A 121,042-nucleotide genomic window follows, 5' to 3' on the forward strand; every position below is an offset into this window, starting at 1 on the left:
ACACCAAAACAGAGGAAGATGTTTGTGCTTTTTATGATAAGGGGCATGGTAGACAACCAAGGTCTCATTGGAAGGCTGGGAAACATATCCCAGAATGACTGGCCTGGGCGAGTGTGTGAAGCAAAACAGGTGGTTTTAGTGGAAAGCAGAAATGAAGAACCTGTGATCGTCTTAACACCTGAGGCTACAGAGCTTGTGGTAAAGGGAAATGCATTAATTTCTTCCATCCTTGTGAAGGATCAGGTGGGAACTGATACTTTTATGAAGGAGAGAAGACAGATTTGCTTGAAAGATATCTGTAAAGCACAGAAAGGATTTGGAAGAATATTTGGGGCTTTTTCTTCTGCAAAGCTGAAAATGTTGGAATTGGCTTTAATGGGAAGTGATGAACTGACTGCAAAGAGAAGTCAGTTATTAAAGAAGAGAAGTTACATGCAATAGCTCAGGTAGATGAAAAAGAAAAATCAATTACAGTTGTCTGGCTCAACAGCTGTAGAGTAATGTGTGTCTGAAAGATCCACTCAAGTTTTCCTAGTCACTAGCATGGCCCAAAAAAAAGAACCCAAAATCAAATGTTGGGCCTCCACATGCGAGGTTTGTTTATATGAAAGTGAATCTGCATTTGTAAAAGACTTTTCACTAAGGTTTGACTAAATCTCCTGGGGACAGTCCCACATAAATGGAGTGTTCTTCAGCTTCTGTGTCATAATTTCCTACAGAAGTGAATGACATCCACTTCGGTGTGGAATGAGCATGCCTACGCGAATACGATTGAACTGGATCCACTTTCAAATTAGTTCAGCTCATGAGTTACTAGTTAAACAAGTTTTTAGGTCAAGCATGTGATTCTGATCTACATGTTACAAGACTAACGATTATAACTGCTGGCAAAGGCTTTGTTTGGGATATGGTTAGTCACTGTCAGTAAACCCCACGGGGCTCAGTTTTGCCAGGAGAAAGGTGTTTGTTTTCAGCACTGTTCATCTCAGGCTCAACCAGGGATGGCGAGTCACTGTCTTCAATGACAGAGAAGTTTCCTTGAGCCCTTCCCACAGTCCTAACCTTGTTCAGTTGAAGGATTTGCAATATTTTGGGAGTGATCAAGTTCATGCAGCACACTGGAATTTTGGACCCAGTCTCAAACAAGACAGGTGGGCACTGAAGAAAACAAACAAACAAACGGTGTGGTACAGTGTATTGACTATTGGCCTTCTATTCCAAGATGCTGTATCAAGCAACTTATTTAACTCACATAAGAGAAAAAATACCAGAAAGAAAAATACTTTGACCATTATTTACAGGAAAAAGGTCCAGAAATGAGAAAACAGCATAGAAAAAAAAATAATTTTTTTCTAAAAAGTAGGGGCTGAAGAGGTAGGCATTAGGTGCTTTTAAAAATTCCACAAGCAGCTAATTAGCCTCCTAAGTACTCAAATATTTTTGCATGTTTGGCCAAAAGCTTCATGTGAACTGCTCATGAATGGGTCAGTCTTTTGTTCATTTTTCTGCTTATTGTATCATAGGAATCATTCTGGGCCCTGACACCCCAGGGACTGCAGGCAAGACTATTTACAGGTTGCTTATGACACCACTCAGAAAGGTGCTTAAATAAAACTATATTCCTCCCTCAAGGACCCTCTATTTGGTGTGGGAAAGCTGCACCACCTGCCAGCAAGGCTGCTGCAAGGAGAAGCAGGGGCACCAACCCGGATACTTCGCCCCCCACAAAACTCCCAACAGCTTTTGTGGTTTTGGAGCGACTCCACCCCACTGAAGAGGCATGAACCATTTAACCGCACACCAGTGCACGGTAGACTTAGAGAAGGGCATAAAGCACATACGTCTCACTGGCTCACTGGCATTTGCAGCATCGCTGTGATGCCTTGGTTGCCAGCAGCCCTCTGCTGACCCCAGCATCTGGTTTTTCTGCCCCATGGTGGCAACACTACCGTTTGCAGCCTGCCCTGCAATTTAGGGGTGAGGGAGCAGCGCGTCGTGCTGGATATTAAATTGCTGTTGGATTTCCATGGCACCAGAGCGCTCCCTGGGGCTTGCCTGCCAAAGCATCCTTCCAGCTCCACTGCTGTGCTCTGGTGCGCCACGCACTTCCAGCGCACTGTGCTCTACGGGCAAAGTGCTCTTCTGAGGAAGCTTTAAACATACATCTCAGGACCTCTCTGGCACTGTTAATTATGGCTCCTCAATTTCTTCAGATTAGGGCTCTATATCTAATAAAATAAATGAGCTTAAAGATTACTCTATTGATTCCCAATTGAGGCGGCTTTTCAGTTTATGGCCAAGGGCAATCTATAAAACAGGGGCTTTAATTAACCCTGGTGAATGCAGCTGACGTGAAACACCAATACCCTCAAAATATTCAGCACAGACAGCTGAAGGATCTTCTCAGCTCCCCCGTGTCCACCCTGCACGCTCCCCTGGGTGAAAAGCCACGGCACAAGCACTTCCCCACCAGGCTGGGCTGTGACCAGGGCCAGAAACCTCTCTGCTACCACCAGCATCTTCGCTGCTGGACGTGCCAGCTACGCCTGTTTACATGCCAGTCTGTTTGCCTTCATCTGGATGGTTGGACTAGATGGTCTTTAAAGATCCCTTCCAACCCAAACCATTCTATGATTCTGTGATCTTATCCACCCATGGCTTTGCAAGCAGCCAGGAGAAAGGCCCATGAGCTGCCTGCTGGTGGCCTGCAAGGGAGACCAAGCAGATCCTGCTGGGGCGTGGGGACCCCGCACCATGGTGGGCATCTTTGGGGCTGTTCTTCAGGCAGCTACCCTTTGTCCTGTGGCTGTCATGTGGTGGCTGCCGCGTTGTGCTGTACCTGTTCCCTGGAAGGATCTCCTGTAACTTAAGGTTGTTAAGGCAGCTACAGGTGCTGCACAGAGTTTAGTCAGTTATTTGAAATCAAAGCTATGGTAGTGCCTCAGCAGGGCAGCCCCAACATGGGCTCTGATGCTCATCAGGACACTGACAGGTGGCAAAATTCATTTCTTTCATCAACAGTACCTGATCCAGCCTTTTCATCTACCCCTTTTGGCCCCCACATGCAGACCTTCCACAGGAGAAAAAAAAGGTGCACATTCTGCTCAACTTGTGCAAGTACGGGGAGGTGTGCCGCACTCATTTACTCCCTCGGTTTCTGCCTTTGCCCCACCACTGCCGTTGTTCCCTGTGTTGTGGGACAGCCTGCAAATGGCCTTTACCTTCAAAACCTGCCCATGGGATTTTAACCTGCAGCATCTTCTGGGGAAGCAAACGGAGCAGCGCTCAGGACCTCTGGCTGGCCAAGGGTAAAATGCAAGGCTGCCTGTGGGAAAGCATGCCTCGCTGCCTCACACAGCGGGATTCTGTAGCAGACATGCCACCTTTTGGTGCCACATCATAGCACTCAAGGGAACAGCACTAAACAGTGCAACTGTAGAATTCACCCCCACAACGAAAAACCGCTAAATAAAACTGGGAGGGAAGACAGGGCTATGCAGGCAAGGAGCATTTTGCTGTTTTTCATCTGTGCCTTCCACGATGCATTAATTTTTTCCAGATGTGGTGCTTTCTGATAGAAAAGCAACTGTGTTATTGTGCTTTTTATTATTATTAACAACTTTCACCTTTCTTATTACATCAGTAGGACACTTCCCTGGTCAGGGTTGCTGTTCTTCTAAAGAACGTGGCTTATTTGCCTCCCTCTCTCCTTCTCCACTCTGTTTTTTGTCTGCTTGCTCTTTGGGTAGTAATTTGATGTGTTGAACTCTCACCACCTCCGCTGCCCCCAGGGCTGAAGTTCTGACGATGCTAAACAATTAAAATGCGACACAATTACAGGCAGTACAGAAGAGCAGAGAATAAGCCGGCAAAAATTCAGCTGTGCATAACGCCGTGGAGACTGTGTGGCTGTCAGTCTCCAACTCCAGGAGATAATTTGGTTTTTCTAAGAAGCAATAAATGAACCTTTTGCATGTGCCACGGTTGTGAACTAGTCAAAGCCCTGTTTGCTGTGCTCGGAGGAGCACCAGATGGATTGGAAAGTCCCCACAGCTCTTTGGGGGCTGCCAGCTTTACACTTCAAGCCTTTTCTAGCTCCTGTACTTGTAAGTTATTCTTTTGACAGCTTTTATGCATACAAACGCCTTGTCTGAATTTAGTTGGCGAAGTGAGGGAGGAAGGGTGGGGAAGAGCATGCCAAATGAAAGCTGGGGTTTCAGAGCCAGAGCTGAACTCTGCTGCTTGCATCCAACCCAAGAAAAACCCACGGGAGATACAAAACCATCTCTGACCTTCAGCCCTCAGATTATGATAAATGCTGTTTGCTGCAGGTCAGGATGCGGCCACAGATGGCCTATGCCAGCCAGTTTGACCACACTCAGATACTTTCCAAAGAAGACTTAGTAGCAGGGAGGTCAGTAAAGAGTTGTTACTATCAAAAAAGTAATTGGAGGGAGACCTTTCATCTGGGATTTAACAGGTTACCTCAGTGAAGCGTATACCCGATGCAAAGGGCGGAGAGGACATGATAGCAGGTACCTGCAGCTGCTCTGCTCAGAGAGTGCTGAACATCAGGGCTGCTTGGACTTGCAGGTCAAATCCCAAAGGTGAGCTACAGAAAACTCTAAATGCTCCACCCCTGCTTAGGCAGAGCCACTGCTCACAGCAGGGGGGCAGAGAGGCAGGATCAGGAGGGAAAGCACCTCCCAGGTACAAACCGCTGTGGCTGCCCAGGGCAGCTTGTCTGCCCTGGACTTGCCAGGCTTGCTTCCTGCACCCTTCCCAGGTTCCTTCTTTTCATCCCAAAATCCGTGGGCATTCATTGAAGACATGGACAGTGGTGACAATCCAATTGCACTACAGTGCTTTAATCTCTGATCAGGAGTCTGCATAAGGGGCCTGGCCTGGACCTCAGGGAGATGGAGATAAAATGGGACCTGGATGTGAAGCAGGCCATGCTTTCGTGCTGATTAAGCCATGTGCTTTACAAGCCATAGCAAGCTTTTGTGCTCTTGTGACATACTGTACTTGGTGAAGGGGCTAGGAGAGACACCACAACACTCACCCCACAGAGGAGCTTGCCCTGAGGCACATGTATCCCCCCATCGTCCCAATCATTTCCTTCAGGTGCTGCCACTGTGTGATCACCAGGGAAATTCAGCCCTGTGCATCACCCTCCTCCCCAGTATATTTCTTATTGCTGGGGCTACTTTGCACTCTTCTCTATGGCAATAAGTGCTGCTGTTTGCAAAGGATGGAGGCTTTGGGGCACCTTCCATCCTCCAAAGATATAGATGCACTTGGGCCCCCCTCAATTGCACAGTGCTTTGCTACTAGCTTAGGAGCAGGAAGGCTGAGCCCTGGGAGGAGGGATTTTCTGGGGGTCCAGGCAGTATTTGAGTACATCTCAGTCCCTCATCCCTGGCACATGGCGATGGTATGTCTCACTGATTAACTACAGCAGGTTAGGGGAAAAAATGTTATCCTGTACCTGTGTCCCTTCTCTTTTGGAGAGGTGCTGCTCCCTCGGGTGGTCTGCTTTTACCCTCTTCTGAAAAATCATGGTGTTACACGGTGGAAGACACCTGCAGCTCTCCAGGTTCCACCTGCTGCCCTCGCACAGTCATGAAAGCATAGCCATGAGGAGAGCTATTTGTGAAGGGCACCACCCAGCCCTCTTTACACAGCCACCATTGAGCTCTACCTAAAAAAATACAGCCAAAAGCTCCATTTAAAACTCAATGTTAAATTTTGGAGCCCAAATCTCTGCTTGCTGTGTCCAGCCTCAAAACCTGTAAAAAATGCAATCTGGAATGATGCTTGCCCCTTCAAATGGTTTCTCAAAGCTCATTGCTGTTTTTTTAAACTTCTTGTTAAAAGCACTTTAGCAGTTCTTTGCAACTTTGCTGGCCTGAAGCAGTAGCATGTGCAGGAGCACAACACGGTGAAGGTAATGGATTTCTTTCACCTGGGTGGAGCAATGTGGAAGGAGTAGCAGAAGTGGGAGCCGGGCAGGCGGGGAGGGGTTCAATCTGCTGCTACAAGCAGTGTCTTGGAACCAAAGGTAAGGGATGGCTTTTGATAAATCAATAGTGCAAATATGCTATCTCCCTAGTCTGGGCTTTCAAAGTTTCAAAGTAACGATTTTACTGTGCCTCCAGATCACCAACAGCATGAGGTGTTCAGGGATTGTGCCCTTGGTGGGATGTGCACTGTATACTGTTTGAAGGATGCAGAAACTTGCAGTGAAGCCATTCCCATGTCATTTGTAGGCTGGAAAACACACCCCTGCCTTCCTCTGGGCCACTTTTCTCACCACTGGTCATCTTGACACAGCAGGACTGGGTCAGCTGTGGTGACACTCTGGCCACACACTCAGTTGTCTGTCCCCTCACAGGTCATAAATTAAACCCAAAGTATAAGGAGGAGAAAACCTGACACCAAAAAAGTCAGTGGGGGGTTGCTGTGTCCTTGGGGCAAGCAGGTGTGTACTTATGTACCCGTGCATCCTCTGGCAGAATAAAATTAAAGTGCATGGCCCTGTATATTTTCTTGAACTACACCAGGTGATCTGATAATACCAGAGCCCTCTCTGAGGGACAGAAGGACAGACACTATTGCAAGGCAGAAGTGTGACCTGGAAAGAGGAAAGAAGGATCTTCGTTTTCTCGCACTTGCAAAAATCTTGTCTGAAAAACTGCAGCTTTCAGAGGCTTGCCATGGATTGCAGAATGAAAGTGACTTCTAGATCCAGAAATATTTGATTAAAAATATTCCAGGCTATTTCTTTTCTCATTAAATGAGGGCACCTAACCAGCTGGTTTACTGTGCCAGTTTTAGGAACACGATCATTAGGATTCAGCTGCAATCCAAAGGCAATGCACTAACTTTAGCTGAGCCTCGGTCATTAGGCGTATATGTTATTTATTTTCCATAGCTGGGTCTGACATATAAAATTAGTTATTTTGCCCATGTGTGTTGGAAGCAGCAGGAATTAGGGTAGAGTATAAACAGCATACCTGATGGAGCAAAGTAAGGACAAGTTAATGGACATAATTACTGGAGTGAGTACTCCAGGTATTCAAGGTGGTGTTCAGGGAAGAAGAAACCCTAACTATTATGGATAAAACAATTTCTAGGCTTTCAGAGATACCCTTAAAATGAAGCATATTAATACTTAGAGCCTATGTTTTTTAATTGAAAATGAGTAACATTATCCCCTTGTTACCAAGAGGAAAAATTGAGAGCAAAAGCACGTCACGTTGCCGAGGCATGGCGTGCATCTGCAGTGGGGGTGGAGACAGCAGCTCACCAAGGCTCACACAGGCCCTGCTCCTGCTTTGCTCTGCAGGTTTAATGCCCAGGACACATTTCAGGCCTGAAGTCCTGCAAGTGAAACAGAAATCAAGGGATGTTAAAATTACTCATCATCTTTTTAGAGGATAATATTGGGATAATGTTAACTGCTCCCCTTGTCTTTTTCTTTCCCCTCCAAATTGTTCACCCCTGTGTGGTGTTTGCAGCTCACTGACAGGCGCTGCCTTACCAGAAATATTTGGCAAACAAACTTATTGCATCACCCTCCCAAACTGCTTCTCATCACCTCTGAGCATCACTGCCCCATTTGCTGGGGCAACAACCAGTATGAGATGAGACGAACACCATGAATCTCCTGTGCCATTTGCATTCATCTCCCATATTAATTAAAATCAGTCTATTTTTAGATAAGCTGACTTGCAATTTCCAGCACAAAGTGCCAGTGAACCCTTCTGGTGCAAATCCTCCCTCTCCTTCAAGAGAGCTGATGTGATTTGGTCTCCAACACCCTCTGTGTACTTGCATGGAGAAAGCATGCCCCCATTGGTATCTGATAATGATGGCCCAAAATCCCTGAGAGGTGAGCCTACAGCACATCAGGTCTGGGCTCTCAGTCAGGTTAATTTTCTTAATTATGTATGTTGCGTTAAGCAATACTCTGAAGCGACACAAAATACCAGATACATAACTAAGGAAATTAACCTCAGTCACTTCATACAAATAAAAAGGTTACTGGGGCACAAGATGATCCTGGGCTGATTTAGCTGGAAAATCTGGAATTGCCTTCCCTGCTAAAACCAGCCTGGAGCCAAAGAGGCACCATGAGCAGAATATAGGTCCCACAGGGCAGGTGTCTGCCACGCTGGGACCCTGGTATTTATTTGCTATATGCATGTGGGTTGAGCTGCTGGTATTTTTGGTGCAGCGCAGATTCTGATGCAGTTCCTGGTGGGGCATTGCCTTTGCTTCTGCAAATGGGCGGGAGTTATTAGAAACAGGAGAATCTTAAGCAAAGCTACTAAAGACTGGGGTATATTCCTGTGGTTTATTCTAACCTACTGTCCTTTAATGTTGAGCCATGTCAGACAAACTAGGATGGGTGGTGATGATCTGCGTTAATGGATACTGTGCCTACCTGCCCCTTTCTGCCTCCTTTTCTCCTCAAAAGGAAGTTATTTTAACGCTGTCTCGGTCCTGCTCTGTTAGCAGTTCCTCTGCCCAGCCTCTGAATCACACCACACAGGATCTGAGTTTAGCAACCTCTGCTTTTATATGAGCAAGTCACAAAACTATCCACCCTCCATTTTCTAGCAGACAGCAGGGAGGGAAGACACAACATGGAACTGGTTTTGTTGCAGACCAAACTGGCTGCCAGCAGCATTTCCCACAGCGTGCTGGCGGCAAGGCACAAGCCCAGGTGCTGGCCTTGAGCCAGCGCAGCAGGGGAGCTCAGATCATTAGGAAACCAGGGGCAGCTTAGCTTTGCGCTATAGAAAATGGACATGAACTTCTCTTGCAGAGGGAGTGGTGCACCAAAGCAGCTTGGCGTCCCGGACATATTCAGACCCAGGTGGGGAGGGCTGGGCTCACATGGGAGCCCAGCAGCATGTTAGGAAGCAAAATCTGGTTTGGCAAGTCGATGACTTTTAATAGTGCACTTTAATACCTGGATAGGAACGTAATGTTCCTTGTAAGACCATCACCTCTGGTTATGTTGGTCTCCTTTCTGCACCAAACTCCCCAAACAGATTTCTAGACACTCAACAAACCACCAATTTCCAGCCTTTGTGTCACCACACTGCAGGGAATGGCAGCAGGTGCTCCAACTTTAACCAGCATTGCTTCCTGCTACGTGCTGCGTGGCCTCCCCGAAATGCCTTCAAGGCACGGATGGCAGCTGAACTGCTTCAACAATCTCATGTCCTTCTTGCTTTATTACTTTGCAAGATCTTTAAAAAAAGAATAATAATATTTGCCTTTTGGTACATGCAGTCCATGCTGCTAGGTGGTATTTAATCTTTGCAGACAGAGGCCACCGGGAGGTTGACAGCCAACACTGTATCAATATGCTATTGGGTTGTGCGGGGCCGTAAAAATAACGCTGTTCAGCTTGGCCATAGGAGGCAGATGTTGCAGCAGGTGGCTTTGGGCTTTCCCATGAGCTGCTCTGGCAGGGCACTAGAAAAGACTCTGTCATATGAATGACGGGGATGCCCAGGACACGCTCTCTTATTGTGAGAAACATCGACAAGGAGTTTCATCAGCCTTTGCAAAAGCAGTAAAGCAGCACAACCCTCCCTGGTTTGCCACCCCATCACTGGTGTGATGCCAGGGTGCAAAGATCACGCATGGTTTCCAACAGGCAGCACAAAGCAGTGAGGACCAGTGAGCAGCCCAGCCCAGAGCACTGATGAACACTCAGCCAACAGTGGATGATCTCCCAGGCCTGGTTTCTGTGCTGGGCAGGCTGGCATCACGCTGCCATACCTGAGCTGGCTCTGAAACAGGGAAGGCTTTTGCCGTGCCAAGGTGCTGTGCCAGTGGTGTGCTGCAAGGCCAGGTGATGAGCCTAGGAGCTGCTATGCCAGCACAGCTACCCCACCACCAGGCATGCTCCTGGGGAGGAAGCTGCTGGCTATATTTTTGTATGTAAAGTGAATTTTCTGTGTGCTTTTTCCTTATTCACATTCACTTGCATCAAAGCCTCAAGTTTAGGCAGACACTAGCACAGCTGTGAAGGAATTAAAAGTTTCTTCTAACGTGATGTTCAACAAAACTCAGGTGTTAGTGTGTTGCTCTGTGGGCTATTTATTTGCAAGCAGGTCTATTGCTTTGGATCTGCAATCAAAAATAACAACAATAGCCTGAATGTGCTGCCTTAAGAGTTCTCTCTAGGCCTGCTTATAAAGAAAGGAAAAAAAGAAGCATCATTCTCATCAGAAGAGATACCCATACCCTGTGTTTACCCAGGACTTCATCTGATTCCTGAGCTGTGTATCAGTGCTTGGAGCACAAGAGCCTCCAGCTCTGCAAGTAGAGCCCTCACTCTGCACCTCCACCTTCCTCAAAAAAAATCTCATAACTGCCTGAGAAATACTACTGAAGCAGGATGGAGAAGGTACCTTTTCAGGTCATTATTCAGCAGATGTGGTGGAGGGGAGGGAACGCTTTGAATTTGCTTTGAGTTAATTCTGGATGCGATCACGATGGTGAAAAGACTCATCAAGAGGTCTTGGTTTTTCCAGAGGGATTTGACATCTTGACATGAGAGAAGGGAAATAGCCCAAAGCATTAATGAAGTTCAGCCCTGGGGCATAGACAGAGAGAGGAGATGCATGATTATAAGAGCTGAACTCCCTTAACTGAGAATTGCAACCAGGCATGCTGAGCGTTTTTGTACGCAAAGAAACCATTTCTGTTCCCTAACAGCCATTTATAAACCTACTGCTGTGCAGATAATCTTCCCAAAGACAACTGGGCTTGACTAAAACATTACATCCATCCATTTTACCATAGTTACCTCATAACACAGATGCAAAACAAGCTAGGTAACAGCCATTTGTATTCATAATAACATGCCAACCTAAACCATAACACTTTCAGCTTTTGCTCTCCTCCCCTAAGGCAGTTTGGTATCTTGTTTCCACCCCACAGTTTGTTGGTGGGGTTTTGGGGATCTTTTTCCTTATGTCATTTCACCTGGGAGATGCCCTGGGGAGTAGCTCTCAGCCTGCATTTGACAGCACAGCTGTCTCATGGGTGTGATTTTTATTGTTCGGGGGGTTATTGGGTTTTTTTTAGCTGGAGTGTTTGCTGGACACTTGCTTGAAAAGGAAAATTTTTTTTTTGCTGTCTTCTGAAAACAGGATGGTCACCAAGAAGGGAATATTCACAATTTCTTTTTCTTTTTTTCCTTCCCCCAGCTGTGTTGCCTGCGTGAGCAACTGGGATGAATGGTTCCTCACCTTCCTGGATAATATTTAAATGCTGCTGGAGCAGCAAGGTACAGGGGTTACTGCCCTGGCTTGTCCTGCAGTTGGGTCAAGAGGCACACAAAACTCTAGGCACTTTTGGGAGCATTTTGCCAGGGCCACAAAAGGAGTTTGCTGGGTAAAACAGCTCTGAAGAGCTTTACCCCAGCTTCCCCCTCCCCTGGGACATGTGGGCTGTCCTGAGGTGATGCCTCCAAGTGGGGGCATCAGGGTGGGACTGGGGATGCGTCCCCACTGTGGCTGCCTGCCCCTGCCTGTGCAGGAGACTTCTGTTCACATCGGCTTCATGTTTGGTTTAACAGGTTTGGCAAAGGCCCATTTGCATGATGGGCTACTGATGGAGCAGGTGTAAAACAAGCAAACAAAATCAAAGCAGCAGTTTGGACTGAACTTCTGTGAGACCTGTTGGAAAAATTATATGTATAATTTACCAAATATGCAACCTATGAAATCCATAAACTGCAACAGAGGACTAAATAATTCCTTCCCTAAAAATACCTAGTAAAAAGTTGCTTTACCAAAAAAAGCAGTGCTTTTTGTATAGGAAAACTTGCAGGAAACTTTTATCTTTTATTAAAAATGGACCAGAAATGTCAGTGTAACAATGCAACCATCTTTCTTTTTTGTTTCTCCCCAAGCAGAGAGAAATTTGGCATTCTGATTGCAAATGGCCTTTAGATCAACCCTGGGCATGCTGCATCCAGTGGTGGTGAGTAGGTAACGGCGTCTAAAGTCCACGCGAGTTTATTTTTCCCTGGGGTTTCCAGTCCCAGAAACTGAAAACTCCACCAATGAAGAATTTTTCAAGGAGAAATGCAAGATGTGAAGCCCCTGTGCAGGGCTCCCTCATGGGAAAGGATATTTCAGTGGTGACAGCACCTGAGCTGTAAAGCACCACGGCCAGCTGGCAGATAGAGATGTTCACAAGCAGTGAAATCAGAGCTTGGGAAATGTGTAGGCCTCGCTTAGCCCTGCAGGCAATTAGAGAAAAGACCTGTGCTTTCAGCATGATGCTTTCTTCAAAAAATATGGACGGGTAGATGCCGTTGGCACTCGCTGGCGAAGTGCCACGTACCTCCCTGTGACTGGCAGGGACGCTTGCTGCCCGCCCACATCCGCACCCTGGGTCTAGGAGCTGCTGGCTCCTCATTCCCTCTGGAGGCAATTTGCTTCTTCAGTGGGAAAGGTAGATGGTGATGGTGACAAAGATAGTGATGGTAATGAGCATGGTGACGGTGTGCTCCCTGATGCGTTGCTTAAGGTCTTCGCTCCACTAATTAAAGCTTCCTCTGCTTTCCAGCCTAAATGTCGAGCACACCAGTTTATACTGATATATCCTTGAGATTGCCCTTAAGCTTACAGGCTTTTTAGAAAGGGAAAAGCTTCATGGGAGCTCGCAGTGCTGGTCTCAAGGTAAGGGTTTGGCTTGTGGAAGGGCTTGTGCTTTCTAAACATGCAGATTTTATTTTGGTAGCTAAAAAAAAACCACCACCACAACCCAAAACATCTGAAAATTAAACCCTTTCTTATCCGTCCTTCTGAGTATTTATTAGTCTGCTGCTGAAAACCCTTATGAGACTGTTTTAACTTTAACCCTAGTAAATAGCAATTAAAATGAAATCAAAGGATTTTATTTTTTCCCGTAACTGGTGAAAAACTAACAATTTAGATCCTTATTTCAAGTCCCTGAAGTCTTGAAGTTTTCAGCTGTTTAGCTATTCCAATATTTTCAGGGTATTTTCAGCGCATTCTCCTCATGTGTAAGGCGGATCGTTTCTTACAAATTTCTCTGTTATTACTACCGTTGCTTTCAGGTAATTGGCAAAGTATTGAGTGTTTAAGGATGAGTAGAGATGACTCTCCCATTTTCCTCAGTCCCATGTCTGGGGATTGAAGCAAAGACTTGTTTCAGTTGTTGTATTAGCGTCCTTCATTTCTCATGCTCAGTGCCTGCAGACTGGTATGAGGTACTTAATTATTTATATATTAAATATATATTTGGAATTGCTCTCACACCTTAGCATTTTTATACCAAGCATTAAATCTCCTTTAGGATTTTTCTTATCTAAACCTCTGCCCATTGGACCCAACATTTTTGGAAAGCAAAAGAGTTTAAGCTGAGATGAGGCACAAGTGGATTTACTGGAGTTTGAAACATCCCACGTGTTAAAGGAGGGACCCTGTCCATGCATACTCTAGGGACAGCTGAGGTTGGCTGAGCAGACTTAGCTCCACTTGTATTTTGGGGCAGGACTGGACAGCTTTTAGCAGGAGTGTGCTATCAGGGGCAAGGGAGGAGGGAGCACTGAGGAAAAGGAGGGGCAGCTTTTCGTAAGTCGGGCATTTCAAGGAGATCAGGCTTGATCTTCCTCATCACTGCTAGACAATTGCAGTGGGGGACTGGGAGATGTTTATTGTAAGGCCCAACACTTTTTAATTAAAGCTGCTATTGAAAATATTCATCACTCAGTGGTGGGAGGGAGAGAAACCCCCTGCCCCTTCTCTGCACATCACAGGGAAGCTGAAAAGGCCACATACCTGTTTTGTCTCCTCCCTTGTGGGCCAGCTTTGAAGCAAGATATAACACCTCTGAAACACCGCCCGCCCCACCGCCCCCCACCCCCCACCCCCCCTACCCCTGCCTTGCCATTCAGGAAAGAAGAATTTTATAGCTATTAACTTCCAAAAATAAGAGGTTAATTAAAGCCAACAGCCTAAACTAATCCCAGATTAAGATGGTTTGTATATTAATCACCTGGAGCTACAGCATCAGAATTTTCACAGGATAGCTAGGGTTCTGCCGGATTTTTCAGCAGGAGAAGACACCTCAGAAAGTGAGAAACCCATGGTTGACTGGCCAGGGGATGTCTCCTCTGTAGGCTCCAAAATCAGTGGTACCCTGGGGGTCAGAGCAAGTGTCATAAAGTAATTTAAGCATGGTAAACGTGATATAGGATGTTGTATACCAAAATAGCCTGCTGCAAGGCTATAATTGATGACAAGAAACTCTACAATGATGTGAGAAAACCCACTTGCCACCCCAGCTGGGTCAGTGCTGCCTCTCTCTCTTTGACTCACTATCTTTAATAACCAAAATTATTGCAAGCTGCCTGTAGACAACCGACTAGAATCCATGAGGCAGCAGAGTTCCAGCAACCAGCCCAGTCCTTCAGCCCCACGTCCACGGCTGTGGTTGTCCACAGGGAGCATGTCCACAGGTAAGTTAGTTTTGCTACCAGGGGGACCCAAGCAAAAGATGGCTGCATTGCCCTCGCTGCTGCCAGAGACACATGGCGGGTTATCAGTGGGAGGGACCGTGACACACAGCTCTCCACATGGCTTGGGAGAGGGAGCATCCCCAGTGCAACCCTGCAGACCAGTCCCTCTAAATCCACAAGAGGGATGTGGGGAGATAGGCAAGGATTACCAAAAGAAGCCCCAGAAAGATGATATTGCTGACTAATAATAATTTGTACTAGTCTCACTGAGGATTGCATTTAATGTCATGCATTAAAACATGCCTTTGCTTGACCATAGCAATGGCTGTGACTTCAGAATAAGTTTCCCAAAATCTTCTCAGGGAAGTACTGGTAGATGGTCTGTTACAGAAATACATATTAAGACTGTTCAAAGTAAGTAAAAACATTTTTTTTTTTACGCCCCCACACCACCCAGTAGTAGGTTATAGTAGGTGGTTCGCTCTGCAGGACAAACTGGTCTCTGATTTTCTTCTCTCCCTTTTTCCTGCAGAGTCTACATGGGCTTGAAAGCTAAGCAAGATCTGTAGCTTGCACCAAATCTGAGACAATGTCTGTGAGTGTACTTGCAGGGAAATGTGCGTGTAAGTCTCTGCAGGTGGTAACCAAAAGGGTATTATTTTTCCATATAGCCTACGTTCCTTTTTCATACCCAAGACCTAACACTTGGAAAACTCATCTTCATAAATTGGTTCCTGTGAAGGAAGTTATCATATAATGTTTTATACAGCATCAGGCAAAAATTATCTTTAAGGATTGGGTCACTACGGTAACCACTTCTTATCTCAGAATCAAAAAGCGGTTATGATTGTAATTTAGAAAAGGTATGCTTTCTACCAAGAATTATTCTGAATTATAACTCATTTTCTGTCACATACTGGAGTTATTTTTATTGCCCCCAAAGGCATCAGCATTTGTTATAATTCAGCAATACAACACTTCATAGAGAGCAACTATGACCTGCTTTGAATGTACTGTCAGAAACTGTAGTCGATGACTTCAACCTCTTAAATACTTCAACAGACTCCGGCGAAACACCAGGAATGCTTTTTGTTCTTACAGAGGGGAAAGCGTAAGATAAATAAGGCCTCCTGAAAGCGTGTGTTTCATCACAACTAGCTGCATATCCTGAGCCCAGTGATGTGCAGAGAGGGGTCCAGAGGTTTGCTGCTGTGAGCAGGTGGGTTGGCCACCAATGCAGATTTTCTTTTGGCTTAAGTAGAAGTTTTATTTTAAAAAAAAAAAAAAAAAAAAGAAAGAAAGAAAACCTCTTGGCTTTTCTTCCTTGGGCACTTGTGCCTATGACTTCTGTTTCCAGGATCATGGTCATGCATGGAAACCTTGGCAGATTGCTGGCATATGCTGGGCATTCACAGGTAAACCACTGTGGCTGCCTTTAAAAACTTTAACATAAGTAACAGGAGCATAACGTTCCATGTGGCTCTGATCCAGCTAGTGGCAAAGCTGGTTTTCAATTCAAAGGGAGCAAACGCAGGCTTGCAATTAGGAGAGCTGCTCCAGCTGGCTCTGATGGGAGTTGTCCACAGGTGGCTTCAGGGAGGAGGGAAGCCCTCACTGCTAATATGGACCATTTCCAAGGTGGGGAGCAGCAGGGTGGCTTCATCTTCTACTCCTCAGCCTGGGTCTGTGCTGGGCCAGGAGACTTTTAGCAGGATTTTTGGCACTCACCCCTGGTATTTCATTTTTGGGGGGGCTGCAGCCTATGCATTCTTCAGCTAATGCACTAGGGAGCAAATATCTGCTTATGTTTTATGTAAAGAGTAATAGAATTGTTTGCCTAAATGTTTCTTTTTCTTCTACTTTTCCCAAGAGGGAGGCAGAACAAATGTTTATTTTCTTGAAAACCTGTAACTTTCAACATTTCTCCATAATACAGTTGTGAATCCCTGTGGACACTTGAGCATTTTCTCCTGGAAGTGGATTTACTGCTCAGTGGCCAAAGTTATTCCAGCAGGACACTGTGAAAAGCCTTTTTGGTGCCTAAAACAGGGAGCTTGTTCTTCCTGGCCTGGATGAGCAGGCTCCTGTGCTCCAGATGGGTGGCAATGTTAGGTTAATGAGGCACAAACTAATAATTTTCATTCTTTTGGAGCCATTCCAGCCACCTATCAACCCCAACAGCTCTCAGTGGAAGAGGAATTGTAGTTCACTGAGCTGGCCGAAAGATTTTGGGAAAGGACCCTGTAAAAACCCCAGTTCGCAGTCACCCAGAAGAGCCCAAATATGCCTGAGCACTGCACACGGGATGGTGGCAGTAGTGTCCACAGAGGCACAGGCCCTGCCTGTGTTTTGAGGCTGGCACAGGGATGCTCTCAGCAACAGGCTACAGCCTTCCCTTCACACGGGCTGACGCCGTGGGCTTTCTGGTTGAACTTCTTGCCACCTAGAGAAGGTAAATACTTAATAACAGTGATAATAAAGTTGAGTGGTGAATTACTTCATTAAGCCTGGAGTAATAATTAGTTTAATCAGCTGAAGCGCAGCTCAATGAAGCGTACTTCAGAGCTGAGTAAGCTCCAGCATGCCGTGCTGGGGGCAAGGGAGGATGCTGGCAGCGGGAGAGCTCTGCAGACCTGTGCTGTGGTGCTTCCCAGGCGTGGAGAGACCTGGTATTGGTGGGGGCAGTGTCAAAAGGATGCCCTCGGGGCGAGTTTCCTGACCCTGCAGCTTGCCCAGGTGCAGCTCCGGGACAGGACTAAGTGCAAGGCAGCTCTTGAAGTAGGGGAACTAAACCTACTAGCCTTGAGGCATGCCTGTGGCTTCACCCTGGGCATCCATACGTCAGCTCCACCAGAGTGCAGCGGTAACTTGGCCTTTCCCCTGTGGGCTTTTCCCAGAGCCTCCCCAGGCATTTCTCTGTTCTTCTTTAGCTGTTCAAGCTAATGGTTTGGTCTCCAAAACCGTAGCTGATGACTGCTTTTTTTTTTTCCTCTCTTCAGTTTTTGAAATATCTGGCAATTCCCTCTTTTTTCTGAGCTGCTGGGAAAGTCACAGCAGACCTGCAGTTCAACCTACTGGAAAATGTTCTATTCCCCCACCGTGTGCAAGTGGTTTTTGTACACGATTGTTTTAATGTCACGCAGTGTCTTCAAGCATGATAACACTTGCAGAGGTTGGATCTTCTGCACTGCCAAGTGTTGTTAGCTTCCTCTGCCACCCTCATCTTTCTAGTTTCATGATGTCAGTTGATTGCTGGCATAGCCCGGCCCTTAGATACAAGAAATGAGCTTGCCTGTGTTGAGACTAAAGACTGCATTTTTTTGTTTTCAACATAGGACTTCCGCAGTGTGAAATCCTGCTTACCGCCAAGGACTTGTATCATAGTCCCAGCCAGTGGGGACCACAACTCCTCCCTTAACGAGCCGCTCTGTGAATAGTGGAATTGAGACGTGCTGCAACATGCAGGACCAACCAATGCCTCAGTGCCACAGGCTCAAAACAGAGGAAAGGATGCTGAAGCTCTTTACCTTGCCTGGGTATTGGGAACCGACCTCTTCCTCCCTGCTCTCCCAGCAGTGCCTTGGCATCAGAAATGCAAAAGCCCACCAGAGAGGGTTTGGGGAAGAGGAGGACGGCTGTGTAGGAGGACTCCTGTGTAGCACCACAGCTTCAGTGGTCCTCATGCTGAGCCCTGAAGAGCCCTTGGCAATGATAATTACTCAAGATTGTGGAGGCTACAGCAATCAGAGTGATGCTAAGCTTGGAGGAGCCTACTTCAGTTTGAAGTACATTAGCATGCCCAGTACTGGAGCACAGAAACCAGCGTGATAAACCCTCATGTTGTGAAGTGAGAAAAAAATCCTGCTGTTTGAGATGGCTACCGGGATGAGGTGGCCTTCCATCTACTTCCTCAGCCTGAATTCATTTCCTTTTCCTCTGGAGAGAGTAGGATGTGATGGTCCTTGCCCATGGGGCTCAGAAAGAAGGAAACAACACGGATTTGCCTGCAAGACAGAATGCATATTGCCAAGGCAGGACCAACCCATCATCTCTCTTCTGGCAAACAAAACATCAAGCAGAGAAAAACCCTCCTGGAGCTCCAACATCCACTGTGTCCACCCTCTACCCATTGCTCCAAAGCTGAGTTCATGTTTTTAAATTGTTTCCCTGTGCAGGAATGCCTGCCCTGCAACCTGCTGGTGGAGAAGCCCAAGGGGCCAGAGCTTCACACTGCCTTTGCTTCTCGAAGCAACATCCTGCCATGACATGACTTTTTTGAGACTTCGTCTAGATGTGCCAGTGGGCTGGTTAATGGAGTCGGGGGAGAGAGAAACTGGGCCAAAAGAAGTGGCCAGGAGATCCAAGTAATGAAGTGCAATGACAGCAAGGTCCCTGCCTCCTAGCAGAGGTCCTTCAACCAGACATACTCGTGGGTGAGAAAGGAGGTGTGGATGTGACAGTTGCTGAAACCTTCAACAGATGTTGCATATGAACAGATTACTTGTGCTGAAAGGTGAGCACCTGAACAATCAGATCAGCCATTTACAGTTCCCTCAGCAAGTTTAGTCTTCCATCCCTGTAAAGCCACGCCATGAACCAAATGAGGCAGAGATCCCAGGAGGAAAAAAAGGTGTCAGGTACCATACACACTAGAGGAGGCTGCGCTGCATTGCAGCACCAACTGCGATGCTGTGTCCTCCCTTCCAGCTTCAACACAAACAGTATTCTTCTCATGTATAGAAAAAAAAATAATCCCAGCAGCTTTTCAAAAAGAAAAGCCAAATTTATTAAATTGCACGTTCCTTCACCCTGGCTTTCCAAGGTGAGTTTTGATCCAGATGCCCCCGGGGCACTAGAGCTCTCCAAGCACACAGCCCCACAGGCAGATGCAGGGCCAGCGGGTCTCCCCACAGGTGCCCATCTCCCATTACCCATTTTCTACATAAGCCTCAGGGTGGAGGTGGCCAAGGCGAGGGAATCCTCAGGCGGAGCGGGAACGTCCCAGTTGCACCTCCCCGCTGCTCCTGCCATTTGAGCTGCCATGCTGGTCTGTGGGACCACAGGTTGGTAGACTCCATTCCCCTCCCCTCCAGAGGATCATGAATGTCGAAGAAGAAGGTTTTCCAGAACTCAGTCCAACATGCACAAAAATAATTGCATCGCCAATGGCAAGAGTTTTCTGTGCTGCATCTCATGGCTCGCTGGGACACTGGGAAGGCTGCTGCTTCTCCAGTAAGTGAATCAGACACCTGAGACCTGCACTCCTCTGCCCTACAGGCACAGGTAATTCTTTAAACAGTTCAAGCACAAACTGGGCACTGATTATCTAGACTTGAAAGTGGGACAAGAATGAAAAGAAACTCCTCAAAAAATATATTTTTTTAGGAAGACAGAGGAGTGTAAGGAGGGATTTGTATGCCGTGCTTGACAACCTGACTGGTATGGGGGAGAGCGAAAGTGATGAAGTGGGAAAGAGGCAGCCGTGCCAGGGGGGAGATTTCTCCCCACAAAGCAAGCAAGGCAAGCTCTCTGTCCCCCCAACATCAGGTCACCTCCCTGTGTTTCCACTGAGCTTCGGGTAACAGCAGGCACTGAAGGCTTTTCTCTTTGCCTAATCCGTAACTACTGCTCTGAGAGGTATTTCAGCACCATCGTACTTTTGCATTCCCAAAGCAGGTCTTAGCACCACCCGTGGGTCAGAAACCTAATACGAGACAACAGAAAGCTTGACATTAATTCAGGGGGTTTTAGGTACTGTCTAAATAATGAGACTTCAATGGGATGTGTGCGTGCAAGAAAAGCACAGCGTGCACTTCTCTTCCCCTTCTTCCTCATCACTTCTTCTTTAGACTTACAGTCTTAAAGAAACTTTTTCCTTGATATCTACTGTAGGTTAAATGTACCCTTGCCTGCATGTGTCCAAAGCAAAGAAAAACCACCCAAAGCAGGACATTGGTATCAGCAGGGCCGAGCCGTTGCCACACCCCAGCTTGCACTTCTCCAGGTAGCAGGGCAGGAACACAAAGCAGAGGCCTGGCTTTCAGTGGGGAGGGATGCCAAAGTTTGCAAGCAACTTCTGCAATGCCGAGACATTGCATGGCAAAACCCATCGAGGTTGTGTGAAGACGTGACTTGTCAGCAGGGTCTGCTGGGTTTCCTGCAGCAGGCAGGACGTGTTTTGGTACCCCTCTGCCTGTGCCCAAAGCCCATTTGCAGTTTCAGCAGTTGCTGTATCAGCTTTACAGCCACAGCCCAGATTTCTGCTGCCAGAAATACTAGGCTGTGAGCAGCTGGGTGCCGTCTTTATGGCCGTGGGCATTAATGTGCCTGTAACTCACTCATCCTTTTTCAAAGGAAGGATTTGCAATCAGAGATCCTGGATAGATCATTGGTGGCCTCATTGCATTTTTTTAGCTGATAAAATTCTCTCGCCAGGGAAAGCCAGCACCCTGTGACCCTGCAATTTAAATTACGTATTCAGGCTGGTTTTTTTAGGGAGCCGTCACAAGCACAGGCCTCTTGCAGCACCTTTTGTTCAAAGGTAGATAGTCAGAAGACTCTTCCCACTTTGCAGATGTGCTGTTGCATTTAGTGATAGGAAGCATCATTATAATCACCTTAGTGATACTTCTGTTGAGGCTTAGAAAATTTATGGTCTCTTGCTGTCTTCCCCTTCACCTGAATCTGCTTCCCCCTGGTCTCACCAACACAAACACCTTCTGCCTCTTTGCTGAACAAATGCAACGGGAAAGAGAGGATAAACTCTTCAGGAGTGTTTTTTCCTGCACCAAGCAGAAAAACCTGGGTGTGGTTTTCCATGGGTCTGCAAACAGTGGTCAGAACAAACTGGAAAATTGGGTGTGTCTCCCATCACAAGGGCCAAGGCACTGGTGGCTGCTGTTCAGTCTGCCTGGCCTCCCAGAGCAGGGAGGGGAAACCACAGGGATGCAGGGGGTGGCATATGCAGCTGGGAATTAGGAAATATAGTAATAGTTCCTGTAATATGACAAAGGAAGCGTATCTTGTTCATGGATGCTGCTGCCACCCCAGATACATGCTGGGCTCTTGTTGGATTGAAAATTGCCCTTTTTGTTATCTAGGAGGAGACAACAGGATGCTGGTGGATGTATCGGTGATATGTTTATGTGCCTGTGCTGGTTTTAAGTTGTTTAAAGCTCACCAGGGCTATGTTATTTGATGTGGTTGAATCAGGGTAGCTCCCAAAGTCCCCAGGCCTCCCCAGAGCGAGTCACTGCTCAGATCCACTGCTTGCAAGGATTGGACCCGTTTAGCATTAGTGGCAGTGGTGGGGTGGGGAGGCTTTCCATGGTTGTTTTGACTCAGCAAATTAGAACGAGAAAGCTTTGAGAGGAGTTTCCAGCAGGCATTACATCAAATGCTGCAGTGGATGGCTTTAGCTCCACTCATCTGCTGCAGTGTGCTCCTGCTATTTGGCCAGGTGACCTGAGCGTTAGAGCTGTGACAGTGAGGTGTACGAGAGAGATACAACATTTCCATGCTCAGGAGCCAAGACGAACATGGAAGAAATATCTGAAAAGAAATTTTGTACAACCTGAGCTACCCATTTATAAGGTAGCGATGGGCTGATATTGCTGGGTAGCTGAGCACTTGCCAACTTCCAGGCAAGCCATTTCTGTAAGTGAATATGAGGACAGCAAAGGCAGGCACTATCGTTATGAATGGGCAAGAAACCCAGGGATCTGCGGGATCTTTGTACTCATGTCTGAGTGACAGTTTGGCACTACTCCAGGAAATTTTGCATGGAAACACATCACAGAGGCTCCATATTTACTCAATCAACAGGAATCTGCTCTTCAGTTTGAATTTTACTATCTATTAAAAGAGGCTTATGGAGTACTGGACTGCATGCCTGACAGTTTGTGAACATGGGTTTTGTTCACAAAACTTGCTCCCCTCATGCAGCCAGGTGTAAAGGCCGTCAGGAAAGGACCAGCTGTGCTGACCCTGCTGGCTGTGCAGGTCCTCGGTGGCCATGGAGCCTGTCCTCCACCCCTCTGCACTTTCACTAGGCCAAGCACTCACCCTTTGGGTGATGGGAATACATTTTATTCAGCTTTTTCTAAATGCTGGAGCAGCCACAAGAGGCTTTTCATTCTACAGTTTTTCAGTCATTATATATAGAAAAAAAAATCCTAAATCATATCTTGCAAATGGTTTCAGGACTACTTACTGGTGTGGTTTCCACCTCACATAAGAAGGAAAATGTGTGCATCTGGGGTTTTCTCCCCGTCTCTGAAAAAGTGAGTTATATTACAGTTGTCACTGCTGTTTTGTGAACAAGTTTTGGGCAAACAGCCTGGGAACTGCTGAACGTGCCAGAGACCCAAGGCCCCGACTCAGTTGTTCATCTTGCTTTATAAAATAATTTAATATAAAATAATTTAAGCATGGACTTAAATGCATTGCTGAATTGGGACATTGGGGCAAAACCTGCTGGATTCTGTCAATCTTAAGCAGATATTTATCAGGGCTTGGGCAAAGCCACTGATGCTCTGCTTACAGTATTTCATAAAAATCCTGTTGGTAATAACTTGGATACCAGCACACAGGCATTTTGGGAAACAAATGAGGATCAACCAGCTTTGTGCTGGATAAGTCATATGGAAGAGGGGGAAAATTGGCTGATTTTGCTGTTTCTAAGGCAGCTGGCCATGCCAATGTGAGCAGCAAATGGAGGAGAGCCAGGCGAGAGCCAGCCATGGAGACGACCATGATGGTCGGCTATTCATTTTGGAGGAAAATTGGCAGTAAAAGGGATCTGGTCAGCATTAAGCTCTGGCAGCGTTTATTCTAATTTTGTTGAGCTGACTCCTTAATTAAACGGTCACTTTAAGGGGAGTAGAAGTGTCGGCTGTGCGGTAGCAAAAGGTGGAGGCTGCCACCCAATTCACCTCTTTTTTTCTGAATGCCGAGAAAACATTTTCACCTCTGAGAGGCTCTTCTCCCAAAATCTACCTATCCTTCCCTGGGTGTTCACGGCAGGAAGAGGGAGGGTCTCCCTCCTCCTGCTGTGGCTGCCCACCACTGTACCCCAGCCATGGAGGATAATTTTGCCTCTAGTTTTCAAACAGTACCCAAGCATTTGCCTTTTCCTAGGGGACAACTTAATGGATTTCCTGGACTTATTTTGGGCTATAACATGGCCATATTTCAATGCCTTTTGTTAACCCTTTATCAAAAGCAAGCATAGTAAGATGTGGAAAAAGACCTACAGTTTGCTTTTTTTCCTAGCTGAAGGTCTTGTTTCCTTCTCCTCCTGCCCAGGGCTTTCTTTGTGTCTCAACTCAGCAGCCCCTCCAACTCACAGCGCTCTTCCAAAAAGACTGATATAAACTTCAGACATATGAGAAATACAGTAGTTTTTATCTTTGCACCACTAAGATGCGACGCTGAGGCAACATAACTTAAAAGCAAAATTTTGGAAAGTTGGCAGTAAAAATATGACTGACAGGGCAGGACTGGGGTTGCCTCTATGGATGGGGCTACCAGGGAAAAAGGTCAGCTGGAAAACCTTGAAGCTGACCTCCTTAATGGCATACAGGAAACTCAGAGTCACCGCTGGCAGTGCAGAGGGCAGGGATGGTTTCCCAGACAGTTTGGAATTTGTGGGTCCATCGTGCTCTGTTTTCTTCAAGCTCATGTGGGGCAGTGATGGTAACCTGAGGTTTCTAATGCAAGTGGCTCCTCACTGGGGAAAAGCATCTGTGTCCAGGTAATAGCTGTGTGCATTTGCCTGCACGCATGTGATGCATGTGCAGGCAGTGAATTCAGCAGTTTGCCTCCTTGCCGTCAATGATGCAATCGCTGATGTGCGTGACCAGCGCCTCTCGCTAACATCTGGATGACAGGCAGTGAAGGAAAACCAGATTTGCAAGAAGGTCTGTAGCAGATCCAGTGAGTGCTGGAGCCGGCAGCAATGTGTCAGTATGCAGGCAGCACTTGGAGCTATTCTGGATCTCACATTTGGCTTCTGTCTTAAGATAAATTAAATATCTTTTCATCACAAATGGCACTCTGCCAGTTTCCTGGGACGAGATCTGCACCTTGTACATGGCTTGTTTTGTTCAACAAACCCTAGGCAGGGAAAGAAAAATTGCCCAAGCCTGGAAGAACGGGACCTGTTCTTTCTAAGGTTCCTGAGCTAAAGCATCATCTGCCCTCGGCAGAGTTATTCAGGCTCAGCAGAAGAGATTAATTGCTTTAAAACAGGATTTCCTCAGCCCTAGGCTCCATGTTGCCGCGTTACTCTCTGCCAAAACACCCGATGTATTATGTGATGGATACCACATCCAGGAAGACAAATAAAATATCATCTCTTCGTTTGCTATTGACCCCTGCGCTGCTGGCTTGGTTTTTTTGTGAGTTTGGAGAGACTTCTGTCCAGCCAGTACCTACGGCCAATCTGCAATGGGGTGACTGGCTTCAAGCAACCCAAATGCCGTCAGTTTCTTCCCTGCAAGCCACCGCCTTGCTGTTGAAGACTAGCGCTACCAGACCGTTACCCCATACATGGCACTGTCTGGCTTAATGGGATTATAACACCATCTGCTGAGGATGGACTTTTATTTTGTCTTGCAGGTTTATAAAGGGCCGTGGACTCTGGTCTCGAGTTGTTGGGGCAAGTCAAGGAAAATAAAACCTCCTCACATCCCTCCCTGGGCCAGCCACAGCTTGGGCACCACCGCTTTAGCGTGTTGTATTTTGTGTTGCTTTTAGGTGGCGTGGTTGGTAATAACTGCCATAGCGACTTTGTTTCAGGGGGTGACTTTATTGAGATGCTTAATCCTCAGCAGGTACCGCGCAATATGACACACAGTTATATGTTGGAGGTAATAATGCTGCATTGATGTTTTACTATGCTGTTAACCCTCGGCGCAATGAGGTATTACGAACCTGATTTATCTTCAGCTCTCTTACTGATAACTTGCTCTCTTGCTTGGAGCCATCTTGCCAAAGCAATGACTGATATGATGCAGGAAGCAGCTCGCTTCTCATGGCCGACATGTTTTATGCCACTCTTATTTTCCACACTTGTGCTTCTGCCTCTGTTCCAACTCCATGGGGTCTCACACCATAAATGGAGGCTCTGGCTGCAGGACACAGCCTGGCCTTGCTTTACAGTCATGCCTTGCTGCTGCATAGATTTCGTAGAGTTTCTTATTTTCATAGCTGCTCCTGCCTCTTTTCTTTATTAGGCTTAAGGCAGAAAAATTATAACAAGGATTAAGGCTTTCTGTAAGGGTTTACATTTATATTCCACGAAATACTGACATAGTTCCTGAAAAGCAGGATAGAGACACATTTGGATCAATCTGTGAGACATTTCCCATGTTGCAGGTTACGGTGCATGTTGCATCTCATTGGTTCTTCCCTGGCCAGCGAAATCAGTGGAGCTTTGACTGTATTTCAGCAGAGGACCAGGAACAGGATCATGTGCATTTGGGTAATGACTCGTATGTGCATGGAATATTTTCCTGATTATGGCTTTGGATAATTGGGAAAATTTTCACAGGAATTAGAAGCCACTACAGGGACGTGATTCTGTTCTATGTAGTAAGTTCTGATTGACTGAAGTATGGAAAATAAACACTGATGAAAACAGCCAAAAATTTAGGGTACCACCTTTATACTGATTATGTCATTACAACACCCAAAGCTTTGTAGCTTATAAATCTAGAGATCCTCCGGTTCCCTCCTGCCCGTCCCACTTTCCTGGCAGCCTCAAGGCTGGATCACCATCTCTGAGGAGGAACGTATGGATATTTGGATGGCAACCAATTGCAAAATAGGCACTAGCATCACCTATTCTTAAGGGGCTGCTGACTGTACAAACTGCTGCGCTGTTCATCATTGTGTTTCTTCTAAGCTGTGGCTATCCCTAAGATTTCCTGGCTGTAGCTGTCTGTCTTCCCTGGCGCCGCCACAGCACATGCCCAAAGGGAGCCCCAGAAATCTCCCATAGAGGGTCTGGACCCATGCCTTCCCAAAAGCAATGGGGATTTCCTAAAAACCTCCTGAAAAATCTGGCTTTCGAACATTTTCCTGTGCTGCTGCGCTTCTTCCCAAGGCTATCTCCCCCCTCCCAGCCCCGGCCACAGGATGTGCACTGGGGGAACTCGGCAGGGCAGAGAGGGGTGAATTGGGGGGTTCACAGCTGCAAAGCGGCTTCCTTCACCCCCTCCCAGAATGGAGAGAGCAGGTCACACCCGATTAGTATTAGTGACCTGTTGCACGTAGGTGTTTTCCAGCCTGTTTGTGTGGCATGTGGTGGGTTTTTATCTGATCCCCCTGTCTAATCATGAGCAAACTAGAAAACAGATGGCAATTATCTGCAGTGCTAAGGGAGGCTTGGGTGGGAAGTCACTGTGCCTTTCCTTCCCGACACCTCAAGTGTGGAAAAAAAAGTAGTGAATCCTTGGTTAGTGGGCAAGGTAAAGCTCACACCTGGCAAGGGCACCCTGATCCCTGGCTTGTGGCTGAGGGAAGCAGCTGCCCAGAAATAAGTCTGAAAAGGTGGTGCCAGGTTCCAAGCTTCAAGCTTCAATCTTGATGATGTTGCCTTTCAGTAAGCCCCAGTTAAGATATGTAGCACTGGAATGTGTTTATTCTGCCTGTAAGGCTGGGCTTGTGTTGCAGGGGTGCGATGCTGCACCAGGGCTAACACTGTGCTGCTGGCCCTTGTGAGCCACGGCATCCCTTGCACCACGGCACCTTGTGGGAGGCCGCGAGGGCTGATACCCACTTATACCACCCCATCCAGCCTTTGGATAACCTTCCGTAGTTTCAGGGCTTTGCCACTTTCACCATTAAAAATGGGTTTGTGAATGGAAAGGAGGGTTGCTAAACCCTGTTCCGGCAGTATCCACTGTGTGGCAGAGACAGTGTTTGCAAAAGGCCCTCAATCCTGCTGGGAGCAGCTGCCAGAAAGCACCATGCGCAGAACACTGACCAAGCAGAAATGCAATGAGCATCTTGCATCTGTCTTGCATTAAGAAACTATTAATGCACTAAAGATACAATATTATGGTATTTGTCCCTTTTTAATCTATGAGGGGAAGTGATGTGGGTTATTTTATGCTGTAATGTCCAAGAGCTGAATTACCGAGCTGTCAGCTGCGGGACAATGAAATGACAGCCCTTTAAAGTGCTGTCAGGCTCTTGTTTGACCTTGTATCAAAATGCTCATTTTAGCCTCAGGAAGACAAATCCACTGCGTCTTCCCTTTCTGAGGAGATCCTTAATTTAAAGTACTGCTTTTCAGTAGGGGGATACAGAACAAAATAGCTTTTTTGAAGTTGTCTGCGCTGCAGGTAAAATCTCTTCCCCTCCCAGTGGCCAGAGTCACACCAACGCCACACCCAGGGGCTTTAAGCAGGGTTCCCAAGACACAGAGGCCTTTTGCAGGCCCTGTGCCCTCCACAAAAAGCTGATCTTGGGGGATCTGTGTGTGATGCTCTGCGATTTCCTGGTGCTTGTGAGACCTGCTTGGGTCTGCATCTCCCTCCTGTCAGCTAAAGTCCACTGCTTCCCACGCCATGCCCGCTCCGGCGCCGAACAGCCTTAGGCAGCAGTGAGATCTTCTGGGGTCTGGCAATGTGCTGGCGTGCAACACTCACTAATTACTCCCTGGAGTGATAAGGAAAGAGGGGTTACCATCCCCAGTACCACCAGTGCTGAGCTGGACTGGGAAGAGCCTCGCTAGCTCCTCTTCAGACATGGACACCAGTGCTTAGCCTCTTCTTGTGCCCACTCCTCCTTCACGTGGCTGCAACCGGAGGTTGAGCCATGCTCCCGTCATGGCACCGGTGAAGAACCGGCGGTGTTTTGCGGGGCAGAAAAATGGGACAGGGAGGTGGCCGGGGTGTCCTGTGCACTTAAGACATCTGATGGGTGCAACAAGTGCAAATGAGCTGCCTAATCTTGCCAGCTGCTTGCCAGATGGAGGAGGTTTGGCACAGTGTGGCAGTGCTGAGGCAGAGCTTCCCCTGCACCTGCCCATGACTATTAAGTCTCCATTACAGGAACACTGAATTCACTCTGCAAATGAAAGATAATGTCTCCTGAGAAAAATAAATTAAAAGGGGGGGGAGGGGGAGGGAAAGCAGCAAATGAAAAGAACCCTTCGCATGGCAATAGCACTTGCAATTAAGAACAAAACAGGGCAGAAAGCTCTGAAGCCTGACTTTGGGTAGGAAGGCCCTCTCCGAGAGCCCTGGGTTTCTATAGGCACAGCGTGGCGGCTGCTGTCTTCGCTTTACGTCAGAACATTAATGCTGTTGTTTCGCCCCTGGTATCAACAGAGCTCGCCTGGTGGGTGGGTGGGGTATTGGGATTTATATCGTAGAGAAATTCAGGAAGGCTTCAGTCTTTTTTTTTTTTTCTTCCTATAAAGCTTTTGAAAGTCCACTGGGGACCCCTAATGTTCAGCTGCTGCTGAAGCACACACTTCAAAGCCAGAGCTGCACAGCTTCTTTAGCCATCTAAGGGTTTGATCATTTTGATGGGCTTTTATTACAAGCAATAATGCTTCCTTCCCCCTGCCAAAAGTCATCTTTCTGGGAAGCTCTGAGACATCCTCAAAATGTTTGGTAAAACAACGTTTCTACAATCAGAAAACATGCCAGCCACATCAAACAGGGATGCCCCTGGAGATGCTTTGGGAGGCAGAAACCTTCATGCTGCCCATGTAGCATATAGGACCCGTTCCTCCCCGAGCCATGGTAGCAGAGATGTCTAACACACCCAAGAGAAAAGTTCGCGGAAGAAAAGCAGTCTGAAGTCGTTGTTGTGAAAGGTATTGGGAGGAAGAACCCTGTGAGGTGTTTTTAAGGATGTTGGTGGCAGATTGGCAGGTGCTCAGCCCTCTATAAACTCTTACTGCCTAGTCCGTATTCCCACACACCTCCCCGTGGCTGTCTCACTTTCCCCTGACAAAAAATCTCCATTGCCCATCTTATAAGGCCCACACCAAGCTGGATGGTCCCCACAACCAAAACCTACAGTCCTCCCATTGTGCTCGGCCAAGGCAGACAGGAATTGTTGTTTTCATGGAGTTTTTGCCCCAGTTTCCCAGTACTTCCACTGGCATGGCACAGACCTCTTCGCCAGAGCTTGTTTTAGGAGATTTCTATTCCAGACCCCCAGGGTTAGCTTTCCTCTCTCTTATCCCTGAAGTGTACCATCTTTTCCAGACCAGCTTCGTTATCATTACAATTCTCCCCCTGCAGCCAAAGTCACAGCATGTCAAGTTACTTGGAGGAGGCAGCCACACCAAACACACCCAAAGGTTTGGGCAGAAAAATGTTAGAAACACAGTTGGAGTAAGTTGCCCTCCTCTCTTTCATGCCTCTGTCCCCATACCCAAGTAAATCAGAAAAATCTGTGCTTTCTAAGTGGTTTCTAACATAATGAAAGTCAATTAGAGTGATGAAAATGGAGCTGATAACTGCAGGTTTTCATCACTGACTCCGTGCTAAATGTCTGTTCTGTGTGGTTTGCGAGGAAGTAAGGGTGCATGGAGAGGAAAGGATGGGTGTTTTTTAAAGCAGTTAAATTGCCTCTAATTAGCAACACCACTGTAGTCAAAACATAATGTGAGGATAATAAATTGATATTTGCATAATGGAAATGCTACCAAAATGTACTTCAAATAAGCTGAATTAGATTATAATTAGAGCTGTGTTTTGGGAAAGAAAATCCTTCTAATTGCCTGCATACAGGCAGTGCCAAGGAGGAGAGGGCTGTCAGCTGCTGGGGAGGTCCAGCCAGCAACATGCAGGACAAGCGCCCCTTGACCGGGAGATATTCCCCAGTGGGAACAAGGTGCCCGCACCCACTGGGAGCCAGCGCAGCCTCGGCGAGGCAGGCTGCTGGAGAAAGAAAGGAAAAAGGTAGGAGGAATGTGAATGTGCGCACCCTCGGCCATCAACTGCTAAACTGTATTTCGTGGGAATGGACTGAAAGAAAATCCAGGGGGAAACTGTACAAGCAGCAATTAGGGTGGGACACACTTTTGTCTCAGGGGAGGTGGTGCAAGGGTAGAAATGCAAGTGCTAATTTTGCAAATTGCATTAAACCAGTGAACATCTTTTCCTGGTGAAGTCTTGGTGCCGCAATGAGTTGCAATAGCCTTCTACAGCTGCTGTTTCATAACTGGCTTTGTTAAACCTGCAGGGTTTTTTTTCTTTTGAAATGTATACAAGGTTGCTTGTGATTTATTTTCCAGTTCTTACTACTCCTTATTTAAAAAGAGGTCACCTGAAAAGCATTGGATAATAAGCCACTTGCCTATTGTAGGAAACCATGTGTACCAGTAAGGAAACTACAGCTGCAATAAAGGAAAAATGTCATATTCCAAAACAGCTTTTTTGAGAAAGCAAACAAAATAACTGGCAAATTAGTAATGTGCTGATATTACACCTTGCCACTTAAGCAAAGGCAGCATGAACCTCAAGGTTGACTTGTTGCCCAGTAGCTGCAGAGTCTCATGGTTGGTGTTAATGCCCATTTTGGTGCTGGACAATGACACGGTTCAAGTGGGAAAATTGATCGGTGCACAAAAACCTGCTTGTTTGGTTTCACTGGGGGGCAGAAGAAGGTGATTTCTTAAGTCCTGTGAAACACAATGACCCAGCCTGCCAGGCCTTTGGCATATTTGCTATTCAACTACCCAAGTTAGTATGCCTGGTGCTCACCAAGGTGGTGCCATACGCTGAACCTGGGTAGCTAACAGCATCATCCCAGGCCCAGTGGCAATAGGAAAGAGGTGTGAATTCAGCCATCACCAGTTGGCAGAGGCATACAGCAGGCCATGGCTCTCCCTGACCATGCTTGGATGTCCCTCTGACATTGTTTGCTGTGGTTAGGGAGGATGTAGAAAACAAGGAGGATGACCTCAGGGCTTCTCAGAGTCAGCTCTGAATCTTACTCTGGGTTTCAGAGAGCTTTTCACACAGCCTTTCATGCCATTTGCCTGGCGGATGTTGGTTTGTGGGGACAAATATGAGCTTTCTTGCTCACAGACACAAAAAGGAGGGTGCCACAGGCCTGAAAAAGGATGCCCACTGCACTTAACTGGTGCATCTCTATATATACAAGACATATAGCATAGGTCTAGTTTCTAAATCAGGAGCTACAGTTCATGCGGGTTTACTGTATGAGGAAAAAGAAGTGGGTGTGGGATGATGCAGCACTAGCCTCCTGTCAAGGGAAATATTCCCCTGCCTTCAAAGGGTCCTGGTTTGGGGCCCTGGTCCACAGCCACTGCAGAGGCCATGGAAATAAGCTCCTTTTTGAGCTGGGAAATGCTGTCTTGCTTTTCTGCTTAAGGGGAGGGAAGAGAGGAACTCGCCTGATGCTCTGCTCTGCTGCGGGTTTTGTGGTACCAGATTTAATAAAGGGATGTGTGGGAGGGAGCACAGAAGGGAAAGAGAAAGGAGAAAAGCGGGTGGGGGAAGCAGGCAACTGCACTGCAAACAGAGAGCATTGGTCTGCAGCAGGTGCTGCCAGGGATGAGCTGGGGGAGGCAGAAGGATAGCCAGGTCCCAGTTCTCCTCTGCTCTGTCCTCTCCTCCTGGGAGCAAGATGCAGTGCTGACCCCAAGGAGCCCGGCCTGGGGACTGCCAGGCAGAGCAGAGGCAAAGCCCAGCTGTTCCTCACTTAACATGTGGCCACTGGCCCCTGCCGGCCCCCGCTGTGCTGGATGCTAGCATGTTGTGCCTGCGGGATGTCCCCCAGGTGCTGCCAGCATGGCTCTAGAAAGATACTGAGGCTCACACCCAGGAGGGGACAGGGAAACACGACCCTAGGCAAAATCCTTCACGCCTTTGCCTGTGAGTCATGGTGCAAATGCAATTCTTGGAAACCAAAGCCTGGCCTCCACTACGGGCTAGCTGTCCCATTTGCTCCCTCAGCGGCAGCCCCTGGGTCTCAGGCTCACCAGCGTGGCCTCAGGCTCCTGGGGAGTGGGGTGGGTGCAGGACTTCATGTAATGCAACAAGTGAGCTGGATAATCACTGTAGGAAAAAAGCAAGGATGCACACCAACAAAGGCAGCCCTGGGACACAATTTTATTGCTAGCAAAACGCTGTGGAACTTCGTTTAGTGAGTGCACTTCCCGTGAAATGCAATTGCTCCCACTGTGGTTTTTAAACCAATGCCACCCTGAAAATGAAGGCAGTTTCCATTAAATTGAATTACTTTCCCTGAAACTGGCATGGCAACGGTAAGGCTGATAAGGAATTGTAGCTATTAAGTGAAGGCATTATTTATATTTTCTATTAAATCACTGTCATTTCTATTACAAATGACATCATGCATGCATGTCATGCTGATTTACAGTAATAAAGCCACAATCATGATCATTTGTTGCAATGCATAAACAGAGCATGAAATACATATGGCACAAATGCACAAGAAACAGCACATCAAGCCCAGATCAATATTTGGATCTAACTTAGTAGTAGTAGATCAGTTGGTGCAACACTAATGATGCTTTTTCAACAACGTTCATATGCCCATCGTCAGTGTAACCCTGAAGGCTATTTGTCTCCTCCACCCCAACTTTACAGTGCCGTTCAGAAGTGATGAGCCAGGAAGCAGAAGGAGGAGCAGCAGCACATCACTGCCATAGATCTGACTGTGGAGATACAGTGCAAAGTAAATATAATGTCCAATGAATGATTCAAATGCCTGAAGACTAGGCACCCGGCAAGGAGAAAGCAGGGTTCCTAAGTGCAGAAGAAGGCACAGTTGGGCAAGCATCAGTGTTGCAGTGGTCATTCAGGGAAGGTTTCTGCTCTTGAGGACATTTTCCAGAAGTTGCTCAGCTTCTTGGAGTCCATGGGCTGCTGCCACATTGAGGAGTTTCTCCAATTCCCTGAAGGACATGAAACATTCATCGAGAAAATCCAGGAGGAGGTTTGATTCATTCTTAGCTAAATTATATTTACCCAGGCTTTTATGAAAGGACCACAGCTACTGGATCTGAAAGCATCTATAAAGTTAGCTCTCCACTACTGAGAAAACTATCTGCTTTTCTCTGTGGTCTGAGCATGAATGTTTTGGGTTTGGTGATTTTCTTGTCTTAGTTGAATTGAAGCAGAGATGGATTTGGAGCTCTTGAAATACATATTCCTTTTACCACTCAATATGTGAGTCTGTGTGATCATGCAACATGCAGTGGAGGTTGAAATGAAACATGCTAGCTTCAACTCACAGGGTTTGCCCAAAGATTGCTTTTTTAATTTCAGTTAGCTTAAGGCTGCTCTCTCCAATCTCAAGTTCAATTTTCATACTTGGAGTACAACAAACAACTTGGGAGTAAAACAAAACAACACAAAAGAAAAAGTAAAAAGGAGTGGGTTTAACTGTGATGGGATCTCATCAGTTGTTTTAGCTTCACTTAGCCCAGACAAGACACCACAGTGAATGTACAAAGCACAAGGCAAGTTTTCTTTGGCTGTGGGCCTTGCTGGGAATGCTGGTGTGCAGTGCGCGCAGGCACGTCGGGGAGAGAAACGTGTCCCGGATGGTTTCAACCCAACCTCTGGGCGGTCAACAGGAAACTTCTCACTGACCTCACTGGAGAGGAAGGGGAGTGAAAAGGGGGCTCCCCCTGAAAGACAGACAGCTCTTTCTTGCAGAAAACTTGCATCCAACTTCAGTAGCTCTTTCTATACCAGTATGGGTCTTGTCCCTTGCCTTGACTGGGAAATCACCAATGGAAATGCATATGCAATCAGACCACAGGCATTTTAGGTACTGTGTCACTTAATTTTTAAAAACTTGTTGGGCTAATGGGATTCTTAAGTTTTCTTGCCACAGGTAGGGCTGCATTACTGACAATACAAGGAGAGGGCACTAGAAATGCTGGAGTAGCTGCACGCATGGCATATCTACAGCACTGGGCTCCCTCCCTCTGAAGGAGGAGCTGGGAATGCAGCTGTAAGGGAAAGGAAGAGGAATAGCTCAGGTTACCCTTCTTTGAGTGCCACAGTCATGTTTCTGAGTGCCCCCACTGCCAGGTTGAAGGAGGAGTGGGGATGGCCCTGCCCTGCAGCCTGCCTACAGGGGGGAAAAGAGAAGCAAAAAAAGTGGTAAGAGAAAGTACAGAGAAGAAAACCTGAGTTTGACTGTTTTAAAGTGAGGTAAAAGCAAAGAAGGAAAAAGATACGTATAAATCAGTGTCCTGAAACATGACCCCTTTAAAATTTTCAGGCTCTGATTTGGGAACCATCTTTATTCAGAAAGGTGCTAAGGCTTCAGCATTTCTCTAAGTATGGATGTCCTTAAAGATGCCTTCTTGGTTCACAACCACTGCTGTCACAGGCACAGTTATTTCAGCTCTAAAAATCCTGCAGCTTGATGCTGTTCTATGCCTTGAGCAAACACACCCAATGTGTCCCTGCCCTCCACCCACTTTTTGGGTGGCACAGTAACTTTCCTTGTCCCTCATCCTTCCCGTTTCTCAGCAGGAGCGGGAGGGTTTCGGGGGATACAACCCCAGCTCCCACTGTGGGTGTAACCATGGCGGGTACCGCAGCAAATGTGCATGCCAGGCACAGCTGCCTCACTTACGTGGCAGAAACGTCTTGCGAGCATGTGCCAAGAGCAATAAATTAATACACTGACATAACTTGATTTTCCATTGCCTCAGCAGCTCCTGACCCTCTCCCCTCCTGTACCTGTGCATTCTTCCCGCTGCCCACCTGCAGCTTGAATGTCTCCAAAAGGCTGTACAGCAGCACTGGCATCCCTCTGCACTCTCACTGTTGAGATACTTGCCTCCCACTGATTTAAAAAATAGCAATAGCAGGTGGGGAAAGCGGAGCAAAGCATCTGACCAACAGCAAGAAGTTGGGAACTTCTGGTCTCCCTGCTGCTGCCCTGTGCACCTCCCTCCCACTGGCGCAGGATGGCTCAGCACAGCTCTCCCCACGAAGCACTGCTGGCTGTTTTTCTTCCTCCCATGCCACAGTAGCCCTTCCCCAGGAGAGGGGAAGTTGCCATGGCAAGAGTTTGGGTTTTTTTGCACCTCACCTGAACCAGTGCATGGCCATGTCTTCATTTTTTTCCACTCCAGCTCCTGGGTGTGAGACAAGGTAGCAAAATAGAAGTTAGGACATAAAATATGGTGACCAAAATCCATCAGTGTGGTGGTTCACCACATAGTGTAGAGCCACGTTTTTGTGTTTCTGGCTTATACCTGTACACACTCTGGCAGCAAGTTAACCACAGCTTGGAGAAATATTACCTTGCAAATACCTTTGTCCCACGATGTGCTGGGCATCTGCATACCCCAGGTGAGCATATACGTGAGCCACATGGAAATGGAAGTCCTTGTAGCACAGTGGGATGTACAGCAGGAGGAGGCCAGCGGTGATTGCAGCTGCTGCCTGTAAAGGAGAGGAGCAGTCATTATTCAAGAAGAAAAACAAGCTGAGGACCAGCTACGGGAAATATTTCATCTGAGCTCTGAAGCTTCCCAAAGCTATTCCCAAAAGTGAAACAGGAGGAAGAAAAATAAAAATCATAAGGCAGCATCAGGCTTTTATGAGCAGTTCCTCAAGGGGGTTTGCCAGAACAAGCCTCATTCCCCAGGCAGCCTGGTCTTCGGCCCACCGCTGCCCACTGCCATATAGCCATGAACGCTCCCTTTGTGAATGTCCCCAGTTCATACATCCTTTCACCCAATGTTACAGTGAGGACACATCGCCAACGTCCACACCTGACAGGAGAATAACCATGGGTCTGAAATCCTTCTTGCATTCAAGGTATAAATCAGTGAAAAGCCTCATGTACTGCACCAGCAGGAAAAAAGATGAGCGACTAGAATTGGGCTGTTTACTTTTTGATGCCAAATTGGATTTTCTTTGTTCAGCGTGCTAGCTATTAGCTTCCAGTGAGAGGAGCTGGCAACTTAAGCAATCACATCTTGGCAGAGTCAGAGATCCCTGGCTGGTGAAAGAGCAGCAGGGTTAGGAAAGGCTGTAGGAGCCCCACACGGAGCCTCCCGCCCGCACGATTTACCAGAAGCCCTTTGCTTCCCCACAGGGGAAAGCAACGTGTCTTGCCAATGGCACCAGCACTGCAGAAGGTAAAAACCCTTCCCTACTACATGGGGAGATGGAGGCCAGGTACGGTCCTGGATAGAAGATGTGGGTCTTTGAAAAAAACAATGGAAGCAAGCGCTGGTCAGGTTTCTCAGTGCAACCCTGTGCTGAGAGAAACCGTGCTGATGGTGCATGATCCAGAGGAGACTAATACCTTGTCCTTCAGCTCTGCAGCTTCAGTGCAAGAAATGCTGGACTCTTGGGTCTGGTTTTCCTGGGGCCATGACAAAGCACCTGCAGGCTCCCTGCATGCCACTGTCCCTCTTGCGAACACAGGAATAAAGCAGATACGAACAGTCCCATTTCAATGGCCAAGTCAGAAACAGGTCCTAGGGCTCGTCTGGGTGACCCCAGCTGCCACAGAACAAGCACGCTTCTTTACCTGTGCATAATTTATTACTACAGGTACTTGTGAATAGTGACTGCAGTGTGTATGTGAGTTTGTCACCATGCTGTGCTCAGAATGAGCCAAGGGGACAAGAAGCAGCTGGAAAGGATGACAAGATGCAAGAGCTTTAACACCTATGGGCTCCTCTAGCCACCACAGATGGTTTGATGTGACTGATACAGATGGGTGCAAAAACCAACTCCCCCTCATTTTGGGGGGTATGGCACACGAGGTACATGCAGACCATTGCAAAACAAATGACACATTTAGGTCCTGATCTGCTTCTCAGCTGTCTGGAGAGCTTGAGGGCAGATGTGGTATGGGGTCCAGCATTTCCTTGCCATTTTGAAGGGGCTCCTGTGCTCCCACATACCATGATCAGTTGCTGAGACTGCTAGAGGAAGTAGGCTGCCAAGAGCTTGTTATCTCCTAATTGGAACCCAAGTCCCGGTTCAGACCCATCCCTAATTGGGATTAGTGAATGCTGAGGATTAAATGAGCCTAGTTAGCTAATTAGGCTAAGCAGATAAAATAGGTAAGCAATAATGACATGCAAATGCCTCAACATTTGATTTTCTGGTTGATGATTTTAGGGATGGAGGAAATTTTGCTGTCCTATTTGAGACACCACACACACACACCCCATCACCCCAGTCAGCCCACACAACGCCTTTGCTTGGACAGGGATGATTCCCAGCTGTTTTGACAAAAAAGTTCTCCTTTAATCCACTGGGGAACAGCAGGGCCTGAAAGCACTGATGGGTATGTAAATCCCTGTAAGCCACTGCAAAGTCCAAGGGGAACTGCAAGCCACAGATTGATCCAGTTACTGCTGAACACTTTTGTCTTATTTAAGAGGAGGAAATGATACTCCAGAAAAAAATTATGATGGCTAGAAACATGGTAAGAAGTGGTGGAGACACAGCTGATGTTAAGGGTCCAGCTCAGGCAAAGCGGAGCACAGATCTCTAGTGAAGGGAAGGGTAGCATTTCTGAAGAGCACAGGTTGCTGAGCGAGGGGCTGGTTTCACACAGTTACCATCTGCCACCTACCACTGTCACTGTGCTATTTTGTCACTGTTGCAGAGGCTGGAATATGCCAGGGTATGGACTGCAGGAGATAGGGTGTGCAACGCCGCAAGAGGCAGTGGCAGTGCTTTTACAGGTGCAGATCTGGGGGCTGCAGTATGCTAATGACTTTGGCTTCTCCTTTACGCTCCACACGAGGCTGTCTGAAGTCTCGGGAAGGGAGTGGGAAACACAGTGTTTGGGAGGAGCTGTTCCTGTTGAGGTTTTGGTACATCCACCACCCATAAGGGAAAACCAATGACTGACTATTTCTAAGTGAAAGGGGAAAGGACATGGTGGGAAAGGTGCTGCACGTAACAGGGGAAAACCTCTACAGCCAGGCTGTGACCATACACCAGCACCACAGGGGTACATCCCAGCACAAATTCTCTCTGTGGGACACCACCTCTCCATGGCGATGCCTGTGATGATCAGCCATCCACTGCTGGCAGCTCCCACCCTCACTGCCATGGTGACACTGTGACTGGTGCCTGCCAGGCAGGTGGCCTGGGAACTGCTGGATGTCCACTTTTTGTCCCAGGCTGGTGGTCCACTGGGCACCCCTAATCTGATTTTGGGTTTTGTAGTTTATTTTTTTCTATTTTCTTTTCCTAAGCCTTCCCAAAGGGCAAGGAAAACCAAGACCTATGCATGGCAAAAGGCAGGCACAGAAAGCAATGGGGTGTACTGATCCCAGCTCTGCGAGATGGCACCACAAACAGTCCTCACTTGGCTGCCCACCAACATCTGAACAGGCATCTAAAAGCACACAGCTAGTCCCCCAGCAAGCAGAGACATTAGCACACATTTTCATCATTTGTTAGCAGAAATACTCCTTTGCCTTCTGCTGTGTCTATAGCTATGTCTGTGTTCAGGTAAACATCACGCTGTTTTAAATGTCTCCAAGACCAAAAGAGAGGGGAAACGTAATGATGTTTCTCAAGAAGCAGGTGCTTATGGATGGGGGACCCTGAAGTGAGATCTCCCCACAGGAGGGATGGAGGAGGGAGGCATGAGTCCCCTGGGCTTCCTCCAAGCTGGTTGTCCGCAGCCCCTTGCCCTAATGGCTGGCACCAAGGACTGAAGGTGCAATGTTACTGGTGATCCCTGAAACCAAGAGCTCCTCAGAGACCCCAGCCCCCACAAATGCAGGAATGTGGGAAGCTTGTTGCATTGCACCATGCAGAGGTAAGAAACAGACCATTGGCCTGAAACCACCTTCATAGTCTTGGGGGAGGTCTCAGTTTCTCATCCCCATGCTTTTCTTCCATGGTGACTCATTTGGAAACTACTTTGCATGTTTCAGATCTTGCATCATTGGGGCTGCTCTAAAGCAAGAGGAAGCCCAGTGGTATCAGTGGGGCTATGCTGGAGAACTGGGCGGTGAGGGACACAAAGCAGGCTGTGCATGCATATTTAAGCAACCCTGTTGCTTCTGCAGCCTTGGCCATCTCACCTCCACCATCACCCATGTGCCAAAGCCAGGTAAGCAGGATCAAAAAGGTGATCAAGCAGAACACCTAAAAATCCCATCCATAATGACTGTGCTGGAAGATGCCACGTTACTGTGCCCCATCAAACTCTGTGTTGCAACAACTATCAGCGAGTCCTGCATTACATTCCCTGTGCCAGCGAGCAGGAAGCTCCAGGGACTCTGCAAAGGTTTCGGTGACATTGCAGTCAGGTCTGGGCAAGGCCATGGCACTGAGAAAGGCATTGCAAGACCCACATTTAAGAGGCTGTTGTGTGCAAGCGGCTCCCTGTGGATTCAACCTACCCTGGCACCAGTGGCTTTCAGGAGCTGGCATCACTTCCCAGTATGCCCAGCCAGCTGCGGGGTCCAGGGCGTCACATAATGCCCCAAGGCCAGCGCTCCCATCCCGACCCCAGCCCCACACTTACCTCCCACCTGCTCCATGCTGAGCTGGGGGGTTTCCCACACCCAGGAGAAAGCTTTGCCTGGCAGATATCAGTACTGTTCCTTCCCACCAGTCGCCGCCGTGCTATGGGGCTCACGTCCCCCATCTCTCCCTCCTGTGGGAGGTCTGAGCGCTTCTTTTTAACCTGGTCTGCTCCCCGTCTCGCCAGGCACCGCCACCACCCTGCCATAACTCTCCCCTATCATCATCCCTTAGTTTTGCTCCTGATTTATAGTAGCAGTAGCCCAGCTGCTTCACTAAGATAAGAGGGACGGATACACTCTCTGTGCTGAATGCTTCTCTTCCTTCAGACTGCTCCCAGGTGTTGCAGGTCCCCACCAGTAAATCGTTGTATTTGACAAACTTGAAGTTTTTTCTCTTTCTGCTTTTCACGTGAGAAGGAAAATGCTTCATAAGCAGTGATAAGGCTACCCACTGCTGCAAATGTTCAGTATCTTGTTATTTCATTGCATGGCCTCCACAGGCACGTGGGGTCTGACGTGTTAGATTTTGGACAAACGCAAGAACATGCAGGCCCAGCCCCAGGTGAGAAAATTAGAAAAAGTGCAATGATGTATAATCAGGAGATTGTCAGAACATACAAAAACCTCACAAAATTTGGCAGGATGGGATTTTTTTTTTAAGCTAGAAAAGAGCTTACGTGTGAAAGGCAGTCATTTTATAGTTGTATAATTATGCCTCTATTCATCTGCATTAACTCCGCCTGGTGACTTTCAGACACTAAACTCCATTTTGCCTTCACATCTAAGAAAACATCTCTTTTTAACACAAGATCCGTAATGCATGTTACCTTTCCTGCTCTGAAGCCCTAGCAGAAGCTTTAAACCGGATTGCCTTCAGACAAGGTCCACCTCACAGGAGGTGCTGACCTTGTCTGGTTGCCTGACTGTAAAAAATAAAATATTCATTTTTTCTTTCCTATTTTACAACAAGATAAGTGCCGTGCTTTTGTTTTAAAGGCACCCTGGCCCTCGAAGAACAAGGATGCCTCTTTGGCAGTGATGACTCAGCCTAAAAACTGTACTCAAGAGGAAAGCTTTCAGGCTTTTGTATTTTATTTCTTATGTTATGCTGCCACCGTTGGGCCAATTTCATTTCCTCAGTCACAGCCCCGTTACGGTTGAAGTGATCCATCCTTATGCCCCTGGTCAAAGTGTGAAACCATTTTCACAGTATATCAAATTTAATTGGACATTAATAGTCGTACTGCAGGATCAAATGCTTCCAAGTGCAAACCTCTGTGTTAAGGAAACTGAAGTAACTGAAAAAATTTCTAAAACAAGTCCAGAGCAGAAGGACCTTCACTGCAGCAAAGATCAAGGAAGAGATGAAATAATGTGAGGCATCTAATACCCACTTACTCCTTTTTTGTTGTTGTTTTTTAAGCTACAATTATTAGAATTTAAAGACAGAGAAAAACCACCTCTCAGGGAGTCAGAACCCAAATTTTGGCCAAAGTGAGCTCCTGAGTCATTCTTATCATTGCTTGTAAAGGCATATCGGTAATAATTATATTCATACTGACACCTCACCTAGCTCCACAAATTGGTACTTTTCTCGGTGTAAAACACAACCTGGGGCTTGCAGTTTTTTCTTGCAGGTGACTAAAAATGAGAACATGTTATTATTAATTACACATTATGCAGTGAGGGCTATGCTGTCTGTGTTACAAGCCAGATGTTGTATAGGGTCTCATTTCAACTGTGAGCTTGAGTTAATTCTCTACAAAAATCAACTTATACCATGAGAAATTAAATTGGGTTGTCGATCTAGAAACAAATGGTGGCTGTAGTAGCTGCCTCCCATCAACAAAGAATTGGATCTCTTCTACCTGCAACAGCTTTGGTTGTTGGAAAGGACAAACCCCTCAGTGAATTTTCTCTCTGCTTTTCGAAGGGGCAGATGGCATTTCTATTTTCCCTTTAATCTTCACAGAACAATTTGTGAAGAACCATTTGCAGCTCCTACAAAGTAGCATTTTGATTGAAAATCTGGAACCAGCCACATTCAGGAAAACACAATTTTCCTCCCGTTTCTTTTTCGTATAAAGGATTTCTCTAATCACATGTTTTCTCTTTTCCTCCTTGCTGCATTGGTGTGGTTGGGGCTAGAAGCACTCAGACACTCCACTTCAGTTGAAAGGTGGGTGTCAAGTGCTGGAAGAAGAATGGATGGCTGGGAGTGTAAAGAGTGAATAGGACAAAGTGGCTGTTTGGGGGAGCTGGTGACTAGACTGAAGTCCCACAAAGAAGAGAAAGGATTTTCTTTTCAAAGGATTGCACTGAAAGCCAGATGTGAAACTGCGTTCATCATTTCTCATTTGGTTTGTAAAGTTTGCTACTCTGTTCCAAATTAACTTAAACCTTTTAGTAAGCAGACCGATTGAAGAAACATACAATTATTGAAAGAATTATATGTTATTGAAAGGATGAACCAAAATAAGGCATGCTCATAGCACACTGCCAGTTCAAACCAAACACATTCACTTCACCACTTCAGATGCAGACTGTTTACAATGTAGGCTCCGTCTAGGACTGACAGTGGATTAAACAGCAGGAAGCAGTTAGCCCGAAAAGGTTTTTCCAGGTCACTTTATTAGGAAAAGAAATTAATATAACCAAATTGCTGCAACCGGTACAAGCATATTTAATTACAATGTCATCTGGGCAATCACAGGGCAAATTAAATCCACCCTGACAGCTCCCCAACTTGAACACAGTTGGAGTAGGTACTTGCATATGGCTTTATAGAACAGCACAAAATATGGCACAAATATTACTTCAGTTACTATACTGGACGGAGCTCAGATATGGGTTACAAGGAGGACCAAGGCACGCAGCAACAAAAGGGGTAGGGGATAAGTTTCTGAGTAAGCTGATGGGAGGGATGAGGGTAAAGACTTCTGTCTGGCACCGTCTCTGGCAGGCGTTTCATTTTGCCTAACTAGCTACAGCTTCCCTTCACAGCTGGCTAAACAAGAACAAGATAAAAAAATCTATTCAGACTAGTCATTATGACACTATTAATAGCAGACACAAGAGTGTACAGCGAACACCAGCGTAGATATTAGGGCAGTTCAAGCCTCTCTGAAATCAGTATGCAAGTGTTATCTGCAGATCTATTATGGAGACATGTGAAGCTGTTTCCAGATTAATAAATGTATCTGTTAAACCGAACAGTTGCATCCATTCATTACCATGCACAGCACAGGACTGCAACTGGAGAGGATGTGATCTTCCTGAACCCAAATACAGCAGCCAGCAGCGAGAAGCAACCAAGCAGAAGCCTGTTATTTGATCGAGGTCCTGCAAAAGGGCAGCAGGAAAGCCTTCTGCAAGAGGGGAGGACCCTAGGGGCAAATACAAGCCATACTGTAATTGATCTCACCACAAAAGTAGAGCCTAAATGAATGTAAGTGGTGGTTAGAGACTTAAAAAAAAAATAACCAACAGACTAAATCTCTCACCTAACATGGAGTTAGGTCAAAGTTAGGCATACTAAAACCTGTATGCTAAAAACTAAGTTGTCTCCGCTTAGCTCTCACCTAAAAAATTAATTCGCCAACTGCCTTCCCCTGTGTGGCTTTGAAGTTCCCCAGATATTCAAATCTGTATCCCAGGAATACTACAGTAGGGCTGAGCACCTAGGCATATATCACCCACATAAACTCATTCAGGATCCAGAAACAGCAAAGTTCCCTAAGGGATGTGATACAAAGAGCCAAAGAGCTTTCTGGGAGCGCTTCATTCGTTAGTCTACTAATGAAGATGGCCTCCACCACTTTTGCAGAAACTAAAACCCTGCAAGAAACAAATTCAAGAAAGAATCCAAATAATACCGTGTTCATAGCCTAGTCGTTAGTGAGGGGTGAGAAGTGATCCTTGCTTTACAGAATGTGTCTGTATTTTGCAGGTGACTGAAAATGAGTGTTAGTCTCCAAGGAAATCATATTAAGTCGTAGACAGAGTAAAAAGGAAAGCTGCACTACACCCCAATTCTCCTAAAATGTGTTGAAAAATGTGCTCTGAGAATGTAGCCAGGCAATTAGATGTCCCTCAGCTACAACTCTGTCTCCAAAGGGGAGGTAATCTTTATCCAGTGGCTCACACGCAAGGTTCACTGCCTCCCAGAGAGGACTTGCACAAAACCTGCTAAGGCAGGGCACAGCACTCGGTTGGAGCCAGCAGCGTTCCACTGGCAAAGCTGTCCGGCTTCATGGGGTAGGTGCGAAGCGTCTGTGGTCCAGCATACCATAGCAGTGGCCTGTCTCTTGGACTGCATGTAACATACTACAACAAAAGGAGGTCACCATAGGGTACCTTACCGAACACAGACAGGGTTGTAGTACAAGTACAATGTCTTATAATGAGAAACATCAGAAAAACTTAACACAAATAAAGCAGTGGCACAAGGGCTGGGTAACTGATGCAAAGCTTTTCATCGCTGGCCTTCAGAGGTGATAAAAAGGTACCCAGCACACCAGCCACTGAGACCACAGGGCATGAATACCATTACACAAGCCCAACTATCAACAATTCCATTTCTAGACCCACTGCATGACTGCACCTTTCCTCACCACATTCCCCATGGCCTTTCCTTCTAGAGGGATTTTTCACCTTCTTAAAGGGACCTATTAATGTTAATTGGACCAGTAAAAGCCAATTACTCTGCTCTGCCCTTGTTGAAGGATATCTTCCTTCTCCCCCATGAAGTGGTTACATTATAAAAGCTGGATAAGGCACTCAGGAGGTAGGCTTGGGGTACTACTTTCGTCAGGAAGATGGAGGTGGTAAGTGCTCCTTTTGTGTATGTAGGATTGAGGTTGAGTTATTTGTGCTCACAACTGGGTCTGAAGTTGCTTTGGGGTTGCTCCTAGTGTACCTAAGTAAGTTTAATTCTTCAAATATTGGGGGGGGAGTTCAGTTTGTGCTTCTCAGAGAGGCTTGTTAGCTAGCATAGGGTGACCTGAGGCTAGTTTCATGTACTCTACCTGACACATCCCTAACCTGATCTGTTTGGTAAATATACACCCTTGTGCTAGCTTAACCTTCCATGTTAGGCTGCCTTGCCTGCATAAGGAGCTACTGTAAGGAGCCCTGAGTGGCTGAAAGTGTGCAGCAGAAATGAGCCATTGGGGAAGCTCACGTGGGAAGCAGGGAACGTCTGTGGCAGAGATTATCTCCATCTGGTAGAAGGCCTTTTTGTTCCGCTTCCTAGCAGTTCTGTGGACAGAAACCAGGGAGAAAAATCAATTTTTCTCCTCTTACATCTTGAATGCTTTTCCCAGAGGGTCTTAAGGCCTGCAACTTAGCTTCTTTTCCCTGTATGGAAAAGGGCAAATGGCTCCTGGCTGTAGGCACTTTGGACAGAAATAATTTTTAAAATAGCAAGTTGAATGAAATCTTAACTTCTGCAGGCTTCTGTAAAATCTTGAGGTTTGTTTTCAAACTTTAAAAAAACCCAAATCCTCTTATCTTCTTGCTTGCCGACGGAAAGCATAAACAACGAATTCTTCAAATAGACAGAGGCACCAGACAGTTACATAAAAACAAACCACCAGATTCCTGCATGTAGGAGTGTCTGCTCTCAATTCGGTCCTGCCTCTCTGTGCATGTGCCTGGAAGTAGGTCTCCCTTCCCTGAAGCAGGAGCAGCTAACACAAAATGTCTGAACTAAAACTCCGGTGTTGAAGGCATTGACCACACGGCCTTAGGCTGTCTGGAGGCTTGAGCAAAGTGTCCTTTGTAACTAGGGCACCAAGTATTTGGGTTCAGCCATAGGAGCAGAAAAGCCTCAACGTTTTAAATCTTTACTATTTCGGAAAACACTGAAAAATCCTTGAAGAGGAGCTCTAGGGATCACCATGTACCCTCTTATCTTAAAGCTCTATTTTGCTTGTTGCAGACCTGAAGAAAGTGGAAAAGTTATGGTGAGGAGAGTATCCTCACAACAACATTATGCTCAGCTCTATCTTCCATTAAACCTCTGTCTGTAAGAGCACTCATCATGCTTTGGACAATTCAATATCAAGGTAAAAGAAATACATACACTGATGCCTACTAAAGTGGTAGCTTTGTGATTAGACTGGTAAAGCACATGACAGATTGAGCTAGTCTTCCCTCTAAAGAACGATTCAGCCACTGAAGGGTCAGTGTTTCTCCCTGAGCTTGTTGCATACTCACAGATAATTTGGGTGTCTCGCAGATAACCAAGATCTATGGTGTTCTGGAATAGCACAATGAATTGGGGTGGGGGTTTTTTTGAGTCAAAAGAGGGAGATTAACTGAGAACATCTCTGACTGAGCTCTGAGGTTAAACAGCTAGCCTGCTTTTTTTTCTGAAGTAGAAAGAATGATGCTGAACTGAAAATGGCACCTAAAAAAAAAATGGGGCTAAGGCTTCATTTCAGGGAAATATGGGCAGGGATTTGAAGTGCCCAGGCTGAGGATATCTGCACTGCACTAATTAAACATCACACACAGAATCAAATTCATGATGAGCAGTTTTTAACCGGTTTCTAAGATACACACTGAGAGTGATGGGTGCGAGGCAGGGTTGCCCTTGGTCATCATTCATCTCTTGGGTAAGACAGAGGTAAAAATAAAAACCAGTGGAGGTGTGTGGAGTTGCTGGCCATGCCGGCACTTCCCTGCCCCCAGCATCATGAAGAGTAGATGTGACTTCATCCCTGTTCAAATGGCACCAGACGGCCTCGTGTCTTCCCTAATGCTGTGTATTAGCTCTTCATCCCGAGCCTGGGATGTTATCTCCTTCAGGCTGCTTCTGAGGTGCTTTGTACACTAAGGCAATTAACGCTATGGGAGAAGGCTTCAACCGGTAGTGTGGCGGATCTGAAACAGCTCCAGTGAAAGGCAAGGCAGGGCAGGGCAAGGCTCGGTACGGGAACGGGGCCTGGCAATAAACAACCCTCAATAAATGACCTGGGGCGCTGGGTGACTTCTGGCAGCCACCTCTCGCTCGGGTGATCCCGCCGAGCCCCGACACCCCATCCCCGGCCGCCGCTGAGCTTCCCTGAGGCGCCAGCGGGTCCCTCCTCCAGAAGGCCCCGAGAGGGAGCGCGGAACCCGGCCCTCACGTCCCGCTTTGCGGGTAGGCGGGGGGCGGCTGCGCGCCCTTGGGGCCGGGCGGCTGATGGAGGGCGGGCCGGGCGGCCCGCAGGTACGCGCCCTCGGGCCGGGACGTGCGGGGATGGCATTTCCGTCCCCCTCAGGTAACGGCGGAGGGCGGGAGCGGGGGCGGGCCGGGCCGGGCCGGACTGCACTAGTGCTGGGGCAGGCCACGGCCACCACAGCCGGAGCCTCCCGCGCTGGGGAACTGGGGGCCACCGTCCCGGGATTCCGCCCCGCACTACCCTCCCGAGCCGTCACAATCCCCCCCCCCCCCCATAGGCGCCTGTCCCTTTAAATAGGGGTGTGACCTCCCCCGCACTCCGCATCGTGAGGCCAGCCCCGCCCCGCCCCGCCATTGGTTGTCGCTGGGGGAGAGCGGCCCGCCCCCGCCCGCAGCCATTGGCTAGGGGCGAGGCTAGGGTTCCCGGATGCAGGCACGTTCGGCCGTTATAAAGGGCCGGGGGAAGGCGGGAGCGGACGCAGTTTGAATCGCGGCGGGTCGGGGTAGGTCGGTGCTGCCGCCCGGGCTCCCTGTGTGCGGGACGCTCTCTGCCTCTTTCCGCCCCTGCGGTCCGGTTCGCGATGGTGAGGAGCCGCGGGGGTCGATCGGGGGCGGGTGTGCAGCCGGGGCGTGATGGTGGCGGGGATGAGAGTGATGCGGCTGTTGGGGTGAGGCGGAAGCGCGGGGGAGGGGTGGGGAGACCGCAGGTGGCGCGTGCGTTACCTGCCGGTAGGCAGCGGGGGGGGGGGGGGGGGTCGCACGCGCTAGCGGGGAGAGGGAGCAGCGGTCGCGCATGCGCGTGGGGAGTGGCTCATGCCGCTAGGTGTTAGCGGGCGGCGCGCAGGCGTGGTGGCGGCGCGCGTGGCTTCCCGCGGGAGGGGAGGGCGGGGGTGGGGGGAGAAGGGGAGCGCATGCGCGGTTATGCCCTGGCGGGATCCGCGCCAATTCCCGGGCACCTCTCGTCTCCCCCAGGCTGGCGGTAAGGCCGGGAAGGACTCTGGGAAGACCAAGACCAAAGCAGTGTCCCGTTCTCAGCGGGCTGGATTGCAGGTGAGCGGGGACTGGGGAGTGGGTGAATGAAAGTCCGGCTACCCTTCCATCTCTCAGTTGGCTACACCTTGTGAAACCTGCACAGTCTGCCGTCTGTTTCTTGTCTGGAATGGTGTAAGGATCTGTTCAGTTCTTGAACGTGTTCATGTCTGGCTCGAGTATTTTTAGACTTTTTGTATATATGTGCATGAGGGAAGAGAATTGCCTTGTGGCCATTGCTACTGCTTGTGGTTAAAATTGTGAAGTTGCTGATGGGAACTTGGCATAGAGTGTCCTTAACTGCATTCTCAAGTGTTGAAATGCAGCCTGTACTTCTGCCACTGGGGTTCTGTTGCCCAGCATGTGGTTTAGAGTAGTGCCTTTCTGTCTCTGTCATCACAGCCTATTCATACTTCTGTTATTTTCCAGTTCCCTGTTGGCCGCATCCACAGGCACCTGAAGTCTAGGACTACCAGCCATGGGCGTGTAGGAGCTACAGCTGCTGTCTATAGTGCTGCAATCCTGGAGTACTTAACAGCTGAGGTAAAGCTCCTGCAAGGGGTGCAAGCAAGTTGGTTAACTCCAAAATGGCATAATGACCAAAGCCTACTGTATATTGCCAGTTTGGACCAGGCTAAGAACTCTTTGCTTGCTTTGAGCCAGTTTTAAGTGCATGCATTGTCAGGAGACCATGAACTGTGCGTGGGACCTCTTGCTCTGCATTTTGTGCAGATCAAATCACCATGGCTTATAGAAAAGACGGGAGAGTGAAGTATTTTATAAAATAAGTGTCATTACAGCATGTTGTATTTGCCATAAAGCACTTAGTCTGTTCCTGAGGAAGACTAAACACAGAGCTCCAAAGGAAGAACCCTTTCACAAGTGGCATTGTTTGCTGTTATTAATAGCATGTCTGGCATAGAGAATAAAATAGCAAGGGCTGTGCAGTTGGTCTCATTTGATTTGTGTAACTGGTTTAAAAATGGTCCTGTCCTCAGGTTCTTGAGCTGGCAGGAAATGCATCCAAAGACTTGAAGGTGAAACGTATCACTCCCCGTCACTTGCAGCTTGCAATTAGAGGAGATGAAGAATTGGACTCTCTCATTAAGGCAACAATTGCTGGTGGTGGTATGTAAATTGCTTGCTAACTGTGATTAGTTGGGTGGCCGGAACCCTAACAGACCAGAGGTTGCTTAATAGTCTCATTTTATTTGAAGTGCAAAGTTCAGGGAGACTGTCAAAGAGAAATAACACTGTCTTTAATTGTTGGTCTTTCTTAGGTGTAATACCACATATCCACAAGTCTCTCATTGGAAAGAAAGGACAACAGAAAACTGTCTAAAGGATACCAGGATTCCTTGTTATCTCAGGACTCTAAGTACTTAATTGTTCAGTGTTGGTGATTCCAGTGGACTGTATCTGTGAAACACGATTTTGCCTTTTTGTAACTGAGAAGCTAAAGCTCCCTCGAGCTTTCTAACAAACCAAATTTCTGCATTGAAGTCTTAACCGTATTTAAGTGTTACCATGGCTTCAAAGAAGCTATTGTATTTGTAGTGGGTTTCGATTGAGCTGACTGTTTTTAGATTGGTGAAAGGAAATGTTTGGTTTTGTACAGACTTTTCATCCACTAGAGTGGAAATATTCAATAAATGTTATATCAAGACTATTGTCTCTTGTCTGCTAACTGAAAAAGTCTCAACTATGCAGCTCTCAAAGCTCTCTGACAATCCTACCAGCTGTGCTTGGGCTTTCTGGAAATGGCCCTAGAACACCACCTATTAAGTGCCATCAGGTGAAATGGCACATGGGTTTTATCCTGCAAGGTTAGATTCTTGCTGTGTGAGCCTGCTGTGGAGTGCCTGCTGCCTTCAGCGGGGCAGGTGTAAGGCTGGTGCTATTTAAGGCCAGTTTCACTTGATGTCAGCCTTTGTAGAGGGAATGGACCCCTCGTGGAGGAGGATGGTAAGCTAAATGGATGTTGAAAATCCACAATTTCAGTTGATTTTCTTTATGGTAGATCAGGGAGAGACACCCATGGAAGCAGGGGCTGTACTGCAGCAGCCTCCACTGGTTTGCAGGGTTATCACATTTGAGGAAGAGTGAAACCTGCTTCCAAGGCAGCATACGGCTCTGTCTTGGTGTGGCTTTCTCACAGGTGGGCTTTACCTTTGCTGCCTGCAGGGGTCTGAATTGGAAGGCACTTTTTCCCTGTTTAGTCTGAAGCCCTCTAGCAATGAGTGTCCAAAATATGCAATTTGAGTTCAAGGATGGAGTGGTAGGGTTTTAACTTCTGTGACACAGTAACACCCTTGGTAGCAAGCAGGTTAAAGGGGGTTCTGGTCATGCCTCGTTTAGCTGTGCTTCTTCAGCTCTGCCAGTTTGTTTTTTCCTGAGAAGGTGTGCCTGTCGCTGGGGTGTGGGTAAACCTCTGCCTCTTGGTGAGGCAAAGGGTGCTGCTGTGGCTGGGGACAGTGAGCTCCAGCCCTTCCAGAACTGTTCCTGCAGCAGCAAGGTACTGCAAATGAAGCTGTTCCTGCAGTGAAGGGGCCTGTGGTTCCTATAAGCTCTTTCGGGTAATGATCTCTGCTGCAGCACTGTGGCTGGGAGGCGCTGACCTAGATGGTAAATGTTGTCGAGACCTACATTGGCTGTGCCTGTCCCGGGAAGCTGCGGTGCTCCCTACTCCGGTGCAGCACCTGGGCGCTTTCCCCCTAGAGACGCCGCTCTTGGCATGATGTAATTGATGTCGCTAAATTTAGTGAGTGGTTACGAGGCGCTATGAAGTACTTTAAGCCACCGTTAATGCACCGTAAATGTTAACGCGTGGGCTCCCCTCCCTGGCCGGGGCTCTGGAGAGGCCCGCCCGGGCCGGCGCGGCGCTTCCCGGGCCGCAGTGCAGCACTGCCGCCCGCACGGTGCTTTTCCATGGCAGCGGCGGGGCCGGCCGGGAGGAGGCCGGGGCGGGCGGCGGGGGGACCTCCGGCCCTGGCCGGTGGCGCATGCGCGGCGGCGGGCCGGGCTGGCGGCCGTGGCCGGGGCCGCGCTGGGGCTGCGGTACCGGCTGCGCGGCGCGATGAGCCCTGCGGAGTGAGGGGAGCCTCCTCCCGCTCCCCTCCTCTCTCCGCCCCTCCGCCCCGCCCGGCTCCGCTCTGGCTTCAGGTCCCGGCTCTCCGCGCTGCGGCGGGCGGAGGCAGCAGAAGGAGAAGCCCATGGAGGGGAACCGGGACGAGGCCGAGAAGTGCATCGGGATCGCGCGGGAGGCGCTGGAGGCCGGTAATCGCGATCGCGCCCTCCGCTTCCTCGGCAAAGCCCAGAAGCTGTACCCGACCGAGACGGCCCGAGGTGAAGCCCGGCGCCCCCTCGTCCCTGCCGCTGCGGCGTCCCCCTCCCCTCTCCCGCTGCCCCGCTTCGTCGGTTCGCGGGGGTCCCCTCCCGGCGGGGCGGCCCTCAGCTCCCCCGGTGGGCTCTGCGGGGCGACGCTGCCCCGAAACCCGGCCGGGCCCGGGGCCCTGGCCCCGTGCGGGGTTCGGCTGGGGGAAAGGCCGCAGCGATGGTGGAAGTGCCGGGAGGAGCGCCCGGGGCGGGCGGATTGCCACCGTCAGTGTGTGCCGGCGGCGGGGAGCGGGTCTGCCGCCCTCCGCGCCGAAGGGGTTCGCTCTGGGCCGGCCCGGCCCCTCGCCTGCATCTCCCCCCCTCCCTTCAGCCGTCGGTATCAGCGTCGCCACGCAGACTAGGCTTAGACCCGGTTAACAGCAGGACACCTCAGGCCCCAGGCCGAGGCAGGCTGGGTTGGCTTCTCTTCTGTCACTGTGAATTAGTCCTTGCTAACAGCATGCAGTAGGAGCTGCTGCTCCACGCTGGGCCGTGTCTTCATCCTCCAGCTTACCGCTGGTTTCGGTTTTCTCGGTTTCATTTCCCCGTTAGTTGTACAGTAACTATGTGGGAATTGCACACATAGCTCGGATTTAACTTCCCGAGAGAAAACGGGATAGGTGGCTCCCCCTATGCCTTAATTGGCTCTTCAGTCACTTTTGTGCTAAAACTTGAAAAATAATTAGCATCTCTCTAGCAAAAGGTGTTCAGAAATTATTTTTTAGGAAGGACAACAGTAAGGTTTCAGTGTATGCAGAGCTGTTAGCTGTCTTGGAGTCTTTCTGTCACACAGGGTCAGGAGTCGGCTTGAAATACCTTTGAACGCAGCAGTGACTTGTTGCGTTCCTCTGGTTCTTGCTTATGTTGTTTATGCCATGGAAGGAATAAGAAAGACTTCAGTGCTCTGTACTGACTTAAAGGCCTCAGCATTTACCGTTTTTGGAAGATGACTTTGGGGTGAAATCCTAACTGGAAGTGTTCTGTGCTGTATTTTATTCTTAATGAAGCCTTTAAGTCAGGTGAGCAGATTCAGTGAATGGTTTTCTGTCCTGTCTTACCTCCTGACTGCTTTTTGTATGCAAACAATAAGCAAAGGTCTTGTTAGCACTGTTCTTTTTTTAAAGTATATGGTTTTTTGGGAATGAGGTGGGTTTTTTTTTTTTTCCTGCAAGACAGGATGGATGTTACTGCTAAATCATCTGTAAGAAGGTAACTGTTGCTTTGGATCAGGAATGTGGCCCTGTTTATACTCTTGCCACATTAGATACCTCTCTGAAATAAAAACAAGGCGAAGTTTGCCATATTCCCTTAAATTTCTGTGACTTAAGAAGATGACATGCATGAAAATACTTTCAGCTTTTTGGAAGTTGTGTTGGTCAATAGGCAGGAAGGCTGAGGGTTTCGATTCAGCTTCTTTCCACCAAAGAGAGCAAATACCTGTGCTTCATAGAGCTTATTACTGTCTCATACCTTCAAGATAAGAGTTACAATAGCACTCGGAGAAAAAGAAAAAGAAATGGTATTTCCATTTGATTGATGTTTTCAGTGTTTGGGTTTTTTTCCTTTTAAGTAGGACTGCTACTACATAACCACCGTTGGAAAGTATTCAGTGCAAGAAATAGATGTCTAATTAGGCTATTGTCTGTAGGACACTTGTTTTATTCACTGTGGAAATTAGGAAAGTATGTCACCAATGAGGTACAGATCTGGTGAAAAGAAGACGGTCTTGTGGTTACGGTAGTGGACTGTAATTTGGGGAATTGTGTACTGAAACTAAATGCTTCACAGAAGTTCTCTGTGGTGTTTAAATAAGTCACTTCACTCGGTTTCTGTTAGTGATGGCTAATTGTTTGTGCTTCATTTTTCAGGTATTCAGCTTGAAACAAGGGCCTGATTTGTGGAACTGGTGGGCAGTTAAAGCTCCATCTGAAGCTAATGAGAATTGCAGATGCCCTAATACCACTGAAAAAAAAAATCAGGCCCTAGGCCTGATTTGAACTAGGTACTTAGAAATTAGGGGACTCTTTAAACTTGCAATATTTCTGTACTTCAGTTTTCTAGCTGTGGAAGTTGGTAATTCTTTTCAAATCATCCCATTTCCTCCCAAAACAACACCAACTAATTGAATTTTTTTTAAGTTTGAGACAGTTAAATAGCCCTGTTGAAAGAGCAGTAAGCTGCAAGGACTCAGAACGTCTTGTTTTCAGGACAGGAACTGGAAGGTGTTCAATAAATTAGAACTGGAATTTTACACTGTTAAAGAACAAATTAAATTACTGCTTCCTTATCTCATTGTCATCTTTTAGATAAATTAAGCGGGGGTCCACTTGGAAAAAAAAAAACCAGTAATTCATTAGGTAATTAAAAATGTGTCATAGCACATAGCTAAGAGAAGGAAATGGTTATGGTTTTGTGAGCTTTCTTAGTTCTAATATAAATTCTTAATTTACAGTCATAATGCGTTGGGTTTATATGGTGATAGGACAACATGGTGCAGCCCCAGTTGTCATTGTGCTTGCTTATTTTCTCTTCGGGGTACGGATTAGAAGGTAGTTCGTACCAATTTGTCACTGAAGTCGCGGATGCTTCATAGGTTGTATCTTTTGTATCATTTTGGGAACAGTTGCCCACCATTTCACAAATGATGTTTGTTGCATAAAAGCAATGAGAACAGTAGTGCTGAATCTTTTACTGATGGGAGCTTCCTCCTCCCGATGTTACAGCGGATTATAAAAGGACAGAGAGCAGGTTTGAACTATTGTCTCTAAAACAATACTACATGTGGTTTGATTTGGGCGACATCTGCATTTAAAGTGCGTTCAGCACTAGTTCAGTTACCAGTGAAGTTTAGTTTTGTGAAACAAAGCTTCTGCCTGAAATACGCTGACTGCAGCACTGCTATTTTAGGGCTTTACTAGTGTGAAATGTAAGGTCAGTGCTTATTTAATGATACTTAGCTAATGACTTGATAGTAGCAGTGTTCATGTTGACGTCACTCTTGGCTAGAAAATTGGTTTACAATTCAGCTGTTCAAAATATTGTTTGATTATGATTTTTGCTAATGTTTCATCTTACAACTGAATGGAAACTAATTTCTGGTCTGGAAAAGATTTGTAAGAGTGGATTTAAAGATAACAAAGGACAAGGTCTCCTATTCAAATTTAGGTGCCATTCTTTTTTGGAGATGAAGGCAGAAAATGGCATTAAGGACATTTGAGTGCTTCTTAAGATATTCTTGCACTATTCCTGATGCTGCCTGTGAAAACAAACTTCTCTCTTCACGAGTATGTGAGCTTAGTTTTTTAGGGTGTTGCGTTAGTATGAATTCTGAATTCAACAGTTTTTCCATTAGTGAAAGTGGGGATCATGTTCAATGCATAATGGAATCAAATGCAGTGCAAGGATCTTTCATTCAGCAGCGGGTAACAGTACACACAAGAGAGCCTTCAGACACGTTCGGAGATAAGAATTGTTGTCTTACCTGCTAACAAAATAAGTCCTTGCTTCCTTGTGTGTCCTATTTTAAAAGACCGAGATGCACAGTGAAAGTTTTCTTTACTATGCTGTTAGTACTGCAGCTCTAACAGCTGGTTTTACCACAAGCAGTTCATGGAAGAGTCAAAGTTGTTTCTGAATATCTGAACTGTATCATTTGTTTGAAGAATCCAGTGGCCCCAGACTCTTTGTATGGTTTTCTTTTTCAGTGTAGAACAATAGCATGTTTGTATATGCTATGTCCTTCTATCTTAAGATGTTAACACTTAGGGATTTCACCTTTTTTTCTTTTTGCAAGCGCCCTGCACTGTCTTCTCAGCAGTGCAGCTCTGTTATGGGGATGGGAGGTCTGAGAAGGTGATTAGAGAAGTAGTAATGTTAAAAGTATAGTGCAGCCAAACCAATTCATGAAAAGATTTACCAGCTAAGCTTGCTGTGAAGGAGACATTGGACATCAAAAATGGAAACTGTTGTCTATATCCGTGTTTTTACCATTATTGCTACTACTGATTTTGCACAAGCGTTAGCGCAGGGATGGGGAATTTCTAGAGCAGTACCAATATAAAGACAGGATTTGCAAAATGTTGAGTAAGCATTATTTCTAGAGGGTAAGTCAGGGTCACATGTTCAATAGGATCCCACATGATACCATTATTAAATATCTAATGTCACAGAACAGCAAATGAATAATTTTGTTTTCTGTTATCACTTGTCTGGAGCACACTTGGACTGAAAATGCTTTGTTCTGAGGGCGCTGTTTGTTCAAATCTGTGTTCTTAATTATTTCTTAGCCTGCAGTCACAGTCACCTTGTTGCAGTTGTTACTATTTCATTTACCTCAGAACTTCAAATGCCGCAACGGATGATACTAGAATAAACTGTTGCAAATATTTGGATATGTGCTTCAGTTATAATCCATAATGCAACTATAGCTCTCTTGTTTTCAAGAACTCAAATTCATTTGTAGCGAAAACATCCTCTCAGTATGCAACTCAGCATCTAAATGTTAGCCTTTTCTGTATTTCTGCAGAAAAAGCCTGAACTGATCAACTAATGAATCTTGCTGAGGCAGGCACGAGCACAGGACCAGCACTGAAGTCAGCTGACTTTCTTGTTCAGGTCGAGTGTAGCTATTCATCTGCAGTACTTCAGAGTGCTGTGGCCAGTGAATAAGTAGTGAATTAATAAGTAAAAGCAAATACCAGGGAGTTTTAAGAAGCACATCTTGGGGAAGTGGTTCTTACCGTTTTAAAAAAAAAAAAAAGCTAAAAAGCTTTGCTTTCTTGTCTCTCCTGTGCTTCTCTGAGTTACAGGCTATGATGTGTAGGATTGCAGTTTTTTCCTGCTCTCAGAGAGACCATGCTAGTCAGAGGAGAAATTTTTTTAATTAGATTGAGGAGAAAATCCGTCAGTTGCCTACTCACTAGCTTCTGGAAGAAAATGTTTCTAACAGTAAAGCTATGACATGCTTTCACAGTGAGTGGGACATTCTTCTTTGAGAGTTTTTATCAGGGCATTTTTTAATGCAGATAGTAACTCCTAGTTACTATGTAGTCTATGTAGTTTGCCATCTTGGTCTGAAAGGATCTCTTTTCAGAAAAGATGGGCCGTTTAATAATGTTTGATCCACATTATGCTTCATGTGCAGTCCTTTAAGTTAGGATGGTACTATTTCTGATTTATTGGTAAGACGGGTACCCCCAAAATACAAGCTTATATCCAGAAAGAAAAAGAAAACTTAGTGTCTGACAATTTATTAAAACTGCTAAATTTGAAATGTGTCGGAACATGGAAGGAAAGAGGATTTCAAGATCTAGCAAAAGCATGCTGGTTTTCAAGGTTCAGGTCTCAAGAGCTGCGTGTAGTTGGCTTGTCCTGTATAGTGTGTGGCACTTAACAGTAGTTTGAATTTCAGCTGGTGTTGCCTGGAAGGGGTAAGAGCATCAGCTTGTGGCCACTAAAGGCTCAAGATACAAATGGCTATGTACTGTAGCGACTGAAATGTGCTGGAGATGGTCTTGGTGTCTGTATGGAATATTTTGCAGGCTCTTTAGAGTGTTACGTTAGTTGTTCTTTTCTATTTACAGTTGCTTATGCAGGTATTCTGATGTTTTCACGCCAAAGAATGGGTTCAGTGTCTCTAAAAACCATCTAGAAATGAAAGACCTGGACAAATTCTCTCCAGTATTAAATTACCTTGGCAGAGGTGGAGGGGAGTCCAGCCACTAATTTTGAAACATTTTTCCATAGTTTTGCCACAAAAAGGCGTTGCTAGACTAGCTTCAGAAACATTTGTGGTACAAAGCGGTGATCAGTAAGGAAGGAGGATGTAGCAGCTAGTCTTCACAATGTGGTGCTCCCATTTAAAGGTACTTTAGAGACCCAACTTCATCGCTGATGCCTATAATGGTCCTATGATATACTGTTGTTTTATAGTTTTGTTGGAAGCCATTATGAAGAATGGAAGTACTGCTGGGGGAGACACTTACTGCCGAAAACCTGCCAGTAGCAATGATCAAAGTAAGCCCAATAGCACGAAGGAGAGCAACGCATCTGCTACAGGTGAAAGTGGAAAAGGCTACACCAAAGACCAAGTGGAAGGAGTATTCAGGTATGGCCTTGCTTAAATACATCACTGCTTTTCATTCTAGGTATTATGTACTTATGCTTTCAGCTCTAGCACCTGAAGAAGCAACATAAAATTCAAGGTTAGCTGAGAGGGGTTAGCTGAGAGTTTTTCTGTGTTTAAACACAGCGTGAGATGCTGTCACTTTCTGTAAGAAGGATTTTACTCATCTTTATATAAAGGAACCTTGATGGTTTAAAAAGAAAATAGTCAAAATAGTTATTAAGTAGATCTCATGTTAAATGGAAGAAGTGATGAAAATTTTATAGTACAACTTGCAGGACAGTGTTTCTATTCTTAAATATTCTTATACTCATGATATCTAAGTTGATATTGCATGCTCACTCCTAAAGGTTATTTTCAAGCTAATCTTGCTGTACAGGCTGGTCTTAGACCACTGTTAAAACTATTTTGCTCTGGAAGTACAGGTATCTGAGAAGCACTGAAGCACATAGTCTAAGTTGCATTATAAACTCTGTCTGGACTGCATGCAGCATGGTAGTATTAAGATGGGGTGATATTAGGAAAGAAAGATGTGCAAAAAGAAACAAGCATCAATAAAAATGTCCTTTTGAGGCGAGTAACTCCTATGTTATCATTGCATACTTTTTGGCTGCATAAGTGAGAAAAATATTGTTTGATTTGTGCTCTGATTTCCACTAAAGAAATATGGATACAGCCACTCTAAAACTGCACATCTCAGAACCCACCTGTGTTTTCAGATAAGCATCGCCCAAATATTTTCAAGGGAGCTCAAACAAGGGACATCAAGAGGTCCTCATCTCCTAGTTTATGTAGATTGGATGAACTGTTGTGCAAAAGAGAAATTTGTGAATTTTTGTGTGTGAAATATATGTTGCTGTTGATATTATCTTGGGATCTTTTCCTGAAGTTCAATAATCTGTTCAGCTATGCTAACTATGAGGAAAGGGCAGCTTTTCCTTGTTGATACAGCAGCTTTGCATTCAGGCAGGTAGACAGCATCTCTGGCATGGTTATCCTCTTGGTCTTGCTATTTAGTAGAGACTTTCATTTACCGTCATGTCTGCTTAACTAATGCTATTGCCCTTCACGATACATCTAAAGTAAAACCTGAATAAGCTTGTACATTTTTGGAATAATGTATACACCTTGAAATATTAGCTGTTAAAATCAACGCAAAATGTGTGTGTGCACGCATGCATGTTGAGACAAAATATCCAGAAAGAAATCATGTGTAAAATAAGGGTTAGATCAAATTGAGACATGTAACACATTCTCAGAAAGCTGCTACAGGGAAGGCTGTATTGCAGCCAGTGTTCACTCACCCGTGACGTACCATTCTGAGCTGCCCTCTCTTTTGACATTAGATTCCCTGCAAGTTCTTTTGTTTGTTTTACCAGAAAGTAACGTTGCCTACTTTTTCTTGAGTAAAATGGTGTTGTCGAGACAGCTTTTCTCCATGGTATGATTTAATGGTATTGGGTATTGCTTCCTTGAAGGGATTCACTAGATACCAGATAAAATTAATCAAGTTTGGTGAAATAGGTACTAAGAAGCAACATTGCATCAAGATTATCCTCAATGTGCAACTTAGGTGAATACCTCTAACTCTGGTTCTGATCTCAACAATCTGCTTTGTGAACATAAAATCTGGGGTTTTAAAACATACCTGGATTTTTGCAATTAAGCAATTGCAATAGCTTGCAGAACAACCCATGTTTGTTTTTATTTTACAGACCACTTAGAAAATTAGCTGTTAAAACAATGTCTTGACCTTAGCTTGAGTGATGCCACCATCCTTCAGTTATAGCAGTTTATCAACCTTTGGAGAGAGACTGAATTTTGGTTTAGATGTGTGGTAATCAACAGAGCAAGTCCCCAGTTCTTGTTGGAAGTTTTCAAAAGTTTGTCATGTTGTCGGTTAGTGACATCAACGCACCAGTGAGAAAATTTGTGGTTAACAATTAAAAAAACATGCACACCTTGCCAAGTAGAACAGGATTAAATACAAACATTGGGCTAAAACTTAATGGAAAAATATAACACGTTCAGTGATGATAGCTGAGAGAAAGTTCATGTTTAAACTGCAGTGAGAATGAGTTTTCTAGTTGGAAACATGACAGGCTGCATATGTTATGGCTTCAGTCAGGCCCCAGACTTTTCTAGTGAAATGAAATGTGCCCCTCTGGTGAGGGTATTCTTCAGAGAGTACACCTTGTCACCACCATATTTCTTTCATTCTGCCATACCACAGTGGAATGGTTTTCGGACTTTTGAATTGGTTAAAGAAATGCTGCGTGAAAAGAGGTGGTTTAAAATAGTGTTCCATGTCTGATTTTTATTTTTTTTTCCTAGCTAGCAAGGTAGGAAAATCTTCAGTTTTTAATAAATTCTGAATCTTACTATGAATTTGATTCTTGTCAAACGAAGTTGTTTTGTATGCTTATGATTTGAAAGGCGGTCATTATCCTCAAGTATTCTCTCTAGGAGGTTTTTGGTTCTGTATTAGTAATTGAATATAGACTGAGATAAAGCATTCCTGATTTAACTACACATGCTATTTCTAACCCTTTTTCATAAGCTCTAGCAAGCAGTTGGACGGGGGGACTGACTCTGAGCTCTCTGACTTGGATCACTGATTAGCAATCCTGAAGTTGTCCAACTATCTTGAATTTGCTTCTGACAATAGATTTAAGAAGCATAGCGAAGACACACTGGTAGCAGTATGACTAATTCATCTAGGTTACTCTAGTAATGTGGGTAGGTATGAGCACAAACAAGCACCTCTGGGCTGTTTTTATTTTTCCCATGTACACAGGGGACACTGATCACTAGCAAGCTACCATAACACTTCTGTAGAGCATTACATGAGCTTGCAAACAAGTTGCTTGACAGGGAGAAACATAAGATGCAATATCTTTCCACTGATTGCATAGGTGCTGGGGGATGCTCTGTTCTTTGTGGGAACTGTGCTCGCTGTTTCAGTGTGACAATCTGAAGCTTGAGATATCCAAAAGCACTTTGTTACTTTTGAATTGAAATGCTTTGAAAATGCCATCTGTAGTACATGCATCTTTTTCTTAATGATGCTTATCTTGTCACCGAGGGCTGGATCAAGTTGCTTTAACACTTTAGGTGACCTGCATATCAGAGACATTGACAGGAGACTACCAGAAATTAGTTAGGACCCACAGTAGACTTATGTCTGTTTGGAGCAAGTGCCCTAGAAGTCTCTAGGCAATTGAAAGCTGTCTGAGCAATGTCAACTTAAGATAAGTGCATGAGAATCATCTGCTTGACAAAAAGGGGAGAAGTTGCTTTTGGATTCTGTGGTCTTTGCTTTAAAGCAATTCCTTTACTGTTTCATGTAGGTTATTGGTATTTTTTTTTCTGAGATAAAGAAATTAAACATTTGTGTAAGAAAGGAAATTTAAACAGTTTTTTCTTCTAGTTCACTTAAAACAACCGAAGAAGTAGTGCTGATCAGAATTACAGTTATCAGAGTTCTTAATTACTTTCAAACAAATTCTCTTCATCATATCTGCCTACCCATACCAAGTGTGCCGATCCTCTGGAAAGGTTTTGTGGACTAGCATGAAATTAAAAAAAAAAAAAAAGAGATCATTTGCCTGTTGTGTATTAAACTTTCCCATTTCTTTTCATGCTGTGAAGTGTGTATTATCTGTTGTCTACTACATGACATAAAAAAAAGTTTTGGAGATATAGACAGGTTGCATGCTTTATACAGACTCCCTTCTCCCTTTAAATGATCTTAAAATTCATACCATGTCTGATGTCTCGTTTTTAGTAAATAAGTCATAACATGTATTCCATATTACCTTCTTGACATCTGAAAGATAACTGCCATGATTAGTAGTATGCTAAAGTTGGATTGCTGTCTTCTGAAAACTGGGGTGGAATACTGCTTTTCCTGCCGTGCCTGCCCCTCAGAAGAGAGCACAGGAATGAAATTTTGTGTTTGGATCTTTGAACTAGAACCGAAACAAACCAATAGAGACGTGAGTTCTGTAGGAACCTTGCAAGGCAGGATTAAAGCAGGGGGGGTGGACAAGATGATCTCCAGAGGTCCCTTCCAACCCCTGCCATTCTGTGATTCTATGTGAAATGTCATCCAGTAGGGGTCGAGAATAATCAGCAACCTGATTTGAATTCACGGAGTAAACAAAAAAATTGCCTCTAGACATTTCATGGATCCAACTAGAAGGAATGTAAGTTGTGTGACTGACTTTTTCCAGTCCTTCTGCTAAGACTTCTGCAAATTCAGCAAAAACAGATATAGCATTAGTTTTTTTAACATAGGGTCAAGAAGATAATTAACTGAAAGTGGAATAATAAGAGCAATCAACATGGGCTAAAATGGGGGGGAGGATAAAACACAAAGCAAATAAATCAGGGCATGGCTTTAATTAGGCTGCTAGAACCACTGTGAATTGTTGAAACGTCCAGTTGAATGGGTGAGAAAGTCAGGGTGGAAATAAGTCATAGAACCTGTCATGGAGAAGTGGCACAGAAGATATGGTGGGCTTTCCCAGAAAGCTCCTGTCTTTAATTGACTCATTTTATAGCTAAAACAAAAGCTTAAACAAAATCTGGAGAAAAGAATGCTGATGTAAACACAGCCTTGACTATTTCATGTAATACACACAGGAGAAACAAACTGACCAGGTACATCCAAGAGCAAGATACTGAGACTAGCACCCTAATGTATTGTTGAATCTATCAGTAAAACAGATATCTGAAACTTCTGGTGCATTCATTTCAGAAACAAGGGGTATACTGGTACCAGCTCAAGTTCCTCGACAACACTGTGACCTTCTCTTTCCAATATACAGCACTTTTTGCAGACCACACTTACATCATCCAAACTGTGACTGGCACATTCCCAATTCAGCTGCAAGATGCCATTTGCATCAGGCTCTCTGGCATCACTGGAAACCTGACCTATGTAGAAGTTGGTCTGCTTTTTACTGTGGTTTTCTGCTCCACTCTGGGATCAGAAGTCAGTGTAGCTTCCTCTTGCTCAGTTCTTTGTCACTAACATTCATGTTGCTGCTCAGTTCACATTACTGTTGGGAGAAATAATTGTGGCTCCCATTGCAAGCTTTTTGAGATTGCGGTTGAAGTATTTCTTTTTTGGGCTGTCCGTATGCATGTAGACAGAGGCTTTGGAAGGCCCTTTGAAATACATAGTCATACTCAAAACTTCATGGCTATGGATCGCTGCAGGTATTTGATACAGAAATGCAAGCATCTCTGACAGGCTTTGTTAATCTGATAAAAGCTGTTGATGCTGACCTAATCTGAATTGTAAATTTGAAAAGTGAAAGAAGCGCCACAGCAGTAGGATCGCATAATTTTGTAGTCACAGGAGAACCCATGGTGGTAGCCCCAGAGTTTCTGCAGGCGAGAGCAGACATTTCAGGACCTGAAGGGCTTCCTCTGCCTTCAGCTGTCAGAGCATGGAGAGGAGCCCAGTGTCAGGCAGAATTGGCTCTTGCTGCAGTTTGAATCTGGCTGATCAGTTCTACTGCAGGTGGCTTGTCAACTGCAAGCTCAGATAGTGGAGCTTTGCGAGTCATGATGAGATACCTCTCAACAGATTGTGGATGAATGTAGGCCATTGCTCGCCCTCATGCTGTTTGAGAAATCTATTCTCTAAAAGTCAGATATTATTTCAGGAACACCCAGCAATGCGCCCTCCTAAAACAGCCAGCAAATCTGTTAACCAGAAGGACAGTGTCAAAGCGCTGGCAGGGGACTAACAATTCAGCAAGGACAGAAATTAGCCAAACAACAAATAATTAGATAGCAATTCAGATACAGGAGTGATCCAACCAGGAATGAAAAACACAAAAAAAGCAATTCACCAAAAAAACAAAACCCCAAACAAATCAACAGTGAAAGCACCAAACTTCACATAAGCCAAAAATAAACAGCACAAAAGTCCATTCAGTACAAAAGTGGCTGTCTTAAGCAAGTAATATGTAAATTGCAATTTTAAAAAGAAACAGCCGTGTGGAATTTACATATGCAAGAAAGTTAGCACTAGGGACTGCAGTGCCTTAAGTGCAGCAAAACCAACAAAACAATTTGAAATGCAGCTTTCAGATAGTTACACAGAATGGTATAGGTTGGAAAAGACCTTTACAATCATCAAGTCCAACCATAAGACTAACGCTGCCAGTTCACCACTAAACCGTGTCCCTAAGCACCACATCCAAACATCTTTTAAATACCTTCAGGGATGGGGACTCAACCACCAACCTGGGCAGCCTGTTCCAATCCCTGACAACCCTTTCAGTGAAGTAGGATTTCCTAATATCCAATCTAAACCTCCCCTGGCGCAGCTTGAGACCGTTTCCTCTTGTCCTATCACTTGTTACTTGGGAGAAGAGACGAACACCCACCTCACTACAACCTCCTTTCAGGTAGTTGTGGAGAGTGATAAGGTCTCCCCTCAGCCTCCTCTTCTCCAGGCTAAACAACCCCAGCTCCCTCAGCTGCTCCTCATAAGACTTGTGCTCTAGACCCTTCACCAGCTTCATTGCCCTTCTCTGGACACACTCCAACACCTCAATGTCCTTCTTGTACTGACGGGCCCATAACTGAACACAGAATTTGAGGTGCAGCCTCAAAAACTCTATCATTTCATGATTGCTATACCAAAGACGGCTTCCAACCATCACATCGCCCACAAGTACTCCTCTGTTCATGAACACAGGTCCAGCAGGGCGCCTTCCCTAGTTGGCTCCCTGACCAGCTGTGTCAGGAAGTTATCTTCCACACACTCCAAAAACCTCCTAGACTGTTTTGGCTGTATTGTATTTCCAGCAGATATGTGATAAGTTGAAGTCCCCCATGAGGACAAGGGCTAGCGATCGTGAGGCTTCTCCCAGCTGCTCGTACCACAATTCATCTGCCTCTTCATCCTGGTTGGGTGGTCTGCAACAGACTCCCACCATGATATCTGTCTCGTTGGCCTTCCCCCTGATTCTTACCCATGAACACTCAACCCTATCGTCACCATCATTAAGCTCTAGACAATCCAAACACCCCCTAACATACAGAACTACCCCACCATCTTTCCTGCCTTGCTTGTCCCTTCTGAAGAGTTTACAGCCATCCATTGCAGCATTCCAGTTGTGTGAGTCGTCCCACCATGTTTCCATGATGGCAACTCTATCATAGTTGTCCAGCTGTACAATGGCTTCCACCTCCTCCTATTCATTGCCCGTGCTGTGTGCATTTGTGCAGAGGCACTTCAGCTGGGCTGTCGTCCATATCACCTTCTTAGAGGAACACCCCTTAATGCCTTCGAGGTCTTTCACTGGTCTTCCCCTCTTGGTTCCTAGTACCTCAGTAGCCACTAGCTCATCTCTGTACAACTTTATCTCTGCTCCAGTGAACCCAGCGCATCTCAGAGACACAGCCTGAATGCCCTCACTAGCTCCCTGTCTCTCTAGCCTTGGCATGTCATCCCTCAGCTTGTCTCGGGCAAGCCTGATATTAACCCCCTGCCCCTTCAAGTATAGTTTAAAGCTCTGTCAATGAGCCCTGCAAGCTCATCAGCAACGACCCTCTTTCCCCTTTGGGAAAGGTGAATCCCATCAGACACCCGCAAGCCTGGTGCTGTGTAGGCCATCCCATTTTCCAAAAAACCAAAACTGTGGCAATGACACCAGCCACAGAGCCATGCATTAATAGGCTGGGTGCATCTGTTCTTTCCATGGTTGCTGCCCGCAACTAGAAGGAGAGAAGAGAAAATAACCTGTGCTCCAGAGTCCCTTACTAGCCGTCCCAAGGCCCTGAAATCTCTTCTGATTGCCCTCGGACTGTGTGTTGCAGCTTCGTCACCTCTCACGTGGAAGAGCAGTAATGGGTCATAGTCTGAGGGCCGTATCAGGCTAGGAAGTTTCCTAGCAATGTCCTTAAGCCAGGCCCCAGGGAGGCAGCAGACTCCCCTATGAGAGCAGTCTGTTCAGCATATTGGGCCCTCTGTTCCCCTCAAAGGGAGTCACCTACAACTATAACCCATCTTCTCTTCCTCATGGAGGCAGTTTTTATATGAGGGATAGGCCTTTCTGTCCCTGGCAACACTGCTAGTGTAGATGGACTGTTATCGACACCTTCTGTTGACTTGTCTTCCACCTGCAGAGCCTCTTACTGTTGTACAGAGGCACGCGGGAAGGTGCGGTGGGCAAGGAGGGTCCACGCCTGCTGCCCTGAGCGTGGACTTGCCCCCATTCACTCTTTTCCTTTGAGCTACTGCCTTCAGCTTGCTGGGGGAGGGGTACAGGAACCCCTTGATTTTGTTTTTTTTCTGGTGGCTGCTCCTGTGTCTGTTTCAGGGAGGGCAGAGCGTGGCACCACCAATCTCTCTCTTTTTCAGCCTGTCTTGTTCTCTTACTCTTTCTACCTCCTTGGGTAGCTCTGCCACTATGCTGGGCAAGTTGTCCACCTGGTCACCCCTCACACAGCTGTTCTCATGACTGCCATCCATTACCTCTGTCAATCCTTGCAGCCTGAGACCTGGACTGCGGCATGTTTTCGTGGGAGCTCTTTCTGGGTTGCCACATCCATTCTCATGAGTGCAGAGGATATAGCTCTCTGCCAGGTGGATACCACAGCTAAATTCCTACTGAAAGGATGATGACTACCTAATGAACTCACCTCTTGTGCTGGTAGGGGTGACTATACCCTTCCTGCACTCACATCCACATGAACTGCCACACCACGCTCTGTTGGCGGCAGTCCTGGTCTCTGGTGCTCCCCTGGCTGCTTTTTATGGGGGTGGGTGGGGCTACCATTGCTTTGGTGATGCCCTCGCCTGCCAGCTCCTGGCAGGTCTCTCCGCTGCCCTGGTGCTTCCCTGCCTCAGGAAAACCCTGTTTGGGCTGAGAGCACTGTAGGACAGGGGTTTCAGATGCAGTTAAAAGACATAATTAATATCAGTAATGAGTCTTTTCCAAAACCTCCACTGGTTTTACTCAGTTTTTTTCCCTGCCTCTGCTGGCCAGTGTTGTGTGGCCTGCAATAGGAGGTAAGTGGGAAGGGCACGGTTCCTTCCATTCATCTGCCCTCCCATGACAAATCCCCAAAGGAGAGTTCAGTGCTCCAGGTGGGGGAATCTGGCAGAATGAGAATGGTCAGACAGCAGTCTACCTGAGACAAGGGGTGAGGAGTATGTCCAAAAAGGCCTGCTTCTGCTGAGGGACAAGGATCAGGTTGGACATGGCTTCCAACAGCTCCCAGCAGCTGGAGAGAAATTTCTCATCAGGACAGTGGTAGTTTGGAGGAAGAAGACTTAAGTCGTGGACAATCTCTGTGCAAAGCCCACGATCCCTGTCTCTTTAAGGTGGAGGAGGGCTGCGGTGTGTGATCCAACAGTGTTTGAGAAGCCTGGTGACTGCACAGTATATGTATGACCCGAGGATCTGGTGGGTTGCCCTGGTGATCCTGTAGTTTGTCCTGCTATAAACTGACTTACCAGGCTGAGTTTGTGATGCATTGAAATTTTGCCCCTCAGGAGTGCACCACAAACAGATATTTTGTTTAATTGGAAAGCACCTTCTCATCATCTTCGCTTGTCCCATCATCCCTGGTACAAAGCTGCTGCAGTACAAGTTTTGGTATGAAAATTGCATGGGCTTTGCTGAGGGGGTAAAAACTGAGCCATTACCCTGTAATGATTGCCCTGAATTGTGCTCAGTAAGGGACCTCCTGGGAAGTCACGAACTGCCCCCACTAGGAAACTTTGCATTAACTAGATGCTAGCTACTTACAGTCCAGATGCTTTTTGCCTTGAAGTGGCAAAGCAATTGTATAAAACTGCTATCTAATGGCAGGGTGTAGCAAGGGCTTCACAGCACAAGGTCATTGCTGAGAATTCCAGACTTAGGTATGGTTTTTGCCCCCTGTGCATATGTACAATCATTTAATGTATTTTAGCTTTAAAGCTTGATCTGCCTAATCCAACGTCTTGCTGAACTCTTCAAAATTGCCATATGTATATGCATATTCCACATGATTCACCATGAAGTCACATGCAGCAGTGCTCATCAGGCTATCCACCAGAGTACTTGCATTTTATGGTGGCTGCTGAAGTTTGTAAGAGCCAGTCCTGAGTTGAGAGCTGATCAAGGGATAAAGAGTGAACAGTGGTTATGTATCTCAGCATTGATCCTGTGCAATAGAAAGGAGTGCAATGTAAATGATCTGGAGGATTGGTTACAGGTCTGTTGCAGGCAGTGTAGCTGTGAGCCTGCCTGTCCTGACAAGAACACACAAGGGAGAATAGAAGTCAGGGGTGGCTGTCACAGATTCACAAAGGCTTCTTTGAATCTGGCCATTTAGCCTAGGGTAGCAGGTCAGGGTATGAGGGTGATTTGCTATGAGATGTGCTTGAAATATTACATCATAGCTTCATACAAATTCAGGAATGTTGGAATAGAGATGCTTGTGTATTTGTAGAATTTTTTGTTTAACAAAGTAATCACTAGCAAAGACTTGCTAAGAGAAAGGAGAAACGGGTTATACCTCAGCTGAACTCTTGTTTCTTGATAAATAACAATAGCTCATTTGTGGACCAGGTTCAGAACAGTTGTTGCATGGAGGGTGGTTGCATGCAGCCCTTTGGAGGGCAAGTACTATATGACCCACAAGGCACGATTTCTCCCAGTACTGTCTTATCAGGAGGTAGCTGTGTTTTGATGCACTGGCTCTAAGCAGATCGTGGTGTCGGAAGCTGGTGGGTCATGTGCTGATTTGTCCATTTCTGACTGATACCCACCCGTTCCTGCTTTTCCCATGAGGGTTTCCCACTGCGGGATTTTCACTGGTTGTGAATGGGAAAAAACTCTGGCTGAGTTTCTGAGGGTTAGAAGAAGAGGTTGGCATTTTGTGGGTTGTTCTTTTTTTTCTTCCATTTTTCTCCTCTCTGCATCCTAGAGTTGTGAAATAAATGCATGACAGATCTGCAAAGAAGTAAACTTTTGTGGTTGGTTTTTTTTCATGTTTGTTACTTTCATGAGAAATGACCGTATGCAGTTGGGGGAAAAAGTTGTTGAGGATGCATGGTGCTTAAAAACACTTGAACAAACGTTTAACACTGTGGTTTTAATGCTAATAAAATAACAACTTTGCTAAACATTGATGACTCACTACCTAATTTTATATCAGTCAAAGTTCTGAAGAGTCTGGTCCACAAGCAGATAATTCAGATAGTGAATTACTGAAGAGAGGACCTTAGATTGGATGCTGAGATAGCAATTTCTTGAAATAAAAGCTTAATTTGGTACTGTTACACTTTTAAATAAAGCTATCTGTTCTTGATACAATTCATAATTAACCCAGGTCTTGAGGATGAAGGGATCTGTACACTAACAACATTTTTTTTCTCATTGTACAAATTAACAAACAAAAGTTTCCAGTGTTCAGAGTAAAATTTAATGTATTTTCTTTCCATTCTTTCTTGATGATGGATTCACTGTGTTGTTTTTAGTTAGCTATCTCAGCTTCCTAACTGGAGCTTATTAAATGTTACTTCAATATAATGAGCTATATTTATTGCACAGGGTGTTCATCTTTGCAGCTGCCTACATACATTCAGTTCAGTGCTCGTGAGCTTTACACCGAGACTTCCATAAGAGCTCATGTTATTGAACACAGGAAAAGGGATCCCTCAAATGAAACTCAATTTGATCAATCTGTGAACTATAAAGGACCACACACGATGGTGTGGTTGTACTTCTGAAACATTCCCTTAATTACAGGGTACCCATTCTTCTTTCATTAAAATGCCAAAGGCTGGCCTACCCCCTTTTTTTCCATTTGGCTGCCCTGTGCGTAGTCTTTGTAACACTAAACCCATATTTACATAGAAATCTGTGCATTGAAGAGAATGTGGACGCAGTTGCAGCCATGTGAAGAGACTCACACAAAGCTTTTAAAGTATTTATGGAGGTAATTTCTATTTTTTGCACAGACCAGCACTTTTCTTTTGGTATGTACCAAATGTCAGTGTGCCTCATTTCTGTAATGCAAGTTTGTAATTCGGCCTTATTTTTCTAAGTTTCTGAATTCTTACCCAAGTAACTTGGTTTGATTTTAAGCTGTATTTATTGGTTTGGTCAGTTCTTCCTGCCCACATAAAATTAATGTTCTCTCTGTCCCCTATAACTGCTCTTTCTCTCTTCTGAGTATTGTAAAGCATACCAAATCATTACATCATTTCCAGATTTTGCTTTTCCTGTCTGGGTGAGACTGCCTACATGAAGAATATTTCTGAGTTTTCAGAGTTTCAAAAAAATGCTACATTGAACATATGAGATAAGCTGGAGGTGTTATTGTTTCTTTGAATTTATATAAACACAGAAAGTTTCTTAAAATCCAGGTGCATTCCCAGCAGCGGAGGTATTCTCACATACCTCATTTCCTTGAAAAGTGAATGATGGAATGGTGCTATGATTGACTTTTATTTAGAGAAAGGGACGTGTTGTTTGTTTTGTTTTATGCCACGCATGCCAAAGTGCATTTGCTGTTGACAGTCAAAACAGGCCTTCCTACCCACTAGCTCTGTGCTGTAAATTTAGAATCTTCATTTTATGCATTATTAACAGCAACATTCATATAATTGGGGATGAGGAAATGCTACAAAAATTGCAAACTGAAACCTTTTCTTACATCTCTAGTAGTTCTACAATAGAAGTAGTAAAATAAATGTACGTAGTAAGCAATTTTGAGTACAAACGTTTATTGTGCTCAATAGTGAGTTTATTATGAAAAATGTCATTCTTTGTTTCTAAAGTGGATTTTTTTTTGGTCTTTTTTATTGAAAGTGAGAGATGTAATGTGCTGCATCAGTGCAATGTGTTATCTCATTTGCAGCTGTGTTCTAACATGCAACTTTTACATCTTTCTTTTTACAACATTTTACTCTTTTTTTTTTTTGCAGTATAAAGAAATGTAAAAATTATTACAAAGTCCTTGGGGTGTCAAAGGATGCAGGTGATGAAGACCTAAAGAAGGCTTATAGAAAACTTGCTTTGAAATTCCACCCAGACAAAAACCATGCACCTGGAGCAACAGAAGCTTTCAAAAGTAAAATACCATTTTTACTTAAAATTTATTTTATGATTGAACTTTGTCAGATTAAAAAAATGCATATGCATTGGTCACTTGTCTTTTTACAAGATTGTGAATATGGTGTTGTGTAGCTAATACTAAACTGACATTTTTATGCCAGAAAATGTTGGACCTTTATTATACACAGATACAGAATTTTATAGGTTGGAAAAGACCTTTAAGATCATTGAGTTCAACCATAAACCTAACGCTGCCAGTTCACCACTAAACCGTGTCCCTAAGCACCACATCCAAACATCTTTTAAATACCTCCAGGGATGGGGACTCAACCACGTCCCTGGGCAGCCTGTTCCAATCCCTGACAACCCTTTCAGTGAAGTAGGATTTCCTAATATCCAATCTAAACCTCCCCTCGTGCAGCTTGAGGCTGTTTCCTCTTGTCCTATCACTTGTTACCTGGGAGAAGAGATGAACACCCACCTCACTACAACCTCCTTTCAGGTAGTTGTAGAAAGGGATAAGGTCTCCCCTCAGCCTCCTCTTCTCCAGGCTAAACAACCCCAGCTCCCTCAGCTGCTCCTCATAAGACTTGTTCTCCAGACCCTTCACCAGCTTCATTGCCCTTCTCTGGACACACTCCAACACCTCAATGTCCTTCTTGTATGGAGGGATCTAAAACTGAACACAGTATTCATGGTGCAGCCTCACCAGTGCTGAGTACAGGAGCACGATCACTTCCTTAGTCCTGCTAGCCACACTATTCCTGATACAAGCCAGGATGCTGTTGACCTTCTTGGCCACCTGGGCACACTGCTGGCTCATGTTCAGCCAGCTATGGACCAACACCCCCAGGTTTTTCTCTACCAGGCAGCTTTCCAGCCTTTCTTCCCCAAGTCGTAGTGTTGTGTGGCGTTCTTGTGACTCAAGTGCAGGACCCAACACTTGGCCTTGTTGAACCCCATACAGCTGGCCTTAGCCCATTGATCCAGCCTGTTGAAGTCCCCCTGTAGAGTCTTCCTTCCCTTGAGCAGTTCAACACTCCACACAATTTGGTGTCATCTGCAAATTTACTGAGGGTGCACTCGATCCCCTCATCCAGATCATTGATAAAGATATTAAACAGAACTGGCCCCAACATGGAGCACTGTTCAACACACTTGTGACTGGCCACCAACTGAATTTAACTCCATTCACTGCACCTCTTTGATCATGGCCATCCAGCCAGTGTTTTACCCAATGAAGTGTACACCTGTCCAAGCCACGAACAGCCAGTTTTTCGAGGAGAATGCTGTGCGAAACAGTGTCAAAGGCTTTACTCAAGTCTAGGTAGGCAACATCCACAGGCTTTCCCTCATCTACTAAATGAGTCACCTTGTCTCAGAAGGAGGTCAGGTTAGTCAAGCAGGACCTGCCATTCTTAAACCCATGCTGACTGGGCCTGACCACTTGGGTATCCTATATGTGCCACATGATGGCATTCAAGATGATCTGCTCCATAACCTTCTGTGGCATTGAGGTCAGACTGACAGGTCTGTAGTTCCCCAGATCCTCCTTCCATCCCTTCTTGTAGTTGGGTGTCACATTTGCTACTGTCCAGTCAACTGGGACCTCCCCAGTTAACCAGGACTGCTGCTAAAAGATGGACAGTGACTTGGTGAGCACTTCTGCCAGTTCCCTCAGTACCCTTGGGTGGATCCCATCCAGGCCCATAGTCTTGTGTGTGTCCAGGTGGTGTAGCAGGTTGCTAACCATTTCCCCTTGGATTATGGGGTCTTCAGTCTTCCCCCTGTCCCTGTCTTCCAGCTCAGGGGGCTGGGTACCCAGAGAACAACTGGTCTTCCTATTAAAGACTGAGGCAAAGAAGGCATTAAGTACCTCAGGCTTTTCCTCATCCTTTGTCACTATGTTTCCTCCCACATTGAGTAAAGGCTGGAGATTCTCCTTAGCCCTCCTTTTGCTGCTCTTGTATTTATAGAAGTACTTTTTATTGTATTTTATTCATTAGCCAGATTAAGCTCTAGTTGGGCTTTGGCCCTTCCGATTTTCTCCCTACATAACCTCACTACACCTTTGTACTCCTCCTAACTTCCCTGCCCCTTCTTCCAAATGTCATAAACTCTCCTTTTTTTCTGAGTTCCAGCCAAAGCACTCAGTTCAGCCAGGCTGGTTGTCTTCTGCACCAGCTGGTCTTTCGGGAGATGGGGATGGCCTGCTTTTGCGCCTTTAAGACTTCCTCCTTGAAGAATGTCCAGCCTTCCTGGACTCCTTTGCCCTTCAAGACTGTCTCCTGAGGGACCCTGTCAATCCATCTCCTAAACAGGCCAAAGACTGCCAATCAGAAGTCCAAGGGGGCAGATCTGCTGACCTCCCTCCTTACTTCTCCAAGAATCAAAAAATCTATCACTTCATAATTGCTATGCCAAAGACGACATTTGTGCAGAGGCACTTCAGCTGGGCTGTTGTCCATATCACCTTAGAGGAACACCCCTTAATTCCTTTGAGGTCTTTCACTGGTCTTCCCCTCTTGGTTCCTAGTACCTCAGTAGCCACTAGCTCATCTCTGTACAACTTTATCTCTGCTCCAGTGAACCCCGCGCATCTCAGAGACACAGCCTGAATGCCCTCACTAGCTCCCTGTCTCTCTAGCCTTGGCGTGTCATCCCTCAGCTTGTCTCGGGCAAGCCTGATATTAACCGCGGGAAGGTGCGGTGGGCAAGGAGGGTCCACACCTGCTGCCCTGAGCGTGGACTTGCCCCCATTCACTCTTTTCCTTTGAGCTACTGCCTTCAGCTTGCTGGGGGAGTGATACAGGAACCCCTTGATCTTGGGTCTTTTCTGGTGGCTGCTCCTGTGTCTGCTTCTTTTTCTTAATATATACCTAGAAGTATAGATAAGTAATGCAGACTTTTGCAGTAGGGTTCAGTTTCAGACGGCTGACACTCATATTCAGGTACAGGGAATGAATACTTGATCTGTGAAACCCAATTGCACTTTTTACTGTTGTTGTCTTAATGTAGTCAATTGAATGGAGAGGACAAGGGGGAATAGACACAAATTTCTCTTGGGGAGATTCCGATTGGACATCAGAGGAAAATTTTTCACATTGAGGACAGTCAACCATTGGAATAATCTCCCCAGGGAAGTGGTTGACTCGGCCACGTCGGACACCAAGATTCGGCTGGACAGGGTGCTGGGCCATCTTGTCTAGACTGTGCTCTTCCCAGAAAGGTTGGACTAGATGATCCCTGAGGTCCCTTCCAACCTGTGATTCTGTGATTCTGTGAATCTTACTATCTTGAATCTTTACTATACTTGAGCTTGAAAAATAAAGGTAATACTTGATAGCAAAATGCAGTTTTTACCAAATTACATGCCACACTAAGTTACCTTTTCCTTAGAATTCCTTGTATGTATGTAGTTTTACTACTTTTTTCCACACAAAAACACTTGGGTTCAAACATGGCCTTATTAATAATTGCCTTTGGCCATTTCATAGGTAAAATTTACAATCTGATTTTACCTGATCTAAGGCTGCCAAGCTTAGCCCTTGCACCAGGCAAATTGTTGAGGAAAAGCTTTTTAAAGAAAACTACACCTTTATCTCAGACACAGATGAAGAAAAATGTGAACCTGTAAGAAATGCACACATAAACAATCTGATTGTGGTACATCTTTTTTTATTTTTTTTCCTGTGTGAGATTTACATGCAGACATTTGAAAAAATCAATCAGATAAAACTCTAAATTGGGGGAGGGGAAAAAAAGAGAAAAAAAAGTCCTGAGCAAGACTTCTGATACAGACTTCAACGGGTAATTATAATAATATATTAACAATTCCAGATGAAAAGTAGATAGAGCATAGCAGGAAAGTTGATTGCTAATGATTATTTTATTACAGTTATATGATGGCTTTATCTAAAAAAGATAATTTTCTTATAAAATTGTCTGCAGCCTTATGAATAAAATAATTCTTCCTTGTTAATAGCATTTTAAATAATCTTTAAAATGTAAGAAATCTGTTTCTTGTTATTTAACCTTTCATTTAACACTAGCACTTTGTATAAGTTTGATTTCTTCAGCTTAATTTCACTTTCTGGTTCTTAACTTGATAAGTAAATGAACAGAAAATTTTGTAGGGGAATCTAGTTGACCACAAATTATTTAATGAAACCTAGCTTTTTTTCTTGCAGTGAAATTATTGTAATCTTTTATGTGGCTGAGTAAATTTATGACTAAGTTTGCCTTTAGAGGTGTCTGAGGAGTTTCTAACATCCAGCTGAGAAAAGGAGTTTCATAATAATAGCTCTTATTTCATAATAATGCTTTATTTTAAGGAAAGGTTGCATTAGAAGACAGAATTGAGTTTGATGTTAGGCAAGGTACTTAGATTTTGAGCTACCTAGTACTACTTTTCTGTTGTATTAAGCAGTCTCCCTGAGGTTATATTTTAGATTAAAAAGTTTGTGCAAATATAATTGCTTTCAATCTTTTGGAATCTCTTTTACCAATTTAATCAAAAATCTTTCATCTGAAACTTTTGAGCAGTTCTTTTCATTTTTTATGTCTTTATTTAAAGAAAATTATATTTGAAGCAAATCTGTGATGAATTAGCATCAAATAATCAAAAGCAAATAAGAAATAGTTAGAAAAGATTGCTGACGTTACCATGACAGTATGATGTCTTCACTTTATGTGCAGTCACCTGATTTATGTCCCCCTAAATTCTTAGTTGTTGGGAAAATCTAGATTTTTGCTACCAATTTTATCCTTATGCTGAGTAACAGAGGAACCTTGTAGCAATATTTGGTGTCCGTATGCTCTCAGTGCAAATTATCAGGCTTCATTTCTTTGGGTTTTGCCCCCCACTTAAAGGATTGCTAGTGATTATTTCTAAGGGCATCTTAAAAGACACATAGCTAAGACTGACTAACTTTTTTTTTTAGATTGCATAATGTTGAAAACATAATTTATGCAGAGCCATAGTGTTATTTGCTTGTGTTGACGTTACAGTGTTGCACCTTTCACAAACTTCTGATGACTGATGGCTTTTCATACAATCATAGAATGGTTTGGGTTGGAAGGGACCTTAAAGATCATCTAGTTCCAACCCCCCAGCCATGGGCAGGGACACCTTCCATTAGACCAGGTTGCTCAAAGCCCCATCCAGCCTGGCCTTGAGCACTCCCAGGGATGGTGCAGCCAAAACTTCTCTGGGCAACCTGTTCCAGTCCCTCACCTAGTGAAGAATTTCTTCCTTCTGCCTAATCTAAATCTACCCCCTTTCAGTTTAAAGCCTTACTCCTTGTCCTATCACTGCATGCCCTTGTAAAAAGTCCTTCTCCAGCTTTCCTGCAGGCCCCCTTCAGGTACTGGAAGGCTGCTGTAAGGTCTCCCCAGAGCCTTCTCTTCTCCAGACTGAACAACCCCAACTCTCTCAGCCTGTCTTCATAGGAGAGATACCCCCAGTCCTCTGACCATCTTTGTGGCCCTCCTCTGGACTCGCTCCAACAGGTCTATGTCCTTATGTTCGGGGCCCCAGAGTCAAATGCAGCACTCCAGGTGGGGTCTCACGAGAGCGGAGTAGAGGGGCAGAATCACCTCTCTTGACCTGCTGGTCATAACAGCACTCGACACTGAAAACCATAAACCCTGTGCTTTGCGTTGGCTGGCTGCAAAAGAAGCCTTTTGTTGGAGAGGCCTGGAGGAGAGAGAAAATAGGAAAGCAAAAAGGGTTTAATGAAGATATGACTGAGTGAAGGTTGTTCATCAAGTGCCAACAGAAATTTCCCTTCAATCTGCAAGAGCTGTAGATCTGTGCAGAGCAGCTAGGGTCAAAGCTTGTAAAGTCAGTGGAGATTGTGGTCTTTTCACACTGATTCTTTCCATGCCCACCTAACTCAGTCTTTCCATTTCTACTGTCAAAATTGAAGTTGTTCATTTGTGATAATGTAGCATGAACAGGGACAAGCACCCAGGCCGGGCACTCCAAACATTGAGGACATATTGACAACCTTGGGGGAATACATGTGTTCCTGTCACACACACATGTTGTACTCTTCATGTTACATCATGCAGAACTTTTTTTTTATTAATTTAATCCATAAAAAATCTTAAGAAGAATATAAAAAAATACATTCGCACTCTGGTAGACAATAAAGTTGATGCATTTGAAGAAGGCCCCACTTACTAAACGAAACCAAAGAAAACTTACTAAGTCTGTGATGTTTTTAAGCTAGGCTGCTAGAACAAACTGAACTTCGCAATTATCCCACATCAAAGCTTTCATTGTAATGCTTGATGCTTTTTTTTTTTTGTAATTGCAGTGAGAGAGAACTTTTCCACAGGTGTAGGTGTTGCCCTAGAAAAAGGATCAAAGCTCTCCTGCTTTCTGCCCAGTCAACAGGATAAAAGGCCTTTGAATAGCATTGGTGGGAAACTTTGTGGAAGCTATGCTAAGGAAAGTAGAGATGTTTCTGGACCTTGTTGTGCTACAGTTGATTTGTAACATAGAGGGCATAATTCACTGCCTATTCTTGACTTTGAAATTGCAATTTTGATGCTAGAATAGCTCTTATCATTCATTTATGGGAGCTGTCTTTTATTCTTGCTTCAGAAATCGGAAATGCGTATGCTGTGCTGAGTAATCCAGAAAAACGAAAGCAATATGACCTTACAGGCAGTGAAGAGCAAACATGCAATCACCCTAGCAACGGTAGATTCAACTTCCATAGAGGTTGTGAGGCAGATATTACTCCAGAGGATCTATTCAACATGTTTTTTGGAGGGGCCTTTCCAACAGGTATTTGTGTATATCAGTATAATCATGGGGACGCAGTGGTACTGCCCGGAGAGGCACTGGAGTTTGTGACATTACAAACCAGTAGAATTACTTCAACATGCCTTGGACCTCAACTCTTTAATTTGCATCACAGTTTATTTTTCCCCCTAAGTGTTGCTAAATCCCAAAAATATGAGTTCAGTTCTTTGGGGTTACTATGGTGATTCTACGGTATATGAAATAACAAATCAGTTGTCTTAGAGCTTAAAATATTTATTTTTAAAAACTTTGAAATTTTAAGATATCTTTTATGTGTCATTGTGCAGTAATATTAAAAGCCTTATGTTGTTGCTGCTGTATTGACCTCTAAATAGGGGGTTTTTTACATTATTCGTATGCGGCTATTTCTTTCCTTAGGTAGTGTACATTCATTTTCTAATGGTCGTGCTGGCTACAGTCATCCTAATCAGCACCGTCAGAGTGGACATGAGAGGGAGGAAGAGAGGGGTGATGTATGTTTAAGCACCATTAACATTAATCTGTGGATTGTGAAATTTGCTGGTAGTTGCTTTCAGTGAAGTGACTGCACAGGAGCTCTGTACTGTAGAGGAGGATTTTTACTTGCCAGTTACATATTTTAAAACTTTGACAGGTGGTATTCTTACTGTTTGGTAAGTAGACGTGCAAATTTGAGAGGATAATAGGCTGGTTTTGTAAATCTATTTTCTATGCTGTTATCTTACTGGTGACTGCTAGTATTAGCCTAAATATGCTGGTCACTGATCCTTGTCTACATTTAAAAATTTATTTGGGCTGACCTAAGAATTGTACTTAAGGCTCAATATTCATCTATATGAATTATATATAGTCCTGTATAATTACATATCACACAGATCCACAGAATTGTATAGATTGGAAAAGACCTTTAAGATAATTGAGTCCAACCATAAACCTAACACTGCCAGTTCACCACTAAACTGTGTCCCTAAGCACCACATCCAAACATCTTTTAAATACCTCCAGGGATGAGGACTCAACCACCTCCCTGGGTAGCCTGTTCCAATCCCTGACAACCCTTTCAGTGAAGTAGGATTTCCTAATATCCAGTCTAAACCTCCCCTGGCGCAGCTTGAGGCTGTTTCCTCTTGTCCTATCACTTGTTACCTGGGAGAAGAGATGAACACCCACCTCACTACAACCTCCTTTCAGGTAGTTGTAGAGAGGGATAAGGTCTCCCCTCAGCCTCCTCTTCTCCAGGCTAAACAACCCCAGCTCCCTCAGCTGCTCCTCATAAGACTTGTGCTCTAGACCCTTCACCAGCTTCGTTGTCCTATTTCCAGCCACTCTTCCCCAAGCCTGTAGCATTGTGTGGGGTTCTTGTGACCCAAGTGCAGGACCCGACACTTGGTCTTGTTTAACCTCATACAATTGGCCTCAGCCCATCAATCGAGCCTGTCGCAATCCCTCTGTAGAGCTTTCCTACTCTAAAGCAGATCAACACTCTGCCCAGGTTGGTGTCATCTGCAAATTTACTGAGGGTGCACTCGATCCCCTCATCCAGATCATTGATTACATATCACTGTATAGATGAGACCAAATCATGGCATACAATGTAACTGAGTCCAGCTATTCATTTGGTAATTGCTTGTGGCTACGTGCTAACCCATGAAGTCCTGCAGCTTGAGCGCTCTATGAATATTGTGCATGCCTTGGAAAGTTAAGATAATACCACAGTGTTTGCAGTTATAGTTTTCCTAGCATCTCTTGATGCTTAAAGCAGAAAGTCACACTTGGCATTAAATCTTGTCAAATTTACCTGTTTACTTGATGCTGTTTTATGAAATACCTGAATCTGTTTTGTTCCTTAGGGAGGTTTCTCTATGTTCATTCAGCTGATGCCTATTATTGTGTTGATCCTTGTCTCTTTGTTGAGCCAGCTGATGGTATCTAACCCTCCTTACGCCTTATACCCAAGATCGTAAGTAATACTTGATTACATTAGCTTAAAACAGGAGAGGATGTTGTAATCACCCTCTCCCACTTAGAGGCATTTTTGAGTCTTCCATCAGTTGGTCCTTGATTTCCCACAGTGAGGAAAGGGAGGGAAGGTATAGACAATACAGAACAAAACTTGAAAGTTAGTGATTCTAATTCTAACTAACTAACTAATTCTAACTAACTTCTTGAAGTTAGTGATAGTAAAGTACGTGCTGTGAGAATGTAATGGAGAAAAGAGGTCAGCAATACCTGGAGTTTAGGAAGTCTTCTAACACAAGGCAGTGGGTCCATGCAATGTAGCATCCTGCAAAGGTGTTTGCATCTCCAGCATATTTAATTGAACCCTGAAACCTGCTAAGGCTCATTATTCTTTTAGGGGGTAATCTGTGCTTGTAGCAAGTGAAGTACTTGACAGCAACTTTCTCATCCTTATTTAAGCTTTGAACTAGGTGAGGACTGGGGCAATTGTCTAGTCTTTGCGTCATTCTAGGTGATGGTAAAATAGTTTATCTTCATTTTCTTGCAAAGAATTCTACTAGTGAAACTTAACCTGTTTTTTACAGTGGGATATATAAACCTTTTTTCCTTGAGAGAAATAAATAACTTTAATCAAGCATGCAACTGGCTAGTAGACTTAGCCCACTCGCCACAACTGTTTTAAATGGTCCTTAGTTTCTTGCACTGCTTTCAGCCTCACAACAGAAAGGTTTCTTTTCTCCTCTTTTATTTTTCAGAGTTCTTTATTTCTGGAGTGTGATGTTTTTCCCTCTGCAACTAAGCTGTTGTGATGCTTATAAACACTTCTCTGCCAAAATGTTTGTGCACAATCTTTGATTTTTAATCCACAGAATGCCAGCAGGAAAATGGATTTGTCAGGGCAGGCAGAAAACACTTTAGAATGGAGGTGCCTGCACTGGGTTGCTACAGAATAGTGACCTGTTTTTCTTTCTGTTGAGTTTGAATGTAATTTTCTATTGCCAAAGCTTATATTTGACTAAAGGGGTATGAAACAAGTGTCTTACTAAAGTGGCTTTTTTTCAAGATCATGGGTTTAAGCAGCAGAAGTTTAATGTTCAGGTAAATGTATTAATTTTATTCTCCATCAGAGTATACAGCCGTTCATTTCATTACTTGTCTTGAAACGGCAAATTCAGTATGTGCTGTTCTTCTGTAATCACAATATTTTTTAAAAGTGTATTTGTGTTGTTAAAAAATAAAATATCTAGTCTCTTTCTCCCCCTCCCTCCTTTTTTGCAGAAGTACAGGGCAGACCATAAAAATGCAGACAGAAAACTTGGGTGTCGTTTATTATGTCAACAAGGACTTCAGAAATGAATACAAAGGAGTGTCATTACAGAAAGTGGAAAAGAATGTGGAAGAAGATTATGTGTCCAACATTCGTAATAACTGTTGGAAGGAGAGGCAACAAAGTAAGTTTGGTTATATGTGTAGTTTCATGAAAGCATTCATCACTATAAAAAAAAAGATTGCCTCAGGCAAGAATGAAGTGCTTGTATTATTAAAATATCTGAATGAGAAAGCAAGTGTAAGGTTCCCTACTGTTTCTCACTTCTAAAAGTGCCCCCAGTGTCACTTAATTTCTGTGTTTTACTCAGTGACCGAACAACCATCTGCAAATCATCAGCAATTTTAACCTGCTACTGTGTTACCTGTGACGGTTTATCAGAAAAATTAAAACCTAGAGTGAATTGATAGTGAGAAAGAAATTGCTCTAAGTTAAGGATGAAAGCTAAGAATTCTAATCTCTTCCACATTATTTTATCATGGCAGTGCCTCATTTCCCTAGGTGCTTTAATATAAATAAATAAATAAATAAAACAAAAGCTTACATAGGTGTTTCTGGAGAAGGAAAAAAATAATCTGCCTTGGACCACAGCACATATAAACACTGCTTTTCCAGGTGACCGAGGACACACAGCACATCCTGTAAAACATCATAGGCTGTAAATCAGTGCTTAATCATTTGACAATGATGAATAATTTTTCTCCCTGGACTTGGTACCTTGGCTATATCAGACCTTAAAAATGGGATTTTTTTCTTTAGTTTACCACCTATTTTTCCAATCTAATTTCATATTATACAAGAACCTATTTTCTTTCGCAAACCTACAATTCAGTATTAAAGTATAAGAATACTGAATAGCATCAGCCACCTCCATCATCAGTTTTAACCTATTATTCTGTTTTCTGTGACCATTTTGTGAGCCCTTCATGCTCTGTGAGAACAGCGCTGCTAAATGACAACAGTGTTGAAACCAGATGGTTTCTACTTTTCAGCTGGTAAACTTCAGTAGTAGCTTGCTGGATAAATAATTCATTCATGAACTGTCAGTAAACTGATCAGAAGCAAACAGAATGCTCTCCTCTGAGTGGAATCGTGTGTTCCTCCACAACTTTATGCTCTGCAGTCCAGTGATGCCAAACTGTTCAGCTGAGATGGCCCCCTCATCTTCTCCCAGCTGTAAAAGACAGCCCAGCATCACAGCTAGTCAAATGCCTGAACAGGACTGCATGCCTTCATTACAGTTGGCCTGTACATATACAAATACAAACTGCATTGCCCACGTGTAGCAGGCGCAATGCTTCCTGGAGGCTTTATGCTCCTTACTCATGAGTGCACATAGCTTATGCGTAAATTAATCTCTACAGTTTTACAAATTGCCCACAGGAAAGGACTGTGGTCAGAAAACTGTGCTGATGGGTCTCATGTGTGCAAGAGAAACACCAGTACTTTGGGGGAAAAGTTTCAGATTATCGTCCAGAGTACTAGATTTGATCAGAATAATTTTTCCCAGATTTTTCAAATAGAGAAAAGCATCAGAGAATTTTTGGGTATAATTTATAAGCAAAAAACCCCCAAAAACCAACCCTTGCATTTTTCCAGCTATGTTGTCTTTTGATCATCTTGAAATGTTTAAATATGTTCACTTTTCATGAAATGAATACCTAATCTTTCATCTACAAGTGGTTGCTAGATGAATGATTGGTAATCTTATAATAACATAATTTACAAAAATTATTGTCATTGCTAACAAAAAATTAAAGACAAGATATAATCCAGGACATACTATTTGTACATTTTTTCAGCAGAGTGTAGATCTGGGAGGACAGTTTTCTTTCATTGGCCTAGTCATTACACTTAGATTTACTGGCATGTTATATTTGTGTCTCGTGTAATATATTTAAGGTCTAAATATCTTTGAAAAGGTTTAGTTGATAGGCAATTTCTGCCTGGGGAGGGACAGAGGACAAAGAATATCTTTTCCATTTTTCAGCATCTATTCTTGACATGCTTACTCTTTAAAGCATGAACAGAGTCCTGGACAATGCAGAGGCCCACGGTTCCTTATGTACATATTTACTGGGAAAAATGTGGTGACTTGAGAGACATCTGACCCTAGTATAAAGAAGAAAAATAACCTGAAGGTGGTGGCTGTCATGTTGTTTTCTATTTACAATTTATCAGTTTGTGAGAACTACCCGATCTGATTTTGAGAAAACGGCCCCTAATAGATATTCTTTATTTATAGAAATAGCTGATTTTGTGGTTTTAAGGATCAAAAATACCTGTTGTGTGTTGGATCTCCTTGACAGTTAAAATCTTTCCAGCATTGATTGACATTTAAGAATGCCTTGCTAATCCATTTTGAGTTGAAGGGCTGAAAAAGATTTTATAGAATTAAAATGCTTAGCAATGTCAAACTATTGAACATGAGAATAATACAGAGAGCACTGAACACTGGCAGTCTGAAGCAGCATCAGTTGAAGTAATGGGCTTAACATTCAGACTGGATTTTTGGGCACAGACAAGATGCTAGAGCTGTCAATAATATGCAAGATCACTGAGTGTGGCCTATATTTATTTGATTGTTTAATGAGGTCTGACAGAAGTAGTAGGGGTTTTTTTGTTTGTTTGGTTGGGTTTTTTAGTCAGGTACTGATGTATGAAAAGTGAGGGTACTGGAAAGCTGTTACCACTTTCCCTGCTCAAAAAGATGAAATGCTTGTGAAGACACAGCAAAGGGAGGCTGTAGCTTTAGGTGGTGTCTCTGGGTAGTTAGAACATACACAAGGAAAAAAAGGGCCGGGATTAAACCTGAGGTGTCTTGGACAGTTCTGGGAAGGAATGTAACACGTGCAAAGTATTCAGTTTTTAACCTGAAAAATCTTTTCTCTTTTTTTCATTAAAGAAACAGACTTAGTTTATGCAGCAAAAGTATATCGAGATGACCGCCTCCGAAAGAAAGCAGACTCCATGTCCATGGATAACTGCAAAGAACTAGAACGGCTGACCAGCCTCTACCGAGGAGGATGAACTACAATTATACACATACATCTCTACGTATGCCGTTATCTCTCTTGTAAATTAAGAAGAGATTTAGTTTCACCATGAATGCTGGAAAAGAGGGGTGGATGTAGAACTCTACTGTGTAGCTGTTTCCAGAAACCTTATGCTGAAATATTATTTAATGGCTTCCTTACCTACTGTGAAATATAGGTAACTTTAATTGTCTAGATTTTACTTCAGAGCTTCTGTGAATTCTTTCGGCAGAGAGAATAGCTCAGAAAGGATGCTATACTTGTAGGGACTTAGTCATAGTGGTTCTCCTCTAACATATTGGCCATGTAAATATCTGTGGAAAGAACACTTTGTGTATATATGAGTTAAATGACTTTCTATTTAAAATCTCAGAAATTTAGTTCCATACAACATTTTGTCTCACTGATGGAATAAATAGTATGATTACATCGCTCCTATTCAGATGTCAAGTGTGTGGAGTTGAAACAAGAATTTTTAATATTTTATCTCTAACTCTATGTAAAATCTTCTAGGCTTACCAGCTTAGAGGAACTTGGTATTTTTAAATATAATGACATATATTCCTAAATATCTGTTGGGGTATATTGATCTGGTGTAGAGTAGCAGTTAGCTGTTGTAGCTTTTTAGCGTTTCTAAGCAATGCTGAGAAAACTGAGAAATACACTAATCTCTTTTCAAAGTAAATATTTGCAGATGCTGTACAGACCATTATAAGCATTGCTTTTAGTACTTGCAACAGTTTACAGCGGCTCTACCATCTGGTATTCCAGTAGTAGTAAGTCCATATGTATGGTTAACATGCATCCATAGCTTCCTTAATTTTCACTGGAAAGGTAGAGGAAAACATGAAATAGGAAAACCTTAAAGCTAAAAAAAAAAAAGACCAACAAAAAGCAACCTAATTTTTTTTCCTGGGAGGCTTCCATTTTCTTACTAGTTTTTTATTTCAAGGCATGTCTCAACATTAATTCTTCAAAGGGCACCACAAGTGGAACAGGGAAATATTGCTAAGGACAAGCTATGTGCCTTTCAACACTTTTGCCAACTATTTAAATGCTTGGCTAGTCTGCAGTATAGCTCCTATGGTCAGAGCCATATCACTTGTCCCAGGGCGGAAGAGGCAGGGTATACATTCCTCTGAAGCAGAATGTTGCTGGCCTGACTTTCTAGAAATGAGCAAATACACTGTTGGGCTCCCACATACAAGACCATGTAACTCAGAGGTCTGTACGTAGAAACTATATGTAGCCACGCCTGCTGATGCAAAGAGGCGTTTTAAAGTAGCTAAGTACAATGTACTTAAAGTTTATCGAAAGTGGGTTGAAAATGTTTTTAGTTTCAGTAGCTGATGTTTTTACATTTTAACAGTGCTATGCAGGAGAACGTTTCTTGTACTTGAGCATGCCGGGTGGCTCGTAACAAGGGCAGTCTTTTTTGTTTGAGAAAACTGCTATCTTTGAACAATGCTATCAGCTTATGTGGAGCCAAATTCTCCTCCTGAATTGAAAGTTTAAATACTTGACTAAGTTTATTTGAACTCCTCGTGTTCTACAGCAGGACTTGACTTTAGAAATACACTACGTGCTATTGCTTTAAGTGACCCAGAAATCATTTTGCATATATACCTTTTCTAAACTGTCCCACTGGAAATGTCCTCTATTGAATTGGTGTGACATGAAGGAGACTAGCTGCAGGCTTTTAACTGAGCAGCTAAACCAGCATTCAAGGTGGGCTTCAAAGCCTGAGGCACAAAGCAGAACTAAAAGCTGCTGAAACAAAACAAAAAAACTGGTTGCTGTACTGGACGTCCTTACTAAGATTATAGGAAAAGTGTGCAGAAGTAATGGAAAGGCACCCAAATGTTTTAAGTTTGCAATAGAAATTTATGGAGAAAACGTGATTCCCTGGGTTTTGTAACTGTCCAGAATGTATTGTAATTATACTAATGAAAACAAACTATCAAAGTACATATTGGTACTCCTGTGTCTTCTTAATAGAAGAAAATTGTTCCAAAGGCTTTAACAAGTACTCGGGCTTTCCCATTCACAAACGAGTCTGAGCTGGCAAGTGATCTTTTACTTAAGGGGGAAAAAGGATATATAACGCACTTGTCAATTATCAGAACAGTGAAGTCCGAGACAAGAGATGGTCTTAGCAAAGCTGGGTTATGTCCGTCCCGCAGTTCCTTCTGCTGCAGCTGAGAAGCAGGTAAATGGACAGCAGCTGAGCTGTGTTAGGTAGGTTAGATTGCTATCAGGATCTCAGCAAACTGGAATAATGCAGTGGCTGTGTCCTATGGCAACGCAGGTGTCCCAGCACTTTAAAAGTGAGACCTAGGCTGCTACATGTCATTGTAATATCTATTGCTATTGCCATTTTCAGAGAAGGAAACAATTAATACATTTACGCTGGTGGAAAAATGCTACTTAGCATTTAACAGATTAAATAGTTGCGCATTTTGAAATATGCAGCAGTATGCAGAAGGATGCTTTTACTTCCTGTAGCATAAAGATTAACCTGTTCTAAATATGGCCTGCAAATATTCTTTTAATATTCCGAGTGGGAGTTCCCTTGTGATTGTTACTTTTTTCTCAAGTCTGAAGGTTTTTTCTTCAAAAATGTCATTATCTTCCATGGTTTTGTTGAAGGAATCTGCTGGAAAGTTCAAAATGAATTTTTCTTATGAGTAAGATGCTAACTGTAGAGGGTGGAGTACTTGAATCTTTTCAGGTGACCTTTCTTCAGAAGGTGAAGTTCTCATTAAAATAAGATAGTGGAAAGAAAAGGGAAAAACAAAACTGATTTTGAACAGCCCGACTAAAAAAATCCCTCAACTTTTCTAGCTAAGTAGAATTAACTCCTTACTCTTCTTATTTAGTCATTACTTGTATTTAGTCTAGAACTGGAGCTAGCACAAGCATGGGCTCTTCATTTCTCCTTTAAACGAACAAGCAGGAAAGTCCTGCAAACAGTGAAAAATCTTGGCAGGACACTTTGACATAGCATAATGAAAAAGGGAGACGATTTGCATCTGCTGAAATACAGCATCAGTATGTGTTCTATTTATGGAGCATCCTGAGTCACAAGCAAATTCAGTGTTCACATCTGATGAACATTTCCCTACAAGGTCTCTTAACTGTTGAGGTAAAACACGATGAAATTTGAATTTTTGACTTTTTTTAAACTGTCTTGATTCTTTTACAAGTTTCCAAGGAAAAGTAGAACATTATGATCACTCAAATGTAACATGCATTTAAATAGGCGGCAGAAACAACTTTAGATTATATACGGTTTTAGTATGATTTTGTAATGAATGCTGTAAAAGGATTAAAATGGGAGGGTAAGAATATGTTTTTAAGTTGGTTGTTCTATAAATTTCATTCATCCCCTAAACGGTTATTATTCTTTCTTCTTGTAGATCTGTCAAAGAGACCGGAAGGTAAATGTAAATAGTAAAAGCAAATGTTTTTAAAAAATCAGTTAATATACAAATTCCTCAAGCTATGACTTGAAAAAGCACTAGCTTCCTAGTTGTCTAAACCTGGTTAATGGAGTGCAGGTAGATTTATCAGAGAAAGCTTGGCCATAGCAACCATCATGAATGGCGACAGGCAGTCAGAAGCCCTGGTGCCGTATCCCCCATCTACTAACAATTTACTATAACCTCGCAAGCACCGCTGATCTCTTGCATGTTGCTTTCCCCATGCTCCCTTGTAAACCACCACATAGAGCCTGGAGAAAAAGTACCATGTAACAAATGTAAAGTTTTGTGCCATATCTGGCATATGATCAAGAAACTTTTGGGAGCAGGCAGCACACATGTAATAAATATAGGAAAGAAATATACCATTATAAATTCTCCTCCCCATACGTCTCTTCTCCAGCCCGGCAGGAACTAGGTCTGAGTGTCAGATTTCCCTGGATTTTTAGATATAATATTAAAATACAATGTTTAGTTACAATGTTATCCCTCATAGAGAATCTACTTTGCCCATCAGCACTGGTTTGCTCTGCACGTAGAAAGGCTTTCATTGGAACTGGAGACGAAATTCCCATTAATATTAGCAATACAGGAGATACTTTTGCATAGCTTTCAGTTACACTCAGTGTGACGGGGAAACAAGTAAAATCGATCATTGAGCATCATGCCCACACGTTTTTAAAAGCCAGTTGCATTTTTAAGCATTTTTAGTGCACGGTAGGGAATATTTTAATAAATGAGTGGACCAAGGTTGTCCCAGATAGCCTGTTCCAAATGCTACCAGAAGCTCACACATTCGAATTTTACAAGGATCTCTTCAGGTATCTCTCTAGTATGACCATGCCCTTATCACATTGCTGTGTCTGCATGGCTTGGACTGAGGAGGAGGTATGGATATGCAATATTCAAGTAAATTTGCCCTTTTGGATGAGCTTTTCCTCTGTTGATTGCAAAAAAAAGGTTGTTTATCTCCGGTTGTTTCAGGCTTTTTAAAAACTTCACCAGACCTATACATTCAGAAATATTAGCAATCTTCAGGTGAGCATTTCTTGTTTTATTTTAAGCTCCAGTACTGGTATCTAAGCAAAATCTTCAGGTATCAACAGCACTTAGCTGTTCTCTTTTAGAGGAAAAAACACTGTTACAGGCTGAGCGGGGTTTGGTTTTGGTTGTTTTTTTTTTTTAATCTGCCATGATAGTCCTGGATTCTGACACAAGACGACTTTAAAAGCAGCTGTACAGTTACCGCTGTTACACTGCGGGCATCGACTGGGTCAACCTGGTTTACTTCTTCACCTTGGCTGTTACATTATTAGCCCGCAGGCCCGTGGCTCGGTGGACGGACCCACGAGCGTGGGAAGTGAGCATCACCGGAAGAGTAAAACTGGATGTGGTGATATTGAGCAGAAACGGACGTTTCTTATTGTTGTTGTTCCTTTCACTTAAATTCTATCGGGTTTTTTTTGTTTGTTTTTCTTTTTTTCTCCAAGAAAGGCTCTTAGGGTCTCAGTTTGACGGCGGCTGTCAGCGACAGCAATTCGTGACGCAGCCTGAGGAAAGCCCTTGCGTGTAGGATGACGCGGAGCGGGGCCTCCAACCGGAAGCCGGCTCCTCGAATCGAGTGCGTCCGTTCCCAGCGCCGCCTCCCTCGCCCTTTTGGCCCCGCCGTCCCGCCGTAGTGGCGCATGTGCAGTGCCCGCCGCGGGACTAATCTGGCGCTGCCAGGGCGGGGCAGCGGTGGCGGAGAAGCGCTTCCTGGTTCGGGCGGGTGACGCGCCGTCATGTGATAGAGGCTTAAAGGGGAAGCGGCGGTTGCGGCGGGGCCGTGCGGGTGGGCGCCGAGGAGGGTAGTGGCGGCAGCGCCGGCCGCGCGGACAGGTAGGGCGGGGCGGGCACGGCACACCACACTACACCCGGATCTCTCTCGCGTGCGGCAGTGGTCTCGGCCCAACCGCTCTCCCTCCCCAGGGCGGGTGGGGGCGGCCTGTACCATGTCAATGGGGCGGGGGGAGGCGGCCGGGCCTCAGGGAAGCGGGGTCCGCTCCTGCAGGTGACCGGGCGCCCTCTCGTCTCGCAGGTCCGCGGAGGCGGCGGCGGCGGGAGGCCCCCAGCCATGGCCGACGTAAGTGCGGCTCCGCGGGGCGGTCGGGCGGCGGTTGGGGGCCCGGGGACCTCGCGTGGGGGGGGCGGCGGGAAGGGGGAGCCGCCCCGGGGCGGGTGGTGGGGCCTCCGGGAGGGAGGGCGGGCGGGGGGTGCGGGGCGGGGAGGCCCCGCCGCCCGGTCTGTGTGGGAGATGAGTAACGTGCCGCCCGTCTCTGCCTCCAGGACCTGAAGAGGTTCCTGTACAAGAAGCTGCCGAGGTAACTGACGCGGGGAGCCGCGGCGGCGGCGGGCCCTGCGCCCCGGGCCCTGCCTCCGTCCCGGGCCCTGCCTCCGCCCCGCCGGGGTGGCCCGGCGGCGGGGCCGGCCGCGAAGCTGCCTGCAAAGGACACCGGGGGCTGGCTGCCCCGCGCTAGCCGCGGGGAGCCGCGCGTCGCCGGCCCCCCAGGCCGCTGCAGCCGGCGGCGAACGCGGAGCGCGCTGCTGGCTGTTGAAATGGGCCGGAGGTACCTCGGGGTGCGGGCAGCTTCGCCTTCCCCTCCTCCTCTGGGAGGAAGAAGCGCGCTCGTCGTGTCGTGGCGAGAAGTGGGGAGCCACCCCTCGTGACTCCGTGGCCTAACCCTGATAATTCCCTTCTCGGTAGCCGCTGGTGACTCGCTGTGGTCCGAGTTAACGTGCAAATAGAGCAAGGCGGGCACTTGTGAAGTGAGAGCAACGTACAGAGGCTCCTGCTTGGCTAACGAAATCTGATCAGTAGTGTCAGTCCTCTTTCTGAAGCTAAAAGTTCCGTGCTATTTCCAGTATTTTTATATTTCTCTTTTTACTGCGCTGAGAGACCCCCTGTACTAAACAATAAGTCCCTTTCACTAAAATCCTAAGTTAGCAAAGGCATCAATTTTTTTCTGTATTTTCCCCCTTCCTTGCACATCTGTTCAGGAAAAGAGATCTTTCTAATTATTCCCTTTTTTAAATGGTGTCTCTTCTTCCTTTCTTTTGCAGCATTGAAGGTCTTCATGCTATTGTAGTCTCGGATAGAGACGGTGTACCTGTTATCAAAGGTAACCAGCTTCTCGCTGTACCGGGCCACCGAAATCCTGGTTGAACAGCAGGGGGTGCGAAAGTACAGCAGAACTTTCTCTGTGCCTGTTACCTCAATATCCAAAACTGGAAGACTTAAATTAAACTTTAAGTTCAATAGTCAGTTATGTGCCTCTTTAAATTTAATCCTTTTGTTCACGCATGTGCAATGTCCTCCATAATTGTAGGTCGCATAAATTTCCCTCAGTGGATGGGGTTGAAGTGGTGTAAGGTGCTCTGAGTCACTCATAGGCTGATACAAAGTACTAGAGAGAGCTTATCAGTATTTTGTTGACCTGGCTGGACTGTGCTCAGAAGCAATTGCATCCAACTTTTACACACGCTATTTAATTTTATTTGGGTTTTGGTACTGTAATTTTTGTCACGCCTCTGCAGTCTTGGCTTAAGACATTTTTATGTTGTGGGTAAACTAGTATAAGAGTACTGATACAGCTGCTACAGAATTTTTTTTAAAATGTCCCAAAGTATTGAAACACTTAGTGTAACTTGCACATCTACACCTGTTTTCATTCAAGTGACTGTGCCAGTAATCAATTCAAAGGCTGGAATTGGTGCAGAGTAAGGGATGCAGGTGCAAAGTGACATCAGCACAGGCTGCGCATCGTAAAGGAAGAGACTGTTTCTTAGGCGTGCTAGGGAGACGCTGGTATAATGAGCACTGATCATGTACAGAGTATTAAACAATGTACTGGTACCGTAAGTCGGCAAATATAAGAACCATCTAAAACTCAACTTGTAGTTTTAGAAAGCAGGCATTCTTTATTGCGGCACGGGGCGCACAGGGGATCGCTCCACCTAGTGTGTGCCCCGAGTTGCTCTACTACAGGGGTTATATGCAGTCAAAAGATACATATTCATTAAATTTCTAGTAAATAATTACTATATTCATGCTATTCTTGGAACTCATTAATATATGCAAATGTCCTTAACGCCTGTGCGTTCATGTTCATTGGTGGTCTACCAGGGTCCTCTGGTGGTCGTCAGTAGCCTTCCTCAGCATGTCCGCTGGTTGAACTCAGTCTCTGGACATACTTGGTTCATTTTTGGCTTGATTACACAATTCTTACTGATACTAGACTAGCTTATTCTAGCACATCTCCCTTGTTTACTCTATTCAAGGATACAGTGCCTCCAGACTCCCTTCTGTCTAATCACATATAGCAAGTTCTAAGACTGTCTTATTTGTGAAGTATTCTAAGTATTTCAAAACTAGATATGTTCCTCCAATTAGAGGAGGCCGTATGTTCTTCTGAAGCCGGAATCAGCACTACTCATGAAGGTTGTACTGTACTCATTGCAGAAGCATGTAAGATGTGTTACTTGTTCTCCAACACCAGACCCGCTCCTGGCAGAGCGCTAAGCTGGATAAGGAGTTGTGATGCAGTCAGAGATGCCACGTAAAAATAAAATTTTCTTGTTCTGTTCCAGTTGCCAATGATAATGCTCCAGAACATGCACTGCGACCTGGCTTTCTGTCCACGTTTGCCCTTGCCACGGATCAGGGCAGTAAACTAGGACTTTCTAAAAACAAAAGTATTATCTGCTATTACAATACGTACCAGGTGAGTAACCTCAGCGTGGCCTGTTCTCAGTGACCAGACCTGTTCCTGAGTGAGGGAGAGGTGGTTTAAACTATCCTAGATTTCCACTTGGCTGCTATTGAAGTATTTAATTTCTTTTGCTGCTTAAATGTCCAGGCTAAACTTTTGAACTGTTTAAGCTTCTCTTATATTTCTCAAAACTGAGATTTACTGCTTGAAAATGGTGAATTTTTCTGAGCAGGTAGTAATCTGGAGTTTGCAGCAGGTGCTGCTCATATGGCCTGCAGAATCTGTTACAAAGGGTTTATGTTATCTTTTAAAAATGGTATTTGTTTATAGTTAGTGACACCTAAAATTACGTAAGCATGTGAAATCTACTTCATAGCTGATCTTGCTGCCAGTATGACTTTGAGGTAGGCAAGCTTTGAAATACCACACTCATTTTTTTTTTTTTACAAGCTGGTCATTTGTGCCTGAAATCCATCATCTACTGAGCTTCTGCTCTTCAAGTGCTGGTGGTCTTGAGAGCTTTTATTCCAACTGTGGTAAACGGGCAACTGTTTTAGCCTGCAGTATCTAGCTTTGTTTGGAAACTAAATGGGTGACTGAGTTCACACACATAGAGTATGTTGCTTTGATTCTCTTGATGCTAGTAGCTTATTGTTGTGCACAAGACTCCAGTTCCCTGTTAGTGGAAGAGGAGACACTGCTATATACACTGAATAGTATTTTAAAACACTAAACCTGCCTGCCCTCTTGTTACCTGTCGAGAGTGCAGTTGCCATAGTCTACTCTGCCGCATTTGCAGCTGAGTTAGATTTCAGATGGATAACACTGCAGAACATGAGAGGGAGAGCGGGAAATGTCAGGCTTTCTGTGTGCAGCTTCCTGTACTGTGGTGTGAGTTCTGCTGGTGTTTTTAACTGTGACTCTTATGAAATAGATAAACTGAAGAGTTGGTTCTCTGGCTCTTGCTCCTGCTTGCCTTTTAACCTGAGGAGGCTGCCTGTTTCAGAAAGAATTTCTGTGGCAGAGCTCTGACATCCAATGTACGTTAGCTGCTGACTGAATGCTGTTCTCTCTCCTTGCAGGTGGTGCAGTTCAATCGCTTACCTTTGGTAGTAAGCTTCATTGCTAGCAGCAATGCCAATACTGGTAAGTCTTCCCATGTATCTTAACTGTTACAGTATTTTAAGGTCTAGGTTTTTAAATAATCGAAAATAAATTACCTGAATTTACTTCAAGGTGTATTAACGTTGCTCCCGCTATGAATTTTGTCAGTGTGTTGTGAAGGGGAGAAGGGAAGGGTATGAGTAAAAATTCATAGGTTTTAGGTGACTTGCTGAAGTTGTTACTCTGTTAGAAGCACATTTCTCCTGTGTGTTTAACCTTACCCTTGCTCCATGAGTGTTCACTGCACCAGCAATGATTGTACCGTGCAAACCAGTTGTTCAGCCTCTTTCCCTCAGTTCCAAGTTACCTTCTGCAGCAACACATGTAGCTTTGTCGTCTTGGTTCTGTGGAGTGGGGAAATCCTTCAGCGAGGCACCTGGCCTTGCTCATGAGAACATTGGCTAATGAGGGTGTGAGCAAAAGGGATTTAATTTGCGCACAGTAGCTGTGGGAAGGAGAAGGGCAATGGAGGAGGTGAGCAGCAGCATGGGGGAGAGCTGCACTGCAAGGGGTGTGTCCCTGTAGGTGCTGGGGGCTGCAGGTGCCCTGCCTGGGGGTGCTGCTCACTGTTCCTGCGGAGAGCAGGCAGCTTGGGTGAAATGTTTGGTGTTTTGGAAAACACTGGCTGTGACTTGGGAGGGGAGGGAGCCGCAGGGACTGGAGGGAGGCTTCTCAGTCATGTCATTTGATGTCGTTCTGCCTCTTTTCTCTTTCCAGGGCTGATAGTAAGTTTAGAGAAGGAGCTCACGCCCCTGTTTGAAGAACTGAGGCAGGTTGTTGAAGTTTCTTAACCTGATGGTATAGCCGGAGTGCAGCATCCCTCTGCAGCCCAGTGGACAGATTCAATAATCCTCAGTCAAATAACACATCTCAGAAGAAATACCACAGCTCCTTAGTACACTAAGTAAGAGTAAATTGTACATAGTACTGAATCTGAAATGATCTACTAGTGTGTTGTAGATGGATGTTACTTTAGGCCACGCTTCTTGTCTTGTGCAGTACTGGAGAGACCACCAAAATAGCTCCCATGGAGTTTAGCTCAGCCAGCCAAGCCAGATCGACACGATGTTGTTGGCTCAGACGAGTGACCCACAGACCGCTTGCTTTACAGGGAACTGGGCACGTGGTGGGGTGTATCCTCCGGCCAGCTACCACATGTGTTGGAAAGCAGATTGGTTGTATAGCGTTATCAAAGATGTGGTTGAAAGAGTATCATGAGAGCAAGTTTACGAGCAGTGACGTGTCAGTACAATCAATAAATATCCCAGCTTTCTTATGTGGGTGATACTTTTGGCAAGGGAATGCTACTAATCTGGATGCTAGCTGCATCCTGCTTCCACTAAGAAGAAAGCTGTTTCTATGAAAGCTGTTGCTTTAGGGGTTTTCCTGATGCCCAGATAAAAGCACCTGAACAATGTCTCACTTCTTCATGGGGTTTTTGTGTAATATGGTTGTGAAGATCTCGTGTCTCATAGTCTTTGTGTGGGTTCATCACTGGTGACACTCTCAGCTCATTTACTCTTAGGTTTTCCTAAGTAAATAAATATAAATAAAATACAGTATTTTTAAATGACAGAGCCTGGTCCACTCTTCTGTTGCACTGTAATACTCTACAGCATGTGAGCTTTTCTGTAGAGAGAACAGGGCTGTTAATTATTTGTAAGTACACAAAAATCAGGAGTTTTACAGGCTGAAAACTCACCAGTGTCTCCATTGGGTGATAAGGTTAGAGAGTCCCAGGCCTGTGTGGAGATGCAGAAGTTAGGAAGGCAGTCAGCACTATTACTGGGGATGAGTCCCATGCTGTTTGTTCTCTCCCCTAGTCCCTTTGTGATGACTGCAGTTTAGACTGCTGGGGCTAAAACCAAGTACCGCTGGTCTGAGGGAGGCTCTTGGCAGGTTTCTGTCTCAGGCTGAGAAAGGGGCTGCCACTGCTGCCTCATTTATACCTCACCCACCTTCAGCATCAGGCAGCCTGGGGGGAAGATGGTGGTACTGGGAATTCTTGGCTCAAAAGTGCTCTCAGATTAGAAGTTGTCAGTCAACCCTTTTCCATTTAAGCTGAGCAGCTGGCTTGAGCTTCCTGTTACTGGTCATTACAGAAGCAGCTGGAAACGGAGCCCCACAGCATCTCTGTGTATTTCTGGCAAAAAGCATTTGTGTTCTACCTAAGGCCTACTCTTGCTGTTAGCTTCTCTCTAACTTATCTGTCTGTGACTCTGTCTCCTAGGCCAGCCAAGCACCCTTTCTTTAATGGGCTTCAGTTTTGCCACCACGTGCAGAACTTGCTTCTAACATTTTGCAACGCAGCCTGTTTGTGTGAGAAAGGCAAGGTGGCTTCTGGGGGTTACACTTCAAGCTTCATTTCCCAGCCATTTTCACAAAATAGTGGTGCTGTTGGAGAATATAATCTCTCTTCCCCTTATGCTGCCTCTATCTGACACAAACCTAAAGCTTTCTAACTAAACTGGAGATGCCTGTTTGTTAAACCACCACTTCAAGGGGAAAAAAAAAAGAGGAGGACAAAGCTTTAACTATACAGTACAGGAATACAGAAGACCTTTGGTAGTTTTATAATGACATTTTATTCAGAAAACAGTCTGTATAAAAATATTTACAAATATTTTGAATTTCTAAGTTGAAATAAAATACTATTCCTATGTTTAAATCTAGATTTCTCTTTCTTCCAATATGTATTTCCCTTCCTCTTCTTCAGTCTTCCCCCACTAAAGGCACCTCCTGAACCCTGACCTGCTGCACGAGCAACGCTGAGCCCTGTGCCGCAGTGCTTGCCGGGGGAGAGGTCTGTGCACTGCTTCAGCAGAAAGCTGACCACCAGGCATGCATATGTGCCCCCCTTGTTCCCTGCCCCTCTCGGAGGAGCAGGATTGCTCAGGGGGTCTGGCAGCTGGGTCAGCCACGAGGTCAGGCCAAGCTGGTCTTGGGACCCTCCAGTGCATCAAAACTTTGCTTCCAAAATGTAACATCTGTTTTGACTACAGCACCAAAGTACTGGGCTTCTACTTCTCAGCCCTAAAGCGAGCCACAAGGCTGTCAAATGTGTATGAGCCTTCCAAATTATAGATGGAAAATTTATATCAGGTTATATAGAAGATGTATTATTTTAAATACATATTTTTAGTCTACATGGTGCTTTTTTAATATAAAGAAAGCAATGCATAATTCTAAACATAGTTGTGGTCAAAATCTCATTCTGAGTTCTCTGGGTGAGGAAAAAATGCAAAATCCAGCCCCTTTTCAAGGGGGACTGTAAGGGGCTCAACTCATAATGCTACTAATAATGCTGGTGGCTGCCACCAGCAAAGCTTTCTGCGGAGCCCTGTCACCCACCTGTAGGAACCTGTAGTGGCTCTGTTGTATGCGTGCCAGGAACCAGCTGCCTGTTTCTCATACTCCTGGTTTGTAAACAGGTGTGCTCACATGATGCTGCTCACTGTTACCTACAGATGCTGCTCGAAACGGCTGTTCACTCGTAGCCATCACTGCCATATAAATCTAAACCATATTTGACCAGAACTAAGTGTTACTCATCCGTGGCCTTGAGAAGGGCCTTGGAATATTCTCTGGATTGTAATCTAGATACTATATACAAAAACATAATTACAAAAGAAATATTTAATGTTTCCAGAAAGGACTGGTTTTAAATAACAGGCTCAAGGTTACAGAATGTGTCACTAATGGTTGTGATGGAGCTTGCAATAAATTATCGAGAGTGCTTTGAATAACCATGGAAGTTTTAAATGGTGACCAGTTCTGTGATTAGTTAACAGGTGTTTGAATTCAGGGCCTCACAGGCATACACCACCCTCATCAGGCTAACACTCTGATTTTGTAACTGTCTCCACACATGACTGAAGAGCGCTCAGCTGTACAAACCCTCGTGCGGAGCTGGGTGCAAGCATGTGTGTGCAGGTATACATGCACACACGTGCCCACCACGAGTAATGGAGACATGTAAAACAATCCTCTTGTAAGCGATGCCTTCCCCTTGGCAAAGGGCAATTCCTGCCCAAGGAGCAGAAGTACTGGCGGTGCAGCTAGGGAGTCAGGGAGGCATTACGCTGCTCCAGTTGCTTCCGTATTTGTGACTAGAACAGAAAGACAATCAGTTAACTGTGTCTGGATGCACATGGATGCAACCAACCCGAACACTGGTATTTTTAAGGAAGTAACGCTTTCAAGCCTTTACATTGTCTTCTCATTGCTTCCTTTATGACTGAACACATGCCCTCTGTGCTGATGCTCCATACTGTTTACCATCTACACAATGACATCCTTAAAGATGGAAGTAATTTCTTCTTCTGAATGAGTATGTGTGTTGAAAGTGCATCCCAAAAATGCTAAGGTGGGTTTGCAGGCAGATACATTACAAAAAAACTACATATTCCAGTCTAGCTGGCCTGGAAGCCAGAAGAAGTTCTCCCTTCTTGCAGATACTGAGAACTGTAGCACTTGGGTGCTACAGCATTGGGGGATTTACGGTGGCAGTACCAAGGGTCCAGCTGCCTGAGGCGTGCTGCCAGGTAACACTGCCCATCATCTTACCAGTTTCCATCGCAGTATTTTAATCCACTCATCAGCTTCTATTCCAGTTCTCGCGCACAGGTAGTATGTCCTTAGTGGAAACACTAAACTGGAAGTAAACAGTTAAAACTATTTATTAAATTGTTAGAACAACTGGCAGTTCTTCCTAAAACGGAACCCAGCTGGCCTGCACCAACGGTTAGAGCAGAGCAGGGAGGCCATGCTCCCACTCAGGAAGGAGGTGAGCCAAGAGCAGTTTACAGCAGTTTACAGCCCGGGGAGACCCGGGTCCGTAAGGACAAAAGACCCACATTTGGGCACAGAAGTGGTTACTGTGTGACCTGTAGCAATGTCTGAACTGGGAACTGGACCGTACCTAAGTTCCATGGGCCTAGGTGATGATTACACATGCTTATCAGAATTAGGAAAAGAAATGCCCACTACACATAGGCCTACACCCTTCCTCCTTATCAAGAAAAAAAAGTTTTTGCCAGCAGTAATTTGGCAAAGGCATGCAGGACTGACAGAGGTTGGCTGATAGAAACAGACTCAGGCGTTAGAGGAAGAGCAGGGTCACAGCTGGCAAGGGAGCTTTCAGAAGCACCCAGGGGTTATATTTCAAACTTTCCTGGCTATTTTGATCTTCCCAGCAAGGTGGAAAAAGTACAGCAACTTACCAGAAACAATTGACTCTCTCCTGGGAATAGTCAAATTGCACAGCAGAGCATTCAGTTAAGTCAAGTGCCCGAATTGGTTCTGTAGCCTTGAAAATAAAATTATTTTAAAATGGGAACACATGAAAACAGGAGGTACAGCTAGCTTGGTTCATCTTCAGTGCACCTAGACCTTTACAAGACCAACAGGTTTTTCCAGGCATAGGTACAACAGCTGTAACACCATAAACCCAAACTAGCAAACATAACATCAGTGCTAATGTGATATGAATTGAGCTAAATAAGAAAACCCAGGACAGTCAGTTCAGATCTAGACAAACAACAGAGGAGATCTCTACTACAGGAAAGTTTGAGCTGGACGCAGACTGTTGAGGGTTTGGTTAATGCTTTATAGTGTACCTGACACAGCAGCAAATCCGGCATCACCTCCAGCTAAGGCTTACAGAAGCAAGGGAATGGTTCTAGGTCTTATCAGGCCTAGCCAGCTGTTGGAGATTTAATTAATTCCTAAGTGCCTTAAAAGGGTGAAGCTGGGTAGGGAGAAGTGCAGAAGCAAAGCTGCAGTAGCATTTGCAGCAGAAGTGATAAGTCTGAGTGCATCAGCTGCATGTGTGTATACACATTTAAGTTTCTTGGGACATATCCAGGAGTGCTCAGGTGCAGAGATAGAGGCTGTCCTTGTATGACTGCATCCCATCTCCCTTAAGAGTTCCATTCTCCCTTGGTGTGAGAGTTCTTCATTTTGTTTCAGCCCCATGCTGCCCAACACCTCGGAAGAGGCAGCTGAAGTAGAACAACAGGTTGCTCTCTGCCCAAACACCTGTAGCTGTTCCTGTGGTCCTTTATTAGGTGTATGGCGATGTCAGTTGCTTTCTCACCTTTCCTTGCATTTTCCTCTGGCTCAGTGGCTGTTAGTTATACCCCACACCAGAAGAAAGCCCCTTGCGATGAGGTGTGCTAGCGAGCACCATACCAGGGCCAGCACCCAGTTGCTCACCCATCCCCCCAACAATGGGAGTGCCAGGAGGCACCGGGAGGAGGCCATATCCCTGACAAAGACACCTTCCCACCTGGCAAGTCACAAATGCTACTCAAACATTTGGAGTGCTGCCCTTTGAAATATTATCCTGAAAATGTAATTCAAGTGAAAACTGATGGAAGGCTCCGTAAATACAGAACTGTTTATAAAGCGTAATGTTTGGTGAGAGAGGGCAGTTGCGTCTGCTGTTGGGTTAAAATTGGTTAGATGCCTGAAATAGGGCTTGGCAGAGGTGCAGAGGTAAATGGTTTGGCTGTGTTTACGAAGGAACCTGAGCTGGAGATATTTATTATTTTTGCTCTGTTTAAGATAGAAGTGGAACAGCAGCTGTAAGACCACACTGTTTTTCCCAGATGCAGCAGGTTAATATATATGGCAGAGTGCTAGAAAGGAAGACATTTTAAAATTAATTTTTTTCTATATACACCATGTGACCACTTGAAATAAAAGGTTGAAATCAAGGAATGCAAAATATACTACTAGTATTTGCAGAAATACTTTAATAGCACTGCCGTCTGTTGGGTTGTGTGTCAAAGCTACCAATAAAAGCTGTGTTGGGCTGGTAGCTTAAAATCCACTGAACAAAGCAACCAAAAAAAGCACTGTAAACAACAACTCTGTCTAGTAGGTTAGACAGAACACAGTAAATGTTTTCCAGCTGTAAAATTTACTAACTTTCTCTTGCTGAAGTCATCGGCAAAACTGACTTTATTTGAAAGGTCTGACCCCTCTGACAGTGTGGGAAGCTTTAGCTGGGGAAGCTGTGATACAGGTGCGAGAAGCCAGAGATAGGAGGAGGCTGCAGCTGCCTCTGTAGAGGTTTAAAGAGTAGAACTGGTGTTTGCTACTTACTGTCTGGTCTTTGAAATACTTAAGTTCATTCCTATGCAGTGTAAACCACCTTGTCTTCCAATTCTGAAAGATCAAGAACGGATGGCAATTGTCTTTTGAGAGTTTAGTGTAATGCTTCTTAAGAAAGAAAAAAGCTTTAAAGCTGTTGACTTGCTCCAATTTACAGTCATGCTTTGTTGTTGCTCAAAACACAAATCGCTCCTCTCTGTAGGGGAATGCAGGTGGAGCTATTTCAGCTCCACATTGTTTCTAGCTTCTGTGGGTGATTGCAGAGTGGGAGCAAGCAGTAAGAGTTTTCCTTACCTTGACTATTTTGCCTTGTTTTATCAAATATCCTTCTTTTGTACCAAGCTGTGAAGTAACAAGGAGAGGGATCGGGGTTAGAGACTGAGCTCTGCTTCTATTTCCCACATTCCCCTCTTTGCCTATATCCAGAAGATGGAAGAGCAGCCTGTCCTTGGGGAGGCTTCTCACGGCCACTTGCCCTGCCCTCGCTCCTGGGCTCTCCACACACGGATGGGTCTACCACTGGGGTAAACATGGGCCTGCGCTGGCTCTGAAGGCAATCTATTAGAGCGTGCCTCCCTCAGCAAGCTCCTGGCCTGCATCTTCTCAGCAAAATAGTTGCAGTTACAGTTTATTTAGTAGAGTTAGATGGTTGCCTCAGTACATGTTGTAACCAGAAACACCTGGGGTTTAGCTGACAGTGGAATTAGCCACAGAAATTGCTCTTGAAATGCAAGTGGGAGAGTGTGTGGGGAAGTGCTGTTTTACTTAGGCATTCTCTTCTCTCAAAGAGCCACATGCTTGAGAGGAAAAAAACCTGTTAAATTCAATGTGCTTATTGGAAAATTGTTTGTTGAGCTGTTTCTCTGCCACCATGAGTCACACTGGGACCTTATGACTTCTCAGATACTGAAACTCTGTGTAGGGACCTAGTTGTGAGACTGCAGATCTCTGAAAACTAAATTCTTGCCAAGTTAATTACTACTTGTTCTTGAAAAAATACTGCTTTTTTATTGGTTGTATGTGGAAGTCAAGTTTCTTTGGAGGTTAAAGTGGAACTCACCCGTGAAGGGTTGGTTGGGAGACACATCAGAAGCAGTTCTTTTATCAACTTCATTAACCCATATTAATATAACCCTTCCTCTTTTTCTCAAAAAAATATAGTATGTAATTAAAATACTTTTCTCTCTGTTCTGAGCAATACTGCTCTGGAAAAACCAGCTGTCTCACTTAGATATGAGTTACTCAGGATTTAAAGTCTCTAATTACTGTCCAAGTGAGCCACAGATATCACAACAGGTGGCCCAAAGGGATATGAAGATGTTCTCTTGTCTCTCACACCAGTAAGGCATAGCTTTTAACATGACACAGCTTTTTCCTGTGCTCAAAATTACTAGGGCTGAAAGGGTGGAGACTCTTCTGTCATACTGCTCTATCTTGGGTTTAAGTCTGTGTCAGAATACAGCAAGCTGTCTTTCTGCTTTAAAACAAGGTGATTCTAAAATAATAAAATCCAAGTGTAAAAATGCCAAAAAACCTTAGGAGTAACGTACCTATCAGGATATAGATACTCTTATTAACTTGGTTGTACTGTGCTTCAGTCTTGGGTTTCCTTTTCCAAACGCGTCCCTGCCTGTCTTGTGCATCTTTGAATATTTCTTTCAAAAGGTCACTTTTTAACCAACCTAGAAAGTCAGAGATGCTCTTTCCTTCCTCCCAGTTAGGAAGGAGGCTGTATATTGTTAACCGGGAAAATAATTCTAACAAAGATGACTGCAAAAATAATAAGTAGTAATGAGTTTATGTCTGTCAGGGCTACTATCTGTTTCCTGTCATCTAATCCTTATATTCACTGAACAAGACAATGTGGTAAATCCTCTAGTTGTTACTTGGTTTTGCTATTTAATGTATTCCTCTCCTCACCTGTGGGGGGAGAGAGAGACTTCCCACTGGCTGTAAAGGATGTTTGGTGAAACAGGGGCTTACTATATAACCTAACATAGGTATTGTTTCATACAGCCTGATGAGTGTTGTCAGAAAGATGTGAGAAGTGTTGTGTTTGTTTTGTGTGGTGTGCTTTTCGTTTTGGTTTTTTTTTTGTTGTTGTGTGGTTTTTTTTTTAATTCCTGATAACGTTACTGCTAAGATGGCATTCTAAAAGGAAGACAACAGGATAATGAAAACCTTTCATATATTCTTTCTTGGATGGTCAGAATCACCTAGGTCAGCTGCAGACAATGTTCTCCTAGTGACAGCATTGAAGGTCTCAGTGACAGTTGTAAAAGGCTTTATTTGCCACTGGACTGTACTTAGCAAGTCTGTGTTTGCTTTGCCTTGGTTGGCAGAGACTTCCTGTATTTACAGACCCATAAAGGGATGGATTCCATAGCTCGCTCCAGCAATCATACCAAACTCAGGCCAGGAGAATCACCCCTCCCACTAGAACACAACTTACTGAGGGAGCGTTTGGAACAAGATCACTTTCTGTCCTTCCCGTCTGCATTGCTGTGTGAACTCGAACAGACTCATAAATGGAAGGTTCTTCCACTTTCCGTGGGTAGGGATGCTTCAATACAATTAAGGTTCCTGGAGACAAAAAGAGCGGGAGCAAGTCATCTGGCAAGACAGTCTTAGAAGACAACTGGCAGTAGCTGCCTGTTTGTGGAACAGTTAACTTTACCTTTTTCTAAAACTAAAAAGGCATAAGAGCTAATAACCACCCCACAATCGCTGCAGCACTCCCTGTAAGGGGTTTTCCTCAGAAGAGGGCAGGACTCAGGCCACACCCACATAAGAAAATAATCAGACGCTATAAATGGCTTTCCCATACTTATAAAACTAGATCAATATTTCTACCAAATACCACCTGAATAGCTTAGACTTTCTGAAGGCTATTTTCTACAAAAATCCACCCACGCAAACTACAGAGGGGCACTTGCTGCTGGATCCACTTGCCCTGTCTCACTTCCTTGGCTCTGTCATGTTGCTCAGAGTCCTCAATACCTCAGGCACCTGGACCTTGCCTAAGCCCATTCCCTCTCCCTTTACAGTGGCAGTCAATTTGTTCTTATATTTCTGAAAACAAGAGTTAAAACCCTCTTCACTTCTAAACAGAAGGCAATTAAACCCCTTCTGCAATGCATGTTAAGTGGTGAAAAATCAAGACAGCAACAGAACAGGACCGTTGGACAACCCTCAGAGGCAGGTGACTCCTGTCCTGCTTGAATCTTCTTTCCAGTCCGGGAATAGCTAGGTAATACAGAACAAATTGAAACACAGATTTCATAGTTACAGCTGAAATGGTGACCTACACTTCCACTGCATTCATGAAGATGTCATTACAGACATTATCATGCTAAGTTACTGGTGATAGGACAAGGGGAAACGGCCTCAAGCTGCATCAGGGCAGGTTTAGATTGGATATTAGGAAGAATTTCTTTACTGAAAGAGTGGTCAGGCATTGGAACCGGCTGCCCAGAGAGGTGGTGGAGTGACCATCCCTGGAGGTGTTCAAAACAACATGTAGACATGGCACTTCAGGGCATGGTTTAGGAGGCATGGTGGTGTTGGGTTGACAGTTAGACTTGATGATCTTGGAGGTCCTTTCCAATCTTAATGATTTTATGATTCTATGTTTACACGCAACTAAACATATGGTACCTTTTTAAAACCTTTAAACTTACTAGTGCTTGCAGGGCACCCCTTGACACATTAAATTCCTTTCCTGCACAGAAGGCTGGCTGGGTGGGTAGGCAGGATGCTAGACTAGATATGAGGTCGTAACAGTCATCCTGGTTTTACCAGCAACCAACCACTTGCTGCATAAATAACTTAATCTCTGAGACCTTTGGATACAGACTTCCTAACAGTAAGCCCACACTACCATTGCCTTTAACTGTTTTACCATACCTCTCTCCAGTTAGTAACATTTTGATTATAGCCATTCTTTGTTATCCAAATAAGGTCACGTTTATTGCATTTCTCAGAAAAAAAAGCTTCATTCTCAATAGTGAATCTACTACCCTATTCACAATAGTGAAGAACCACCTTGAAATAGTAACTGCTACACCATCTAATCTCATTCTCCAAAAATAATGTCAAAGCACACCAAATGCTGCTCCATTTGCATTTTATGCTGATATTGTCAGCTCTTAAAGAGGAGGGATGCTAGAATTGGCAAGAACTTGGATTTGAAACCCACAGGTGATTGAGTAATCTAAAAGTGAAATAAAGTTTAAAGTATGTTTTGTAATGGGAAGGGCTACAAAGGGAAGTGGAAAAATTGTATTTTAAGTAACCAACTGAAATCTGTTAACAGGCACAGGAGGTGTATGCAAATGTGATATATTCAACTTGTAATAGGTGAAAAGTCAAAATTGGTTTAATTCTCTCTGGCCTTGCAGAAACATCATGCTTTATCTTTTAAAATGAAATTGAGAACACACCTATCACCAGTCTACAGAAACTACTTTTAAGCTGTTGCACAAAATTAGAGTACCACCATTTGTACACCATGGATAAAGAGCCCTTGCAGAACCGGGATGACTAGTTTAACCTTTTATACAATATTTGTTTTCTCGTAAGTTCTACAAGTATCTTTTATGGAGAAAAAACATGGACAGAATCATCTGATATCTGTACAAAGGAACTAGTAAAAGCTGCACTGTAGTAAGATTCTTCTTGCATGTTTGTGCATGACATCTATTTCTAAGGAAGAATGAAAATTAGTCCTGTTGTTGGAAATGTGAGCTTCAAGTGTTTTTGGCTTTTCTATCTGGTAATGACTTCAATTATTTTGAAAGCATATAAAAAATTTAAGTAAAAACCAATAAACAAAGCAAACAGGTAAGAATAACACGTTGGCTGTGTCACTTTGAATAAATATAAAAATATAGAAATATGATAGTGTGTTGCTTTAACCTTGTTACTGAATAGATTCAGCTTGCCTGTTCAATAAACCACTCACAGAACATAGTAGCCCCAATTTCCTTTTAATTATCTGTAGTTCAGAAGGAAGTGTACAAATTACACTGCAGAAAAATAGATGTGAGTCCATGCAGCACTTTGGAGTGGCAAATGAAGCTGTAGTAAGACAAGGTTTGTTGGGCTTGAAGCACAAACCCGCAGCTGTCCCAGTACAAGAGAACCACTGTGCTCCATGGACCAGTTTGCAGGGGTGCAGGCCCGTGTGTTCACATACCGATAAAAGAGAGTCTGGTGCGCTCTTCAGACACAAAACTATCTCCAGTGAGACAAACTTAAACGAAGGTAGTGGAAACCATTACATATTCTATCTTGTGGGTCTCTTTCTTATTAAATCCTGTCCATAAGCAAGGAGGTGAAAAATGCTGTCTTGCTTTACACTTTCATTCCTGATCTCTCACTGTTTCTGTAGAAAACTGTTTGCAAGTATAACAAGGAATAAGAAAAACTGGTCCAACTGCTTTCTACCCATGCCTGAGCTAAAGGTCGCTTGCTGCTTTTCACTGAAAGGAAGCGTGTCCTAGGAAATCAGACTCTGTTGGTGGCCCTTCTGCAACCTGCTGTGTGACCCCGTGTTGCACCGGTCATTCTGCCACGCTGACACTTGGCTCAGAGTGGGCTCTGATGAGCCCCTACCCCCCTTCTGGTATAAATCAGTTACCACCCAGGAGACCATTGACACTGTATCTGAAAGAACATTGCCTCCTCTCTACTGCTATCCTTGGGTAAGGTAAAGTAGAAGGTTTCTTGAGGTGATGTTCAAATGGTTTTTCTTATTCTGTAGCAGATCCAACTTAAAAGAGGTTCCACAGAGCCAGCAGAAACTGATTAGGGAGCTTTAAGGTGACAAGTGAGCCCATCATTCAACAGTGTTGATCCTGTCCACAGAGATCACATAACACCAATGCCTTGATTACTACTCTCTGTGACACATGCAGTTAAGGAATGGGGAAACACAAGTTTTATATGTCATCTGAAATCTTTACAGCATTAGGCCTGTGAGTGCATGTCTGGTTTCATAGGAAAAATAGTTTACTGGCACAAAAGATACATGTAAGAACTGTGTTTGAACCACTCTTAAAAGCAATTCCAAGAGACAATGCTTTGAAAGGTACAAGTGCAACATTGAGTGTACCACTGCATTTTTCTCAGGGGGGAAAAAAATTTGCAAAGCAACCCTCGAATTTAATGCTTGAGTTAAAAGACCACTGGTACATATTTAGTGTGTGACATATTACAGTTATTGCATGTGCCAACTACCATTTAACTAGTCTCTTGCATACATAATTAGTACTACTCTCTGAGTTATTTGCATACATTTTCTACACAGCATTCTGAAGTTTCTGGCACTACCTGGTACTGACATATCTTCGACTTTTAGATTTGAAGCTAAACCTAACACTGGCATTGTCATGATAATATCTATCTGTTTCTCCAGGGATTCTGGTCTGGTGGTGTTCAATGCTCTTGCAGGAATCAAGTTTAATCTTTTGACTCTTAATTCAGGTGGCACATTGGCTGATAAAGAATCCTGTGCTTTTCTCCCTCTCTTTCTTAAAAACAAGACAAAACACTGTGATGGCAGATGGCATCAGCAGGCTGATCCATTGTAGACAGAAATGGAGAGGTAATACAGGCCACGTTCCCTATTGGAAAGAGGAACGTATCACTGTAGACTTCTTCCTTCCATGAAGAGTAGTGGAGCTAAACAATTTCAAGTCCCTTTTCCATTTATTCTTACTGGGGGATTTCAACTTCACAGATGAACATTTATTTCCTTACTAAACACCCTGCTTTGGTTTTGCCCTTTTTGAGAAGGTTCTCTTCCTCCCAGTGCATCTGTATTTTGAAATGCTTCCTCCTCTCTCTGAGAAACCAAGAAGAGCTCATGTCCCTGCTTAGCAAACTCCCAGTAAGCTTACATCTAGTTTATCTTCAGAGTACTTGAAAGAGTTTTTGAAGAGGAGCATCCTAGATATCTGAGGTTAATACAAACATGAATTTCTGACGAGGAACACTTCAGCAGTAGATCTATCTATTTGATAACACATCAGAGCTTTTTTTACTTAGATCCACGTGAAGCGTGTCTAGAAACATGTTCATACAAACATATGGCTCTCCTTACCTGTTTCGCTTCCAATTAGAGGCTGATTTGCAAAATGCATGACTAATTCCTTCAAGCTAGAAAATTCATTAAATCCAAATTTGAATGAAGTTCCTGTATGTTCAACATGGAAGTGTTTCACAGAATCTTTTCCCCTAAAATAAAAAAATAAAATTTGTTAAGGCATAAATGCCAAAGGTATTTGGCATGTACAACACTTAAATAGCAGCTTCCACTACAGGAAATCTGGCCCGGATCACAGGCTGACAATCACTGCCCTAGCAGTAGTAATACTGCCATTACCATCCCTCACTAATACTCAACACATCTGAGACTCAGATATATTAAGAAAAATGTAGTTGCTGCTTTACAGATATGAGATGATGAAAGCCTAACAAAGGCCAAGTAAAATAAATTAACTCTTGCGGCAGTCAGTAAAAAGACTCACACACCAGCTTTCCAGCCTTCTGTCTAACCATGACGATACTCCTTTACTTATTAGACTTTAGCCTTGATGGTATACTATATTACTTGGTATATGTCTTACTTTTCAGGTAATATCCCAATCTCATTGAAAATTTCTTCTGTTTCTCTTTCAAAAATAGACTGCCTCCTTTTTGCACCCAAACAGGGATTTAATAACCTAACTTCAGATACTTAAGGCTTTAGAATTTGTCTGCTTTGTCTCTGTACTCAGAGGAGTGGTTCTTCTGTGGTGGGCACTGTCAAACATGAACCAGGGCTCTTTGTCGGGGAAGTAACAGCATTTGTTTATGAAAGCTAATAGTATTTAGAGAAGTGTGCAAGGCCTCACTTCCTGGATGGGCAATTATTTTGACTTCAGAAGACAGTGAAGCACTTATTGCAAGTATCTCTCCTGTGAGAAAGTAACTTCTGTTAATGTTACTAGCATCCAAAATAGTACAGAAAAAAACCTTGTCTCGGGGAAAAAAGTTCATGTAGCAAATATACTGAAAATATGGTGAAGAAAGGGATTTATAGCATCTTTTCCGTTGTTTATTACCTCTTCCACAGGACATTATAATTTCAAACAGGTATTTAAATAAATATTTCTTTGTACAGTACTTGTGATATTGTAGAACACACCTCTATCAACCTCATGCATGTTTTGCACTACACTAGTCAGCTGAGACACGATGTGTGCAAGCCAAGCGCAGATGCCCTGCAACAGCAGACAGCTGCTGTGACTCCCCTGCAATGACAGGATTTTAATCTTTTCACTTAATTTCACAAGAAATACAATGTTGCAATGAAAGCAACTTCTACTCTATTTCCTAGTTCCTTTTTAAAGTTGGCTAATTTAGCTGGGGGAGGGGATTTCAGGCAATATGTGATCTCTCTTCCTACAGCTGTCAATAAAACCTCAAGGGATGCCTAAGCATTGTTTCCTTTTAAAACAAACTGTAATAATGACTGAAGTTCCCTGTGAGGCAGAAAGTAAAGTAAAAGCTATAGAAGATATTTTAGGAGAGAAAGAAAATGACAGTTAGAATTGCTGAAGTTATCCTTTCTACAAAAATGTATCAGAACAAAATTGAATTACTTATTCTAAAAATGTTTTAATATTAGTCAAAAAACGGAAAGGAAAACTTTGAGTTAAATAAACAGTAGATAATAATTAAAACATTTTAAAACCAGAATCAGTATTTCAAGCAAGCTGTACAAAATTAATGTAAAAGATTAAAAGATCAAACTCCAGACTGGAATATTCAGCTACGTGGTAATGTAGTAGATAACTCTTGTTCCTACATGGAGAGCTGAACAAGAGATTGGAACTGGCCTGAAGTAGACTTTCCTAGGTCTTCTAAGGCTAGGATTTGTTAAAGCAGCAAATTTATTTTCATTAACTAACACTTTAGCTTTTGTTTCCTTTTAAAAGAGCAACTATTTAAGTTTTATTTTATTACAGTAAATTGTTTCCCAAGTGCCCTTCAAAACGACCTTCAAGATACATTTTTTTTAAAAAAAAATCATCTGAGGTAGATTACCTCAAATGATGCTTAGTTACATTTTAAGGTCAAAAAATATTAACCAGCAAGACAACAATTCATTTAAAATTTAGGGGGTTTTAAGGAAAGCTATTACTTATAAACACTACTATTCTTTTTCCCCAAGACTAGCACTCAATTCAGTCATTGTTACTCTGAATACTCATTTTGTAACATCACCTTCAGATCTTTCGGGCACTCCCCCAAGCTCCTTGCATAAATGGCTGTCTATAGTGGTAATAACTTCAGCAGTGTATGTATAGGCCCACTTGATCCTGGGTCTTCTGTCAGAGATGAGTGAAGCAAATAATATTTACCTTTTATACCTCTGGGGAACAGGGTATGTGCAAATTTCACTTTCCTCAGCTTCTGAGCTTCCACGTTATAACAGCTCCCGGTACTGAATACGCAGTCGCAATTTCAAGGGCGTATGCTGTGTTCCTATCTATAGGGTTGTGAATAACTAGCACCATTATACCGATCTAAGTGACTTCAGCTTTAAAAGTTACTGCGATTCAGCTGAGCTGTGGTCACTAATTGTTCAGAGGCTCAATTTGAGGCAGAAATGAGCTTGAATGCACTAGCTTAAAATTTCACTGTAGAGGCTTAATATATCATACAGTTGCCAAAGGCTAAGAACGTATTTAGGGTTGGTCACCTCCACTCAGCTGAAACGCAGGGACTACCTTATGTGTCTAATGCATATGGCTTTCATGTCACCTCTCTAGGACATTGTGGCTTCTCTCCTTCTCAGGAGATCTTTAAATGTGATTCAGTACTGAAGTACCCAGGCCAGGCTACCAGGGCTCTGCATTGGCTGTGTCCTGAACTGATGTAAATTGCTGTAATCGACTTCAAGGGCCTGACGTCTGCCACTTATGAAATATTGTTCAAATCAGTCACACATTACTGGCTAAGACTGAGCCTTAGCCCAAAACAGAGGAGTAAAACTGTCCAGGCAAACACTGGATCGTCCCTCAGAGATGACAGTTCCTATATAGTGACCCAGAAACTGGTGAAGTTAGTACCTATTAACTGGTATGTTTACTACTACTCTCATAAAACTTTTCTATTCCCATCAGCTGTTTCTTAAACTCTTGTAACTGCCATACAGATTTTTATCATGCAGACTGAAATCTACAGCAAATCCAGAGAATGATGTTTTTCACCAATAAGATTAATTCATGGTTTGGGAAAATGAGAGCAATTTTAAAATTCAATCCAAATTTTTTTTTCTTCTAAAAAGTTCATTGAGCAGGATTACACCATTAGGAATACATGCTAAAATAGTTCAAGCCCTAGGAAGAAATCTGCAGGCCATCTCAGTGCATGAGACATGCAAACAAGCATGGGAGTAAGTGAAGATTTTAAAACCGCTAGCTGTGCGGCGTTAGGTAAATTCACTTCTGTCCATACTCTACCTTACAGAGAGGGAGTACAAATGTTCCCTTTCATTACTCTTCCTCAAGAGATAGCTTCCATCCTGCCCATTGGAAAGCAGCAGCGCTTCTGCTGCATGTCGGGTAAGATTATCATGATACCACCTGGGAAAACAAAAGGGGTTAAACCATCATTTGCTAAGCTCTCAACTGGCAGCTTCCGCTGCCTTATGGAGCGAAGTTAGAGAAAGAGGAAGGACTGCAACTTACACTGCTACAATTTTCAGTTACCATTCTTCTCACAGGTACACACAGAACTGTGCCACTTTCAGCAGCCTCCTTTTGACATGCTCAGAAAACTGTTAACTACAAAGTTGCGACGGTTTGCCAAATCTAAAAAACACCCCTGCAAATTCTACTTGCAAGAGCAACAAACTACCCAGGTCTATGCTGACAAGGTGAAAGCAATCTGGGGGGGTAGGCATGATCTTTCATCTATTTTCAGAATCTGTATTTCCTGACATATCTACATGCTTTGGTACACTTCCTCTTTTGGGGCAAATAGGCAACACAAACTCCTCCCAAACTCTGTATTTCCCGCAACTCAGTTCATCCGTACTGCTAAGGTCTGCAATTAAACACATTTGTCCAAGCTTAAAATTTTCATTTGAAGCATAACCTTTTTGCAAGAAGGAAAAGAGGAAGGAATGAAAATTTACTGACAGAAGTTGAAGTGAAAATATAGGCAATCTCACCATTGTTGCCACTTGGCCATCCATGGTCTGAGCAATGCAGGAAAACATCTAAATGCCTGCTTCATTTAGCTTCAGTTACAACTAACTACATTTTTTTTAATATAAAAAGTTCCACAAGGAATCCACAGAAAAAAAATCCTGCAGAGATGATCATGAAATGTTGTTTATGGCTTCGTTTCAATCCAGAATGATTCACAATAGAAACACCTGATTTCTTTTGATAGAAAAGGATCTCATTAGAAATGCTCCTGAGACTGAACACAAAGAGCCGCAGCGATACAAGGCTGGGATGCCAATCCTGTGAGACATGGTGTGTGCGGATATTAAGGATAGTTACATACGCACACCAGAACCTCTGGTGCAGAAGGAAGAGGGGATACTGTACCCAGGACACAGCTCTGCAGGGAGCAAGCTTCTCCCCTTGTCTGTACATGGAATGGTGCCAAGTCGTCTTCCCATTCCTTTAAACTCAGTGTGACTGTAGTACTGGGGTCAAAGTCTATTACTGTTTCAGCCAAAGAAATACAGTTTGACTGAAAGCAGAAGTGTGATAACAGCAGTTTCCGATATTTGTATCATGGCAGTCTTCAAACTGAAATGAGGTGTAATTGTATACTTTCTCCTTATCTCTTCATCTCAAGTTGCCACTAAACTTGGCACCTCACACAAAGTTTTAACTCAGACTTTAGATAGTTGCCTATCTGAATGGCCAGCTAGCTGATAAATTGCTTTATGAGAGACTCCAGACTGTTAACCCTGCGGAAGACAAGATCCATGTGGAACTCAAGACAGACAGGGTATTGCTGCTTCAGCTCTAGAACGTGCTCTGTGGACCATCTACACAGTAGAATAAAATCATGGATATTCAATGTATCATCCTCTGAAACACCTATTAGCTAAAATCTGCTTTGGGATTAACTGCCCAAGTAACAGTCAAAGGTCAGATCTGTCTTGATGCAATGCAGATCATATCAGTGTGCACGCTTGGCCAGACCTACAGCTGAGAAGACAACACTGTGTTTTGAGTGGAGTTTCATATGGCTATTTCTCTTACTTCTGTGCAAAAGAAACCTACACTGAGAAAATCTGTAAGTGGTCATTTTCATAAGGCAGGCATATTCAGTCTGAGGCTGCTTGTAAGTACGTTGTTACCTTATTTCCAAAAAACCTAAGATTCTAAAAGAAAAGTCACAAGTTTAAAAAATGTCATGTCTAAATCCATTATCTCTTTATATATTTAAAAGGCCAGTGACTAATGAAATTTCACAACTACGCAAAACAAAACACCCCCCATCCCGCAAAATAAAAATAAAAAACCCCAGCAAAACCCCAGCCACTTCATTGGGACAATACTGTTGTTTTAAAGCACAGTTTTAAATCTTTGCTGACAAGGTTGTACCAGTCGTCTTGCTTAAAAATGCTGTCTCAGACAAAAATCCCTCAAATATTCCTGTGTTTCTCTTCTCAGCTTAAGAAGTAGAAGTGGATGTGAGACAGTAACACAGACCTTAGCACCAAAGTGACTGTGTTATATGTAGCTATGTTTTTTTCTCCTGACTGTCACAGATGATTCAATCAGTAACAACTGCCAGGTTACTTGGATATTTCACTGTGAAAATGGTCACTCAGAATTTGTTCCAATTGCAAGAACACAGGTAAAATTTTAAAATGCTGTGGAAAATTTAGCATTTGCACACAGATCGCCAAGAAGGTAAAGAAATACACACCTGTGCAAATAGTCTGCTCTCCCAGACAAGCCTGCCTGATGACACAAATACAAGTAAACAGGACTAAAAAGAAACCCAAACAGTCCTGTGGTTAGACACTACTAGATACCCTTCAGATGAATTTAGGTATTTGTCGGACAGGGAATACTTCTATTCATCTCGTTTAGAATAAAGCTTTTATGCAGTTCTTTGAAATTTGCAGGTAAATCAAGGTGGGAGACATGGCTCATTCAGCAAGACACTGTAAAGGACAGTCACCTTTAGCTTAAATTCTGGTTGTCTACTGAGTGATACGAGGGGAGGAAACTGTTGACAAAAAACATAATACTACATCTACATTCTTAAGACAAGAAATTAAGAAAATCAAAAGGCTTTATAAACACCCATCTGTTTGAAGCCCCTAGCAAGTCCTTCAAAAAGCCAAATTGTCTTAATTTCATTTTGAACCACGGTGTGTACCTTGCATATTGGACTGTTTCTGAAGGTCCTTCCAAATGTCACCTTTATTTGACCCAATTTAGAGAGTCTTGTTTTTCACTACAAAAACAATCCAGAAATATGCCCTGTACTTTGACACTTGTCAGACTGAATATCACCAGCAGTGTAGAAATTGCCTGGGGTTCCTCATTCAGATTTCTCTAACGAAACACAAGATAGATGAAAGTCCTTCCCTGCTTCAGAGCTACTTCTGCTTCGTGCCCTTGGCCTTGCACACCCTCCTGTCTCAAATGCATACATACTTCCAGGAGGTTTTTCTTTTCTATTTATTTAATTTCTCCTATTAAAAAAATCCTACATGCTCCCCTTTTTTTTTGGATTCCTTATCACCGATTTGACTAGTGATCTCTGTTTTAGAGTTTATAATTGCTGTCATTTATCCATTCTTCTACTTTATCTTTGTCCTAAATTACATCAACTATCTTTACCCCATACACATAAGCACGTTTGTGTTATCAGTGCATGTTGTTGAAGGGCCATGCTATTTTTCCTGCTATTTGGAGCAGAAGAGTCTGCTGGACCCATGAAAGCATGCCTTAAGATGGGCACGCAGTCCCAGTGAGATTACCTTTGTTTCTCTTTGGAAAAAAAAGTGTTTTCAGAAATTGGCCGACTTTTTAGATCAGATTGCATCGGTGGCAGTGTAGGAAGGGCTTTACTGACATTGCTATTAAGAGAAGGAGGAGAAACAAATGAGGCACACAGTGCTCCAGAGAACCAAAACTCATCACAGCACACAGCCTCGCCCTAAGGATCTGCCCGTCCAGTCACCAGTGGGGTTCCCCTGCAGGGTAAGCTGGTGGCTGCCGCAGTACAAGCCATGTCTATGCCAGCCAGTTGTACCACTGCAGCTATGCTAATCATCAGAACTCCAGAACAGGACACGCTCTCATTAAGATCTCTGTGTAGTTAATGCAGTGACTAGACCTCCCTACACAGTGGTGGTGATCAAGTGTATGTTATAGCAATGTTTGGCATGGGAAACTCCCTCTTCAGGTAAGAACATCATCCTCAAAATGTTAACTTGTTCTTTTCTTTAACAACCCAAGATGTTTCAAAGGAAAATATTAATGAAACTTCATTTCTATGTCCCCTGCAGATGCCTTACGTATGGCATCTGTCATTTCTGGTAATGCTGTTGACACAGAAACTATATGGATATTTTGCAAAACATTTCTGCCTGTGTAAACAGAGGCTAGTGAATAAACCTATAGCTGGCATCAGGTGGATTAACTTTTCAACAAAACCAGAATGCACAAGGAACACAAACATTCATCCATGCTTAACCCAAGGATGAATGTTGAACAACTAGGATAATTCTCTTCTCAGCCACTTCTATGTGCAAACTGTGTAACCCCCAATAGAAACACTTGCTTTTCTTCCTCATGAAAATGAAAGACAGCTAGCACCAGAAGAGAGCACAGCTAGAAGTTCTGACTGCCATTTGGTTTTAGTGTCTGGAGTGATAACTCTGAGGTATGCTCAGCTATCAGATACATGAAGTAGGCAGAGATCACACTCATTTTTTGCATCCTTATCAGATTATGTTCTCAGACAGTTATAGCCTGGATACAGCAGAAACTGTGTGCATATCTGGCTTGCTTTTGTAAAGAGTCAGGCAATTCAATGTTTGTTCCCTGTAGCAGGAAGGGGATTCTCAGTATTCAGCTGGGTGATCTCTCTGCTCCCTTCCCAGAAGCTCCCTCCCCTGCCCCAGAAGGTGCAATACTGCTTGTGCTCCTCAGTGGGTCACCATCCCTGTTGAAAGGACCTCGGCTGCCTGAGCTGCAGGAGCCAAGCAGAAACGCAGCAAATCTAATTCATCTCTTGTCCACCTCTGAAAGGGAACAGAGATGCACATTAGGGTGCAGATGGTCCAGATGTGCTCTCAGCAGGACTTCAATATTACTCAGAGAAATTATTTAGCCTGGGTTGGGGGTTTTTTGTGGTGGTAGATGTTTGCAGGTTTTACACCTTTTTTTTCATATTAAAAAATAAAATCTTCTACGACAATGAGCTGAATTTTCTTACACTTTGAAACTATGTACTAGCCTCAAAGACGTATTCCCATTCTTAGATCAAGGGAGTAGTACACTGTACTGTTTGACGGAGTGAGTGGGAAAGCACTGACTTATCTCCTTTGGCTGGACACAATGCTCTTCACATGCCTGACTCCAAAAATTACTCTGCAAAATAGCCTCACTAGTTCTCTATTCTCTGCATGCTGGATTTCAGCAACTTCCAGATCGTACCTGCAAGTTTTCTTAAATCACTTTAACTTTTTTCCTGATATCAAAGCCTAGAAGTATTACCTATCATCTGAAAGTCACAAAGGGCTCTCTGTACCTCACATCAGTAAAAGTGAAGTTTTGGCAATGTTTTTAACGGTGAGTGAGTCGCCAGAGCTCTAGAGAACCTACAAAGGGCGAGAATGGTAAGACGGAATTTATAGGTAGCATACAACCGAAATTGGTACTGATTAGACATGCTTTCAATGTGTCACACTGAAACACTTAATCACACACCTATGTAAAGAACTTTGTTGGAATATAAGGGTGCCATTTTATAGGAAAATAATTTTAAAATGGAAATATGAGGAAGTAACAACAGTGTATCCAGCCTTAAAGTTCATGTTTTCTAACTGTAGGCTTTCACTAGTTCAAGCTTCTGCTTTTCACTTCCATTTTCTCTCCCCCTTCTCTCAACTGCCTTTGTTCTGATTTTCAGCCATTTCTTTTGCCCACTTTCTAGCTGTTGTAATTTTGCCCTTGTTTACATTAGAAATACAGATTTAAAAAAAATTCTTATGACCATTTGCCCTGTTCCAGTCACGCAAGTTCCTCAATTCCCCAGTTTTATCATCATCTGACCTAGTCCTATGGCCTAATTTCTCTTCTATTACTAAAACTAAGCATGAAGTATATAGTTCAGTCTTATAAATACTGTCATGGTATTGTCAAGCTTGGAGCTGGAGGAACATAAAAGCTGTTCTACATGGGATGACAAAGAACACTTGACTGCAAAAGGAAAAAGGCTACAAAAACTTGTTTCCTCTTGCCCTGTTCCTTTCGCCTCCAAAAGATAAACAGTGTCGCCTAAGCTGTGTTGGGATGGAAGCTATGTGGCCAGACCAGCCCGTAATTACTCAGATGATAAGATATTCCACATTCTGATCTCTTGTGCAAATAAGGTGAACTACAATGTGGAATTCCCCAAACTCACATTATACGTGACCAGCTATGGGAGTTTCACACCGCAGTGTGCAGGCTGAACTTTTAGCAGTAACAGCAATAAATGTGATTGGAAAAAGGATTGATTCCAGGTAATACCCAGAGATCTTCAAAGAATCATCACGATGTCAGTTTCGTTTTCCTTTAAGCCAAGATGCTTATGTCATTTTTGACAAACTTCAGTGCTCCCTTTGAAATATTTTGGTAGATATAGAGAAGTTAATGAATGAGGTAACACATTTTTAACAATGTGTTCTGCTTTTGATCTTCCTTTTCATTAAGCATTAGTTCCACCTACAAACACCTCGACAATGAAGCTGACTAACCTGAAACTTCACTTTGAACTCTTGCTTGACCACCCAAACTGTCCAAATAACTATAAGCCACCATCTTCCCTCAGACTGAATGAAATAGTTAAAAAAAAAAAAAAAAGGCAAACCCATCACTCTTGCTTTCTTTTGGTCTGATATAAAAGTTCAGAAAGTCCATCTTTACAAATACTGAGGCTCTGGGAAAAAAAAATCTGCTCTGATAAACAGCTGTACATATATCTAGATCTTTCAGTGACCCTGATTGTCCCTGATGATAACTGGCATTGTTAAATCTTATTTCTTGATCTTTTTTCTGTGACAGATAGGATACCCCTAGAGCAGGGGTAAAATAAAGATGGGTTCTGTATATATCGATTTTTTTTTTCCTCCCTCCCTCCTGCCTTGCTCTCACCAGCTCCTATGTTCTCAGTGTAATTACAGTAGCATTATTCTAGAACAGTGTAGCAAATACCAGGTCCTCCAAACCTAGAAGAGAGTCAGATAGGTTTTACGCTGTACACCTGCCTATGTTGCTCTCAACTTTCCATTTTGATGACCAGCTGACCTGGTAAACTATTACAATATCCTGGTACCCAACCTCCTTTCTCTTAAAAGTAAAGACCTTGCCATTTGACACTTTTTCACACCTTTTTCAACTTCTTTCATTTCTGCATAGTAAAGCAGAAGCTCTAACATAACCTGCTTCAAATTCCCCCCCAAAGGTATGTGAATGTCAAAGGTGCTCCTCATTTGAATGACCCTTGTCTCTGTTGGTCTTTACTACGGCAATGAGATATACTCATCACCAGAACTGGGTCTCAGTTGTGCTAGATACTATGTTGGGTGTAACGGGAACTCAGCACTGTGATAGCACCAGGGACTAAGTTTAGGATGAAAAACCCTTGCGGTGGCTGAGAATTTAATGTTATGGTCTGGAGAGTGACACACCTACTTCTCACAGCTTAAAAAATATTTACATTAAGAGATCTTTTAGACTATGCTAACAGAATGTTCGGTGTGTGAAGGCTTCTTTTTCCTCTTTAGAAAAAATAAAAAAACAAAGTTGCTTTAGTACTAGCTGGAAAAAAAGGACTTTGTTTAGTGATTTGAAGGGAATCTTTGTTTGGCATTGCTTATACACCTTTAGTGCATTTAACTCAACACACTGCCCTGAAGGAGATATTTAGTATTCTGTTGTAGGGTGAAAAGTTTAGGTTTTCCATTGAAGTGGAAATAAAATAAAGAAGCTACAGCTTTAAAAAGGCTATTTGTAGTCTTCTCATTTGTAGTCTTTCCTTCTCACTGGTACCACATCAGGTACCACATCAGGCTGCAGTCCTACAAGATCATCTATGAGGACAAACTCCTTGCCAACCAGTGAGGCTGTTTACAAGCACAGGTTACTGGTATAGATCAGATGAGCCCATATAGTCTAAATAAATAAAAGTCTGGTAATTAGGAATCACGCTTCCCACAGCAGCTGCAAGTCATGTCATCCCTCCCCCCCCTCTCCCCGCCACCCCCGTAGATACTTTTTTAAGATGAGAGTAATGTTACAGATGAAAAGGAAAAGTATATAACGGCCACTCTGGGTACCACTGCAGAGTGACTTGACTTCATTTCATATCTGTTAGATGCGTCAGTTACAGGTATTTAATTAACAGGTTCTTCTAAATATGGAAAGATATCATCAGTGTGGAGATAGTAATTCGAAGTCTCTTTATTGCACTCCAATTTTCTTCACTAAGTGAATCAACCACAAAAATAAATGAGTTGGTCCTTATCCATAAGTACTCAGGAAGCAAAAAACCTTCACTTTTTTCATCTATTCTTTCTGAATGCTAAGGTGACACCCAGAGCCTTTTCACTTTATCACCGTCTTCACTGGCCTTTCTTCTGCCTAACCTTCCCTCCGATTTGCTGCCACCGATCCTTCCCTCCCTGGCCTCCCAGTGCCCACCTGTGCTGCTCCTCCTGCCCATGTTTCTTCTCACCCATGGCAATGCTACCAGTGGAAAAATAACCCAAGCCTTTCTCCTGTAACAAGCAAAACTAACTGGCAAAACTGATAAAACGGACGAGTCACATCAGACAGGGAGCAAAGTCTGTTGCAAGCTTTGGCCTTCCTTTTTGCTCCTCGGGTTTTGCTTTTAAGCAAGGGTGATGGCCTTGTAATGGCTGCGACCTGTCCACCACTCTCGCCCCTGAAGCCCGAGGCGCCCTGGGGAAGCCTGCTGCCTCCCAGGGCCCAGCGAGGAGTGGCTGGCATGGCGGCTGCGATGGCAGCCCTCTGGGCCAGGGCCCAGGCCAAGCTACGGGGAGACAGCCGAAGGGATGACGCAGCTCTGCAGCCGGGGAGGACAGGCGGCTCTGAGGACAAGCTCTAGGTCTGGTGCTCCCTTGAGACACCTCCCTTGAGGTACGCGACATGGCCCAACCTGGGCTCTCCCCAGCAGAGGAGGTTTCAATGTCACAGAGCTGCTCTGAGTGAAGCTCTAGCTCCCTGCCTCTAACTCTCCACTATATTTGAAACACCTGCCTGAGCTCTAATTTTTCTGTCGTTTTTTTCCCCACCATCTGCAGCACACCAGCATCCTCTGTACACGGGAGCCTGCCGGCCTCTCGACCCCACCACAGGGACGAGATGCCAGGCTTCTCTGAGGGGCTGCACTCCATGCACGGAGCCCTTAGGTGACCTCGTTAAAGCGAACTCCAGTTTACCTTACTCCTCACTTCATTACCAAACTCAGCAGCACGAACCCGGCAGCTCCCACCGTCTGCTCCCGTCGGGCGGCCCAGCATCACCCGACGGCCGCCATTTCGCGCGGGGACCCCCCCGCGCCCCTCAGCCACCCCCGGGGTGGGTCGGGGGCCGCCATTTCGCGCTGGGACCCCCACCGCGCCGTGCCGACCACCGCTTACCCCAGAGCCTCCAGCTCCTCGTCCAACGGCGTGGCGGGACGCGGCTGCCGGCGCTGGGTCATCGTCCCCGCCGCGGCTCTCCGCCCCGCCGGGGGACGACGGCTGCCCGCCGCCGCCTCCCCGGGCCGCTGAGGAAGTGGGCGGGCGGGGCGGCACCGGCCCGGCCCGGCCCGGCCCCTCCCGCCGCATCGGAGTGCTCCGTCGCGGGGAGGCACCCCGACTGACTGGCTTCTCTGGTGGTCATCATCCCTCTCCATGCAGACTTTAGAGAGATCGTTCTGTCTCTCAGTAATGGGAACATAATGTAAAAGATTGCTGAAAAGATACCACCAACAGGGAATGAAGGTTTATCAGAGGACTGAGCTCTGTGGATGAGAAATTCCTGGGCGTTAGCCAGTGCCTGTCCTTCCAACTGCTTAAATTACTTGCTGATACTACAGGTTATTTTTATTCCCCAACACTTAATGGGCAGTAATTATTATAGGTCTGGCAAATTCTTTACTAAACTTCTTTGACAAAAAGACAGGGCTCCAATTTAAAAAAAAAAAAAAAAAAAAAAATTGGCAGAGTGCTGTTTTCCAGTCACACACGCTGAAGTTGTCACCAGTTATCCAGAACTGAAAATAAATTGTTTACAGAAAAACTGGTGTTTAAAGAGGCCAGAACAGCTACTTATTTT

General features: G+C 44.5%; 4 protein-coding genes and 2 long non-coding RNA genes across 17 annotated transcripts; 4 read left to right on the plus strand and 2 right to left on the minus strand.

Moving 5' to 3' along the window:
- Positions 1–11,954: 11,954 nt before the first annotated feature.
- LOC142056267 (uncharacterized) lies at positions 11,955–25,250 on the plus strand. 2 transcript variants are annotated; one of them, XR_012660280.1, is made up of 3 exons: positions 13,944–14,527; positions 15,060–16,979; positions 17,863–25,250. It is a non-coding gene; the product is annotated as an uncharacterized LOC142056267 (long non-coding RNA). The 2 variants fall into 2 exon arrangements; XR_012660279.1 differs by having other exon boundaries at positions 11,955–16,979.
- Positions 25,251–32,630: 7,380 nt separating this feature from the next.
- LOC142056268 (uncharacterized) lies at positions 32,631–35,961 on the minus strand. The gene is made up of 3 exons (XR_012660281.1): positions 35,823–35,961; positions 35,609–35,654; positions 32,631–33,446 (listed from the first exon to the last, which is right to left on the minus strand). It is a non-coding gene; the product is annotated as an uncharacterized LOC142056268 (long non-coding RNA).
- Positions 35,962–47,624: 11,663 nt separating this feature from the next.
- H2AZ1 (H2A.Z variant histone 1) lies at positions 47,625–49,903 on the plus strand. Its single transcript, XM_075090758.1, has 5 exons — positions 47,625–47,792; positions 48,181–48,258; positions 48,667–48,780; positions 49,236–49,365; positions 49,518–49,903. The coding sequence occupies exons 1-5, from the start codon at positions 47,790–47,792 to the stop codon at positions 49,577–49,579; spliced, it is 387 nt and encodes a 128-aa protein (XP_074946859.1). The 5' UTR covers positions 47,625–47,789; the 3' UTR covers positions 49,580–49,903.
- A 1,334-nt stretch (positions 49,904–51,237) lies between these two features.
- Positions 51,238–85,905, plus strand: DNAJB14 (DnaJ heat shock protein family (Hsp40) member B14). Of its 7 annotated transcripts, XM_075090761.1 has the most exons (9): positions 51,238–51,582; positions 53,481–53,614; positions 57,544–57,718; positions 70,689–70,834; positions 77,432–77,617; positions 78,014–78,108; positions 79,465–79,574; positions 80,852–81,024; positions 83,806–85,905. In XM_075090761.1, the coding sequence occupies exons 3-9, from the start codon at positions 57,561–57,563 to the stop codon at positions 83,928–83,930; spliced, it is 993 nt and encodes a 330-aa protein (XP_074946862.1). In that variant the 5' UTR covers positions 51,238–51,582; positions 53,481–53,614; positions 57,544–57,560; the 3' UTR covers positions 83,931–85,905. The 7 variants fall into 7 exon arrangements, with proteins under 7 accessions (XP_074946862.1, XP_074946861.1, XP_074946863.1 ...); XM_075090760.1 differs by lacking the exon at positions 53,481–53,614; XM_075090762.1 differs by lacking the exons at positions 53,481–53,614; positions 80,852–81,024; positions 83,806–85,905 and adding an exon at positions 80,329–80,515.
- Positions 85,906–89,190: 3,285 nt separating this feature from the next.
- On the plus strand, positions 89,191–94,904 carry LAMTOR3 (late endosomal/lysosomal adaptor, MAPK and MTOR activator 3). Of its 2 annotated transcripts, XM_075090772.1 has the most exons (7): positions 89,191–89,295; positions 89,495–89,539; positions 89,743–89,777; positions 90,517–90,575; positions 92,044–92,177; positions 93,248–93,311; positions 94,047–94,904. In XM_075090772.1, exons 2-7 carry the CDS (start codon positions 89,531–89,533, stop codon positions 94,118–94,120), a joined length of 375 nt encoding a protein of 124 aa, XP_074946873.1. In that variant the 5' UTR covers positions 89,191–89,295; positions 89,495–89,530; the 3' UTR covers positions 94,121–94,904. The 2 variants fall into 2 exon arrangements, with proteins under 2 accessions (XP_074946873.1, XP_074946874.1); XM_075090773.1 differs by lacking the exons at positions 89,191–89,295; positions 89,495–89,539; positions 89,743–89,777; positions 90,517–90,575 and adding an exon at positions 91,715–91,921.
- Positions 94,905–95,893: 989 nt separating this feature from the next.
- DAPP1 (dual adaptor of phosphotyrosine and 3-phosphoinositides 1) lies at positions 95,894–120,507 on the minus strand. Of its 4 annotated transcripts, XM_075090767.1 has the most exons (9): positions 120,364–120,507; positions 110,963–111,085; positions 107,554–107,687; positions 102,901–103,031; positions 100,743–100,790; positions 100,440–100,502; positions 98,552–98,637; positions 97,896–97,983; positions 95,894–97,438 (listed from the first exon to the last, which is right to left on the minus strand). In XM_075090767.1, exons 1-9 carry the CDS (start codon positions 120,423–120,425, stop codon positions 97,388–97,390), a joined length of 786 nt encoding a protein of 261 aa, XP_074946868.1. In that variant the 5' UTR covers positions 120,426–120,507; the 3' UTR covers positions 95,894–97,387. The 4 variants fall into 4 exon arrangements, with proteins under 4 accessions (XP_074946868.1, XP_074946869.1, XP_074946871.1 ...); XM_075090768.1 differs by lacking the exon at positions 100,743–100,790; XM_075090770.1 differs by lacking the exon at positions 100,440–100,502.
- Between the last annotated feature and the right edge of the window lie 535 nt (positions 120,508–121,042).

This window comes from Phalacrocorax aristotelis, chromosome 4 (assembly GCF_949628215.1).
Source record: "Phalacrocorax aristotelis chromosome 4, bGulAri2.1, whole genome shotgun sequence".
Taxonomy (NCBI): Eukaryota; Metazoa; Chordata; class Aves; order Suliformes; family Phalacrocoracidae; genus Phalacrocorax; species Phalacrocorax aristotelis.

Excerpts from the sequence above, each read along its gene's own strand:
- H2AZ1 (XM_075090758.1), top strand. Across the intron at positions 48,781-49,235 it reads TGGAGTACTTAACAGCTGAG|GTTCTTGAGCTGGCAGGAAA; the intron begins GTAAAGCTCCTG and ends TCCTGTCCTCAG. Across the intron at positions 49,366-49,517 it reads GGCAACAATTGCTGGTGGTG|GTGTAATACCACATATCCAC; the intron begins GTATGTAAATTG and ends GGTCTTTCTTAG.
- DNAJB14 (XM_075090760.1), top strand. The coding sequence starts at position 51,450 with ATGGAGGGGAACCGGGACGAGGCCGAGAAGTGCATCGGGATCGCGCGG. Across the intron at positions 51,583-57,543 it reads CCCGACCGAGACGGCCCGAG|TTTTGTTGGAAGCCATTATG; the intron begins GTGAAGCCCGGC and ends GTTGTTTTATAG. Across the intron at positions 70,835-77,431 it reads AGCAACAGAAGCTTTCAAAA|AAATCGGAAATGCGTATGCT; the intron begins GTAAAATACCAT and ends TTCTTGCTTCAG.
- LAMTOR3 (XM_075090772.1), top strand. Across the intron at positions 89,778-90,516 it reads CTGTACAAGAAGCTGCCGAG|CATTGAAGGTCTTCATGCTA; the intron begins GTAACTGACGCG and ends TTTCTTTTGCAG. Across the intron at positions 93,312-94,046 it reads TAGCAGCAATGCCAATACTG|GGCTGATAGTAAGTTTAGAG; the intron begins GTAAGTCTTCCC and ends TTCTCTTTCCAG.
- DAPP1 (XM_075090767.1), bottom strand. The coding sequence starts at position 120,425 with ATGACCCAGCGCCGGCAGCCGCGTCCCGCCACGCCGTTGGACGAGGAG. Across the intron at positions 103,032-107,553 it reads TCTAATTGGAAGCGAAACAG|GAACCTTAATTGTATTGAAG; the intron begins GTAAGGAGAGCC and ends TTTTGTCTCCAG. Across the intron at positions 97,439-97,895 it reads AAATACTGCGATGGAAACTG|TCACAAATACGGAAGCAACT; the intron begins GTAAGATGATGG and ends TTTCTGTTCTAG.